At 42.4% G+C, this 144,179-nt stretch overlaps 3 protein-coding genes across 5 annotated transcripts; 1 reads left to right on the forward strand and 2 right to left on the reverse strand.

The window, feature by feature from the left end:
• Positions 1 to 5,795: 5,795 nt before the first annotated feature.
• On the reverse strand, positions 5,796 to 85,926 carry pdzd2 (PDZ domain containing 2). Of its 2 annotated transcripts, XM_063489220.1 has the most exons (27): positions 85,638 to 85,926; positions 72,042 to 72,132; positions 70,371 to 70,680; positions 68,370 to 68,845; positions 61,168 to 61,660; positions 58,117 to 58,262; positions 57,881 to 58,013; positions 56,521 to 56,664; positions 55,496 to 55,595; positions 55,218 to 55,360; positions 54,820 to 54,939; positions 43,761 to 43,875; positions 43,581 to 43,654; positions 40,390 to 40,612; positions 39,916 to 40,033; positions 39,631 to 39,763; positions 38,592 to 38,679; positions 37,158 to 37,261; positions 23,155 to 23,317; positions 18,859 to 19,763; positions 18,440 to 18,584; positions 13,793 to 15,980; positions 13,074 to 13,179; positions 12,893 to 12,994; positions 8,288 to 8,531; positions 7,885 to 8,019; positions 5,796 to 6,217 (listed from the first exon to the last, which is right to left on the reverse strand). In XM_063489220.1, exons 3-27 carry the CDS (start codon positions 70,491 to 70,493, stop codon positions 6,027 to 6,029), a joined length of 6,912 nt encoding a protein of 2,303 aa, XP_063345290.1. In that variant the 5' UTR covers positions 70,494 to 70,680; positions 72,042 to 72,132; positions 85,638 to 85,926; the 3' UTR covers positions 5,796 to 6,026. The 2 variants fall into 2 exon arrangements, with proteins under 2 accessions (XP_063345290.1, XP_063345291.1); XM_063489221.1 differs by lacking the exon at positions 72,042 to 72,132.
• Positions 85,927 to 98,387: 12,461 nt separating this feature from the next.
• On the forward strand, positions 98,388 to 105,097 carry golph3a (golgi phosphoprotein 3a). The gene is made up of 4 exons (XM_063488899.1): positions 98,388 to 98,854; positions 101,389 to 101,520; positions 103,747 to 103,861; positions 104,279 to 105,097. The coding sequence occupies exons 1-4, from the start codon at positions 98,645 to 98,647 to the stop codon at positions 104,701 to 104,703; spliced, it is 882 nt and encodes a 293-aa protein (XP_063344969.1). The 5' UTR covers positions 98,388 to 98,644; the 3' UTR covers positions 104,704 to 105,097.
• Positions 105,098 to 107,008: 1,911 nt separating this feature from the next.
• si:dkey-3h3.3 (uncharacterized protein LOC100144568 homolog) lies at positions 107,009 to 116,035 on the reverse strand. 2 transcript variants are annotated; one of them, XM_063488898.1, is made up of 5 exons: positions 115,809 to 116,035; positions 112,298 to 113,269; positions 109,737 to 109,954; positions 108,980 to 109,056; positions 107,009 to 108,714 (listed from the first exon to the last, which is right to left on the reverse strand). In XM_063488898.1, exons 1-4 carry the CDS (start codon positions 115,830 to 115,832, stop codon positions 108,987 to 108,989), a joined length of 1,284 nt encoding a protein of 427 aa, XP_063344968.1. In that variant the 5' UTR covers positions 115,833 to 116,035; the 3' UTR covers positions 107,009 to 108,714; positions 108,980 to 108,986. The 2 variants fall into 2 exon arrangements, with proteins under 2 accessions (XP_063344968.1, XP_063344967.1); XM_063488897.2 differs by lacking the exon at positions 115,809 to 116,035 and adding an exon at positions 113,888 to 114,439.
• Between the last annotated feature and the right edge of the window lie 28,144 nt (positions 116,036 to 144,179).

A 144,179-nucleotide genomic window follows, 5' to 3' on the forward strand; every position in this document is an offset into this window, starting at 1 on the left:
CAGCTGATCCCAGGAACAACATCAGAGATCTCTGTCCAGAAGAGCACAGTCCTGGGAACAGCTAAGATACTGCAGGACCTGCAAGCTCCCAGGCCTCTGGTAGAGGACCCGAGCTTGAAGGATAAAGACTTCCCAAAGGGCAAATTTTTATATATTTTATTTGTGTGTATATATAGTGTTGGGGAGTAACGGAATTGACCCCTTGCACGAGAAAATGCTAACTTCCTGGTTTGAGACCGGATGTGGGGTTGTACATTTCCGGTAGCTTTACTTTGCGGTCAATCGCTACTGCGAAAATATACTCCAAAATCATGTCCAAAACTCGAAAACGGAAAGATCGCGTTAAGTTACAAAGAGGAGAAGGTGGAACACTCACCACTGTTGTGTCATAAAAAATCTAATGATCAATTCTGACGTTTAAAGAGTTTAGATCGATCAGTTGTTTACATCACTCAACACAAGCAGAACTGCATTACAAAATCAGAAGACACATCGTCCACATTCAGAAGCACATCTCTGTATAGTAACTGGTCTTATGATTTAAACAGGCAAATGTTCACCATTCAAACTACAGGTGAACAATAGTCTAACCGGATGTTTCCCCATTATGTCGATATCAGCTAGTCAAGTACACACCTACACAGCATGTTAACAAACCATGAAAAAAAGCCACACAAAAAAATGAACGATTGCTGGTAAGGGTTTCTATACATTAGTATTTACGAAGGGTATGTTGTGACTTACCTTCAAAATTACAGTGGTCCCTCGCTATAACGCAGTTCACCTTTCACCTCGCTGTTTCGCAGATTTTGTAGTGCAAGTTTGCATGTTTTTTTTTTTTTTACATCACATTGTGTCCTGCGTCCTGATCGCTGCAGACGATCTCCTCCGTGACGTCTCTCCTGTACAGTACAGAATCGCTGCATTGATCGCTAGCAGTGTGATTCTGAAGTGCAGTACTGGATGTCCACGATGTCCACGCGTCAAAAAATAAAATTGGCTACTTGATTTCACCTATTGCTGGTTATTTTTAGAACATAACACCCGCGATAAACGAGGGACAGCTGAGAAATATAACATTTGAATCCCTTTTCTCTTTTGCTCTGAGGCGCGGGGGGAAATATCGACAAGTCGATGAACATCATTTACAGATATATTGGGTAAATGCCCAAGACATCTATAGAAATGTAAATCGCAGCTTGATTCATTCATTTGCTTAACTTGTTTTGGACCGTAAACAAGGCGCGAATAGGACACCGGAAACAAAGCTCCCCACAGGAGTTTCCGCACCGGAAGTAGCATATGCTAACGTGCACATAGTCAATACATGTACCGCCATTACGTATTTAAAATACAAAATATGAGTAACTGTATTCCGTTACAGTTACCGTTTAAAAAGGTGGTATTTAGAATACAGTTACTTTGTTGAAATAAATGGATTACACGGCGGTACTTTCCTGTTTCATATTGTCGCGGGTCAGGACTGTTTGGGTTTTGTTTGACAGCTACGTTCTGTTATAGAGATTGACAGACCACGTGACTTTCGCGCATTGCATGCCGGGAACTGGTGGCAAAACAATCCAAGTACCGCATCAAATGCACGCATTTGCAGCACCGCAAAACGTTCATTTGCCGGTTTCAGTGCCTTCTTGCTTTTTCTTTGCTCCCCAAAAAAGGAATGTACAAACCGAAGGAGAACAATGCCGGTCCGTACAAAGGCAAAGAAAAGGTACGAGGAAAAAAATCAAAGGAGTGAAGGGGTTAGACCCTTACGAGCACACAGAGTGATCAAAAGACGTCAGCGTGCTGCTCAACTTTCACCGCGCTCATATTTAAAATTATACAGTTCTTGGAGTGAGTGCATACACTCATGAAGTTTTTAGTAACTTCAGGTCACTGCAGCAAGCCCAGGTACAGTTTACCGACGGATGGGTACAGGACCTTGAAATGCACTGTGTAGAACACAAGACCATCGTACGAACAAAGGTAAGTTTACCAGTCTCACAAATCGTCTTCATAAATACACATTCGTTAACCGTTTATTAATAGGAACTTTGAGCTCAACGGGAATTAATTAGTAGTGGAAATAATTTCTGGTACGCATTACAGAAATGTAGCAGTGACAATAATATTGTATGCTGTAACCGTACTGGGCAATTAGTGATACAAAAAACAGTTTTATCCTGTGAATAAAAGTATATGTTTTTGTCAATGTACCATGGTAATAACAGAAGCGAAACTTAATATTCTGTCAGGACAATTCACTATTTATTCAAAGCTGAATATTTACTGTCCAGGCCATCCGTCGCCTCTTCGTGACTTCGGAGACATGGCTTGGACAATTTCTCTTCCACGCCGGAATCTGATAAAAACCAATCGCTTTACCCGTCGGCTTCACGCGGCTGTCGTTCGCCCGGCTTGTGCAGTTAATAATACAACAGCTTCTTGCCATTTTTTGTTTCTTTTTATCGCTGTGTAACTGATTTCAATTGAAAGCCTGCTTGCGCTAGTACCTCTTGCCACGGATACCCACAATGCTTTGCGGTTTTACCCCTCAATGACGTCACATTTTCAATCTCTATTGCAGACGGCAGCGTTACGGTTGCCAAGGTTACAGGATGACGCTCTCTCTCTCTGTGTGTTTCCTGGGTGAGAGAGCGCCTTTTTGTTGTTGTTGTTGTGCTAAGCTAATAGGCAGAATGCTACAGGCATAGCCCTAAAGAATGTAGCCTCATGGGCAGTGTAGTCCGTGCTGCAGGGAGAATGGACTGCTATACCCGTTATGTGTCTGTGAGCGAGGGAGGGAGAAAAAGGAAAAGTAGGAGCTGTCATCGAGCAGAAACGGGAGCTGGAAGTATGTAAATATAATAATAACCACTGCAGCCAAGAAGAGTGCCTGACGAGCCCAGTTGTAAGTACGCTATTAAGACTCGACTGTACACTGTGTTCGTGTTTTCCTCCGAAACAATAAGTTCCGTTGGAGCAGCCTTTCAACGCCTCTCTCTGTCTCTCGCTAGCAAAGTTGACCCAGATAACAAAGTAAAGCTAGTTTTCAGCTACGAGCCCGACACGAACCCGACGTATTAGTCAGAGGTCCCTTTACTACGGTTCGGAGCCGCGGACTTTCAGTAATAGTAATAAATCACATTCATGTAGTTGTAAAAAGCATGATAATATATTAAGTAATCCAAAATACATTTTGGGGCATGTATTCTGTAATCTGTAGTGGAATACATTTTAAAAGTAACCTTTCCAACACTGTATATATATATATATATATATATATATATATATATATATATATATATATATATATATAAAATTAAAAAATTCCCCCAGCTTCTGCAGATGGATAGCGTAGTGGTAACACTACTTGCTTTTGGAACTTCAGGTTGAAGGTTAAACAGGCTAGATGCTCCATCTCGCTTTCACAGAGAAAGAGATTTAATCAAAGCGATTCCAGATTCTTGGAAGTTGCCAGGATTAACTAGGCTTGTGTCCCGTGTTGGGGGACCAGCACACACGAAGAAGTGTGCTGCTGGAACAAAAAAGTGTAAATGATCTATAAAAATGGAGGTTCTGCACTTTATTTAGTGATAGTGACTTGTTAATGGCTTTCTTTTTCTACTCATGCAAACGGTTAACTCAGGGTGCCCATTGGTGCAGGTGTAGCTCAGTGGGATGAGCGGGGGACGACATGCTTCATAGTTGAAAGCTGCCGGGCTGGGTTCAAGACTGACCTACAGCTCTTTGCTGCATGGCTTCCTTTGATTCAACTAATTCAATGAAAAAATTTGTCTTTCAGGTACACCAACTGTAACAATAAAGGCCTTTACACACTGGACACAAGAACTTTTGTGCATTAAAAATATTTTTTGGACTCACATGTTCTTCGTGCATGTTTTCACTGGAGGAATATGCAGCATTTATTTTTTCGAACCAACCTCGATTTTTTGATTCTGAATAAAGATCTGAGTGGTGGGGTGTGGCTTGTGGCTTTGCTACAGGGGGAGGGGCGGAGCAGTGGGTTCGGGGTGGTTGACACACCTGAGCTCCACCTGCTAATTACGTTTCCCGGGGAAAGGATGTGCCAGGACCTGAGTAGGTGTTGTGTGTGTGGCTGGCAACTGAAAAGCTGCGACTGAGTCAAAACATGTGAACTGTGTGGTCGGGTCCCTCATTCATGTCAGAGTGGTGCTGAAACCCAGGAGGTGGCATGGCGAAACCACGACCAGCCCAGCCAGTGGAGTTGCTGGCTTGAATGGTGGCTGAGCTCGCAGCTATGCGGAGGATGTAGGCAGCGGTGTTTCGCTGCCAGGAACAACTGCAGGACCCGTCCAAGCGCCGTATGCAGCTGATAGAAAGTCTGGCAGCTCTGGCTGGTTCCTTGCCGACACTGCTGCCGCCCCCACTGATTTCCCTCTACCACATGAGGGACAGAGACGACCTCCACGCCTTTCTGGAGGTCAGCGCCGGAAGGACCTGCTCAGTCCGAGCCGGAGGTTCTGTCACACATCGTTTCTGAAGTCCCATTTTGAGAGCTCAAGATGAGCATTTTTACTGTTACCAGCTCGGCTGCAAAATCACAGTTGCCTTAAACCTCCACATCTTCTCAATTTTTGACCTTCAGACTTCCAGGACATACTCGGATGCTCCAGCAAACAGTGCACAGTTGGTCCTAGCTATTGGCAGGTTTTTTCCATATCAGCCACTTCCTCTGTCTTACAGTGGTACATGCTGTTCACGGGCCTTTCCTCCCATGATGATTCCTGTTGTTGCTCCTCTCCCTCCTCACGTTTCTGCTGCCTGAGGTATGTGAGGAAGAGATGCCCCGTAGGGTTAGGGTTAGGACTTCCAGATACAAATGGACAAACTGGTGATGCCAAACCAATTGGACTTGGCCGTGTAAGTGCATGGCCATCTTTTTTCCATGGATAGTGGTTCTAACACTTCTTAGTCTTTGGCCTCTTGATGTCCACGTAGCGCACAGTCTCTTCTTCTTCTCTGGCTCTTGCCGGAGGCATCGCGTCTTTTTCCCTCCCTTATCTTTGCTGTTTGGCTCTTTGTCTTTGTGTCATCTAATTCTTACCCTCAGAGACTCTCTGAGTCTTGTTCTCTAAAAACTAAGGAATTATGGATTTGATCAACTGGTCTCTTAATGAAATTGGCATCTTCTTCTCAACAAAAAGCCTGGGCTCAGGGGAGTCCGATCGTCCTGCAGGGACGTTTGCTGCTGGACACACGACGGCTGGGGAAAGTGGCACCACTCTCAGTGGAGAACGTTTGAAAGACATCCACCTATTGTGAACCATGATAAGGGTTAAACCGAACCCAAACAACCGTTATCTTCATGTGGCTGCCCGGGTCCAGCCAGAAGGCCCAATGGCTTCAAGGCCGAATGGCTGGCTGGAACAACAATCCTCCCAAGTTGCAAGACTGTGTTTGCTGGAGACTGCTGACTTTCGCTCAACCAGGTGAAAGGACACTCTCTCTCAGTTGAACACACACACACACATACGCATCATGTACAGTGACACAGACACACCCCCCCCCCCCATGCAGACGGGCGGATCTGTGTCCAGCGCGGAAAAGATGGCTGCAGGACCGGATGGAGCCGTTGTCCGTATCGGCTACCTCCATACCCGATACCTGAACTCCTCCATTAATGGCAAAGGGCTCCCTCGTCTTGATGTCCATATAGGTGAGTAGGTACAGAGGCACATAGTGTGGATGTATAAGCTGGAGTACTAGAGCCACAGTCACCTGCAAATTTTCTGTCAACATATCAACTTTATTTTAAAAAAGGAATGCCTTACAAATGTATTATTTCTGAGTGTTCAAAAGTTAATTTATTATAAATAAACTGAACTCTTCATTTGAAAAATCACAATTACATATTATGCACCACAATAGTGTCCAGCCAATTATTAAGTACAAAGATATTTTAAAAAGGCTAACCAAAAAGTCCAACAATCAAAATGTATAATTGCTTTTTTTAAACATATCCGCTTGAACAGTAGAGCCTGTCAGGACTCCGTTTCCTTGTTTTTTACCGTCACATTGCTCTGCTTGCGTATGAGGAGCTGGTTAGGCCCTTCATTAGTGGCTTTGATCATTTTCCAGGCATCATGGTGCATGAGTCCCTCCAGAGAACAGCCATTGATAGACAGGACCTCATCGCCAACCTCGATAAGCCCGGAAAGCTCTGCAGCTCCTCCTGTTTTAGACATGAACAGCAATTCAGACTCAGATAAAGCTCCTTATTTTACTTTGGTCTACTTATGATCTACACGCTGAAGATATATTCAAATTATAGCTATGATTTGAGAGATGGCCATTCACCTGGCTATAACCAACCATCCCTGTCAGTGTCTGTCAGATTTAAGCCTCTGATTTCTCCAGGATCCAACACATTCACTATAAAGGCTAACAGCTCATCTGATATATGCATATCTCACAGACTCTCATTATTTGAATTAAGTCAAAGATTTGTATTTAAATAAATAATAAAGGTACTTTCACACAGGATACATTGCAATCATTACTTTCAGTGTGGCCGTGCCAAGAAAACACACATGCAGCTCTCATGGTCACTAAGGTCAAAGTTCAACAAATGTAAAGTTTGATTTTGTTGAACTTTCCAGCGTTCCATCTATTCATCCTCTTCTGTTTATCCTTATCAGGGTCGCAGGGGGGTGGAGCCTATCCCAGCTATCATAGGGCGAGAGGCAGAGTACACCCTGGACAGGTGAAGCAGTCTGTCACAGAGAGACAGACAACCATTCACACTAACATTTACACCTGTGGACAATCTAGAATCACCAGTTAACCCAACCCGACTGACTGCATGTCTGTGGACTGTGGGATGAAGCTGGAGAGAACCCGGGCAAACACGGGGAGAACGTGCACACTCAGACAACTGAATTCAGGACCTTCCTGCTGTGAGGTAACCGTGCTAATCCAAGTGCCACAAATTTTAAGTTATGCAACAAATTTTGACCACAAGAGGAAAATGCTGTGGGGGAAACAAGTTTCCATCCAAACAGAAATGTCAACTCTGCTTTTTCAACAGTCACGTTGTTTGATTTAAGGCAGACACAGTTTAAACAGCTTAGATTTTGTGTTTCTCCCAGTAGCACTACAGCTATTAAAGCTCTTAAAGAAATTATGACAAAGGGGTAAAGAAAATCAAGTGATCTCACTGTGATGGCTGTGTATACTTTCTCCTCTGATGCTCAAACACTGCACTGAAGTCGGCTTCAATCACTAACTTTTACTGAATGAACGAACACAAAGGTAGCGTCCACTCTGTGTCCCACTGATCAAAGTATCTGTGTCTGTGGCTAAAGACCCGGAAAAATATACGTTAAGTTTGTGCAAATGCAAACAGAACTGCTGCTGTAGCTTCATGATTAAAGTTTACTGACAAACATCCGCTGAATTTTATTAATAGTCCCAAGAACTGCAGTGAGTGTGTCCTATCCCCTGACCCCTGCTGTTCATTACAAATGCACCTACAAAATAAGAGAATGACCGTTTTGGGATTTTTTAAGAAAGCATGAATGAAACCAGGAAGGAGTGTACACTGAAACACAGGAGGTGGAACGACTTTAGTCATGTTCCCTGTGATTCACACCAGGCTGAATTTGTTTGCTAAGCTGGTTATCTATGTAGCATTATGTTTATGTTTGAGCCCGAAGGTTTATGTGATAAAATCTTTAACAAACAATAATCAGTATTCATGTTAACATTATTGTCTGTGACACCAGCAGTTACAGAGACACAGTTTACATTACATGGAAACGTCGTGTTCATTGTTAACAGATGCACACACACTGTGACGTCACAGTTTTATGTGCATTTTGTCTGAGAAGAAAAAGTCACCTTTAAAGATGCGTTTGACAGTGAGAGGCCTGTCTCCATGGCTCAAAGACCTGCCCCCCTCCAGACTGAAGCCCAGTCCAACGGAAGTATTATGAAGCTCCACTGTTACAGCCCCATCTGGACTGACATCTACAGCTGAAAGACATCCCACACCCAGAAGGACAGAAGTTAGATATAAACCTAAGAGAGGATGCTGCTGCTGACCGCTGGACTTCAGCTGATTGCAGTAACCACACCACGGGCAGAGCTGTTTGCAAGGTTAATGTTCGTATTTAAAAGGGTCAAATGCTCTGACGAAAGAAGTACTCTAAGTCAGTCAGCGTCAGAGTGATTTAAAACAGACGTTACAGCCAATGAGAACATTACAGGAAGCTCTGTGTACCCACTGGAGATGGAAACCTACCTCCGCTACACTCCAAAGACTTCTGAGTAGCCGGGGTTTGTCTGTTAAAGATACACTGCACACTGCCTTTGTCTCTGTGAATGACTACTAAGACCTGGTTGGACTGCTTGGCTTGACGAAGACAGGATATAGCCTCTCCGTGTGTTTTACCCTCCAGACTGGTGCCATTTATGGATAAAATGCTGTCACCTCTTTGGATTGTACCTTCAAGACCAGCTGCACCTTTCGTGAAGACCCGATGAACCTGAGGACAAAAACATATTAATAATACATATCATTCAGTCATGTATTAAATACATTTATTATGTTTTCATTAAGCAGATGGGTCTCCTGAATTATTGGAGGATCATGGCCTTTATAAAACTGTGAGAGGTCACGATGAGTTGGTGCAACAGTGACAGTTACTCACTGAGCAATATGTGACTGACTGCAGTCAATCACTGTTGCTCTCAGGTTAATCAGTCCTTTCTGCATCTGCCATGAACTCATTAAGTGCACTGATCAAACACAACATTATGACCACCTGCCTAATATTGTGTCAGTCCCCCTTTGCTGCAAAAACAGGGCTGAGCCATCGAGACTCCACTGGACCTGAAGCTGTGCTGTGGCACCAAAATGTTAGCAAAACATCCTGCAAGTCCTCAAAGGTCCTGTAAGTTCTCAAACATCTTTTAAGGCCTCAAACATCCTGTAAGTCCTCAAAGATCCTGTAAGTCCTCAAAGATCCTGTAAGACCTCAAAGATCCTGTAAGTCCTCAAAGATCCTGTAAGTCCTCAAAGATCCTGTAAGTACTCAAACATCTTGTAAGTCCTCAAAGATCCTGTAAGTCCTCAAAGGTCCTGTAAGTCCTCAAAGGTCCTGTAAGTCCTCAAAGATCCTGTAAGTCCTCAAACATCTTGTAAGTCCTCAAACGTCCTGTAAGTCCTCAAACGTCCTGTAAGTCCTCAAAGGTCCTGTAAGTCCTCAAACATCCTGTAAGTCCTCAAACATCTTGTAAGTCCTCAAAGGTCCTGTAAGTCCTCAAAGATCCTGTAAGTCCTCAAAGATCCTGTAAGTCCTCAAATGTCCTGTAAGTCCTCAAAGGTCCTGTAAGTCCTCAAATGTCCTGTAAGTCCTCAAAGGTCCTGTCATCATTAGTCATCATTAACAGGACAACTCCTGCATGAATAGACAGAATATAGATTTCTAACAGTTCAGAGGTTGTGCATTTATCAACTGGCGCACATAAAAATGAAGTGCAGTTTATTGAAATATTCATCATACCAGTCATTTGGTCGTCAATTTCAAGAAGGCCTTCGATAGCATCCACCGCGATTCTCTTTGGCAGATTCTGCACTTGTACGGTGTCCCTACCATCTTCATCAACATCTTCAAGGACCTGTACTTGCGATCATCCTGTTGCGTTAAGACCGGAAATGGCCACACCGACTTCTTCGAGATCACCACCGGCGTCAGGCAGGGCTGCATCCTGTCACCTCTGCCTTTTCTCGTTGCCCTCGACTACGTCATGCGGTGAGCCGGTGCCCGTATAGGAGCTGGCATCCATTGGTCTGATCCAGACCGTCTTGGCAACCTAGATTTCGCTGACGATATCGCCCTACTCGAGGAAGACGAGCTGAAGCTACAGCAAGGAACGACTGATCTAAGAAGAGAAGCCGGCAAGATTGGCCTAAGGATCATCTCTGAAAAGTCGAAGATCATGCACGTCAGCTCCAAGGACCCACGACGGGGGATCTACATCGGGACACAGCAGCTAGAAGAAGTGGAGAAATTCACCTACCTCGGTTGCGTGATTTCCCATGACGGTGATGCGGAGGTGGATGTCAAATGCCGCACTGGAAAGGCAACTGCGGTATTTCGGAGGATGAACAAGATCTGGTCCTCCCCGACCATCTCCCTCAAGATCAAACTCCGCTTGCTTAATTCGATCGTGATCCCAACCGCCATTTATGCCAGCAAGACTTGGAAGATGTCGGCCTGCATCAACACCAAGCTTGGCGTCTTTCAGCAGCGATGTCTTTGCCGGATTCTGAAGACCCGCTACACTGACCACATCACCAACGAGGAGGTCCTACACGGTCAAACTTCACAACATTGTCGCACGCCAAAGACTGACTGGCCAGCCATATCCTCAGCATGGATGACGCATAGATTCCAAAAACAGAGATGCGCTGGCAGCCCCTGGGTGTTAAAAGACCACGAGGACGTCCCCGCAACACCTGGCGAAGGTCATTCCATCAAGACCTAAAGACATTGAATATATCGTTGCAAGAAGCTGAAGCTCGGGCACAAGATCGAGCCTGGCGGTGTTTGTTTGCTGCCCGATATGCCTCATAAGGCATGGGAGGATCTAAGTCTAAGTAAGTCATTTGGTCCATATTACAAACATTTGCATATTTTGCTTTGATAACCACCCTCCACTCTTTGCAGTCTCATCACTCTCTCAGTCCGCTCCCTGAGCTCTCACCTGGAGCTTTTCTATCATAGTCTTTCCATCTATACGGAGCACGTGGAAGCTTACTCAGAGCACTACAGGTAAACAAGTTTACCTGTAACACATTTTATTCTGTGTAGTTCAAGGATCCCACAATCATGGCCTGTTTAGAATCACCAGTTAGCCTAAGATGGATGTCTCTGTGGTGTGGGAGGAAGCCCACACAGGGACCCAGAGCACGCTGGGTAGTGCTGGGCGATATGACGGTATATATCGTGATGGACGATAGAAAAGTGTCTATCGTGCCATTTGTCTTCTATCGTTTCTATCGTTTCTAACCCTAATTTTATAAATTATTACATAAAATATATCATTAACCCTTTACAACCGGTCGGAGCAGGCACACTCCGTTTTGCCTAACTATTTTTAAATCCCTGTAGAACTGGAAACACGTAAGGTAGCGCAATAATTTTTTGTACTTACATCTTATTCCATTAGCTTGCCCTAGGTCACGGTTTCCTTCCACATATAGCTTTGCAAAAATTACATAAAAAGCACTTCCAGCAACAAAAACATAATATTCCAGACTTGAAGCAACAAAAACATAATATTCCAGAAACACGCTTTGCCGATCCGATCAGCTGTTCATAATACTTCCTACATTGGAATATAAGTCAGCGCGAACTATCGCATGTCCGCCATTACCTGTCCGAAACCGGAAGTGACGTCATTTTCGCGGATAATGTAGTTTTTTTACTTTCAAAGCCTATGTTGGTGTTTTTAAAAGTCATGTTTGACTTTATGCTTTTCTGTATCATTTCTGGGATGCTTAGAAGTCAAATTACACTGTTGGAAATAGTTTATTTTGATGCACATGCTGTTTTTTTGCAAATTTGCATTATAATATTTATTTTCATTTTTCCTGTAGTATATAAAAATTAGTGTATCTCAAACATAAAACTATGAACACACTCAAAATAAATTTCTCGTGGTTGGAAACTATTTTGTGCAACTTTTTTGTATTTACAGTTTTGAGGGATAAGCCTCTTAAATTTCTCTAACTAGAAATATATGTAAAAAAAAACAAAAACAAAAAACAATTTTAAATTTTTTTTGTAGTTTATTGCACTTTTTTGCAATTTATGTAGTTACTATGGACTCAATGCATACATATGCATACATACATATTATTAAAATTTGGGCTATAACGGTTGTATTGATGTATAGCAACTTGAAATGCTCCCACAAATGGCACTACAGCATGTAAAATGTAAAGATAAGCTCTGGCGGACTTGGTTCTATGGTAGGTCTTAAAGGGTTAAATAGCCTGTGGCAAATATATTAGTGTTGTCTTCTCACTATACATACCCTTAACTTTATGCAAGAGAAAATAAAGTATAAAAAAAATGATATTTTTCGCAAAGAAACTCCGTCTCGTGGTTTTGCGACATGGTGCTGCTTTACGTGCACCCGGATTTGCGACATGCTTTACGGTAACTCAAATCAAAGACTGCACCCTCTCCACTCGCTGTTTACAGACTGCATACTTTCCAGATGACCACAGGTCAGGTGGTATATCGTGATATATATCGTTATCGTGATATAAAATAATTCATATCGTGATAAACATTTTTTCCATATCGCCCAGCACTAACGCTGGGTATGAAGCACATGGAGCAATCCCAACAGCACGGTGCTGCCCAGCTCATCCTAATCCATCCCAGCCGGGTTTATGTTGGGTGTTGAGACTAGATCACCTGACCTTTTCCTCTTTGTCAGATAGTCAGTAACTCCTTTGCAGCAGTTCCACCATGAAGCCTTGACTCCCAGTCTTCCCAGTGTAAAATGGGATGTGTCTGCTGCTTGAACTTTTGAAAGGCTTGTTGTGTTTTGTAATCTGAGCTGCTATTAACCTTTGACCTCTGTAGCTGGTGACTCTAATGAACTTTCCCTCAGCAGAGTGGACTTTGTCACACTGGTGCATTTTGCTCTTGAAGAAACTTCTCTTGAGATTTTCTGGACTAACTGAATCTTCATACCTTAGTGAGGCATCCAAGGTAAGTAAATGAATGTGCAAGAAACTGTACTTTAAATTGTTGCAACAGTCACCGTACATTACTGTGTAAATCTGAAGGATGTACAATGTGAACCTTCAACATCTTGTACTTACAGTTATGTCCTTTTGCTCGAGGTCAACTCCTCCAGCAATACTGAAACCAAGTCCTGAACCTTCTCCTTTACTCAGGACAACAAGACGAGTATTTCTTTTAGTCTGCAAAACACACAGAGAGTGACAAATAAAGAAAATCCAAACTCAGCTGGACTCTGCTGTATCTGCAGTGAGGCATTACCTTGGTTTGCTGAAGCAGGGTTGATATGTAAGCTTTAGCTGTTAGTGAGGACAGCAGTGTTTGCAGTTTACACCGACTCACAGGTGAAGCAGACAGCTCCTCTAAGCTGCAGAGAAAAAGTTATCGAATCAGGACATTTAATGTGTTTCTTCTCATTTTAAAGAAAACTCCTGTTTATAATAAAATGGCACATTTCAGAATGCAGCTGTTTCCTAAGTTTAATCTGAGATCTTTGAAATATTTCAACAGTAGTGTGTTCTTCACCAGTGCTTATTATAAGCTGCTTATTACATAATCATTGTCATACATGGCATGAAATGAATGTAGCAGAGAGATGGTAGGGCATCATCTTTAGATGGTCTCGCTCACAGCTGTTAGAATCTGTTACAGTCGAGTCTTCATCTCACAAAGATCCTGCTCAGCATCAAAGTCAGAATGTGCATCATTTTATCAGGATAATATTCAATAATTCTGAGCAGTGATGTGTGAAGGAAGTGTTGTGAGCCGGTGTGAGGGTGGACTTATTTAATACATGTGTGCTGTTGTACGTGACTGCACATGCTGTGAAGTCTGATGCTATCTGTCCAGCTTGAAGAACGGTTAGTTTGCATCATTATCTGCCTGATTACAAGTAAAGACGTGTATTTCACCCACGTTTCACAGTTATGTTTGGAGCAAAGCAGCTGCTGTGATTTACAATGATTGGTTTAAAGTCTCACCTGATGGACCAGCCGAGCTGCCGGCCATGGGTCTCTGGGGTCCTCTGAGCAGTCTCTTCAGTGACTTCAGCCTCACTGTGGTTAACCCTGTTCACATCTGCTTTCATTGGAGTTGCACAGGTTGGAAAGCTGTCAGTCACCGGGGCTATAGTGGACTGGGTGTCAGAGTCTGTTTTATCTGCAGTGCTGTGCCCTCCTGCAGCGTCCTCTTTGCACAGTTTTTCCAGCTCAGGCATGCTGAGAGCCCTGAGCTGCCGTAACCTACTGTAGAGAAGTCTGCCATGCTTCTTGCGCAGCACTGGAGGAGTCTGTGGTGCAGCCCCATCTGGAGCTTTGTGAACTTCATTCTCAGAAGACTTACGAAGGCGAAGAGAGCAGGATGTGGCTGGAAGCAGATTTTCCACATAAGAGCTAAAACTCCTTTGTCGTGTCCGGAAGTCAACAGCATTAACCAGTTCCATATAACCTGCAATCCTTTGGTTCAGCGGGGCTCTATATGCCAGCGCATACGGCTGAGGATCACTGCTTTTCACCAGGGGCTTGTCAACATTAGCCAGATTCTCAAAGGATTTGATTTTATGTCGGACAGAGAAAGGACTGTAATCTGCAGACGAGGCAGTGTGTGTGGACAGGGTCTGTGTGGACAGTCTGGATGTACCGGACTTCACTGTCTCTTCTGTCTCCATAACTGTCACAGGTTTTAAACCTTTACTTGTTGAATGAGCTGCCGTAGAAGACAGTGAATGAAATGCTGTGTTGGTGACCGAGGCAGCTGTTCTTTCTTCTGCGGTGACAGTGGATGAATGCATTGCTGCTAATCGTGCATCTGTATCATTTCTGTGTTTATTTTCTTTTGAAACATTTTTGTCTCTATGTGACACAGCTGCTGCTGCTGCTGCTGCTGCTGCTGATGATGATGAAGACAGTCGCACTTCCATGAATGTCCTCTGAGTGGCAGGTGAATGTGATTCAGCTTTTGCTTCATATCCTTCGTGCATATCTTTTTTGGGCAGCTGCACAGTTTGCAAAGCTCCATCTGAATTTCCATGCTCAGTCATTATTTGCTTTGTGTCACCTGCTCCGGCCACAGCTAGGCAACTCCTGACATCAGGCTGGTTAGTGGGCTTCAAAATCCCAATGGTTACCACAGCTGGTGGATTTGTTGACTGTCTGAAGGAAGCCTTTGTATCTGCAGGGACTGGACTTGCACCCCCCAACAGTTTTTGAAGAGGCTCCTCTGGGTTGTTCTTCTTTTTAATACTCAAACCTTTAAGTGTGGAAGGACCACTTTCAACCTGAAGTCTGAAGTTACTCCTCCACACAGGACTGTCTGAGTAACCGAGGTGTTTCAGCTTTGAGCTTGTCTTAGGTAACGAGCGAGCATCAGGCTTTAACGTATCTTTACACTGCACGACTTTCTGATTGTTGCTCACTGACGCTGACATTTTGGACAGCCTGGAGCCTGAGGGGTTGGATTCCACTGAATATGTTTGTGTGTCGTCACACCTCAGTAAATCTGATCTTTGGGAGACGTCTGCATGCAGATTTTCAGTGACAGAGTGGGCTGCTGCTGGAGCATGGTTTCTGTAAACGCTTGTGTGTCTGGATGCTGCACACGCTTTAACTCTGTCAAAGTGTGGCTCTGTAGCAGAAACAGGTACTGTACTGTTGAGAAACTGGCATGGTGACCGTGTAGAAGAGACACCACCAATACCATCTGCCATGGTCTTTACCACTGCACTGCAGTCACTGTTTGAACCACTGACATCTGCAGTGGGATCCATGTGTTTACAACTAGGATTTGATTTTTCTGGACCTGATCCGCTGAGAACTGCAGAGCTGCCTTCTTTCTGTTGGTTCACACATTTATTCATCAGAAAGGCGGCACCCTTTTCATCTCTGGCTTCCAAAGGAGGCTTCTCACACAGGGCTGCACCATGTTGGCCTGGACAGCAGGTTTCAGGCTCATTACATGATATTTCCTCACTGGTGTCGTGGCTCACATCTGATAACACGTCGTCTACATTGAAGATGGCCAAGTTACAGTCTGGTTGGATTGTGGCTCTTCCTAAATGTGTTCTTATTACTTGATCAGACACCCCCTGAACAGATTTGGCTGGATCCACTGTGGATCCGTCACTGCTCTGTGACCACACAGTCCCTCCCAGGCTGAGCAGTCGATCTACAGCTGGCACAAGACATGAAAAGACGTTCAATCAGGATCGAATGAGAGGAGGTTGGTAATAATGAATAATTTACATTACATATTTTTTTAAATATGAAACCAATGAATTGTAATTTATATGATATAATTTGATGTGTAAGTTTAATTATATGTATACATATATCTATGTAATTCAGCCTGTTGCATGAGAGGTGAGGCGCCATCATGAAAGACCTTTTCTCATGTTAGTGGCATGAAATGAACCCGAATGGATTTCTCTCTGATTTGAACCAATTGATTTGGGTTGGCTGGAGGACTGTTTACTTAGCCTGGCAGGGGGAAGGACACTGTCTCAGCTGAACTCTGGACATGCACACACATACATATACACTGATATGCACACACTCATCCCCCCTCCCTTTCCAAACGCCTTCGACGCGTATTCCCTTCCGATGCTGACGGTGGATCAAGGAGACCAGCGCACAGGCTGCAGGCCCGGATGTACTGTCTAAATCGGCTGTCTCTCACCCTTTACCCACCCCTGTTGCTTGTCATGTGTTTCTTTGGTGTATTAAGAGTTTTTTCATGTGCTATGTGCAGAGGTGTTTTTTTCTGTTCTCAAACTGATCTCCCTGTTGGAGCTCAGTCTGGGGGGAGTTATTTTTTCTCCTTATCTTTCCTCATGTGGTGCATTTTCCATTGTTATACCTCTCTGACCTGTCTTCCCCATGTGATGTTTTTGTGTAATGTATGTATGGTCGGAGGGTAAGATGGCACCGCCATTGCGTGCAATAGGTCGGCAGCCTTATGAAATTTCCCCTTGTGGGACTAATAAAGGTATATCAAATCAAACCAATTACTGTATCAAATGTGTTATATTTGATACAGTCATTGCTGTGAACTGCAGACTCCTAACATACAGAGGGAATGCATACAGCCACACTGTACAATACTATGACATACTATACAGTGATATGCATCAAAAGTGTTGCATTATATTATAATCTACAATCTCATGAGGAAAGACTAAAGCTACACAGATGTATACTCAGCTGGTAAACTGCAGGACTTAGCTGGAGACATTGCTGTGGCTGATCCAGGAAGTCACATGATCGACTGCTCTCTCTTATATTACACATGTTTGCACTTTAGTGTCTAACATGCAAAGATGTGAAGAAGTCTCTGTTTACCAGTTACAGAACTGAAACTGTCAGGAGCAGCGTATATGGACAGGTTATCATCAGAGGAAGTGACTTTTCCTCCTTTATCCTTCACCTGCTTATCAGTAATGTGTGATCTATGATGATGGCATGTTTACTCAGAGAGACATGATGGCTTTAAAAACAGACATGTGGAAAGACTCCCCGTTTTAGTGACCCACAGCAATCTCTGTGCTACATAAAGATTAATGTTACACTAAACCTAGTGTTAAGCTAGAGGGCAAATCTAATATTGGTCATTAAAAGTAAAACATAAAGGTTAGTCACCGTGAACAGAGAGTCAGAGGCGTGCAGGTTGCTTTGGGGAGGAGAGAGCGGGGATGCTGATCCTACATCTGAGGTCAGCATTAAAGGAAAACACACGGCAGTCTATGTGAAAGCTTAAAGAGTAACACTACATGGTGGCTTAGAAACAGAACTACACAGCAGTGTAAGCGCAGATTCAAAGACACACAAATATATGATTTAATCATGTCGTAACCATTAAGTGGAGACAGTTTTCCTCCCAGCAGCTGGAGGTTTGAGTGTAAGCTGATGGGCAGGCTGCAGAAAGTGAACGAGCAGTGCAGCGTGACAGAAGTGACATGTTAAGCTCTATTTACAAGCTGCTTAGTGTAGCTGAGCATCTAATCAGGAATACAGCCTGTATAATGTTAGTGGTTCATCCCCAATGCAAAGACAACAACTGTGTGATGAGACGCAGACCACAGCAGCTATAAACATATTATTACTGCACTGAGGAAATGTAGAAAGGGTTGGGTGGAAGGAAGAGTTTGAAGCTCTGAGTAGCCGATGTTTGTTTTGATTCTCGTCTGACATTGGCCAATCAGCTGGACAGTCCATGCATACGGTTTTTAAATAGAGCTTTTCTATTCTGAGCACTCAAAGCTTTACACAACTAGCCTCTTTCACCCATTCACACGAAAACGTTTTCTATTTAACTGCTTTCTATCTAACATTCAGAGACATTCACACTCCGATGGATGCATCAGAGAGCAAGTTGGGTTTAGTATCCCGTCCAATATATTCAGCAGGGATTGAACCACCAACCCTCCAATCAATAAAAGGCCTGCTGCGACCCCACAATGAGGGAAAATCCAGACTGAAGTAACTTTCACATCTGAGTCCCCTGTGCCTATTTCACAGTGCTTTCAGCATCCTCTCCCTGACTCCACAGCGTCAGCTTGTAATTTCTTGAAGCAGGTGAGCTGCTCATTTTCATCTATTCAGTTTTAGAATAAAGTCACACTCTGAGCGTCTTACCTGAGATCGGTCTCCTGATGTCCAAAGCCAGTGTCAGAGGAAGGCTGTGCATGAGTTCACAAATGTCCTGGTAGCTGGAGGAGCAAACTAGTTTATCTCCAATCTTGACGATCTCATCTCCGGGACGCAGCCTGCCCGCAGACTCCTGGGACCACAGTTAGAGAAACAAGCTCAGCCTTTAAATGGAATATTTTTAATATCTTAAATCATTTGATCCTTTAAAGAATCGCCAGAAAATTCAAATATTCTTGTTCATATTCAGTGTGCATTGAAAAAATTGCATATATCTTTGCTACAGCCATCATTTTTTTGCTTTGCAGTTTATTGCCAAAAATTATGTTGTTGAATTTATTTTGTTTTTTGGGGGGAACCCCCCACCCCCATCCCACTGGTGTAGGGTTGAAAGCAATCCCACGTACCCTTTCTGCTGCACCTCCAGGCTCCACTCCAGCGACCACCAGCTTCAGTGGTGATGACATAATCTCCAGTTCAAGTCCAAATGATTTCCCGTCGTTTCTTCTTAGGATCACAGTGTTAATGGGACAAATCCCCACACCCTCACTGGCATCTTCCTTCTTATATAGCTGACTGGGGATCATGTCGGCAGCCACCGTGGGGTTTGTTCCTGTGCTGTGGGATGGGAGCTGGAATGGGGCCAAGGCCAGGGTGGGTTCATCCGTTTGGGATGTTTGCTGCTGGGGCAGGTTTGGTGCTTCAGTGCTCATCATGACCCTGTTCACTGCTTCAAGCTTGGGGGACTGCTTTGACTCCAACTGTCCATGACTTTGATTTGGACAGTCCTCACTGCTGATGGTCATATCAGTGAGCACAGAGCCCACGCTGCTCGACACCCCTGCTGTGTGATCTAAAGGCTGGTGGATGAACATGAAGGTTAACTCACAACCAGGTGACTCTGACTTATTGGGAAAACCATCCTCACTTTGAGTGGAACTGTCACAGAGTGCTGTGGGTATAGCTCTGCCTCCACTCTGCAAATCTCCACCATCTTCACCGTCTAACACCGAGCTGCTAAATACACCTGCTGAATCACTCTGTGACACGTCACTGCAGGTAAAGGCTTCAGATTTTGTGGGTCTGTGGAAGGGCTCGATTTTTCTGCTACTGGCTGAATTTTCTTCATCGCTGAGGTCATCCTCGAAACACTTCACCTGGCAGAGAAGTGGGCTGCGTGCTGTGGGGGGGCTGGACCACGTGATGGGCTGGCACACGGCCTCCACATGGTGACTGAGAGGTGCAGAGGTTTGGTCTTTGATGTTGTTGTACACACGGCCGTCTTCCACTTCTGTCAGAGATGGGCTGAATCCTGAAAATAAAGATGAACTTACAGCTAATTTTTACAAGACTGGATGCTATGTAATTTTTTAAAGAGAGATGATAAATGCCTGGTCTCTAAAAACATCTCATAAATGGTCAGAGGCAGGCATGTGTGGGGGCGGGGCTTGAGGCCCTTTCCTCTTGGATGCCCCGAGTGCCCTTTTCTTCTGGCTTTGTGTGTGTGTGTGTGTGTGGAGTCGTGGCTGCACCCCTCAACAGTAAAGTTTAACGATTATTCACAATTTTGCTAAATAAAAGGATCTGGCTCGCATCAGTCACATGATGACCTTTAACCAATGCTCACCCTTGAAAGCAGAGTGCACTGGTTACGTGCTGGGAACCAGTTTGCAAAGAGCATGCACATTTTCTGCCACCTGGACGGTGCGGAGCTGTAAACAAATTAACTACGAGACACAGAGTGATGCAACAAAAACCAGTAAGCAGGTGTACAGCGTACACTGTAGTCTGTAGCACAGAGGAGTGTAAGCTTATTATGGACACGCTGGTCAGTTGTCTTTTGGCAACTGATGAAATGAGCGTGCTGTGTGTGCAACAGCTCGACAAACATTACCTGTCCTTTTATTACCTGCACAGGTGTGCTGGTCATAGCTGCTAGCTGACTGGCTAAGGCTCTCAGGGATCTGTAGCTCTGTGTCTCAGGGAACATATTTAGTTTTACAGTCAGTTACAGGGCTTTCCCTGACTTTGTGGAGGGCTTATATTTCACTAATATACATATTCACATACAGTCAGGTCCATAAATATTGGGACATCGACACAACATTTTTGGCTCTATACACCACCACAATGGATTCCAAGTGAAACGAGCAAGATGTGCTTTAACTGCAGACTGTCAGCTTTTATTTGAGGGTATTTACGTCCAAATCAGGTGAACGGTGTAGGAATTACAACAGTTTGCAAATGTGCCTCCCACTTGTTAAGGGACCAAAAGTAATGGGACAATTGGCTTCTCAGCTGTTCCATAGCCAGCTGTGTGTTATTCCCTCATTATCCCAATTACAATGAGCAGATAAAAGGTCCAGAATTCATTTCAAGTGTGCTATTTGCATTTGGAACCTGTTGCTGTCAACTGCCAAGATGAGATCCAAAGAGCTGTCACTATCAGTGAAGCAAGGCATCATTAGGCTGAAAAAACAAAACAAACCCATCAGAGAGATTGCAAAAACATCAGGTGTGGCCAAAACAACTGTTTGGAACATTCTCAAAAGGAAGGAATGATCGAGTGAGCTCAGCAACACCAAAAGACCCGGAAACAACTGTGGTGGATGACCGAAGAATCCTTCCCCTGGTGTAGAAAACACCCTTCACAACAGTTGGCCAGAACAAGAACACTCTCCAGGAGGTAGGTGCATGTGTGTCAAAGTCAACAATCAAGAGAAGACTCCACCAGTGTGAATACAGAGGGTTCACCACAAGATGTAAACCGTTGGTGAGCCCCCAAAACAGGAAACCCAGATTAGAGTTTGCCAAATGACATCTGAAAAAGCCTTCACAGTTCTGGAACAACATCCTATGGAAAGATGAGACCAAGATCAACTTGTACGAGAGTGATGGGAAGAGAAGAGTATGGAGAAGGAAAGGAACTGCTCATGAAGCATACCACCTCATCAGTGAAGCATTGTGGTGGAAGTGTCATGGCGTGGGCATGTATGGCTGTCAGTGGATCTGGTTCTCTTGTATTTATTGATTATGTGACTGCTGACAAAAGCAGCACGATGAATTCTGAAGTGTTTCGGGTAATATTATCTGCTCATATTCAGCCAAATGCTTCAGAACTCATTGGACGGCGCTTCACAGTGCAGATGGACAATGACCCAAAGCATACTGCAAAAGCAACCAAAGAGTTTTTGAAGGGAAAGAAGTGGACCGTTTTCCAATGACCAAGTCAATCACCTGACCTGAATCCGATTGAGCATGCATTTCACTTGCTGAAGACAAAACGGAAGGGAAATACCCCAAGAACAAGCAGGAACTGAAGACGGTTGCAGTAGAGGCCTGGCAGAACATCACCAGTGATGAAACCCAGCGTCTGGTGATGTCTATGTGTTCCAGACTTCAGGCTGTAATTGACTGCAAAGGATTTGCAACCAAGTATTAAAAAGTGAAAGTTTGATTTATGGTTCTTATTCTGTCCCATTACTTTTGGTCCCTTAACAAGTGGGAGGCACATATGTAAACTGTTGTAATTCCTACACTGTTCACCTGATTTGGATGTAAATACTCTCAAATAAAAGCTGACAGTCTGCAGTTAAAGCACATCTTGCTCGTTTCATTTGTAATCCATTGTGGTGGTGTATAGAGCCAAAAATGTTAGAATTGTGTCTGTCAATGTCCCAATATCTATGGACCTGACTGTACCTGGAAATCCTACAGGAAAATGGGAACCACGAAGAGGCCGCGAGGAAAGCTGCAACCACCAAATACCGGCAGAGAGTACGGTAAGTTCTAATGAGACAGCTAAATGGAAAAAACAAGATCTGGGAAATTGACACCTACGCCCTGCCGGTCATCAGATACCCCGCTGGGATAATAAGTTGGCCAAAGGAGGAGATAGAAGCCACTGACATCAAGACCAGGAAGCTCCTTACCATGCATGGAGGGTTTCACTCCAAATTCAGCACTCTGTACACTAAACGAAAGGAAGAAGACTCAGGACTAGTGAGTGTCAGCACCACAATCCAGAAGGAGACAACAAACATCCATGAGTACATCAGGAAGGTGGCCACTACTGACCATGCACTCAGTGAATACCTCAGGCAGCAGAAACTCCAGAAAGGAGAGGAGCAAGAGTAGGAACCATCATGGCAGACAAGCCCCGTATGGTAGGTACCATCGACAGATAGAAGAAGTGTCTGACATCCAGAAATCCAACCAGTGGCTGAACAACGCTGGACTTAAAGACATCACTGAGGTACTAATCGTGGCAGCACAGGAACAAGCTCAAGATCCATACAAGATCCACAGAGGGGTCTATCACACCAGGCAAGGCCCCAGGTGAAGGCTGTGTAATGATGCCGCTGATACAATCCAGCACATTTTTATGTTTGTTGCAGATTAAATGGAGTTAGAAGGTAGGATCCCATTGTTCCTGTTTAGTTCCTAGTGGATATTATCATTTTATTATTAGCATTAGCTTCTAGCCACTGTATTAATGACAACAGCCACAGGTAATGTGATCACTGGTAACTCCTAATAGTTATGTTAACCTTTTAATACTTCAGTCGTGTTGTTTAGAGGTCAGTAAAGCTCTCATTTCATCAACTCCAGTTCACATGTCAACTGGTGGAAGCATACTTTAAAGTTAAATCTCTGAAATATTCCTAAAACGTCTTCCTGGGATTTAAACAGTAACATTTTACCATGTGGTTTTGATGAGCAGTCATCCTTGGAGGTAATGCAGCTCTGCTGGTGGAGGACATCGTCACTATCTGAGCCCATCAACATGGATTCAGATGTGAATGAGTGGCTGGAAAGTTCCTGCGGGAAGTACTGAGACAACTCTGCCTCTGAACTCAGGGAGCCCTGTTTAAGAAACAACCAAATTGGACAAAAGTTGAAATGAAAGGAAGTTTAAAACTACTAAAATACATTTAACTCATTAACTGGGATGAAAGGGTGTATACTATAACTGCAAGATTTACTTTGTTACACTGATTAGCTGTTTATTTAAAACCCCAAGAAAGTTGATGAAACAAGAACCAACTACGGAAGGCCAGGAGTGACCAAATGAATTGATTAAATACACCATTAATTAATAAAAAGTGTAGCATCCAGTCGAACTGAGAAGGTCAGAACTGATGGTTGTTGAATGACTTTTATTATTCCTTGCCGTGTATCAGACAACGAACCAACGTAAGAGCTAGACAAACAAATAAACAATTACCATGTTATTCATGTAACAATATTTTAACCGCTCATTACGTTGGTCTAACTGTTTTCTATTAAACTATACAATACATATTATGTATTTCAGATTGCTCAAATTAAATCATGTACATTACAAACCTTGTTCCCCTGTCGACTGTAGCTAGAACCATTCGTTTTTGTACAATTTAACCATGTTTTTCTCTCCCTTTTCTCCGTTAGCAGTAGTTTACCGTTTTCTTGTGTCCTTTTTTTACATCAAGCTAGTTTCCGTTACAACATTCACTTCCAGTCACAAAGGAAGTTACCAAAATAAAAGCACAAATGTCATATTATGTGTATATGAGCTAGCCTTACATATCCGTCGTTACACTCCCACCAAATTATTTGCAGTTACAAACAAAATAAAACACAAATAATTTCTAAACAGGTAACTTAACAATAATAATATCTTTGTATATGCAACAACTAATATTTAATTGCATTTTAACTTCTTAGTGCATCTTGCTTTCCACAACTTTCTAACAGTAGAACCAACTTATGAACTGGGCGTTCTACTGTAGACATCTTATGTAAACGTTCACCCTTTTTACTAAGGTTTCTGTCTGCAAAGGTTATTTTGACCTTTCTCACAAGTCCATCTTCATCTGTTATGATGTCCACAACTCTACCAAGTCTCCATTGAGATCGTGGCAGTATTTCTTCCTTGTCCATCACTATGTCAACTACTTGCATATTCCTTTTAGCAGCATGCCATCTCTGCCGAACCCTGATGTTGTGAAGATATTCTTTCCATCTGCTCCAAAATTGCTCTGTTAGGTACCTGACGCCATTGCTTCCAAGCATACAGATCCTCTTTAACAAACTGTCCTGGAGAAGGCAAAGCTGTTGTGGTTTTCATAGTTAGGAGATGATTTGGAGTTATTGGTTTCAAACTGTTTGGATCATTGTCTGTTGTCAATGGACGGCTGTTTACTATTGCAGCTGCTTCATAGAGAAAGGTTCTGAGCGATGAATCGGTGAGTTGTCTCTTTGCGAGAGCAAGTGTGGCGTTGAGGACGTTTCTCACAGTCCGAATTTGTCGTTCCCATACTCCACCCACGTGACTAGCATGGGGTGTGTAAACACAAAATCACATTGTTTTTCAGATAGAAAGGTTGTCAGTTTTTCAGTGTCTATTTCATTCAGTGCTGCACACAGTTCATTTTTGGCACCTACAAAGCTAGTACCTTGATCACATTTTATTCGTCTGACAGAGCCTCTCAGAGCTATAAAGCACCTTAGTCCATTAATGAAAGCGTCCGTAGTCAGGTCTTCTAACATTTCTACGTGTACTGCTCGTAAATAGAAACTAGTGAAAAGGAGAGCGTACCTTTTGTTTTCTTTTCTTGCTTGTTTGGTTAGGAATGGGCCAAAAACATCCATGCCACAGTATGTGAAAGGCGGAGAGTGTTCGACTCTTTCTGTGGGGAGATCTTTCATTTTTTGTCCTTCCACAGCTCTCCTTTGTCTCCGACATGTCACACACTGACGGATGTAGTCTGATACTGTTTGACTTAGCTTGGGAATCCAACAACTGCTGGACCGTATTTCGTCCATTGTGAAGCTCTTTCCTTGATGATTTATTCTTTCATGACAGTGAGCGATTATGAGTTTTGTAATATGATGGTCTTTTGGAATGACAGTTTGTTTGAATGTGTTTGGAAGTGATGAGTGTTGTAGCCTTCCTCCCACCTTGAGCACATTGTCTTGCAACTTTTTCAGGTTGTGCAGATCTTCTTTCCAGCACTGCCATTGCGGGTTGAGATGTTCAGGGAGTGGATCATCCCAGTCTGTACCTTGGCGGCACATTTCCTGTAGGATTCTTTTGCCGTTGAGAACATACGGAGCAATGAAACCCAAGGGGTCAAATATTGCTGCGACTGTGGACAAGATGCTGCGTCTGGTTGGGGGTTGGTCCTTTACAGCTATGTTGAATGTAAAACAATCCTTTTCTATGTTCCAATAAATACCGAGTGCTCTTTCTGTTTGTGATTCACTGAATGTCAAGTCCTTTGTTTTTGTGTCTGTTGCATGTTCTGAAGCAGGAATGCTTTTGAGTGCAACACTGTTGTTAGACACAAACGTATGTAACCTTAGTCCACCCTTCGCACATAGCTCACATGCTTCTCTTGTGAGTAGTACAGCGTCTTTCACTGTCTCAACGCTTGTTACCCCATCATCGACGTGGAAGTCTCTGGTTATAAACTGTGCCGCTACGGGGTACTTGGAGCTGTTCTCTTTGGCTAAACGTTTAAATCCCTAATTTGCACAACCAGGCGACGAAACAGCGCCAAAGAGATGTACAGTCATTCGATAAGCTTGAGGTGGTTTGCTCATGTCTCCTCCCTTCCACCATAAAAAGCGTAAGTAGTCGCGATCGTTTGTATTGACTTTGAATTGGTGGAACATTTTTTCAATGTCACACATTAGCGCTACCTGATGTTGTCGGAAGCGGCCAAGCACGCCAGTCAAGTTATTTATCATGTCAGGGCCATTTAGTAAATGGTCATTAAGACAGGTACCTTTGTGTTTGGCTGAACAATCAAACACCACACGCAGCCGTTCTGGTTTCTTTGGGCGATAGATTGTGGTGCGGTATGTACCATGTCTCACCTTCAGGTCCACTATCATCAGTCTCTTTGGCATCACTCCTTTGTATAATGTCATTCATATATGTGACATAGTCCCTTTTGTATTTTTCATCGCGCATTAGTTTACATTTGAGCTGATTGAGTCTGCCCTCGGCGAGTTGTCTGTTATCTGGCATTTGTAGCCTTTCTTTAAATGGCAATGGCATTTCATAATGTCCCTTTTCTGTTTGTGTTATGCCTTGTTCAAGTTTCTCAAGAAACCTAAGGTCGTCTTGAGACACCACCGTTTCGTTTATTTTGTTTTCTTTAAAGTCCTTTTCTAGTGCACGTATTGCATCTGCGGGAGTACATGGAGGCATTTCTTTAACAGTTATTCTGTGACTCCTTGTTGTCTCTAATGCATTGCATGGCACTGAGTTGCCAACTATGCTCCATCCTAAATCAGTTTGAATGGCATATGGCTCATTGTCTTTGCCTAAGAGTACTTGTCTGGGTGCCAGAGCTTGGGGACAAGTAAAACCAATCAGAAGACTCACTTCACAACTGAGGAGCGGTGGGACCTCATCTACAATGGACGACAGATGACTCCACAGTTTTGCTGTGTCACATGTTGGTATGTGTTCTCTGTTTGCAGGTATGTAGTCTTTTGTGTAGGCAGTTGGGAGCCTTAGCACTGTTGCTGAATTGTAACCTTTCACTAGAAGATCACACACCTTTCTGCTGCTTACTACTGCGTTATTGCCCATCATTGTGGTTAGTCTGAGTTTTACAGGGCACACATTTGCTTGCAGTTTCCGTGTTACATCCTGATCTATAAAAACAGTGTCACTCTGTGTGTCTAGTAGCGCATAGACTAGTTTTTCCCTTTGTGGATTAGCAGCTGTTGAGACCCATACTGGGACTATCATGGAGGTACTGACTGTGTGTTCTGCTCTAGTGACATTTAACGCCATGGCTGTTGCACTTTCAGGTGAGTTCCCTTATGTTGTGTTGTCTATACTACTTGATCTTGCTTTTCTCTTTGCAGACTAATGCTGTAGTTCTCATCGTGAAGACAGGTTAGGTGTCTCTTAGGGCAGGTTTCACAAGTGAGGCGACGTTTGCAGTCCTTAGCACTGTGAGCTTGCTTTAGACAATCATAACAATGTTTATTATCCTTTACATGTTTGTTTTTCATTTCCAGGGTCATTTGCAGAAAGTTTGAGCACTTTATAAGTGGATGCGACTCTTGGCACAGTGTGCATGAAGAACTGTTGTATATTTTAGTCTTTGCATCTCGTTCAGTTGTGTTAATGTTGAATACACTTGCCTTGTTTCTTTTGACTTCTCTTGTGTTTCTTTTGTCATCACTTGTTTCCGTGGAGCGAAGTGCATGTATGGAAGTGACTGGGTTGCATGCTACTTTTGCTTCAAGTGAGAGAAAGGAGGCAAATTCACTGAAGCTGGGAAACTCACCACCGTCCATGAGTATCTTTGTTACATGCCTGTTCCATCTTGTGTTTATCCAGTCTGGCAGTTTATGCAACAGTTTCTGATTTTCTTCACAGTCATTGAGTATTTGCAGTCCTTTCACATGAGGCATGGCAAGCATGCATGCATTCACAAAATCAGCAAAGTTCCTTAGCCCATCAGCATCTCTCGACTGTATTTTAGGCCAACTAGATAACTTGTGTCTAAATGCCCTTTGTAGCACGAATGGCTGGCCGTACCTTTGGTTTAACTTTTCCCAGGCGTCGTTATACGGTTCTTCATCATTTCTGAAATACAGTCCCTTCAAGGCAATTGCGAGCTGAGCCAGTTACATACCTTTTTAGATAGTACAGTTTATCTGCTGCTGACATGCCAGTTTGTTCAATAAGTGACATGAAAGTGGATTTCCATTCAATAAATTTTATTGGTTCACCACTAAACATTGGCGTGGGGAGTCTATTTATTCTTATGCTGTCCTGTACCACCTGTGCAAGCTGGCTGATACTAGGAAGGGCTGTTGGCGCCGGTATGGTGTATGATGGTGCAGTGTGTTTGAGTGTGTGCTCTGGGTTTACCTTTTCCATCTTAACTGAACATGCATCATCAAGTTGTGATAACTCTCTGTTGTAGGCGTCCAACCTGGCGCGAGTGGCTTCCACCTCCCTTTGAGCTTTCAGGCGTTCCAATTCTGATGTTTGAACTGCCATTTGTTTCTTATGCTCCTCTTCTAGAGCCTTTATCTTTTCTTTCTGTCTTTGTTCCTCTTGTACAATCTTGTACTCCGCTTCCTTTGCTGCTAGTTCTGCTGCTGCATCTGCTCGTTTTGAAGCAAGATGTGAGGCTGAAGACAGTTGGCTACGTTTCGATGCTGCAGTTGAACCATAGATGGATTGGGCATAATCATGTTCTAATAGTCTGCGTAGACGTTTTCTTTCATATTCTGCATCAAAATCTCCATCTACACCGCTTATTCTTTCCAGGATGACTTTTACAATGTCATGAGTAACTGCTTCACATGCATTGGTTTTTCTTCGTATGTCTGATGAAGGTGCAATGTGACTTCTCATTTCAGTGTACAACTTTAGCAGTTCATCTTTTCTTTGCTCTACATCATCTGCAAGATCTGCCATTTCTTTCTCTGAAATGTCCAACTTTAATCTTTCTCGTTTCTCGCACTCGTATTTTCCATTGTTCATAAAGAGTTAATAGTCTTTTTTCTTTTTTACTTATCTCTTCCCTCTGATAAGTTAGCATTTTTTCCGTTGGCACCTTGACTCTTTCTGAACGCCTTGGTATCGCTGAGTCACTTTGAGCTTTATCTTGCAGCTCATTTAATATTTGTTCTTTGTTCGCGAACTGTTCATTAATGTCCGTTTGATTTTCTTCTTCTGAATCCTCCATTTCAACTTTGTTTTCCTTATGCCTTTGACCGTTTTATTTTCTGACCTGCTTCTGCCATCTGCCGGACATTGTGGGAATTGCCGTTAAACCTTGAGCCCTCACGGTGTAGCAAAATGGCGGCGGTCAAGCTCTTACTGTAGCATCCAGTCGAACTGAGAAGGCCAGAACTGATGGTTGTTGAATGACTTTTATTATTCCTTGCCGTGTATCAGACAACGAACCAACGTAAGAGCTAGACAAACAAATAAACAATTACCATGTTATTCATGTAACACTATTTTAACCGCTCATTACGTTGGTCTAACTGTTTTCTATTAAACTATACAATACATATTATGTATTTCAGATTGCTCAAATTAAATCATGTACATTACAAACCTTGTTCCCCTGTCGACTGTAGCTAGAACCATTCGTTTTTGTACAATTTAACCATGTTTTTCTCTCCCTTTTCTCTGTTAGCAGTAGTTTACCGTTTTCTTGTGTCCTTTTTTTACATCAAGCTAGTTTCCGTTACAACATTCACTTCCGGTCACCAGTGTTGGGGAGTAACGGAATACATGTACCGCCGTTACGTATTTAGAATACAAAATATGAGTAACTGTATTCCGTTACAGTTACCGTTTAAAAAGGTGGTATTTAGAATACAGTTACTTTGTTGAAATAAATGGATTACACGGCGGTACTTTCCTGTTTCATATTGTCGCGGATCAGGACTGTTTGGGTTTGTTTGACAGCTACGCTCTGTAGTTCCAGGCGGCAGCGTTACGGTTGCCATGGTTACAGGGTGACGCTCTCTCTCTCTCTGCGTGTTTCCTGGGTGAGATAGCGCTTTTTTGTTGTTGTGCTAAGCTAAAAGGCAGAATGCTACAGGCATGGCCCTAAAGAATGTAGCCTCATGGGCAGTGTAGTCCGTGCTGCAGCGAGAATGGACTACCATACACGTTATGTGTCTGTGAGCGAGGGAGGGAGAGAAAGGAAAAGTCCGAGCTGTCACGGAGCAAAAACGGGAGCTGGAAGCATGTAAATATAATAATAACCACTGCAGCCAAGAAGAGTGCCTGACGAGCCCATTTGTAAGTAAGCTATTAAGACTCAACTGTACACTGTGTTCGTGTTTTCCTCCAGAAAAAATAAGTTCCGTTGGAGCAGCCTTTCAACGCCTCTCTCTGTCTCTCGCTAGCAAAGTTGACCCAGACAACAAAGTAAAGCTAGTTTTCAGCTACGAGCCCGACACGGAACCCACCGTATTAGCCAGATGTCCCTTTACTACGGTTCGGAGCCGCGGACCTTCAGTAACAGTAATAAATCACAGCAATAGTACATTCACGTAGTTGTAAATAGTATGATAATATATTAAGTAATCCAAAGTATTCAGAATACGTTACCCTCATTGAGTAACGTAACGGAATACGTTACAGAATACATTTTGGGGCATGTATTCGGTATTCTGTAATGGAATACATTTTAAAAGTAACCTTCCCAACACTGCCGGTCACACAGGAAGTTACCAAAATAAAAGCACAAACGTCATATTATGTGTATATGAGCTAGCCTTACATATCTGCCGTTACAAAAAGAGTCATTAATTAATTAAACTTGGAACTAAATAAATATATAAATAATTAAATGCCCATTCATTTTATGTAAAACATTTAAAAAAAATATTTAAAGTTTTAATTAATTATTGACTGATGTATTTATTTAATTCATTTTGGCGCTCCAAATGGGGCGGGGCCTGGCGCTGTGTTCATGAATTCATTTTATATGTCAGCCTCACCCATCAAACGCAGGGGGCGGGGTTAACGCTGCCACTGCAGCTTGTCTAACATCTGATTGGCTACTGTGCAAAGTAAGTCAAGACAAGATCCTAGATAATCAATTGCTGTGAACTGTGGTAGTGTAGAGTTGAGGCAGCCAGGTATCCCAGAATGCATTTCAAATCACAGGCAGCAATGGTGGTGGTGCTCTAAAGTGTAGGTAAAGTTTTAAAATACCCTGTTTTTCTGTCATAATGTCCACCATGTTTCTGTCGCTAGCTCCGCTAACAGTCAGCTGACAGAGTGTAGCGACGTCCTGGTGTTCCAGGTTAAATGTTTTTTACATTAACGGTTAGATTTGTTTACATATTCCTCTCTCCTGTTACTAATTCTCATTTTCAGTGTGTCATCATGCAGTTTAACAAGAATTAAAGACCTCAGCAACAAAGCTCTCCATCCTCTCCAGCTCCTACAAATGCATACACGCATTTATATTATCTTCAGACAACAATGAAATTGTTTTAATTAAAATCCCGCCTGGCGTCGTGTCTCTGTGTTTCTATAAATAACAAGCCAACATTTTCCTCACGACACCAGCGATCAGCTGGACAGAGCCTCAGTTTATCTGCAGACATCCTGCTCACCTGTCAGCTGTTTAACACCTGCTACTCATTCAGTGAACATGCCCATGTTACCTGGTGATAGTCACAGTTTAACGTGGGCTTGATATAATATGTCAGCTCAATATTGTGCACAAGATAAGTAAATGTAGTTTGTTTCCTCAGTGCAGAGCTGCTGGAGCTTGTTTCCCTCAGAGTGACTGACCTGGGTTAAAGATGACAAACAGGATTTAAACAGAGAGCGATGGACACTGAGAAAACTACACAGCACACCCACTTAATCAGAGGCTGATATCTGGTCACACAGCTTTAAAAGCTCCTGACTGTTAGCACTTTGGTTAAACACTGGACTTTATTCACTCAGGTTCTGTCGGATCACGTTTACGTCACTGTTTTATTTACAAATCGGTTTGGCTCAGATTAAAGTTAAGTTTCATAGCTGTATAGTTTTACTGAAGCTCAGGGTCTCACTGGATGGTAAAATGGTAAATGAACTGATTCCTATATGGAGCTTTTCTTCTCTCACAGAGCACTTTGTACAACATTCACACAGGCACTTTATTCTATGATTTGAAGTGCTTACTAACATTCACACACATTCATACTCACATGGATGCACTGGAGATTAATATCTTGCCCAAGAATATTTGGCATACAGACTGGGGGGAGCCAGGGATCGAACCACCAACCTTCCAATCAGGATATGATCTGCTCGACCTTCGGAGCTACAGGCACCCCAATCCCACCCTAACTGCAGCACATGTTGGACTGAACCATTCGCTTTTATGATCTGGTGTTCATATGTATTGGATTTTTTTTAAACCGTGAATTTTGAATTCAAACTAACATTACAATTCTTTTTTATACAGTGAGGAAAGAGAAGGAGCGTTTCCACCGAATAGAGCAGCTTCTGAACCAGCATGCTGTGGATACTGGGAAATTGTCCTTCGGAAACAGGCTCCATCGTGACAAACCGAACAGATTAAACCAGATTAAATCACTACATTCTCAGCTAAAAAATATATTAACAGTGTATTTGGTGACAAACAGAGTTTTAAAGTATAGTTCAGTTAGTTGTAGGTGCTGAGAAACGCCCACTAAAACAATGACCACCAGGCAAAAGCTATTTGACCCAATCAGAGCTGACCCCGCCCCCTGAGTTTGATGGGTGACACTGACAGATAATCATAAACACAGCCACAAGGGCCAGGAGTGCCAAAATGAATCAAATACATAATTAAATAGTTAATTAAAAGTATGATTATCTGTCAGTCTCAGGGAGTTAACTACTCCCTCAGTTTTCAGCCGATTTTCACCATTCAAACTTTATAGTGTTCTGCTCTTTCTGCTGAAGCGTGCTTTATTTTTTGGTGCTCATAACCTTTATATTTTTTGAGATATTAAGCTTTTTATGCAATTTTTTGGCCCATTTTGCTGAATGGGACCACATTATCAGTGTGATCACCAGTTAAGCTTTCCAGGCTGAGCCATGTTTTAGCTCAGTAAGATGAGCAGTTGTTCTCAGAGCAGGAGGCCCGGGTTCGAATCCCGCTTATGGCAAAAAAAATTTCAGTAAACATTTCAACTTTTTTAACTCTTTTCAACACATATTTCAGCTTCTTTACCTCTTTTCAGCTGAAAGTTCAACAAGTTCCCCTCTTTTCAGCATAAAGTTCAGCTTTTTCCACCTCTTTTCAAAACAAATCTCAGCCTCTTCAACTTTTATAAACCCTTTTCAACACAAATTTCCATGTCTTCACCCCTTTTCAGCAGAATTTTCAGTATCTTCATCTCTTTTTAGCACAAATTTCAGCTTCTTCACCCCTTTTCAGCAGAATTTTCAGTTTCTGCTGCTATCCCACCTACTTTTTGATCTACACGACGTTTTGTAACACCAAAAAAATGGTGGTTTTCGCCTCTCACCGCAATCTAATTCTGACCGCCCCTTTTGCCAGTGGCACAATTGGTAATGAAACGGTTTTGCAGCCCAAACGTCGTGGGTTCGATTCCTTTTTTTTTTCACTACAAATTAATACACTATGACAGACCAGTGATCTTTAGTGCTAATTTATTACAATTCTGCAAAGTTTTATGATTTTAGCCTCTTTTCTAATGTGGACCTCAGCTTCATGTTAATGCTCCATGCCAGAAATACATACAAGTACACAGCCTGATGAAGCAGACAGAAGCAGTTCCTCTAATTGGTGGACTGAAATTGAGCAGAACCAGGTTGTTTTGCCTCTTTTCAGCAGAAAGTTCAGTGTTTTCACCTCTTATCACCACAAATCTCAGGCTCTTCTGCTCTTTTCATCAGGCTTTTCAGATTCTTCACCTCCTTTCAGCAAGTTCAACAAGTTCTCTTTTCAGCAGAAAGTTCAGCTTTTTCACCTGTTTTCAGCACAAATTTAAGTGCTGAAATTTGTGCTTATAGATGGCAAACAACTGTCTGCCATCTATAATCCAGTTTTGAGTTCCCTCCCCAGACGCCTTAATGCCTACTCACATCCTGGGCCATCTGACCTCAGGAATTCACATGACAAGGTGGGGCCAGGTTTCACAATGAGCTCACCCGAAACCCTGGCTGATTAGGTCCCACACCCGCTTTCACACCTTGGCTCATGTGATTAGAGGATCACCAGGGGGTCCTTTGTCCCTCTTTGGGGGGATACTCCCACTGGGTTTAAATCTGGGACTCTCGGCCATTTGACCTTAGAACTGAAGAAGCTTCTCGGATGAGACAGTTGGTGTCGTAAACCACGCTCACAGTGGACATAGATGGCCTCTTTCACTCCTCTTTCAAACCATCTGTCCTCTCTGTCCAAAATGTGAACATTGGCATCCTCGAAAGAGTGACCTTTATCCTTAAGATGCAGATGGACTGCTGAGTCTTGTCCTGTGGAGGTGGCTCTTCTATGTTGTGCCATGCGCTTGTGAAGTGGCTGTTTGGTCTCTCCAATGTAGAGGTCTGGGCATTCCTCGCTGCACTGTACAGCATACACCACGTTGTTAAGTCTGTGTTTTGGGGTTTTGTCTTTCGGGTGAACCAGTTTCTGTCTGAAACTGCCCACACACACGGACCAGTACCTCCTCTTTGACTCCCATCACCCTCTGGAACACAAACTTGGAGTAATCAGGACCCTACACCACCGGGCAGAACATGTTCCCTCTAAGCCTGAGGGAAAAAAGAAGGAACACACACACGTAAAGGAAGCACTCAAAACATGCGGTTATCCTAACTGGGCATTCATAAAGTCAGCAAAGATGCACAGAAAAGAAGATCAGACACCAGCGAGGGAGGATAAGAAAGACAGACGCAACAACGTTGTCATCCCCTATGTAGCCGGTGTATCAGAGAAGCTCAGGAGAGTTTTCTCCAAGCATGACATCCCAGTGTACTTCAGACCCAGCAACACACTCAGACAGAAACTGGTTCACCCGAAAGACAATATTTAGTTTTGTTGATGCATTGACAGTTGGTGTCGTGGTTTACGACACCAACTGTCTGCCATCTATAATCCAGTTTTGAGTTCCCTCCCCAGACGCCTTAATGCCCACTCACATCCTGGGCCATCTGACCTCAGGAATTCACATGACAAGGTGGGGCCAGGTTTCACAATGAGCTCACCCGAAACCCTGGCTGATTAGGTCCCACACCCGCTTTCACACCTTGGCTCATGTGATTAGAGGATCACCAGGGGGTCCTTTGTCCCTCTTTGGGGGGATACTCCCACTGGGTTTAAATCTGGGACTCTCGGCCATTTGACCTTAGAACTGAAGAAGCTTCTCGGATGAGAGGTGAAACGTCTTCAAGCAACTTAAAGAAGTCCAGACGCTTTTCTTTGCAAACTCCTTTGACTACGATGACCTGGATGACTGAGAACCTTCACAGACAACTATTACTTTTGATAGAACTTCAGCTTCTGAAGCTTTTTTGAGCTGACTGTTTTGCTTGTCGAGGATTTTATTTGCAGTATGTTAAAAAGTGGAGCTTATGCACCTCTTTTCAGCACAAAATTCAGCCTCATCTGCTCTATTCAGCAGAATTTTCATCTTCTTCACCTCTTTTCAGCACACATTTAAGTTTCTTCACCTATTTTCACCACAAACCTCTGCTTATTCACCTCTTTTCAGCACAATTCAGCTTCTTCTGCACAGAACACATTTTTTCTCTCATCATATCTCTGTTTGTGACCAGAACTGGCTTGGCCCAGTGGGATGAGCAACCGCAATTTTGGAATTTTTTTGTCCCATTGAAATGAATGGACCACATTATCAGTGTGGTCACTGACTTTGCTTGCCAGGGTGAGCTGTGTTTTATCTCAGTGGGATGAGCAGCCGTTCTCAGAGCGGGAGGCCCGGGTTCAAATCCCGCTTATGACAAAAAAAAATTCAGTAAACAGTTCAACTTTTTAACTCTTTTCAACACAAATTTCAGCTTCTTCACCCCTTTTCAGCAGAATTTTCAGTTTTTTCACCGCTTTTCAGCAAAAATTCCAGATTCTTCAGCTGTTTTTAGCAGAATCTTCAGCTTCGTTACCTCTCTTCAGCGCAACGTTCTGCTTCTTTACCCCTTTTCAGCAAGATTTTCAGATTCTTGACCTGTTTTCAGCAGAATTTTCAGTTTCTTCACCTCTTTTCAGCAGAAAGTTCAAAAAATTCACCTCTTTTCAGCAGGATTTTCAGCTTTTTCACCTCTTTTCAGTTACCTAAGAACCAGTTTGGCTTAGTGAGATGAGTAACTACCTTGAGACCAGGAGGCCCGGTTTCGAAACCTGCTTATGGCAACATTTCTTTTCAGCAGACAGTTCAACTTTTTAACCTCTTTTCAGTACAAATTTCAGCTTCTTCACCCCTCTTAAGCAGAATCGTTGGCTTTTCACCTCTTTTTAGCAAAGATTTCTGCTTCTTCACCTGTTTTCAGCAGAATTTTCAGTTTCTTCACCTCCTTTCAGCAGTTTTACTCCTTCAGCTGTTTTCAGCAGATTATTTCTGCTAAATTCTCCTTTAATATAGCATTTTTGCCAACTTATTATGCTTCTTATAAGTAAATCCATTTCTGCAAAGTTATATTTTTGCTACTTTGCTATTTGTCTGCAAAGTTATTACAATTTCAACAACTTTTCAGATACTGACTTCAGCTTCTTCAGCAATTTTCAGCAGTTTTCAGCGGACAGCTTCAGCTGTACAGCATCCACACAGCATTTTCGCAGGAAATGCAAATTTTTCTGGTTCTAGTTGCTTTAACTCTTTTCAGCAGAAAATTCAACTAGTTCACCTCTTTTCAGCAGAAATTTCAGCTCCTTCACCTCTTTTAGGCTAAAAGTTCTGCTTCTTCACCTCTTTTCAGCACAAACTTCAGCTTCTTCAGCTCTTTTCAGCAGATAGTTCTGCTTCTTCAGCTGTTTTCATTGCATTTTCGCAGGAAATGCAACTTTTTCTAGTTACATTTTTATTCCATGCACAGCTGGTGTGGAGCATCTACAGTTTCATTGTACGTGTAAAATAACAATAAAAAGCTATGCTATTCTACTCTATTCTATATGATTTTGTAAGAAGGTTGAAACTGAACCTATCAATGCATCAACAAAACTAAATATATGTCTAAATGAAAACGTACCCTGCTGGCAGGCTCAAGGAACCTCTTCATGGTCCAGCTGAGAACAGGTGAACTGTCTTCCTGCATGTCCTTCACTGCTGGGCTGGTGTTCTTACAGGACACACCTACACATTAAAACCAAGACAGCCAAACCCAGACAAATACCGAATTCAGTGTTACCATCATTTTCACACGCCACACGGAGCAAGTTAGTGACTGTATTTCTAAGGTTTAACCTCAGCTTTATCTGAGTTTAGAGGGAGGACATTAAAGATCATCCAGGCCGTCATGTCTGGATTCATAAATAAATAAAACTGGGTATCAGCTGCATAGCAATGAGAGTGTGGTTTGCTGGATACTTTATGTGTGGATGGGATCTGGGGGGTGCTGGTAACAGGAGGAGGGAAGCTCCTAAGAGGCCTGTAAGACCGTAGGACTGGGGTTTTATACAATCTCACCAATTTTTATAGAAAGAACTCAAAAATCCAAAGAGGTATAGATGCTGGCTCTCCTAATAAGAACAGATTTTCCTCTGAACATTTAACAGTTATCTATAAAACTTCATTTTCTGGACAGCTGCCATTTGAAGACCAACATGTGGACATACATATATATTACATATACATATATACTAGGGGACTAGAGGCTAATGCAGCCAGCTGTCCTTATTGATGTTGTGAATTATGATCTTAACAAATTTCTGCTCATCCTTAGCCATCAGTTTCAAAGTTGTTCCAGTGTCACCTGCTCTGGCCCCTGGAATACTTTGACCATGGTTGCTGGGACTCTAGCTTCACATTTCTAAGAGTAAAATCTTCCCAGTACATTTTGCTCTTTGGCAGGTATTTCACAGATTGGGGAAAATTAACTGGCAGAATCAATTTTCCCCAGAACTGAACAGGTTGGTGGGCACTTCTATTTCTGACTACACTTCTTCCACAGTCACCTGCTGGGGCACAGCTGAGGAGGAAAGTGCAGTTAACCCCTAACACACAAGCCAGCTGCTAGTGGTTTGGCTAACTGCTAAGCTATTAGCTACACTAAGCTAGCAAATCCCTAAGGACACAGTTAGTGAATATTTGCATGTGATTCTGAAGAAATGATGCTTTAATACAGCCCCTGTAAGTTACTATGAAATAAGTTTCAATGAGAAAATTTGCAGTTAATCAAGCTACACAGATTAACCTACAGAAAAACACCACAGTGCAACGTAACAAGAACAGGAAGTGATCTAATACCCTGGTGAGACCAGGACTAAGTGAACACCATCAACCCTGTCTTGTCACAGTACAGTGTTCTACATGGAAACCTTGTTGCAGACCAAAGAAACAGTGCTCTTGCCTACACAGTAGTTAAACTACAATAGTGTAGCAGCGCCATGTGTAAAATGATAGAGCTAACTAGTAAAATAGTTGATACAGTTAATTAAAATGTGAATGCTGGTACAGGTCAGACCTTGGGAATGAAATGAGTGCTTGTTCCTGCTCATTTTGTCCCTGTGAGTGGATCGAGCTATGATGTCATCCATCTCCTGTTCTGATACCTGAGACGAGACAATGAAACACAAAAAGATGTATTTTAGCATCAAGACAAAGACATCCTAAAGCACCAACCCTCAGCAATCTACCAGAAATAAACACAATAATTAGCACATGTGCCGACAATCCCATTTAACAGAATAAGGGGTTTTTGAATGAGGATGCACTACGGGAAGAAGAAAAGCTGGTGGAGGCCGTTTGATGCTTTGGGAAAAGTGGGAGACGTTGGGTCATGCTACTCATGATGTTACTTTGACATGTACCACCTACTTGAGCACTGTTGCAGACCATGTATTATTATTTTCATATTTGCATAGTGACTACTAATACCACTGACAAACAACGGGCCGTGTGGTCAGTTTCATGATGGTTTTCACTTAGGCAGCGGTTGTCCTTCTCTCCTGGATCAGCTGGAGCTTTCTTGGGTTCAGGAAAGGTTTGAGGAGCACAACGAGTTTGAGGTGTTGACGAGGCTCCCACGTGTCAATCCAATCGAGCATCTGTGGGACGTGCTGGACAAACAAACCCCAACTGACACCTTCAGGGGTCTAGTTGAGCCCATGGCCAAACACCTCAGGGCTGTGTGGCAACAAAATGGGGACCAACACAATATTAGGCAGGTCCTTATAATGTGATGTTTGATTGGTGTATATACAGAGCTAAAAAGAAACCTAGGATTGTGTTTTTGGAACATAGACTGTGTTTTTGTCTGGGTGAATGAGACTTGATTTACTTTGAATTCTCAATTAAACTAGAAATTGTTGAGTAGATCCGGGCTATGTGATACATTTTTGGCTCAACAACAACTCCTGAATGTCACTGGAGGAGAGAAACATTCACGAGGATTAAGACAGAGGATGCAGGAGTAACTTCATCCAATAGCTTGAATCAAACCACCAGTTAAGGGGGTTTTACAGAAGGCTGAACTTTCTATTTAAAAGCAGATCAGGTCTTACCTTTGGATTAGGATGCCTGCTTACAATAAGAGTGATGGGTCCAGGCCCACACTCACTGAGGATGGCATAGGCCTCACTGAGAGCAGCGTGACGAAGGCTGACCGAGTCCACCTCCAGTATCTGATCTCCACGACTGGACAGAGGCACAGGTGTCAGCACAACTCTGAACGTTGTCTCCTCAAGATTCACACACATGTCAGTGAGTAGATTATCACAATTACTGAGAAACACTCTCAGTGAAACACGTTTTACTCTTCTGATATTAGTAAAACTACAAATTTTAACCTGAGCCTGCCATCCATCTTGGCCACAGAGCCCAGAGCCAGGCTATGGATGTAGATACCAGGAGCAGCGTTCTCCAGGGTCAGACAGCACACTCCAATTCCAAGGCCCACACCGTGCTCTGAAGGAGGTTAAAGTCGTAGTAAGGAGTAAGTCCCAATGTCAGGGAAAGCCTCTGATTGATGCTCCCACTGATGCAACTGCATGTTGGCTGTATGCATCAGTGAAACTGCAGTGATCATACTGGTACATAAAACAATACTTTGGTACTTTCACACAGCTGTGCTTGCTGCTATCTACAGCTGGCCACGACACACACAGACGCACAGACACACACACACAGACACGCACAGACATGCACACACACACACACACACACAGAGACACACACACAGACACACCATCTCAGTGGTAACAAGACAGAAAATCAACCAGTGCCACCTGAACTGGTTTCTGGGTTCAGTCACACCAGCTTACCTTTATTAAGTGTAACTTCCATGACAATGCAGTCCTTTGGACCTGGACCCGGGCCTCTGCGTCCATCAGCTTCGTTGAACCCTGATGGGACTGGTGTACTTCCACTGGTATGAGAGTTGGGTGAAGTGGAGCGGCTGAGGAGGGTGGGGGTGGGACATGGTGTCAGGGTGGGGCTGCGCAGCCGTGTTCTAATGGTCAGCGTTACAACGCCTTTCTTAAGTTGCTGTTAATGAAGATGAAAATGGAAATAAAAATGTCTTTAGTGACTGTGCTGATTATTTTCTGTTTGCAGACATCAGGACCAGAAATTCAGTCGACAGTCTCGCCCTTCAGCTGTCCTCGTCAGTGTCAATCTCAACATGATGGGGACAAAATATGAAATAACACATGCAAAACTTACAATGCATTTATGTGACATTCGTGACATCCTTAAATTTTAAATCTGGTGTTTTGTGTCATTTAGTGAAAGACAAACAGAGCTGTCAGCAAGCAATGCAAAGGTTTAAACCTACAGCACAGAAACAGGGTGAATACATAAAAGTTTAAGAGATGACTGATATATTAGTCAGCTTTTAGCTTTTGTCAGACACATTTTAGAAAATGCCGACACAACACTGAAAGGTTCACACTGTCTCCTTTAAGGTTTGCACATTTTTGCTTTAACTGTTTAATTGTTTGACAGCTGACTAATAAGCCGTTTAATATCAGGGGAGGCCTGCTCCGTTATTATTTCATGACAAATGCAGCAGACATAATATCGGAAGTTAACAGTGCTGAATTGCATTTTATAGCTTTTCACTATGAATTTGAATACAAAGCTCAACTGGATGCAGCTGCCAGACGGCTGTAGGCTGAAAACGAATCAGAGAACTTTAGGATACTTTAGAAGTGGTCAAATCTCAAATCAATAATCTGATATGCCTCCCCCCTCACCCATGTCTCTCCCTTTGCTGCCGTCCTCCCCCTCTCTCCCTGCGTGCCCATCACTCACCCACCCCCCTCGATGTCCCTTGTCCCCTCCTTTGAGAGTTTTTAAATCATTTTCTGTCCAGTTCTTGTACCTGAGAGACAAATGTTTTGTCAAACTCAGTTTTAACGTTGCCAGCTAAAGTTTATTAGACCAGCGTTAACAGAAGGATGTGCGTGAGTGTGGAACTCATCAGCTGTGCTGGGACGATGTCTTTGGAAATGTAGCGCAGGACTGAGAAAACAAACAAACAAACACAGGTGCATCCTGACAACAGGAGTGCCAAAGAAATGTCAAGACTACAACGTGAATTCCATAAATTTAGGATTTTCCTACTTGATAATCACTTTTGTTGTTTCTGCTGAACAACAATTTCTTTCACAGAGGACAGTGTATGCTCTCACAGTTACACCCAAATAAAAGGTGTAATATTGTGATGTCAGAGTTTTCATGAACGCAGCTCTGTGCTGAAGACAGGCCTGTTCTGACCTGTCAGCTCATTCCATCAACTAGAGAACAGTTACACCCTTTTATAAATTCAACACCATGTCACAAAGTTTGCAAATGTCAAAAATCAACAGTTTTAGTAATACATTATATACTTTTAAAAATGGGATTTTAACAATAATCTAAAAATCAGACAAATCTTTTGTTTGTAACTTTATAAGAGGACAAAAGACATCAATGAAATTCACTACAGACAGGTTTTACAGACAGGCAGAGAGAGGGGCTGCTCCTTATTGTCATTAAGGGACGATGTCATGCAAATGAAGCACAGCAGCCTAACAACATGCACTAAAATAAGAAAAAGCAAAAATCCCTCATTTAAACTTTGTTGTAAAGTTTGGGAAAATGCAGAGGAGGTTTTTTATAATAGTGTTCTTTGTCAATAATTCCTGCACTTTTAACAAATGTGAGCGAGTTAAAGTCACAGCGACAGGGCAGAGGATATTTGGGCCGGGGTTTGGAAGTCACTGTTCATCTGTGAAAACTGAAGAGAGACGGCTCAGCATCTGAACTCAGTGTCTGAAAGTGATTTCACCTGTGTATTAAAAGCAGCTATATTGTGTTACCTCTTTTGTGCACCTCTGAAAATAAAGGTGTCATGGTCCAGGTGAGTGCTGTGTTTTCCAGCGTGCCAGTGAATCCATCACTGGGCAGAGGCCTCCTCTTGTTTGCTGCACCTGTGTGTAATCAGCTGGCAGGCTCTTAAGACCAGCGCTCTCAAACACTCGCCAGGAGTTAAACCTCATTCACAGAAGTTTGGATCCCGCCATCGTTCACCTGCTCTACTCACAGTCGCTGGCCTGCTCGTTGTTTTCCGCGTTACTCACCAGCCTGCCTCCCTGCCCAGTTCTTCACAGTGAGTGAACTTGGACTGGTTTAGCCTCACTCAGACCTTACTCCCCCCCCCCCCGAAGCCTCACCTCCACCTGCAAAATGACTCTGTGAGCGTAGCTCCGTAATCCTCCACCTTACGGCGCCTGTTCTGGAAAATACCCGGTGTCGGGTTCCCTGACTGTTTCCCCCCACCGACTGAAGAGACGTTGTTCCTTTGGAGTCTGCTGCCGCACTTGTAATGCCACCCTTGTTTTCATGTTTTGTGACTGTTGCTGAGGTTGTTGTAGGTGAGATGAGGGCTTCATGGTTCTGCTTTCGTTCACACAGTAATACTCTGGTATCTGGTCATTTTGAAGTTCCTGCCAGTCAGAGTGAGTTAATTTAGTTTCTTAGCACCTGAGTGTGGTGCATTGTGTTTTAGTTTGAGCAAACTCCAGAGATCAGGTTTATTTCCTCTCTCCTATAGTTCACGTTTAGTGTTTTTGCCACGACCTTTTTCCTGTGTGTCACTTTCACATGCCAAAATAAAATGTTGCTTTTCACTAAACCTCCGAGCCTCCGTGTGGTGTCTGCATTTGAGTCCTCTTCTCCGTGTTGGCTGCCCACTTGTGACAAAAGGACTACATCCACATTATATATTTCCTAAACAGTGCAAAATTGTTTGTGAAAGCCCCTGAATTACAGTTGTACACCACGATAACTGTGTACAGAAGCAAATCTACAAAAACTGCAATAGTTGAAGCAGCTTACAGCATAATGTCAGCAGCTGGATACAGACGTCAGTGGCATTGGTGTAATTACTCTCACCGCCATCAGGAGGAGACAACAGTTCAAGTTGAACATTCTTTACATTGTTGATGAAATATAAACGCTGAAAGCCAACCTTGAAGATTTGGATGGCCTGTTGGTGTGTGAGTCCTTGCAGAGACTCTCCGTTCACCTCCAGAATCTCGTCTCCTGTGTGGGGAGGCATAAAATCACCGTTAGTAGGTAATGATCTCTGTCAGGTGCTGTCAAACTTTTCCTTCCAAGTCAGCAACACAGAATGAACAGGAAGTAATACCCTCCTTCAGCCGTCCATCAGCTGCCGCAGCACCGTGGGAGAATATTGTCCTGACAAAGATCCCCATGTGACCACGTGCTGAGTCCTGCCCACCAACAATACTGAACCCAAGGCCCTGTGGGAGTTGGAGTCAGACAGAACAGCAGGAACCAAAGGTTCAGTGTTATCATCACAGCTTTTAGTAGTGACACATGACAGCACACATTTAGATGTATCGCTATGCATAGGTTTCTTTTCTCCTTACATAGATATCAAGGTCGGTAGAAATTCTTACCAGATATATTGAAAGTTGCAGTGAAAACATCATTAACAAAGAAAAGTGTAAATGTAAAATGTTTCAGTTGATAACAATGATGTAACACAGGTCAGAGCTCAGTCTCTGCTACAGTATGACAGTCGACTGCACAATGTGGGTTTACTGCTTTGAAAGGCTTATAGAAGTAAACCCAGTCAGAAGATCCTGCAGCCACATACTGCAAAGGGCCTTTGTGACAAAGCACTGCTTATGGTTTTGGCTGTATGCTAAAGCCTGCCACCTACTGTCCAGCCACCTGCAGACTTCACAACTCCACAAGCGAGTACGGAACAGAAGGGTTGAAAGTGGAGATGAAGTCCACCAAACAGAGAGCAGTAGGCCTGACAGCATTGTTGTATGGGTGTGACTCACTAGATCAGTTTCACCAGCCCTGCCTCATATGAATTGGTACAACAGTGTCTCTAAGGTAAATGTACTTTTGCAAGCCTGCTGCAGTCTAAGATGGTCTGGATATGCATGTGCATGCATGACAAGAGACTATCATTGTCCTCTTGGACTCACACTCCCATGCATCCATGGGAGTGTGAATGTGTGTGACTGTTAGCTAGGAAGCACTGAAAAGCATCGAAGAAAATGCTTGTGTGAATGGGTGAATGTGGCATGTTGTACAATGTGCTCTGGGAGCGTAGAAAAGAGATGTGTAAGAATCAGACAATCCAGCAGCAACCAGAGAACCACAAAGGGCTTAAATATACAGAGGGCCAACGAGGGAAGTTGAAACACATGGGGAACACCGCTGGGAGGGATCAAACCTAACGAGATGGGCAGGAAGCAATACACTAAACACAGGACGTAAGACTTTCAAAGTAAAACAGGACGAACACGGGGAACAGAGACAGAACTAAACATACATGATAGACGCAGGGAGGCACAAACAGTAACAGACTAAATGAACAAGAACTCACAACCAGAAATACAAATGATTAAATCAGGAAGAACGAGGAAACTAAACAACGCTAAATGAGAACATAGGAAACCTAGAAACATGGGTCATAGACCCAGGACCATGACACAGGCTAGAACTGTATTTTTGTGGCCTTTGTTTGTACTTTAGGAGGTTTTTAGTAAAAATAACACATTTTGGCATCAAATTAAAGAACAGCAGATGTAAAATGTAAACGCGAGATCAGAGTTTAAATGTGAAATGAAATTAGAATGTGATCTTTACAGTCGCCATATGCCAGTATCATGTCCTAAATGTTGCCAATACCAACCAAGGCAGCAGAATGTATGTAGTAAAACGACTGTTAATGACAGTCTGGCAGTACACAGTTCCTGGGGTACAAGGTTTCTGTCAGTTTTCAACCAATAAATGATGAACCTTCAAGACCTTGGTGGATGTCAGGCAAATTTGAAAAGATTGTTATCATGAGAAGTAAAGAAATGGACTGGCACTTACAGTTTCTAGTGTTTCTGAAAGCTGATCAGCTTTCAAAATGCTGAAACCATCTAATTACTCACAGACGTTCTCCAGCTGCACTTAAAAACTCACTTTTAAAGTGAATATTATATCCCATACAAATGTTGCCTCTTAGGATCAACAGAAAAACACTCTCAGAGATTGAGGGATATCTTCCTAAGTTTATATGGCATGGGAAGAAACCTAGACAAAAGATACAGATTTTATAACTGCCTACAGATGAGGGGGGGCAGGCACTTCCTAACCTTCAATTGTTATGAAACGGCTGTGTCCAGGCAGGAAAAAGACCCAAAGTGCAGACTCCGGAAACAGACGTGAACTCAAAAAACAGCTTTAATGCTGAACTCAAAGTAACAAACTTCCAAAAAACAAACAATAAACGCAGGCAGGCAGACAGAACACACAGCATAGTAAACTGTAGATTGCGACACGGACACAGAGAAACACAGGGCTTAAATACACAGAGGGAGCAATCAGGGAATGGGAAACAGGAGGGAAACACAGCTGGGGCAACTCAGGCCTAACGAGACAAAGGAAGCAGAACCAGACACATTAACATGAGACACGGACTTTCAAAGTAAAACAGGAAACATAACACAGAGACGCGGACTTGACAAGGGGATACAGCTGACAGGGGAGACAGAGCAACTAGAGAACACAGAGACATAACCATAAGACAGAACTCTAACAAAGAAACCAAAGACTAGAAATAATAAATAATATCAAAATCAATTTCAATATCAAGTTCAATAATATAATAAACTCAAAACTCTGGCTCAACGACACAGGCACCCTAACGTCAATATTATTACTGGGCTTGCCACGCACCAATAATCTCAGGGTGGTTACAATCCTTTCTACACCAAGGCGAGCCACCGGTAGATACTTGGTGCTGTGACCCTCTTTCGCCTCTTAGTCTTTTATCTATTGATCTGGCTGAACTTCCTCTTGGTGTCAGAAATAATTTTATTTTGATGCCTACACTTAAGGTTTGGCATAATATTGCTGCCCACGTCAGAAGAAGAGGTTTTTCTAGTGCACTGCAGCCTCTAATTAGGCATAAAGCTTTCCTTCCAGGTGTTGGCATTAGTATATTTGATGACTGCTCGAAGTTCAGCTTAGTGCAGAAGCATGGTCCAAAACTTTTAGATCTGCCAAGCAATTGTTTTCCTGTAACAGACTCCAGGAAAGCCATTACAGAATCGTACACAGACTGCAGCGTACGCCAGAGTTTTTAAATAAAATTCATCCTCAGATTTCTCCTCTTTGTGTAAAGTGCAATATGGATGTGGGGACTTACTATCATTGCATATGGCAATGTCCTTTAATTACTAGATTTTGGAAAAATATTGCTATAGAGCTTCGCTCAATCTTTCACCAGAGGATCCCACTGAACCCTGTGCTGTTCGTTCTGGGTCTGTCTATAGAAGGGCTCTCTCTGTCTTCTGTACAGATGCTTTTGTTATGTAAACTTTTACACTTAGCGAGGCGATGTGTACTGTTTCAATGGATTCAGAGACGCCCCCCACTGTTACACAATGGTACAGAGAAACGTTCAAGGTGCTGCCAATGGAGCGCCTTAGTGCCATTATAAATTGTGATGCATTCTGTAGGATATGACGGCCTTTGCTTGATCACCTACCTCGTGACCTTACTGTGCTATTACATAAAGGGGATCACATTTTGTTTTTAAACACAATAATTAATGTCTGTATTCACTTTTTTTTCTCTCCCCTTTTTTTTCTTTTTTCTTTCCCTTGACTTTAAATGTGGAACACTGAACATATTTTGAGCCAGACATGTACATCTGTAACTCATGTACCTGTATTTGTTTTGTTCTTCTCTTCTTCTTATTTCTATTTGGCTGTGCTGATTTGTTGCTGTTTGTATTGTTCCAAAAAAATCAATAAATCATCGTTAAAAGAAATAATATTGAAGTTTATCAGAACTTCAATATTTTGATCAGTACCTTCTTGGTTAAGTTTAATACTCAAATCAGAAGTGTTTTGTAGTCCAGTTATTATTTAACATAAATAAATAAATGAAATAAAAAAAATAAATAAAAAAAAAACACCTCATCTGGACTCAGTAGGGTTCTAGTAGTGGTCTAACGTTTGACATTTTTCCAAGAGACTGATAACAAGTCCAAAACAAGAATTCTAGCTTTCAAAAGGCTGCTTAATATTTCCCTGAACAAAAAACTGCAACATTGTTTCAGAAGGAGAAGAATTCAGCATTTGCTCCGATTGACTATGTGCACGTTAGCATATGCTACTTCCGGTGCGGAAACTCCTGTGGGGAGCTTTGTTTCCGGTGTCCTATTCGCGCCTTGTTTACGGTCCAAAACAAGTTAAGCAAATGAATGAATCAAGCGGCGATTTACATTTCTATAGATGTCTTGGGCATTTACCCAATATATCTGTAAATGATGTTCATCGACTTGTCGATATTTTCCCCCCGAGCCTCAGAGCAAAAGAGAAAAGGGATTCAAATGTTATATTTCTCAGCTGTCCCTCGTTTATCGCGGGTGTTATGTTCTAAAAATAACCAGCGATAGGTGAAATCAAGTAGCCAATTTTATTTTTTGACGCGTGGACATCGTGGACATCCAGTACTGCACTTCAGAATCACACTGCTAGCGATCGATGCAGCGATTCTGTACTGTACAGGAGAGACGTCACGGAGGAGATTGTCTGCAGCGATCAGGACGCAGGACACAATGTGATGTAAAAAAAAAAAAAAGCATGCAAACTTGCACTACAAAATCTGTGAAACAGCGAGGTGAAAGGTGAACTGCGTTATAGCGAGGGACCACTGTAATTTTGAAGGTAAGTCACAACATACCCTTCGTAAATACTAATGTATAGAACCCTTACCAGCAATCGTTCATTTTTTTGTGTGGCTTTTTTTCATGGTTTGTTAACATGCTGTGTAGGTGTGTACTTGACTAGCTGATATCGACATAATGGGGAAACATCCGGTTAGACTATTCTTCACCTGTAGTTTGAATGCTGAACATTTGCCTGTTTAAATCATAAGACCAGTTACTATACAGAGATGTGCTTCTGAATGTGGACGATGTGTCTTCTGATTTTGTAATGCAGTTCTGCTTGTGTTGAGTGATGTAAACAACTGATCGCTCTAAACTCTTTAAACGTCAAAATTGATCATTAGATTTTTTATGACACAACAGTGGTGAGTGTTCCCACCTTCTCCTCTTTGTAACTTAACGCGATCTTTCCGTTTTCGAGTTTTGGACATGATTTTGGAGTATATTTTCGCAGTAGCGATTGACCGCAAAGTAAAGCTACCGGAAATGTACAACCCCACATCCGGTCTCAAACCAGGAAGTTAGCATTTTCTCGTGCACAGGGTCAATTGAGCAGCACGATATTCCTCCAATAAATTTCAGCCATTTCTCTACATGATCAAACCACTTTCTCTTTGCTTTAACCAGCTCATGTCACTTCCCTTACAATTACTCTGAGCTTTTTTCATTAGTTCAGATTTTTTTTTAACACCTTCATCTTAAATGTAAAAGATTATACACTGTTATCTCCGTATACAATGGAGAGCACTGCAGTAAAAACAAACTGTATATATGTCAGATTAAACACACTGTCTACATCTAGCTAACATCTTAGCAGTCTGCCTCAGTTACCATGGTGAACTCAGTCAGCTGTTAGCTTATTAGCTGTTAGCTTACGGTGTCATTGAGTGAGAACTACTTTGCTAACTTGTCACTAAAATGACTTGAAAAACAGAAATCTAAACAAAATAAGGACACTCACTGTGATCTAACAATGCTGTAACATGAATGAATGCAGAGCAATGTATGGACGGTGTTTCTATGCTTTCAATAAGACTTCAATCACATTTCAAAGGCAACAACTGCAGACAAGTAGATGCACCTCCATATCTTAGAGGAAATTAGCTCACTAGCTGATTCTTTGTTAGAAACAAGAAATAAAAGATAAAAACCTAAATTATTTTTAAGTTTTTCAAATATTTATGGGTTAGGGTTAACCCCATTGTCTTAGGTTAATCCAGGTATTAGATCAAACGGACCCTGGGCGTAAAAGCTATTTGAGCTAGCTCTGAGACTGAGACATTTGTTACGTACATGTTTGCAGTGCAGGGAGGAGCTGCATCACCACCCACAGCTTTAGAAAGATGGACACTGACGATTTTATTCTGAGGTGATTATAAATCAATGACCTAATCGCTGTCTCCGTCCTATACTGATAGGGTTGCCAACTCCCTGAAAAATAAATAAGGGACACCTCGTGGCCAGGGCCGGGCAACCCAGTTGTCTTCACCCTTCCCAGTGTGGTGAATTTTGTAGCTCTTTTTTTGTGTGTGAAATTATTTTTTTAACCATTTGACTTGAATTTGATTTAAGTAGATGCATATTCTTCGTGATATGACCATATGGGAAACAAATGATCATTTAGCCATTTATTTTTAGCTCAAAATGACAACATTAACACAATAAAACAGGTCTCTTTCTTAAACAGAAGCTTGTCATGCTTAACTTTTGAGAATATAAGTAAATCTTTCTTTAAAAGAACTCTGTCCTGCTTAACTTAAAATTATATAAATTAATATAAAACAATAGAACGAAAAACATTCTTGTAACAGTGCACATATAGTGCATTTAGTACAATTGGCTTCAGTTGAGATATTATTTCAGCTTTTCTAATGCTAATCAGCTGTTGCCGTTTGTAAACCCGCTTGTTCCCATGATTACGCATCATAACTCATCATTATTATTCATCTATTTATTACTTTTATGTATTAGTCATCTATTTGTTGTAATCATCTATCCTTGCAGTTGTTTATTACACAAAATAAATTATATTATCACACTTCTGGCCACATAGCGCTGATATTCACTGCACATGCCCATTAACCTTAACCAGAGGGTTTATAAAAACAAACCAGTGTTTACATACCATATCTGCTTCTGCCGTGGCCTGGTGGACAAAAAAATTGGTTAAGGGGTCCCCGAGCTTTCACGCCCCTCATGTTCTTCATGTGCCCACCATTAGAAGCATGCCTATGGAAAAAGTGCGCCGGCACACAGTGCAGTGCGCTTTATAGGTGTTGTCGTGCACTTTTCCAGCCAGGTGTTTTCCTTTTCCCATTCCTCCCTGTACCTTTGCAGCCTTTTTTTTCCTTTCTCTGAGGGGAACAAACATTGCTGGTCTAATGCTGGGCTTACACTGTGCGATTTTTGGCCCATTTTGAGCCGATTTTTGAGTCGTGCGACCGATTTGGTGATCGGCCCGATTTTGGCCTTCATCGTGTATCGTGTGTTATACGTGGGGTAACGAGAAGCGATTAACACCTCAGGACCAGCTCCCGATCATCAATCGCTCGTGAGGGTGTCACCGCAGCCGCTCACACTGCTCACGCGCAAACACGTAAACGTCGGTGAAAAAGACGGAGCAGCACGGCTGTGCAGCGTGTGATCTGGACACAAGCAATGGAGGCACAACTTGTAGAACTTTGGAAAGCTCATCCGAGCCTTTTCGATGTGGCCTCACAAAATTATCACGACCACAACAACCGTGAAAATAGTTGGATTTACATTGCTGCTCAATCACAGCTGCCTGATCAATGTTTTTCATTAGCAATTTAGCAAAGTTGATGGTGGTGGTGTGCGTGTCTGTGTGAGTGAAAGACAGAGAGGGAGAGTGAGCGACAGATTTTCTGTTATAACCTTCATTTTATGGAGGCACACTGTGAGCACTCAGGTCGCATCAGAGCATCGGGCGGTATAGTGTGAGACCCTGCATCGTGACCTACGAACTTATAACCCCTGCGAGTCAATCGTGCAGTTTGAAAATCACACAGTGTATGCCCAGCTTTAGGTGTACTGTCGTCCGAGACTTGCACCGCAGTGTCGGCGTTTGTTTCCCTGTTGGCCATGCTTCTTGTTGTGGTCATCTGTTGTCTTCCGGTATTTTCTCCGTAAGCGACCTTTCCTCGACCAATGAGATAAGTGGTAATCTGAACTGTCATACTCGAATTGTCATAAGTGTGCTGTCAGCTCATTGGTCACAAAGCAGGAGAGGGGCTGGGAGTTATGTTTTCAAACAAAGCGTTAATTCCATTAACATTTATAGACTACTTTTGATTCTCACTGTATTACGGGACAAAGTGCGTCCCTTATTAGCTCAATACGGGACGTGTACTTTTGTTTCTAAATACGGGACGATTCCGTTTTTTAAGGGACGGTTGGCAACCCTATATACTGATGACTGAATCACCGTCAAAGTGCTCATGTTAAGTACACAAAGCAGCAAACTAATATCTAACTGTGATTTTATCCTGTGCATAAACTTCTACAAATCAGTTTGCTCCGAGTCAGAAACACATCCATCGTTTGTTGAAGAAAATCTGCCAGAGAGCAGGTTAAGGTTACAGTTACACTGGTAACTGACTCAGAGTTCAGGTCTCTTTCTGGAACAGTAAATCTGAGCTTCCTACATTTGGAACAGGACCCTGTACTATCTGGTTTATCCTGATAACCTCAGGGTTAACCCTGGGTCTTCTCTCCTAAGAAGCTGATTTACTTCTTATTGGGATAAATCACCACGGTAACTTGTGCAGATTAGAGGTCAACACATAGAAAATCCCTCAGACCTCTCTGCAGGAGAATAGGAGGGTTTAAAGTTTTTAATTAGTGTCTGATGTCTTTGTTTTCATTGATAAGCTTCAGCAATAAACACAGATTCTAAGAAACAGCTTTATTCCTTGGTTTTCAACAACAATTTATTGTTCTATAAGAATGAATATAATGATCCTGAAACAGGATACCTATGCTACACCTGCTCATATCAAATGTGTCTGAATTTTGTTTTTATATTTAATGCTTTTAAATCCTGAGACAGTACTCTGCAGCTAAGAGAAGAAAAACGAAAACTGTTGGGAACTGGGTTACTACGCAGCGAAAGGGTTACATGAAAGGATGTGGGACCTCTGGAGTCTTTGATACCCAACATCCAGACTGACGGTGAAACAAAGAGTAGCGCCGTGTTCCAGCATTCCAAAGAAGGAACTGCTAATCCTAACTGAAGATTAATGAGGTACAACAGAAGTGCTACAGCAAGGGGGAACCAGGGCATCAGGTCAGGGCGGAGATGTCATCACCGTCACCTGAGATTGGGTACCAAGCCCATGAGAGGTGCGTTGAGTGCAAGAGAAGCTGACTTGGTGAAGCTGGAAACCTAGACCACAGTCAGGGAGGGTCCAGGTTTCTGACTACCAAGACTATGTGAAGTCCCCTCTGAAGGTCTACAAGAAGAAGTGAATGCAACATTACAGGCAGTCCTTACTGGAATCATCAGGCAAGCCAAGAAGCTGATCTACAGCACAGCAGCAGGGATCACAAAGATGTTTGGCTTTAAGACGAACAGCAGCAAGGAGCAGTACCCTCCATGGAGAAGGAGACTCGAGGCCAAGATCAAGGTAGTCTAGAATGAAGTTAGCCAACTATCAGAGCTGCAGAAAGGTGTGATGAAGTAAGGGACGCCTAAGAAGTACAGCAGGCTGTCCATACCTGAGGCCTTGGAAACTGCCAAGTAAATGCTCACAGCCTTAGACAGTAGCTTGAAGAGGTACACCAGAGAGTTACAATAGGAGAACAGCCCCACATGAACTGGAGCCAGAGCAGATAGGAGAAGGATGCAACCGATAACAGCAATGCTCAGTGGCCACTGGATCTAAGAGCAGATTAAACCTCCCTGAACAAGATCCAGTGACCATCACAGTGGCAGACATCCAAGAACGGGTCTCCAGTATGAAGAGTTGCACAGCTCCAGGCCCTGACATGGTTCACGCCTGCTGGTTGAAGTTGAGCATCTGGCAGCACTCATATGAATGAGGGGGGTGACAGCTACTGGTAGACAGAACAGTCGCCCGGGACTGTAAGACCAGACTGACCAACCCGTGCACTACCTGGACTGACTACAAGAGAGCCTGTAACTCGATGCCCCACACATGGATCCTGGAATGCCTAGAACTATACAGGATCAACAGGACCCTAAGAGCCTTCATTAGGAACTCAATGGGGAAGTGGCGAACAACACTAGAGGCCAACTTCAAGCTCATATCTCACCACCAAGTGCGGGAGCTACCAAGGAGATGCTCTGTCCCCACTACTGTTCTGCATAGGCCTGAACCCCCTCAGTGAGATCATTAACAAAACTGCCTACAGATACTGACTACGGAACACAGCAGTTGTCAACCACCTCCTGTACATGGATGACACCAAGCTGTATGCCAGGAGTAAAGGAGACATCGATTCACTGATCCACACCACCAGGATATACAGTAATGACATCGGAATGTCATTCGGACTGGAGAAGTGTAGTCGGATGATAACAAAGAGAGGGAAGGTAGTCCGAACTGAGAGGATCAACATTGCAGACATCGAGGGCAGCTACAAGTACCTGGGGACCCTACAGGTAAGTAGGAAAACCGAAGAGGCCACGAAGAGGTCACTAAGAAAGCTGCAATCACCAAATACTTATATAAAGTAAGGCAAGTCCCGAGGAGTCAACTGAATGGTAAGAACCAGATAGAGGCAATCAGCATCTACTATTATAACCTGCTGGGATAATAAGCTGGCTAAAGGAGGAGACAGAAGCCACTGGCATCAAGACAAGGAAGGTCTTTACTATGCATGGAGAGCTTCACACCAAATCCAGCACCCTGAGGCTGTACCTGAGAAAGGGGAGAAGCAACCATCATGGAAAGACAGGTCAAACGGGCCAAATGGGCCAAACGGGTCAAACAGGCCAAACAGGTCAAACGGGTCAAACGGGCCAAACGGCTCAAACGGGCCAAACGGGTCAAACGGGCCAAACAGGTCAAACAGGCCAAACGGGCCAAACAGGTCAAACGGGTCAAACGGGTCAAACGGGACAAACGGGCAAAGATACTGCACAGCAGGACGCTCCCAGGCCTCTGGTAGAGAGCCGAGCTTGAAGGATAGATTGCCCGCAGGGGCGAGAGGGAAATTAATGAATATATATGTTTATGTGTGACTTTGTATAGTCTACATATTTTCTTCATCTGTTTTTTATAACATTATTGTTGTGGCTGTGCCAACTGTGGGAGGAATACTGTAATTTTTAGTAAGAAAACCCTTTCATTATTTACATCATTAAGAAGAAATACAGCACAAGCAGATGCTAATAAATCATGTGAGGACACATTAACAGCAGAGAGATGGGTCTTTTCAGAGGCTCAAAGCTTCTATACACAAAAGTCTGGGCTTTATTCATGTACACATGCCAAATGAGTGCACTTACCTTGCCCTGGCCTTTCATTAATACTATACTGGAGATAATGGATGGCTGTGCAAGTCGCCATGGAGATTCCACTTGAACAGTGCTCAGGGAGCGAGCTGATTTCTTAATGATCTGATATTCCTGGAAATTGAATGAAGCAAAACAAAGTCTGACATATACATTTCCAAACAGTTATTTACATAGTGATGAGACCTTCTTTCACTTAGTCTCTGACATAATTTGCATTTTCACACTTTAGGAAAATACCTTTTTTTCCTGTTACATGCTACAGGTCTATGTTAATGTATTTCTAGCTACACAACATCAAGAGGCTATCATTCTGATTTATTTTTCTCAGTTAAGCGCTCATGCCATTTTTCATCTAACACTAGGAGAAAGAACCTGTGACACTGACTGACCTGTCTCACTCCAGACGGGTCCAGCTGTTGAGGTAGCGAGTGTTTACGTCGGCCAGGCTTCTCCACCATTTCAAAGCAGCTCATCCCATTAGCCACAAACAGTTCATCATCCTCACCCACTGATTCCAGGCGAGTGCTCCCTCCTAAGTCAAGAGAAACATTTCAAATCTTTGACATGAAAATGACCCAGCTATGGTTATGTCAAAAACAGGTGCATAGTTTCCTTTGTAATAACCATGTTGTTGTTACTGAACAGTCTGTTTCTGTGAAACACTAACCCTGGGGTCGGCTGCACGGCTTCGTGGCTGTGGGGCTGCAGCAGGACCTTTGGGCTGTTTCCTCCTGACTTTGCTCTTCTAATTTCTCCAGGCTATCAACCTGCAAGGACACGCACACTCTCTTTGTAAGCAGCTATGAACATCTGATACTTCTTTGGCACTTACCAAAGAACACACAACAAATATTTGTTCAGACAGTAAAATACATTTTACTGATCTGCCAAAAAAACTAAAGCTATTTCTGTGTTTCTGTTATTAGACTGTGGGACAGTAACACTCAATGCTCTAACACTTCAGTTCAAAGATTTAACACTGTAAAGTGCAGCCGTCACCACAGATATTAAAAGCAGCACCGAGCGCACTCACTGCGTGCTAAATCACCAGATTAATGATTTTTGTGCGACACTAATTTCATCTTTTTTGCAGCAGTGTTTAATTTTACTGTTATATTTGGGGTTTCACTTCTGATTCTCAAGGTCCTGATTTAATTCAGTTCAATTTTGACTCAGACAGAAATATTATAATTATGATCGTGTATCTTGGACATGTGCTGTCGAAAGAACCCCTCTAAACCACAGCTGTCAAACTCCAGTCCTCGAGGGCCGCTGTCCTGAAACTTTTCCATGTGTCCCTGCTGCAACACACCTGAATACAATTAGCAGGTCATTAGCACGACTCTGTAGAACTGACTGCATGCTGAGGTGGAAGCCCTGACCCTACATGGAAGTGTTTGGACAAATGTACTTCAAAAAGTACTTTTATTATATCATGTTCATTCACTCATGAGCTGCTGTAACATTTGACTCTGGTAGCATTGACTACTGGAGTCAATACTAACTGACTCAGTGACATTCAAATCAATTTATAAGTTTTATATAATGTGTTCTCCTGGATTTTGGTTGATATTCTCCCTCACAGTGAAAATGAAACTACCATAAAACTTTTTATTCTAAGTGAGCAAACTTTCAAATTCAGCAAGAGGTCAAAAAACGATTTGTCTCAGTTTACATATTATCTATTTGTACCATGTAGGACTTGTGCAGACTGGTGCTACTGTTGGAAGTCTTGGTGTGAGCAGCCTGGGACAGGGATGAAGTGGAGCTGCAGGTGCTGACAAGGTCTGGCAGACTGGCGGATGGAAAAGGATCAAAGCCAACGTCTGAATCCTCCTGCAAGGACAACAATGAATGTGTACCTGCAAACCATATTTTTTACAAAACCTTCAAAAATGCAGCCTACTACTGTCATACTAGTTTAAGGAGCTTGGAAAGAAAAGCGTCTGGACTTCTTTAAGTTGCTTGAAGACGTTTCATCCGAGAAGCTTCTTCAGTTCTAGGGTCAAATGATGGAGAGTCCCAGATTTAAGCTCTGTGGGAGTGTCCCCCCAAGAGGGACAAAGGACCCCTAATGATCCTCTACCTAATCACATGAGCCAAGGTGTGAAAACGGGTGTAGGTCACAATCAGCCAAGGTTTCGGGTAGAGGATCATTAGGGGGTCCATGTCCCTCTTCGGGGGGACACTCCCACAGGGCTTAAATCTGGGCCCCTGAAATTTCCTTTTCCGTTTCGGATTTCCTTACCTGGATGATTGAGCATGCATCAAAACATTTTAACCCACTTTGGCAAGGACTGCCTAAAGCTAGTACATAAGTACAAACAAACTTAAGATGGCTGATTGTGGAGGATGCAGAATTGGTCCTAGCACTGAACCCTGTGGAACACCATAATTAACCTCAGTGTGTGAAGAGGACTCTCCATTTACATGAACAAATTGGAGTCTATTAGATAGATATGATACAAACCACTGCAGTGCAGTACCTGTAATACCTACAGCATGCTCTAATCGCTCTAATAGGATATTATGGTCGACAGTATCGAACGCTGCACTGAGGTCTAACAGGACAAGCACAGAGATGAGTCCACTGTCAGAGGCCATAAGAAGATCATTTGTAACCTTCACTAAAGCTGTTTCTGTGCTGTGATGAGCTCTGAAACCTGACTGAAACTCTTCAAATAAGCCATTCCTCTGCAGATGATCTGTTAGCTGTTTGACAACTACTCTTTCAAGGATGTTTGATATGAAAGGAAGGTTGGAGATTGGCCTATAATTAGCTAAGACTGCTGGGTCTAGAGATGCTTTTTAAGTAAAGGTTTAACTACAGCCAGCTTGAAGGCCTGTGGTACATAGCTGATTATTAGAGATAGGTTGATCATATTTAAGACTGAAGCATTAATCAGTTAGTTTAGTCTCGGTTTCACGTTTTGCCTTTTATTTATGTTAGCGTTCTAGCCTCAATAAATGGCTCACTTTCTGTTCAAACTCACTCACGCCTCCAGTGTCTGTGTTTGGGTTCTCCTCCTCTACTCAGTGTTCGTGCACTTACCCTGCTGGCAACCACCAGCTGGACCAGACCTGTAGCAGAGCGGAGGATAGCAACAGCCTCCTGATGAGTAAGACCCACCAAAGACTGATTATTAATCATCAGTAACTCATCACCAGCATGAAGACGCCCATCCCTGTAAAACAGACACACACACACACACAGAAGGGGGGTTGGAAAGAGGTCAACAAATATAAACTAAACCATGTATTTTATACATTTTTCCTTCCTAACTGCACCTGTAAATGGCACCTCCCTCCTCTATATGTGTAATGATGATGCCATGAGGAGAACGCTTGGAGCCACGCCCCCCTGTGATCTTTATACCAAGGCCCTCCTGACCCTTCACCATGTGCATTTTCCAGATGTGGTTGGTATCTCTGGGCTACAAAAACGCATGAAAAACAAACAACTTATCACACAGAGTCAGATATAAATGTTACTACATACTAGATATATAATCAGTAATGTGCAAAAACATGAATTATGTAGAAAACAGGGGCAAAAATAAGCTAGCTACAGATATTTTGCATGATATACAGGAATGACATACCAGTTGTTTCTCACAACACTGACCTACATGTTAAACTGCTATGCCATTACTCTCTTGCTTTCCTTGGAAATCTTTAATTAAATATGGACTAACTTACATCATACTCAATCATACTTATGTACAACATGAACCAGCTGGTCATATGCAATCATGTGGTTAATTAAGGTCCATTGAGGGACTATTGATAAATCACCAAAAAAACACCAGCTCTTCCCCTGCAAACGACTATATTTTCTGCCCTGCTGGTTGGTTGCTCCACATTGACAATGTATATAAAGTCATGTGTTACATTAACTTATAGCATAAAAAAGCATGTTCTGACACAACTGCTAGTAGAGTTAGGTGATAAAATTATAAAAGTTATTATTATGCAAAACACTTTCCTTAATAGCAATATAAAACATGGTTAATACAAAGTCGATCAAGCTCATCCCATCCATGTTTTAACAGACAACACGAAAGCCCAATGACAACAGTGCAGCACCAAACCAATCATGTTGGAACTGAGTTAGAGCCATCTCAGGTTAGGTTGACACTGACTGCGTAGGAGGAGCACCAGACAGCAGTGTGCAAAAGTTTGGGGCCTACACACCAGTAAGTAAGTTAGGAGTGCGAGCAAGACAAAAAAACAAAATGACAACAGCATGTGTTTCGAAAATGCCCCATGGTACACATGGATCAAAATAAAAGAGATATATTAGGATTACGATATATTTAAAACAATATATATAAAAATTCCCATCTCGCCCCTGTGGGCGGTTTATCCTTCAAGCTCGGGTCCTCTACCAGAGACCTGGGAGCTTGAGGGTCCTGCGCAGTATCTTAGCTGTTCCCAGGACTGCGCTCTTCTGGACACAGATCTCCGATGTTGTTCCAGGGATCTGCTGGAGCCACTCGCCTAGCTTGGGAGTCACCGCACCTAGTGCTCCGATTACCACGGGGACCACCATTACCTTCACCCTCCACATCCTCTCGAGCTCTTCTCTGAGCCCTTGGTATTTCTCCAGCTTCTCGTGTTCCTTCTTCCTGATGTTGCTGTCATTGGGAACCGCTACATCGATCACTACGGCTGTCTTCTTCTGTTTGTCCACCACCACTATATCCGGTTGGTTAGCCACCACCATTTTGTCCGTCTGTATCTGGAAGTCCCACAGGATCTTAGCTCGGTCATTCTCCATCACCCTTGGGGGCGTCTCCCATTTTGACCTCGGAACTTCCAGGCCATACTCGGCACAGATGTTTCTGTAAACTATGCCGGCCACTTGGTTATGGCGTTCCATGTATGCCCTGCCTGCTGGCATCTTGCACCCTGCTGTTATGTGCTGGATTGTCTCAGGGGCATCACAGCCTGCACCTGGGGTCTTGCCTGGTGTGATAGACCCCAGCCTCTATGGATCTTGTGCTCAGAGCTTGTTCCTGTGCTGCCATGATTAGTGCCTCTGTGCTGTCTTTCAGTCCAGATTTGTCCAGCCACTGGTAGGACCCTTCTGCAAATCTCCCCCAAGTACATAAAAGTTGTGTATGAGAAATTATCCTTTGAAAAAGCTAGGCTGGTTGAGCTAGTGCCACCATGGTTAAAATGTTCATTACATCTTTGCTTGTCTATGAGTCTAGATCTGGAGTCCTCTTCCATCGCTAAACATGACTCAGTTCTGAAATCAAAGCATATTGGTCAAAATTCTGGCAGCAGTTATTGGAATTGCAATTACTGTATTTCAAGTATTGCTACATTTGATCAACTTTCATAGGACCTCGCAAGGCTAAAAGTGTGTTTCTTTATTTCAAAGTGTTTGGAGTTTGGTTAGAACATCAGGCCACAAATCCTTAAATCAGTGAGAAAACTCCGTGAGTTATGCTCTGTTTGAACAAGTTCTATCGATATAAAACTTTCTAGCTCCCACAATGAAGCCACTTTCTCGCACATTAATCCGCATGTACAAAGTCTTCACTACGCTTTAGTGGCTATACGACCTGAGTCAGTGGCATTTCTTTTTAGTGCAGCAAAAATATAAAAATGCTTAGCTGACAGTGTCATAGTCTAACACACAGAAATGACATATTAAACAATATCTATCAAACACAGACTGAAAGAAACATAAATGAAGGAGCACATTTTTGTAACTATTTGGGGGATGTGTTTGACAACATGGTACTGTTTTATGCATGCATGATTTTTCATGAGAGGTCGTACCTTCTCTTCCTGATTTACAGTATAGGAGGACACCTACTCTGTATCTGTTTTAGTATAAGAGCCTTTTGTTTAGGTGGACCGCTGGACTCCTGGTACCGGCTTTTTAAGGAGGCGTTCACAGGGTCATATCTTGATACACACACACACACACCTACCCACACGACACACAGACCAGGTACTCCTTGTTCACATGTATGCCTGTGTAAGACGTCATATGTTAATGAACCTATGCATATTCATGTAACCACAATAAAGAGCAGTGCTGCGGAGGAGCTAACTGAGAGTGACCGGGGTTCGAGCGTCAGGATCAGCGCTTGTCTCAGGCGTCTCCCTCGTGTACGAGATCACACAAAGAGCTCTGGTGACTTGCGTCTTGCTTTTGCCACTGTAGTAGAATTGTCTTGGCGTTCCAGCAATGGCTTTATGCTAGATGAACCTATCAACAACTGCACCACATTAGATTTTATTTGCTTCTCATTGAAACAGTTACTGAGTAAAACATGTTGGAAGCTTGTAACAGACGTGTATTGATCCGATTTGTCTCACCTGGCATAAATATTCACTGCAGAAAGAATCCATTTTGAACTCTAGCAGCTGACTGTAACACCTTAGTGGCAGGGGGGCAGCCTCGCCACCGCGGTGACGCTGGGGAGCAGCTCTGACCTGAGAACAGCGGTCTGGGCTTTCCTTAGAAGGTGTGGGGATGTGAGCTGAGTTATCTGCAGGACGAGTTTCTATATTCTCAGGATGAGAACTGTAGTCATGATAAGACCTCCGGACTTCTGAGCTCGTACGCTGCCTGTCCTCTTGGTTGAAGGATGAGCGTGATATCACTCCAAATTTACGTGTGCGTCTGTAATTTGCAGAGCTGTCGGAGGACTCAGCTTTGCTGTGATGCTGGTCTTCACAGTTGTCACTGGTGAGTGGGATACAAACACTTTCAGCTGCATCACGGGGAGGAAGAGGAGCCTTTCGCTTGACTCGCCGCAGCAGTATCAGGTAAATACAGCCTCCATTCCAGCACTGGTCAGTCAGGTAACTGTGAATAAGGCAAAGAAAAGATGAAGTAAGATAATGGTGTCATAAAATAAAGGCGGAAGAAGTACAGTCTTTACACTTAGGTCAGTATTTCTACACTTGATACTTCTTTTGTACCAATAAAATGCTTGATTTGTGTTTATATTCACTGAAATATATTAATGTGCATAAGTTTCAAAACACCAGTTCTCACACCGACATGCCTTCCTCATTAAAACATAAAAAGGCTCCTGACTCAAGGAATGAACCAGTGTTTGTCTACACATAACAGACAAATTAATAACAACTATTTTAAATTGTTTTAAATCTTTGTTACAAGCACTCGTCACAAACACACATAACTGGTTGACATTTTTTTTGTTCATTTTATGCAAAATGCCAAAGATAACAGTTTGACAGTTTGGGATGAAATAGTATTTTTGAATTAGGAAAAGAAATCCATCAAAGACCTGACACTGGACCTCACAGATGCATCTGACCCTTTAGTTTATTCTACTCTGTGGTTCACAGCATAATGAAGGCTTCCACTTGGGTTGGGTTGCTTGTCGTTCTGTTGGTTTCATCAGGTGGAGCACAGCCGAGTATGAAGTGGAATGGGAATCAGCACCTCCAAGTCTGAGCCCATGGCCCTCAGCCGGAAAAGGGTTGAGTGCCCACTCCCGGTCAGGGTCGAGTTACTGCCCCAAGTGGAGGAGTTTAAGTATGTCGGGGTCTTGTTTTGTCATGAGTGAGGGGAGAAGGCAGCAGGGCATCCACAGATAGGTCTGTTGGTCTCTCACAGATACAGATGCTGTACCATCCATCTTGGTGAGGAGAGAGCTGAGTGTAAAAGCGAAGCTCTCAATTTAGCGGTCGATCTACGTCCCTGCCCTCACCTATGGTCACAAGCTGTGGGTAGTGACCCAAAGAACGAGATCGTGGATACAAGCGGCGGAAATGAGCTTCCTCCGAAGGGTGGCTGGCCTCTCCCTTAGAGATAGGGTGAGAAGTTCGGCCATTCAGGAGGGGCTCAGAGTAGAGCCGCTGCTCCTCCACATCGAAAGGAGCCAGTTAAGATAGTTAGGGCTTCTGACAAGGATGCCTCCTGGGTGAGGCGTTCCAGGCATGTCCCATCGGGAGGAGGCCCCGGGGCCTTGGTGTTCCCCCGGATACGCTAGAGGAGTTGCCCCTGTGACCTAGCCCTGCATAAGCAGAAGAATATGGATGGATGGATGAACTGAAAACAGATGAAAAGTCATCATGCTGTAACCAGCAGATCTCTGTAAGGCAGAAAAAATCATTTGCTAAGAAAAATGAAGGTAACATTACAAAACATTGACTTTTAAGCCCACCAAAAGTGTGGGCGTATATTTTAGATCTACAGCAGAAGCATGACTTAACCTCAGCGTGACAGAAGTTTGATGTAATGGCCATGAACTGAGCAAAAGATAGAGAGCCACTGCAAAACAAATGATTACACTGTACTTTCCAGTCACAGTTTGAAGCACTTTGTGCCAAAACACAGTGACAGAGAGCTTTAGAGGATTTATATATTTAAACCTGACCTGTGTCCCATCTTATTGTGGCTATTGCAGCTTCATGGGTAACTCTGCACTCTGTATCAGGTGAAAAGCATCTGCAAAAGATCAGCTTTACAAAACAAATGACCAGGAGTCCTTTTAACTGAAACTAAATACAGTTATGTCGGCCATTTCACCCCGTATCAGGTAGACCAGCGTACAGAGGTGAAGAGACCAAAACACATGCAATAAACACAGATATGTGTAATCACCAATCCACAGTAATAATCTGTGATGCACACATGTATCAGGGGCTGAAGTGGACATTAATCATCAGCGTGGTTACTCTGTAGACTAAACACTGGTAAATGGACTGATTCGTGTATCTAGTGACTACTTCAGCACTCAGAGAGCTCACTCACACACTTCTGTCTAACATTCAGCTTTTACTTCTTAGTTCCTTCTTGCTGACCGTGGGGAAAGGTACGTAAGTAATAAGTAAAGAAACAAGAATACTGAACTCAAACACACACATGAGTGTGTAATTACATCTCCAAACAAACTGATACGTTCTCATAAACTTCAATAAAGCCATCATGTTGCCATCTTAAATACAGTGGCCGAGAAGGACTTCACCGCTCTGCGTAATCATGTTTTATGTATATGATTAGAGACCGGCTACACACATATTACACTGCTTGTAAGGATCACAAATAGCTCTTTCAAACTATATATGACCATTTAACATTTGCACATGTGTATTTTACAGATGATTAGTGGCCACAGTTGTTTGTCCTACATCAGCCTTCATACCCAGGATTATGCGTTTGAACTGACAGGAGTAATTCAATTCAGCACCAAATCACAACAGTCGCCTCAAGGCGCTTTATATAGTAAGACCCTACAATAACATAGAAAAAACACAACAATCATATGACCCCCTATGAACCAGGCGCTTCGGCGACAGTGGGAAGGAAAAACTCCCTTTTAACAGGAAGAAACCTCCGGCAGAACCAGACTCAGGGAGGGGCAGGGCTATCTGCTGTGATTGGTTGGGGCTGAGGGGAGTAAGACAGGACAGAGACACGCTGTGGACGAGAGCCAAAGATGAACAATAACCGATGATTAAACACTGAGAGGTGTATAAACACAAGCAATGCATCATGGGAGTCCTGCAGCAGACTAGACTGAAAAAATGCAACAGGGTAGTTGAATTTGCATCTGCATCCGTCCAACATGACTCATTTTAATTTCTCATCTAAACTGTTGCATATGTTGTTTAAGGATGTTCAGTATAACAGAATGAGTAGTCATGCTTTCTCTGGAAGCTCCGCCCCTAGCAGGAAAAAACCACACCATCCTCCTTTTTGTGTCTCACTTTGGAAACTTTACTGCAGTCTGGAGATCTACAAGGTAAACACCATTTGAAAGTTAAATACCGGAGAGAAAGACCGTAGACCCTTTATATATATATATGTGTGTGTTTACTGAGGTACCAGTTTTTACTGGTTATCGAGCAACATGAACAACAAACATAAGGCTCCACTTAGCTAACGTTAACGATACGTAATGATGAGATGATCAGGTTCGTAATAATCAAATGTAATATGAGTTAAGCTTGTTTCCCTCTTTCCAAACCTAAATAAATTACAAAGTTTCATCAGTGTCTGTAGTGAGAGCTGGTACCAGCAGCATTATAACACTAATGCAGTGAAACATGTCTGCTGCCACAACATGAAGGACATGTATGCTTATGAAGCTCATGTGTTTCGTTTTCGTTCCAGGTCTGTTGCCGTAGAGACGCCTGCTGTTGGTCCTGGTCCTCACTGTTGTATCACCTGGTTTATGCATCTCACTGATGTAGAAAATTAAAGATAATCTAAGATAAATCTTTGTAATTATAGATAATACTGTAAAGTCTAATTAGCAGATAGGTGTGTATGTCTGTGGATGTTTCTCTGCTCAGAGCTTTAGGTTTGCTTTGACCTGATCTACACATGGTTTTAGTACTCGCTGAGTATAACTGTTCCATTAAACTCATTTTAATTTACTTGTTGACATTTTGATAAGCTGCCTTAGACATTACAGTCACCTGAAGTAAAGTTACACTTTAAGAAAAAAACAACTGAATTATTTTCAAACATTAATTTTTTTAAATTCATATTTGCCCATATTTTCTGTGTATTAGCTGCATAAACGTGCATAAAATCACTTTATTTCTTTCATGTTTCACGTCTGCTTATTTTCAGAGTTAAGAAATCATTTTGATATTTTACAGATGTTGATATTTTCCCTGTGAAAAGCAGTTGTGGGTCTTCACTTCACTCTGAATGTCTCTGCACAGACTCTGTAGTACTGGTGAGTACTCAAACTGTATTTACTGTAGCTGAAAAAGCATGGCGTGCTTCATCACAGATCTAGTTTACAGTGGTATGCAAACGTTTGGACACCCCTGATAATTTTCATGCTTTTCCTTCATAAATCATTGGTAGTTTGGATCAGCAATGTCATTTAAATATATCATATAGCAGACAAACACAATGATATTTGAGAAGTGAAATGAAGTTTATAGGATTCACAGAAAGTGTGCAATAGTTACTTAAACTAAATTAGGCAGGTGCATAAATTTGGGCACCCTTGTTGTTTTATGGATTTGAATAGCTTTAGCACTAATTATTGAAACATAAAATTTGTTTGGTAAGCTCATTGACCCTTGACCTACATACACAGGTGAATCCAGTCATGAGAAGGGTATTTGGCACAGTTCTGGTTAAGGCCGGAAGTGACAGGTCAAGGAAAATCTTAGATAAGCAGAGGCGAAGGATGGTGAGAACAGTCACAGTCAACCCACAGACCAGCTCCAAAGACTTGTAACATCATCTTGCTGCAGATGGTGTCACTGTGCATTGTTCAACTATTCAGCGCAGTTTGCGCAAGGAGATGCTGTATGCGAGAGTGATGCAGAAGAAGCCTTTTCTGTGTACATGCCACAAACAGAGTCGCTTGAGGTTTGCTAAAGCACATTTGGACAAGCCAGCTTCATTCTGGAATAAGGTGCTGTGGACTGATGAAACTAACATTGAGTTATTTGGACATAACAAGAGGTGATGTGCATGGTGGAAACAGAACACAGCGTTCCAAGAGAAACACCTGCTACCCACAGTAAACTGTGGTGGTGGTTCCATCACGCTGTGGGGCTGTGTGGCCAGTGCAGGGACTGGGAATCTTGTTAAAGTTGAGGGTCACATGGATTCTACTCAGTATCAGCAGATTCTGGAGACCAATGTTCAAGAATCAGTGGCAAAGTTGAAGTTGTGCCAGGGCTGGATCTTTCAACAAGTCAACGACCCCAAACACTGCTCAAAGTCTACTAAGGCATTCATGCAGAGGAACAAGTACAACGTTCTGGAACATCTCAGTCCCCAGACCTGAATATTATTGAAAATCTGTGGTGTGAAACCATCAAACCAGACTGAACTGGAGATGTTTTGTAAAGAAGAATGGTCCAAAATACCTTCAACGAGAATCCAGACTCTCATTGGAAGCTATAGGAAGTGTTGGAGGCTGTTATTTCTGCAAAAGGAGGATCTACTAAATATTGATGTTATTTTTCTGTTGGGGTGCCCAAATGTATGCAATTTATGGAGACTGCACTCCAAACACAGCAGGACTATCCTTTGGTCTGACAGGAGGCAGTAACTGCTGCTGTTATTTGGACTGTAACTGTGGACACACTCCTGAGCTGAAGGACATTTTTGAGGCTCTCTGGTTGGCTGCTCTCTAGCTGGTCTTGGAGCTAAACAGCACATGTAGCTCGAGTCCCACTTTACTACTTTCCAGTTTTGTAATTTTACAATACAGAGAAAATAGAGATAACCGGTTAGTCCAGCCTGTATACCAACAAATATTTGTAAGTGTAACTTGAAATTACAAAGAAAAATACACATATTAAAAACATGTTTAACAGATATATTAAAAATAAATAATTATTAAACTTAAATAATTATATATGCTTTAGCAAAAAGGAAAGTTTGAAGCCTAATCTTGAAAGTAGAGATAGTGTCTGTCTCCTGAATTCAAACTGGAAGCTGGTTCCACAGAAGAGGGGCCTGAAAACTGAAGGCTCTGCCTCCCATTCTACTTTTAAATACTCTAGGAACAACAAGTAAGCCTGCAGTGTGAGAGCGAAGTGCTCTAATAGGGTGATATGGTACTACAAGGTCATTAAGATAAGATGGGGCCTGATTATTTAAGACCTTGTATGTGAGGAGCAGGATTTTGAATTCTGGATTTAACAGGAAGCCAGTGAAGGGAAGCCAATACAGGAGAAATCTGCTCTCTCTTTCTAGTCCCTGTCAGGACTCTTGCTGCAGCATTTTGGATTAACTGAAGGCTTTTCAGGGAGTTTTTAGGACTTCCTGATAATAATGAACTACAGTAGTCCAGCCTGGAAGTAATAAATGCATGAACTAGTTTTTCAGCGTCACTCTGAGACAGGATATTTCTAAAAAAATAAAAACAGAAAAAAGTAAAAAAAATAGATAGGTAGCTGCAAACTGTGGTACACACTGTCCCTTTAAAGAATGAGAGGCTTGCAGGTCATTCTTATATGACAACAGATTCATTCTGTTTCATCAGCCAACCATTCAGGACAAACTGTGCTGCTGTAGGTTCACATAGCACACACGTGGTGGGTCGGTCCTAACTGAAGAGTCTTGAGTGAAGAAATCACCTGGATGAGTGACGAAACGTGTCCCAGTGAAAACGATACGTCCCAGTTGAACAGATACATTTCCAGTTTCTCATCCAGCTCATTTTCACTAGTGCCACATCAGGAACCACACCATAGTGCTACAGACTACAAGCCACATTAGCCCAGTTCATACAGTGCTCACAGTGCTCTTCATCACTGTAGAGCACTCGGGTATAGAGAGGACTTCAAACTGCCCAAGCCCATATCCTTAGCCTTGTACCACGTGGAGCTCTGACCTCCTGATCACTCTGTTGGGACAGACTGTGGCGCTGCAGCAAACTGTCAAAACGTCTAATCTGACAGAGCTGCTCACACTTGTTAATGATCAATTAATCAAGTGTATTTGATTATCAATGCCTGGCTGCTGCCTGTCTCTTCAGTGTGTTTGCTGTGGAGGGAATGAGTGTTATTTACTTTTCACAGATCTTCACTCATATATCAGGTTTTATTCATCTTACCTGGCTCCACTGACATCTACTCCCACCATTAGCTGCCCGTTCAGTGACAGCAGTTCATCTCTCAGTTTGATCCCACCACAACGAGCTGCTGGGCTCCTCTTCCTCACCTCCGTCACCCAGATGCAGCCCACATCCACGATGGGGCTCTGATCCCTCCTGCTCCTCGGGCCTCCCTTCTTTCTTCCCTTTGGGTCTCCAAAAATAGGGATGTTTCCAAAGCTAAGGCCGAAGTCCGCAGCATCCCCCTCATCCTTACTGAGGGAAACCGTGTGAAGCTCAACATCTAACGCCTCACTGTATGAGGCCCGGCTGGCTGATGGAGCTGTGTCCCCCTCCATGAAGTTGAAATGAATGTACTCCACCAACTTCTGAATAGCAGCCAGACAGAGGGACGTGTCCTCCGCATGTCCTCCACCACTAACAGTGCTGCACACACTCTCCCCATCCCCGTTCTGGTAGGAGTCAGGATCCAGCCGCTGCAGATAGAAGAAGAGTCACCAATCAGGAAATACCTGCATCTGTGCACACGTAAGTTTTCAACAAATACACATTAATTCTGTTCCTCACAGGCCACTTTTAATTTTTCTTTCTTTCTTTTTTAATCTTGTCCTGTCAGCAGAACTGTGATGTGAATGCATGGAGCACGCTTTGCTCCTGCAAGAACAGCTATACAGTATCTCTATCAGGGGTGTCAAACTCACGGCCCGCGGGCCACTTGCGGCCCGTACACTGACGTGGGGAAACGATGCAGTTTGTCTTTGAAGTGACTGTTTGTTAGGGAGGAAAATCAAAAGCACAAAATGACTGAATATGAAGACGACATGAGCAGAGAGCACAAACCTGCTGAGGCTGTGTCAGTCACACACTAATGTGTGCGCTTATTCATTCTGTTCTATACAAACACAACGTGTGTGCACAGAGAGGACCAGTGTGTTTGTTTGAAAGGCTTCAGCTAAGTTTGCAGTTTTGTCTTATACAAGATTTGAAATTTAAAAAACAAACAAAACATCTTAGGAAATATTTGAGTGTTTGTTTGTTTGTTTGTTTGTTTGTTTTGTTCTAGTTGAACACTAAGGTGGCTCAGCCAGAAGTGGCTCTCAGCTCGTTACAGTTTGACCCCCCTGATCTACTGGCTCCTCCTGTTTATGTGAATCTTTTATCTGTTTGTTTATTCATTTCTGTTTGTCTTATTTCAAATATTACATTGAATGTGCTGTAGTGTGTGCTAGCATGTGCTATCACCAACAGCTTCACCTGTAACAAACAAAAACAAACAGCAGCTGGGAGAGACACACAACTCAACAATCCTCTGATGGTGTGCACTGAAGTGGAGGGCATGCTCACGTAGGAGGACGTCATGAAGTCTCACTCCACCTTTTGGTTTTTTTTTTTTACACCAGATGAAAGCAGATGTTGCTTTTAGAAGCAATCGTACGGAGTCGTGTGTCCTCTGGGATCAAACCAGGGATCTTTCACTTGTTAGGTGAAACTACAAAACCATCAAACTTTGTTCAGTAAAAATGGAAAAAATGACATTTGTGCAACCAGAACAAAGCGCACAATGTTGAGTTGTCTGGGCATTAATGAGACTGTGGTGGTAAATGTGTCATAGTTAGTCCTGTTTGTTTGTAATGTAGACACACTGTTGTTTTTCTGTCAGTGCGACTGTTGTTGTGATTTGGTGCTGTATAAATCAAACTGAATTTATCTGAATGACATTTTAATAATTAAATGAAGTGTGCATGTTTTACTCTCCATCAGTGTTTGTCTCCGAGCTCTCTGATTGCCCAGCCCAGGGTCACCACAGAGCTGTTAGTGAACGACTTTTCTGTGTATCGTTGTCTTTCCCTCATCTGTTGTCAGTCCATGTCTTTAACAGGCACTAGTTTGCATCCTGCCTGTATGCATGTCCTCTCAGTCAGAGGTTGGGATGGAAGGTGGAATCAGGTAACATCAATGAGAGCATGCAGCATTATCTGACGTGGAGAGACGGGTCAGTACCGTGCAGCCAGAGGAGCTGTCCTGACTTAGATCATCATCCTGCTGTGACCTCGTGCTGTGAGCCCCACGCCAATCCTCCAGCAGTGACAGAATGCTTATGGCGTTGTCCTGAGTGATAGGCATCCTGGCATCTCCCCTCGTCCTTCACCAGACGCCACTCTGATGCTTCCAATAATCAGTGTAGGAGCAGGAGCCAGTCTGGGATGGCTGCCCCAAACCCATCTCTCAGAGAGAGCAGTGCAGAGACAGTGTGGCAGAGATGTGAAGCAGGGTGGATGCCATTACTGACAGGACACGACTGGTGTAGGGTCTGCAGCATGAGACAGAAACAGTGTGATACAGACTTTAATACACACAGATAATGTTTGTTTGTTTTTCCTGAGTTATGGAGCTCATCAGTCATTCCTGCTGCACACGCCTGTGCTGTTCTCTGATGCTTTACATGGTAACAGTGCACCAAACAGATCCTGGAGGGTAAAGAGCTCAGAGTTTTATGATGTACAGCACCATTAAAGAACCAATCAAAAAGCACTGCGCATGATCATTTCAAAGTACATATAAAATAAACAGCTCAAAGTAATGCTAGCCTACTGTTGTTCAGGCAGCTATGCATGTTGTTGGCTGTTATAGAACATCAGTTTATATTGTGCAGCTAAACAGGAAGAGGTCTGCTGTGTGTTTTCCTTGTTACCGTCTCTGCGTCATCACAACTGAAACTTAACAAAACAAAAGAGCCACTGTGCTTACAGAGGCAGAGGAAGAGGAGGGAACTGACAACGAAGCTTCCAGTAAGGACGAAATCTCTCCCAGTTACTAGGACTAACTAGTACTACACGCTGAAAACAACCCTGTGTGACTGCGGCACAGGGATCTGCAGACTTCATCGTCTCACAGAAAGAGTTTGTAGAGCAGCGATACAAAGTTTCACAACAGACTGTGTGTATTTATAGTTCAGATTTTCACCATGTTATGTGGGCCATTCAAATCTTATGACTGAAGACTGAGTCTTGATGCTGTTAGCGGTCAGATGCAGGATATGCACGAGATCAACAGCAATGAAATGATTGTGATATTTCACACACAGTGACCTGGGTGATCAAATCTTCAGTTAAACTGGCTGAAGTCAGAAACCAGCTCAGCCAGCAGGATCTTCAGGGGCCCATTCACAACAAACTGCTCCCGAGGAATCTGGGCTGACACTGCATGTGCACACTTAGAGCTGAGCGTAGCCACATCTGTGGCAGATATAGACAAAAACGCAGGCTACCATGAGACCACACTGTAATGACTATGTAGAGCCTGGGCTTCAAATAAACTGCTGGGCTTTGTGGCACCATCTGTGTCTACTATTCCTGTACACACAAACAGTGCCTGCCCTGTCCTGGCCTGAGCTGAACCGTGGGCTGGAACAACTACTTTAAATGTCCCGGGGTGAGGGTATAGTACAGGGTGCATGCTTTAAAGAGACAAACTGCAGTTACAGTCTTGGACTCCTCATTGACTGACAGAAAGCCAAAAACGATACAGGATGGGTTTCATTTGCTTTTGTACTTCAACAAACAGATCACATTTTCACTTGTTTAATAAAGGACAAAGATAAGTGGTGGAGTTTAAGACTCAGTTAACAAATGACTGGTTGAATGCCAAGTTGCCAGATCATCACAGCCTTACCAGCTCTGCTTCCAGCAAGTGCAGAAACGTAGCAGCTCCTGGGCATTTACAGGATCCTTGAGTGCATCCAGCGTACGTGAGCACAGGAAGCCTGAAAACAACGACAAATGCAGCTGTATCTCTTTGTACTGACATCACATCTGCATTTGTCTACAATAAGCCCGTGTGATAGGCTACGAAGGGTTTGTAATCTTCAGACTGAAGTTTGAGAGGAGAACAGGATCATTTGCTGACACACTTCAGCTAAATAACAACAGCATTAACATGACATTTCCAGTAATGACCTAAATCCTCCTAAATGGAGCACTCCCCCCCCCCTCCCCCCGCCATAATCTCTGGCTCAGTGCTCCACACAGCACGATGCTGCCCATCTACAGGACTGCTGGCTCAGCACCCACAGTCAAACTGGTGAAACACATCACACTGACCCCGTGTAAACTGACTCCACATCAGCCCTGTTGCACATGTCAGTGATCATTAGAACGTGATAAAGGAAGCAGCTGGTGATACTCTGGAAACTGATTTTTACAAATAGAATTTTTTTAATGAGGAAGAAGCTGAAAGTGAAGTCGATCATAGAATAGAGACCTTATAGAAGGAGCCTTAGCTCTACATGAAGCCCACTCAGAGCTCATAGAGACATCTCTGTTGGTGTGGAGGTGTGTGCTGATGACTGCGGTTACTCGTTATGTACTTGGGAAAGTCACACATTGTTCTCACTGCTCTGTGTGTTTCATTAATCCTTAAAGACACTGGTCAGCCATCTTGGTAACGCCAATGGACATCTACATATCAGCTTGCAGGCCCATCCCATCTAATGACTTGAGAAACAGCCATAACAGTAATGTCACTGGTACATAAAAACTGCATGCATAGGTGTACATCTCCAGGTAAACATGATAAGAGCTACTTATAAAGTTTGACTGTAAAACTATCTCTCTCCCAGACACTTCAGTTCTACTCTCCATCAGCTGGGAGCTCTACCAGTGTGAGTGTCACACAGCTGAAGATGGACTCTTTGGTACCTGGTCTGGTTCTTATATAACACTTTTCTACTCTACCTGAGCTCTCACAGCACTTTGTACAGCTAGCACACACTCTCACACTATGATGGATGAATCAGGAGCAGCTTGGATTTAGTAGCTGTAGAGTACCCAGGGATCAAACCACCAGCCTTCCTGACTGTAGATGACCTACTCTGCCTCCTGAGCCGCCCTGCTGGGTGCAGGGATGGGTTACACACAGCTGCCACTTCTGTTGTTACAGTATTTTCCTACAGACTTCTGTTTGGTTTATTCCTCTTTTATTTCTTAGCTAACGTACAACAAACATCTACTGTGGAATATTTCTAGAGGTTTGTGCATAGTCACAGTTATATGACTGTGGGTGCTGTGTGATACGACCACAGTCTCATATCCTGGTATATGATATTTCTCCTCCCGATAACCACATAGATCACAAAATAGTGCATTTTCTGTCAGTTCTGTGAATCTCGGGCAGCTCGACCTGTGTGAATGATTCAGCTGGGCGTTGAGTACCTGGAGTCGAATGTTTTGACCAATGCATGAAACTGTAACGGCCGCCATTTTCTTTGTATTTCTTACACGGCGTGCTGCGGGGAAAAGCCTGTTCTAATGTTTGAGGTTTATTTGGAGCACCTGACGGCTCGTTTTCCCTCTCGTCTGTAAACTCTCTCCACGCTCTGTCACGTGATTCTTGCATAGGTGGTAGAGGTTTGTCATGTTTGAGTGGAGGTGGGGCCGCGTTGTGCCATATTTGCAGAGTACAGTTTTCTGGTCCGTGTCAGACTTTTCATAACCAAACCGTGTCCATGCTACAGAGGCAGCCCCTCGTTTAGGAGTAAGGTCCTGAATGTGTTTGGACTGGTCCTTCTGTTTGGAGCTAACTGGTTCTGCCTCATCTTCACTGGTCATGCTGGGACTCTCTGTGCCTGCGTCCACATGTCGACCATCCAAACCATGAAAACATATTGCTGTAAGCAGTTTATTTTGTGACACCACGAAACAAACGACAGCGTATAATTTGATCGTCATACCACACAGCCCCAGGCAGAAACACTCCATACCTCACAGTAAACATCGCATATTTAGAGTAAGCTAGAAGCAGCTTGAAGTGACTGTTGTTGTGAACTGGTACCATATAAATAAAACTGAACTGAAATCAAGTCTGGGATCATTCTTTGAATTTGACAGTTTTTCTCTAAACTGCAGGCGCTCACACTAAGACTTGGATGGATCAATAAGCTACTTTCTAATTAAACTGTTCATAACATTTACAAAACAGCTGATATTATTCTTCATTTGAGTCTCCAGTGAGATACCCACTGTGGGGTTCAGAGGAGAAGTCTGAAATGTGCTCATTAATGGAGTCGAGGTGAGCTCAGTATTATTCAGACTGTTGGTTGAAGCATTCTTTCTGTCCATCTATAGTTTGGAAACAGGGATTAGTTGGTTCTGTGTTCCAGGATGACCTACATGCTTCACCCACCCCCACACCCCACTCTTCTTCCAGGCACCATATGGCCAAAGATTAGAAACAGCCTCATTTCAGTGGATCTAAAGTGCCACATTGTTACAGACTAAAGGAGAAACCCACAGTATCACTGTAATCTGGAGCACACACAGCTATGACACTATGGCAGGTCTCTAACTGTCTTCCAGGATACCCATAATTCAGTGCTGCTCTGTGTGGTCTGCCAGTTCAGTTTCTTCATCGGGCACTTCACTCGTACATTAAATAGTTAGTCTGTGCACACAATGACCCGAAGTTTGAATTGGATGAAAAACATATTTTTTCTTCTGGATTTAATTTCTCTGTTGTTCTCCACTACTGTTATATTGTTGGAAATGCCATATTAAATTAAACAGAGGCCAGAGGTCGCAGGGGCAGCAGTCCACACATCCCAGGCCACCTCCTGCACCTGGGAACCAAGGTGTTCCCAAACCAGCAGAGAGACATCATCTCCCATGCCCAGAACACCTCAGCTCAGAGGCACCAGGAGATGAACCACCTTAACTGGCTTCTTTAATGAGGAGCAGCTCTACTCTGAGCTCCTCCTGAAGTTCTTCAACCTACCTCTAAGGGAGACCCAGCAACAACAACAGTCACCTCAAGGTGATTTATACTGTAAGGTAGACCCTACAATAACACCAGAGGGAAAACCCCAACAACCATATGGCCTCCTATGAGCAAGCCACCCACTACCCAGAGCTTGTGGCCATAGGTGATGGTAGGAACACAGCAAGTAAATTTACAGGTTCCCTCTGCACGTTCTTCGGTAGGCTGGTAGAACATCTGCATCACTGCAGGTGCTAACAAGAACCCAAGATACTTAAACTCCACTCGAGGCAGCGGCTTGTCCGTGCACAGAATGGCCACAGCATAGATGAGGCGCTGTCTCCCTCCAAACCCAAGCAGCCACAGGAAACAATCACTGGATGCATGTCGCTTATTTACAGACTAGTGAGGAGGAAGCAACACAACATGAGTGTCAACACTTCAGGGTGAGCCGAGGCCAAAATAATCAACACAACAAAGCTGAGCTCTGACGCCCACACACACGGAGAAAAGAACCACAACACAGTCTCACCTGCTTGTCCTATTCAAAGACAGGAGAAAACGATTTATTACGAGTGACGGTCGCTCACCCCTACCCACTCCACTTCCTCCACTGTTACACAGCACCTCAGCCGGTGGCTGATCAGGTGTTAGGGGAAGCGTGCGAACCTCTCAGCACTCCAGGCAGGCTGGTCCTTTAGCCAATAGTCGATACATTCGTCCAATCGCCCAGCCTTAGTGTAGCTTCCCCTGGGTATAACTTGTGTTATGGGGTCTGGTCATTAAAGTCGACTGTGTAAGACAGTCTATCAGCCTCTTCATGTAAACACTTCCTGGGTCTCGTTTCAGGAGCTCGTAAGTATTTTTCTCACTGCGCAGTGACAAAATGTTCTCATGACAGTCTTTCTGGTTTAAACTGTGCACCTACCCTTGTCTGCTGGAAGGATGATGATGTTGTTGTCATTACTAAGTGATGTGAGTGCCTTCCTCTCCTCCATGCTGATGTTGGATGCTGGGGGCTTTGCATTGCTGAGACAGGCCCACGTTTGTCTCTGCGTCACAGCAACGTTCAGCCCTTTTGCGAGGATGTTTTTCTCTGCTTGGCTGAGCTGTCTGCCAGATACATTTTTCACCCACTTGTCCACATCCTCGGTGTGGCATCCTTGTCCTTTCTGCTCACTGAGGACACTCTTTTTCGAGTTTCCAATGCACAACAAGTAGGTCAAACTTCCTTTGCTGCCTGGTCTTAGACTTTTCATGCTGTGCATGACGAGCCCTCTACGTGAATTCAAGCACCTTTTAAAGAGTACTCTCATCTAGAAGCATAGTAAGCATACCCAGAGATGTAACCACATTAAGCCAGTATTAAAATCACTTTATGAACTAACAGAAGGACTTTAAAGGCGTGTTGAACTGGGAGCCAATAGAGCATCTCAGTGATTTGGCCCCTGGTACATCTCTGACTTGCTCACTGACTATAACCTGATTAGACTTCTTAGGTCAGCAGTTTTTTTAAGTCTTCCCTGAATCAGTCAGTGTGCTGAGGAGGCTTCAGTTCCTGTGGGCCTGTTCACAGCTGCCTGCTGACCTGAGGTCAGTTATAACTGTGGCTGAAATCAAAAACAGACTCAAGTCCTTTTTTATTCTCACATGCCTGTACTTAATAACTCTGTGTGTGTGTGTGTGTGTGTGTGTGTGTGTGTGTGTGTGTGTGTGTGTGTGTGTGTGTGTGTGTGTATGTTAACTTATGACTAATAACATGTGCCATATAAAATAAAAACCGACACTGACATTCAGTTAGTTGTAGTTCCCTTTCTTATTTTTTAGCTTCAGCTCTGTAATAAAGCACACAGCACAGGACACAGTGTGTTTGGCTGGACAGGGCCACTGGAACATGCGGGGATTACAGATATTTATTGTTTCAGGCCACGCTGAGCTGCTGTCAGCAGTTTATGTGAGCTGTGTGGGGACCGAGCAGAGCAGGCTGCGTCTGTGTACAACTACAGATATATTAACCTCCTGTATTCATACAAAAAGCATTCTATACACAACACCCCGTGATGACAAAATGCTTCAAATTGTTACAAAGTTATGAACATAAAAAAGTAAAACTATAACATGTATATAGTATATATGTAGTATAGTATGACGATGGCTAAGCAGACGGGCAGGAGAAAGAAAAGGGATGTCTCTGTTTATGTCCAGAGCCCAGACTTGAAGCTAAGTGAACATCCCTGAGAGACCTGAAAATAACTGTGCACTGATGCTCTTCACCCACCCTGATGGAGGCTGAGAGGTTCTGCAAAGATAAATGGGAGAGACTGCTCAAAAATAAACTGATCAGGCCTCATCGGAGGAGCTACTTGAGAGTGTGGTGGAGCTCTCTCCGACGCTGGATCATTGCGTGACTTCACGAGAAGCAGGGAGACGAGAGGACAGCAAGCACGGGGTGCTCAGACACCAAGGAGCGGGGAGAAGGGACACTGACACTGGGAAGAGGACACGTCACGGGAGTCGGGAGTGCACAGAGGATTTATTGTTATTTTCCTTACCACTGTAAATAAACGCACTGCTTGTACATAGAGCACCGCGCCTGGGTCCTCCTTCCCTTCACATCCCCGCGGTCTGCCAGCCAGACCGTGACACTTTGTGACTATTGGACTGCATCGAATATTCAAGTAAAAAGTTAAATGTAATCCATTTTGGAATAACTGTTAATGAGCTGCACGATACTGCCACGTAATAAAACTGAAACATGTTTTTTCCGAGGGATGGTGCATCTTTGGCTTTCGAAGCAGCTGCTTAGAGTGGTGATGAGCCATGAGTAACAGTAACTCATTAGAAGGAAGAAACATACCTTCCACTTATACGTGCTGCTGCCTGGAGCTGCAAGCAGCAAAAACACTCTTCTATGTATTTTTTCTCTATGCTCAAAAATAGTATTGTAAATTTTCTTGACAATTTTGTGATAATTTTGAAGCTATATTGCCTAAACCTACATCATAGCCTGGTTGTACTCAGGAGTGGGTTTAACCACCCTAGTCAGGCCAAAAAAGGAAGAAACTGAGATTCTGGGTTCATCCCATTTTCAAGAGAAGGCAGCACCATGGAGAAGTTCATGGTTTCTACGAGCTGAAGCTCACGATCGCTTTCATACATATTGCAGGATGTCAGTGGGCGGTTTGAGCTCTTGTTAGCAGGATGGGACCACAGTCGAGGAGTCAGAGAAACCATTTCAGAGAATGTGAGCCATTCTGTGACACAACAACAGCGCTTTGTGTCATCACTACACAACATTGTGATTGGTCAGATGTTTATACACATCCAAAACATCGAAACATTGAACTTGATGTGAAAAAATAAATGCAGAAAATTCGTCCTGCGTAATGATTCATTCAGTGTGAACGGCTGCTTCACGAACAGATGAGTCAAAAGAAATTTTAACGCACAAAAACATTCACACAGATTTCACTGCTGATTATTAGAGATAGGTTGATCATATTTAAGATTGAAGCATTAATTAATGGCAGGACTTCTTTGAGCAGTTTTGTAGGAATGGGGTCTAAAAGACACGTTGATGGTTTGGAGGAATTAATTATTGAAGTTAACTCAGAAAGATCAATTGGAGAAAAAGAGTCTAACTTAACATCAATGGTACTAAAAGTAGCTGTAGATAATATTACATCTGTGGGATGATTTCGAGTAATTTTTTCTCTAATGATTAAAATGTTATTTGTGAAGAAGTTCATGAAGTCATTACTAGTTAACCTCCTTTCCTTTGTGGGAAATTCCCACAAAACGCTACGTCCAGATGAACAGATTCAACTTTTGGAGATTTACTTTCCTGGATGATTGAGAATGCATCAAGACATTACTAGTTAACGTTAAAGGGATGGTTGGCTCGACAGAGCTCTGACTGTTTGTCAGCCTGGCTACAGTGCTGAAGAGAAACCTGGGGTTGTTCTTATTTTCTTCAATCAGTGATGAATAGTAAGATGTTCTGGCTTTGCGGAGGGCTTTCTTATAAAGCAACAAACTATTTCTTCAGGCTAAATGATGATCCTCTAAATTTGTGACACAGCATTTCCTCTCCAGTTTACAAGTTATCTGCTTTAGGCTACGTGTTTGAGAATTATACTACGGAGTCAGGTACTTCTGATTTGAGGCCTTAGTTTTCACAGGAGCTACAGTATCCAGAGTCGTACGTAGTGAGGAGGTAAAATTATTTACAATATAACTGAGAGAAAAGAGACTTGTATTTTCTTACAGGAGGATTTATTCGTCCTTCAACATTTATGTGAACCAGTAATGGTTCTTAGACTTGTACACTTGTTCGAACTTGCATTCTAACCTAGAGGCAACCAGGTTTCTGTTCCTCGAGCTTCGACTGGTGCAAACTTAACAACACACACAAGCCTCCATGTCAAACCTTTATACAATAATCACATGTGTAGCTGCATACACAAAGCTTTTATCTGCAGCAGTTATTCACTTGTTCATACTGATTACTAATAGATCCCTTCCTGGTTCAGGATCAGTTAAGTAATGGGAATATTTCTTGCTTCCCATGCAGGGCTCTACGGTTGCACTGGTGCTCGAACGGCTGGTTGCACCGGTGCGACCTAGGATTGTTTTAGTCGCATGCCAAAATATTTTTTTATGTGAACTACAGCAGTGTAACTGAGACCACAGGGCACAGAACTACTAACTCTGAAACTACATTGTTATTTGAACTACAGACTGGCTAATGACTACCATAAACCTTTATATAAAAGAAAGAAGTACAGTAAGCAGCGCACTGTGTGAAGTCATGTATGTAAACTTCAAGTTTAGCCTTTTGATGGTTGTCAGGATGAGTTTTTGAGCCTGTTAACCCAGAGTCACCCCAACTGATCCATTATGGTCAATTCTGATATGAAAAAATGACTTGAGATCAGGAGAGCAGCTGACCCTGCTGTTAGGAATTTGAGGCTCGTCTTACTTGATTTCTGGTTCTGCTGCTTCTGTGCTGAGCTCTCATTACCAATGCAGCTCAGGCTGTTTGCTCTACACAGTGATAGGGAAGCAGCTGAGGTACAGACAGGCTTTATTTAACCCTCCTGTTATGTTGAGGGTCCAACTGACTGTTTTGTTATTTGAAAAACATTTTTAAAAATAGTTCAAATTGCTTTTTTAACATGAAATTTCTTTTGCTTGGCTTAAAAAGTGTGATCAACATATAAATGGTCCATCTGACATATCTGTAACCCTGCAGGTTCATATTACATAGATACGGTTCAAGTCCGTTTGACCTGGCAGTCAAAGTGGAGGCTAACGGGGTGAGCCATATTTCACTTCAAACACACACATACACACACACACACTGACCTACTGACCTCATGTGTAAAGTGATGTTATGACGTTTGATGCTCTCTGGGCCAGCTCCACCCACACTGAATGTACACTCAGCAGGAAACGAGCACAGTACATAAGGACTCTGCAGTGGAGACATTACACTCTGCAGCCTGTCAGTTTATTACCAAACAGGCAGCAGAAGTAAAAAGCTGAGAGTCCAGCAGGCTCTGGAGCTTTGATCACAGGGTGGGAGATTCGTCTGAGGAGGATGTGGCTGAAGAACATCTTGAGGTCTGATGATTCAGATTATGAACCAAATGAGGAAACTGCTATTCATATCCCTCCAAGGACAACAATATTATCAAAAAATGGTTAAATATAGTGATCTTCATCCTGAGATACACATCAGGCAAAAATGTCTGCACGAAACACAATAAGAAACGGTGCCAAGTCCCACTAGTGTGGCAGTGACTCGTGTAACAGACATTGTCACAAAACAGAAAGTCATTCTGAAAACAGCTAATCTGAAGAGACGGTGTATCTGAGGGAGAACTGACAGGACGGATGTTTGGGAGTCCTGGCTGGGTCTGTGAGTCAGCAGCCAGTCTGTGGGATGCAGAACACATCTCTGGAGACTTTGTATTTTCTCTCAGTAATCTGAAAATTGAGATACGAATGTTCAACATGCTGACAGCTATTATTACTACATTTTAGAAAAGTCAATATCATGGAAAACATTCTGTTTTGTATGCAGGACTTTACGAATGTACATTAAAAATGTTTTAATATACTTTTTTTATGAAAAAACGAGTTATATATCGTCATTGAACCATGATCTGTAAGAGCTACATTGCATTAAATATTGATTGAAATGTTAGTAATGGAGTTAATCATGACAAATAAAACACTGTTTATGGGAATATTTTGGTTTCTGACACTTTTGGACGACTAACAATGACCTGTGTCAAACTGACCCACACATATCATTGTTGTACCTGAGAACAGGCGGATCAGCAGAAGTACAGTACAGTACTTGTGTTAAAAAAGTATTGTTCTGAAATCTTGAACAAGCGTGCAGGCTGTGAAATGTACTCACAGTCAGAGAGTGAAAAGCAGCTTTTCTGAAGCTGTTTCTACTATTTAGTCCAAAGCTAACTGAGCCTCACGCTATTAATAATAAGAACAAAATAATATTAGTGCAAACTATTTCTTGACTTTTCGTCACACCTAAGCAGAAAATGTAGCATATTTAGTGCATTAGTACAACATTAGTTGTAGTGAATCAACAACAATCATTTCTGCTGTGAGCTTCACTGTGAGCCTTCGTCCTGCTCTAACCTGCAGTGTTTTCATGCACCCTGTAAATAACACACAGTTTGTACACACTTCAGGTTCATATGACATTTTGCATCATATACTGATCCAGTATATAGTATATTAAAGGTCGCTCTCATATAAGCTTTAGATTTCAGATCGCATTGAGCAGCCCTCACCTTCAAACCGAACCTCTCTCCCTCCCACCCCTTCCTGTATTTCTCCTTTCAAAAACACTTCTGGATTGTTCTGCCCCACTTTAACTCTTAGTACAGCGCTACAAATGATGCATAAGTTAAATGTTTTTGCATCTTTTTGATGGCACGCAATGATGTGAAATAAAAACCTGCCTCAAACTTCTTAAAACAAAAGTAACAAGCTTGTTCTGATTATCTAACGTAGAACAGATACTGGAGTCTTTATGCTGATGTGCTGATTAATGCATCAGACCAGAACTTAAAGATCCTGTCTGTCACTGTGCGTCATGTTTTATTACCGGCTGTGGAAATCGTGTATGTCACTGTTCTCTCTGCTACTGCTAAATGATGTTTTCTGTATATCCACAGCATAAATCCACAGACCTACTGCATATATCCACAGGCATACATCCACAGACCTCACACATCCACAGACCGCACATATCCACAGACTGCACATGTCCACAGACAGCATATATCAACAAAGAGCATATATCAACAGACCGCATTTATCCACACACCGCACATGTCCACAGATAACATATATCCAAAGACTGCACATATCCACAGACCGCACATATCCACAGACACAGTATATACCTACAGACCGCACATATCCACAGAAAGCATAAATCCACAGACCGCACATATCCACGGACCGAATAAATCCACAAACCTCATATATCCACAGACCTCATATATCCACAGACCGCACATATCCACAGACAGCATATATCCACAGGCATACATCCACAGACCTCACACATCCACAGACCGCACATATCCACAGACTGCATATATCCACAGACCGCATATATCCAATGATAGCATATATCCAAAGACACAGTATATATCCCCGGACGCACATATCCACAGACCTCATATATCCACAGACACAGTATATACCTACAGACTGCACATATCCACAGACACAGTATATACCTACAGACCGCACATATCCACGGACAGAATAAATCCACAAACCTCATATATCCACAGACCTCATATATCCACAGACCGCACATATCCACAGACAGCATATATCCACAGACCTCACATATCCACAGACCGCATATATCCAATGATAGCATATATCCAAAGACACAGTATATATCCCCGGACGCACATATCCACAGACCTCATATATCCACAGACTGCACATGTCCACAGACAGCATAAATCCACAGACCGCACATATCCATAGACAGCATAAATCCACAGACCGCACATATCCACAGACAGCATAAATCCACAGACCTCATGTATCCACAGACTGCACATGTCCACAGACAGCATATATCAACAAAGAGCATATATCAACAGACCGCATTTATCCACAGACCGCACATGTCCACAGATAAAATATATCCAAAGACTGCACATATCCACAGACACAGTATATACCTACAGACCGCACATATCCACGGACAGAATAAATCCACAAACCTCATATATCCACAGACTGCATATATCCACAGACAGCATATATCCACAGACCTCATATATCCACAGACCGTATATATCCACAGACCGCACATATCCACAGACCTCATATATCCACAGACCGCATATATCCACAGACCGCACATATACACAGACAGCATATATCCACAGCATGCATATATCCACAGACCGCACATATTCACAGACGGCATATATCTACAGACGGCATATATACACAGACAGCATATATCCACAGACCGCACATATCCACAGACCGCACATATACACAGACAGCATATATCCACAGACCGCACATATACACAGACGGCATATATCCACAGACCACACATATCCACAGACCGCATATATCCACAGACCTCACATATCCACAGACCGCACATATCCACAGACCGCATATATCCACAGACCTCACATATCCACAGACCGCACATATCCACAGACCGCATATATCCACAGCATGCATATATCCACAGACAGCATATATCCACAGCATGCATATATCCACAGACCTCACATATCCACAGACCCATATATCCACAGACAGCATATATCCACAGCATGCATATATCCACAGACCTCACATATCCACAGACCCATATATCCACAGACCTCACATATCCACAGACCGCATATATCCACAGACCGCACATATACACAGACAGCATATATCCACAGCATACATATATCCAGTTTCACATGCATACACAGTTTCTCGATAAATCGATGTCTCCTTGGCCTGGTTCCTTCTTATCTGTGTGTTTATGTGTAAAAACCACATCCAGTCTAGCCTACGCTCTCCCAACATTATACAAATGTTTGTTCCCTGAGTCAGAACACAATAAAAAACAACAACATTTAAATATTGCTGTGTTTCTGGAATAATCCACAGAATGAACTGAAATGATCAGAAATAGTTACAATGTGAGACTTTAGCTGTATTTATATGAGCGAGCGAAAAGCTCCTCTGGTTAGTGTGACTGTTTATAATGTCATTGTTGCATATTATTCCTGTGTCTGTGTGGAATATTGCATTTGTTATATTGTTATGTATCGTATTTATGTGCTGCCCTCTTGGAAACTTTGATCTGGATAAATAAAGGATAACAATAAAAATAACAGAAAATTCTATGTACAGTTACCAAGTACTTGTATTTTGTTACTTTTGACCTCTGTTACGACGCAGTTCAATTTCAATTCACAGCAACTACAGCTGCCTCGAGGCGTTTTACATACAGACGCACACAAAGTCACTCTAATTTGGAACCTGGGAAAAACATCCATAATATCTGCAGTATCAGTACCAGGTCCAGGTATTGCAGATTATTTGTTTTGTTTTTTCCCAGTGAAGCCCACGATGTGTCCTCTCATACATCAGAGGAAATGACATGAGACATGTGACATGTAGCAGTGAAATGTGTTTGCATGGTTTCGTATACAACATGTTCATAATCATACTGTACATATTTCACATGCTCTGCTCAGCTAAGTATTACTTGTGTGGCTCGTGAGGGTGGTAGGCTGTGAATGTTGGATGGCAGTCTCTACACTGAAAAGAAATCACATTACTTCTTAATGAGGTCATTTTAAAATTGGAGCCAAAAGAGCTTGAAAGCAACAGTGAATGGAGCTGAGAGAGCAGAGAGCACTTTAAGGAATCACTCGGTGTGTCTGACAGACTGATGGTCAGTAAACACATCAAAGAGACATTCACGCTTTTTGCTTTTAAATTATAAGTTCAAGAAGAAGAAAAACAACAACAACACACACACACACACACACACAGTGTTGTTGTTGAGGTTATATAGTTTAACCTTCTGCTGTTATCTACATGTATCTAGATACACTACTACCAACAATAATAATAATTATCATTATTATTATTATGCATTAACACAAAACTTTTTCTAAAGAAAACGTTGCTGGTCAGATTGGTTGGTTATGGTTGATAGTTAGTATCTGAAAGTCTTCAATAACGTGACTTATTTAGTTCACAGCTGTCCGCATAATGCGTAATAAAGTGAAGCGCTCAGACGGTCCGGGGCTGTGCAGCCAAGCACGATACTGCTGATGCTCGCTGTTTTCCAGCGTGTCCCTACTCTGTGAAAGCGACACACTCGCAAAGGCTCAGTCATTGCTGTGTTACCGTCCACGTCTCTAAACGTGTACTCGCGGTGTGAGTCAGTGCGAAGATAACGCAGAGCTACTGTACCTGTGGGCTACACTGTGTTCCTCTAAGGCTTCCACTTCCAGCTCGAACAATCCTCCGTGTTTTCAGCGGGTTTTTTCCTCTTTTCCTTTTTAAAGAGAGATGAAAGCCACGCTTCACAGAGCGCCTGTGTGCAGGAATAAAGTGGCGCAAAGCTTCCTGAAGAAAAGCGGCTCCAAACTTCAGAAGTCCCGATGTCCTCTCCGGGAACACCGAGGGGAAAAAACACAGAGACAAAGTCAAACTTCAGCCTGCTGAGACACAGTCACGGATGGTTTGGGTTCGGGCTGAACTGTCACTCGGCTGCCCCACTCCCCACTGCACACGGAGGGTGGAGTCACGTCCAGATTTGTTGAGGTGGTTCTTTTGCGCCCAGCTCCTCCCCCCGTGGTCTCCCCACTACGTGTTGTCCATCACATCGTGTGATAACTCTGCAGTAGTAATAATAATACTATGGTCTGTCAAACTGCGCTCTCCCAACTTGAACTTGTTACAACATGAAGCAGGAATTAGCAGATGTTAGTATGCTGTTCGGTGTTTCCACTTTCTTTACCGTTAGAGTTTGGTAAACGCTGCCTCTGGTTGTCTCCAAGTTCAAATGAAACCAGCCATACTGTATACGGGAGTGTGCTTATTCATCTTGGCTGCTATGATGCCACACTCATGGACATCTCTCTAACATTGTAACCTTTGTTTTTCACCTCCTTTAGTGCACTGGTAGACCTGGGCTTTCAATGTTCTTCTCAGACAGCACACTCTCACATTCAACATACAACCATGTTAAAATCATTTATAGAACTCTACAGAGTACAAAAAAGTACAAAAAACACCTTAATGCTTCCTTCTGAATTAGGGCGATATAGGTGGCCTGTGTTGCATCTCAAATGATGCATTTCATGTCAGTACAATTAGAAAAAAGACTTGAAAACATACGACTTGTTGGAAGGGTTGCCAGGCGAAGCCTCTTCTGTCTAAAGTCAGTGTGGTAGCACAGCTTAGGTTTGCAAAGCTGCAAAATGAACAACAAAACACTTAGAACAATATCCTTCAGACAGACGATACCAAAGTGAAGATGTCTGGCAGCGTGCAGAGGACCACTTTTAAATATCAGCACAAACTGTGAAGCACAGTGGTGGAGGCGTGGTGATTGGGGCACCTTTCAATCACTGAGTGGAGCATGAAGTGTGGACCATCTGTCAAATGTGAGTCCATCTGTCTGACAGTTAAAGCTTGGCTCTAATTGGGTCATGCAAGAGGACGATGATCCCAAGCACAGCTGAAAAAGAAAAGAGTCAAGCTGCTGCAAAGGCCCCTTCCAGACCTCAGCCCCACTAAAATGCTTTGGTGGGACCTTCAGATGGAGCACAAATGTCCATAACTGAATACCCACACAGAGCACTGAACTGAGGCAATGTTATAAAGAAGAATGGGCCAAAATGTTAGGGACTGATAAAGTCATACAGTAAATGATTAGTTGGTGTCCTCGGGTAAAAACTTGGCTCTGCAGCATTCAGCCTAGATTGGGCCCCACATGTACTGCGAGTTCTACCAGTTGTGCCCTTTCATTTCACTTAGCAGTGCCTCTCTTGTTTTATGCTTATTGATACTAAGACGTGTCTGGTGCACGTCCTCATTATTTTGTATGATCTGCTGTTCCAACATGTAGAACCATATATATATATATATATATATATATATATATATATATATATATATATATATATATATATATATATATATATATATATATATATATGGTGAGGTATCAACCCTGCCTCTGAGTTCCAGGCTCCTACTGAGTTTATTAAGGCTGTCATCTTTTTGCATTTTCCTTTTTCTTGACACAAACAAGCCCCTGAAAATAATCACTGGTCACTGTCGGACTCTGAGGCTAAGATTTCAGTGGGTACATGAAGTTTAGCATCAGGAATTTTTCAAACTGAGTCAAAGCACGCAGCACCACATTAATGTCTAACCTCGTGTTGAGGATTGTCTCAGATGTTATCTTGACTGGTCCAATTTACCTTTTGTTTTCCATGTTACTGCATTCATCCATTCAGGGACCCTCACATTTACTTTCATTATTATTAGTTACCACTATTCCTCGGTCTTCATTACACTATGTTAGCACCACCAGGTAGCTGACTATTATGTGTCAGCTAGCCAGGCTTCACTAACCCTTCAAACACTCTGTCTTTATTTATGTCTGAAGTTATAGCAGAGCTGTTTTAGTCTTTGATGTCTGAACATGGTACGTCCTCTTCAGATGGAAACTGCTTTATGAGTGTTTGTTATTAAATGTATTTGAAAAATGAGGGTGAGAGACTGCAACTGTTCATCTGGATGAAGAGTTTTCATGACTCATCCAGGTGACTCTTCACTCTCAGCTGACTGCAGGTTTACACAACAGTACATTTGGTTATTGACTGAAACTAGCACCACTGATGAACAATGGACTGGGAGGTCAGTACCAGGACCACTGATATGCCACACCCACACAGAGGATGTGGACAAGTGGGTGAAAAGATGTGACAGACAACACATTCAAGAATTCACAGAGAGTTGAGGAATGGCTGCAATCACAGCATTGTAAGATGGTGACAGATGTACCCTTAGGCCCCCTCCACCATTCAGAGATGGTCTTTCTCTTTTCACGTAAATGGCCTCCTTGACTCCGGCCGGAGCGACGAACATGGTAGTCTAAAATAGCTCAAACAGTTAAGCTAGTGCAGCTCACTGGGAATAAGATGTCAGAGCACATTTAGCTGAAGTAGCAGACGTTGAGGACAATTGTTACAAATCAATCCCTGGCAGAGATTGATCTGGCCCTGAGTGTGAATGTCCCTGTTCATTCAAATCTGAATCCAAATAATCCAAATAATCCAAATAATCGAAAATGTACCGGTGAGTAGCGGCAGCCAGACGCACCAGCGTTCACTCAAGCCGGAGCGACTACCTGTTCGTCGCTCTGGCCGGTGTTCTGGGAATCCATCCTACCTGACAAACCATCCTACCCGTTGTTTCTGCGTATGCGCACAACACGAATTTAAGTGGCGAACCGTCCTACCTTTGTGAATGTGACCTACAAGCATACTTTAACAGCTAAAATTAAATGGCAAATCGTCCTACCTTTGTTAATCTGAGCTAGAAGCATATTTTAACAGCTAAAATTCAGTGGCAAATCATCCTGCCTTTGTTAATAAGATCTAGAAACATACTCTGACGGGTAAAATGAAGTGCCAAACCGTCCTGGCTTTATGAATATGAGCTACAAGCATACTCTGATGGGCAAAGTTAAGTGGCAAACCGTCATACCTACTTAAATTTGTGCTGGAATTACTCTGTGACAGCAGAAATGTGCATAAACTACTTACGGTAGGACGTTTTGCCAAAGTAGGATGGTTTGTCAGAACACCGGCTCAGCTCCTTTTCCTCCACATCGTCCAAAATGTGGGCCAAGATGTTTTTGAGCTGGTCGGCACTATTCTGGATTCCCCTGATGCTCGTCTACCATCCTACGGCTGGACTGCTCCGCTATACGGCCGCTGAGCTCCTGCGCCTTCGCGGCCAGCTGTCGCTCCCGTCGCCGGAGGAGCTCCACTACCATCCGGACATCACTTAACAGCGTACACTATGTTACTTTTGATACTCTGGAACATTATCGCAGCACGTTTTGGGGTTTGAAAGCCAAAGAGATGAGATTTTGTCTCAACTTATCTGATACTCCTGACACGTACTCCTGGATCGGCTGGAGCTTATGAAACCCAGTTTATGCTCCAGTGGATGGATGGATGGATGGATGGATGGATGGATGGATGGATGGATGGATGGATGGATAGATAGATAGATAGATGGATAGATAGATAGATAGATAGATAGATAGATAGATAGATAGATAGATAGATAGATAGATAGATAGATAGATAGATAGATAGATAGATAGATAGATTTTTATTTGGAACATGCAAATATAACTGAAATAACAAGAGAAAAAACAAAAACAAAACTTAAAAATCATCAAGTTTTCATGAATATATCTATGTCTACAGAATATGTGTGCTCGAAAAGGAGTAGGATGAAGTTTACACTTTTCCTGTTCCTACCCCCTATTTCAAATTCCATTGCTTACAAATCCATATCCAAAATTAACATTATTTGATCCATACATGTTTCACTATGTACAAGTCTAACACATGAATATACACAAATAAAACCATTTTAAGCACGTAAACCACAGCAACAACAAACTACATGTTTACATAAACTAATCACCCTGTGTTTAACACCCGCTTAATCTCTGAGCTTATTTCATATCTATGTGACAAATGAACACTGAAGTCTGGGGTACTCTGGCATGGATCTATAAAAATGAGGACACAATGAGACAACTCCGTCGCTGATAGGAAATTTCCTATATTCATGCAATTTATTATTTTTGAACAATCGTGTCAGTTTTTGTATCGATGTACTTTTCTTGATTTCATGTGTACAGGTGTTGCACACACTAACTCCTCTGACTGTAATGCTGTGATATTTTACATTTGTCCTCACTACTGGCTTGCTGAGCATAAGGATTCCTCTCAGGTCAGGAGTATTTGGTCTTATTTGAAACATGTTCTGAATGTTGTGGGGCAAAGATTTCTTTGCTGCTTTGTACATTGTTTGCACAGCTCTGAGGTCGACCAAACCTTTAAATTTGAGAATATTTAATTTGATAAAAAGTGGATTTGATGGTTCTCTTGAAGTAGTTTTATTTATTATCCTTAGTGCTCTTTTTTGCAGAATGTATATTGGATGGGTGTGTGTTTTATATATGTTTCCCCACACTTCCACACAGTATGTCATGTAAGGCAGTATAATAGAACAATAGAGAGTATATAATGACGTTTGATGAGAGTCAAACCTTAGATACTGATCCATATGTGTAGGTTTATGGTACACGTCAGCTTTTAGATGTCCCCCATTCCTGATGGAAATCTCACAGTCTAAGAAGGCTAACCTGCCACTTTTCATATCCTCCCTGGTGAATTTGATGTGTCGGTCCACTGAGTTAATGTGATCCGTGAAATGTAGTACGTCCTGAGATTTGATTTTCACCCAGGTGTCATCCACATATCTGAACCAATGGCTTGGTGGTGTTCCAGGGTAGGATAGCAAAGCCCTCTTTTCCACTTCTTCCATGTACAAATTGGCCACGATGGGTGAAACTGGGGAGCCCATGGCACACCTATGTTTCTGCCTGTAGAACTGACCCTTGTATGTGAAGTAGGTGGAATGAAGACACAGTTCAAACACACTTGGTCGATGCTGAGAGTGGTCCTGTTGCTGAGGTTGGGGTCATCCTGTAATCTCTTATGGACTACCTCCAACACTTCCGTGACTGGGATGCAAGTGAAGAGAGATGTAACGTCGTACGAGACCATGGTTTCATCTGCCTCCATCATGACACCTCTCACCTTCTCAACAAAATCCAGGGTGTTCTGGATGTGGTGTTCAGAGCTGCCCACCAGCGGGTTGAGGATCGAAGCCAGAAACTTGGAGATGTTACAGGTGACAGAGTTGATCATACAGGCTTTAAAGGAGGTCTTAAAGGTGCACCCTGTTTATGTTTTTTGGTTAACTATACAGACTTGGTGTAGATTCCCCTGGGTGTAACTTGTGTTCTGAGGTCTGGTCAGTAAAGTCAACTGCTTAAGACAATCTATCATCCTTTTCCTGTAACCACTACCTGGGTCTTGTTTCAAGGGTTCATATTTTAGTATTTTATAGTATTTTTGTCACTGAGCTACATTTTCTCATGAAGGTCTGTGTGGCTTAGCAAACCAACACCTGCTGTAGTCTGCTGGATGGTGCTGTTGTTGTCCTTACTAAGCGGTGTAAGTACTTTCCTCTCCTCCATGCTGATATTGGATGCTGGGGGCTTTGCTTTGCTGAGACAGGCCAACATTTTCATCCACAGTTGCTCTGCTTTCACATCTGCGGTGTTGTTTCGAATTTCTGACTCTGTGGCTGTGATCAGTTACACAATCTCAGCATCATAGCAAAGTTCAACCCTTTTGCAAGGATATTTTTCTCTGCTTGAGTGAGTTGTTGACAGTTTTTCTCTCTCTTACATGTCCACATCCTCCATGTGACATGTCAGTGACCTTATGGACAATGGTTAGTCGGTGGTCCTAGTTTAGGTCATTTTACAAATGTCCTGTTTATAAGGTTGGAAACCTGCAGTCAGCTGAGACTGAAGAAGTCACCTGATGATGACTTAACGTTTCTCCCACTGAAAACAGATGAACAGAATCAACTTTCTGGAATTTCCTTACCCAGATGATTGAGCGTGCATGAAGGCATACCTCCATCTAAGTTTTCTTATAGATTTTTTTTCTTCAGTCCATTTTTTGGTCAACTTTTGTACCCTGGGAAAGACAGGTGAACTCTCTCACAAACAGTATGAAGAATAGGTATAACAGAGCTACTCTACAGGGTAAATGGTACAATAGCACCATTTATTGGTCTTTTCAGGGTACTGCTTCATAGGAAACTTCAACATCTGCTGATTTTAATTCCATCCATTCTCTTCAAACACTGCTTATCTAAATTAGTTGCAGGGGTTTGGACCTTAACCCAGCTGTCATCAGTACAACCTGAGACAGTTGCCAGTCTATGAAAGGTAAGGGTTTCAATTTTATTTGTAGTTTTTAAATCCTAGCAGCAGAATAAATTAAACCCAGCTATAGCCGGGTGGGTGCTAACTGACAAAAATCTCAGCAGAAGTTCTTGAGAGAAGAGGCTGAATAGTTTAGTAGGTTATATAAGACCAGACTGTTGTTTATTTATTTTTTATGAACATTTGCTGATAATTCATGTCCCTCTGCATATGGGGTGGTCACTTACTAACTGGAAGGTTGGTGGTTTAATCCTTGGGCAAAGACATTAACCCCATGTTGCATCTCTGATGTATCAATCGGAGTGTGAATGTTAGACAGGAAGTGTGCAGGAAAAAGTGACAATTAGTGTAGAGCGCTGTGAGTGCTCATATAGAGTAGAAAAGTGTACCCAGTCCATTTACCATATGTGGGATTGATTTTAGCTCTGCTTTTAATTCTATTTAGCCTCAGGTCCTTCTGGAAAACTGATCCAGCTGAATGTGGATCCATGTCTAATGGACCTTTAAACATGCAGTCATACATCCCTTACTTAAGAAACCTGGCCTTGATAGTTCTGTTATGTCGAATTTTAGACCTATCTCCAAGCTTCCCTTTTTAAGCAAGATCTTGGAGAGGGTTGTACATACCCAGCTGTTAGACTACTTGAATGACTCGCAGCTGTCTGAAATCTTCCAATCCGGTTTTAAGCCCTTTCATAGTACGGAGACAGCTATTGTTAAAGTTATGAATGACATTCTTGTTGCGACTGATCGTGGTAAATATGCTGTGCTTGTGTTATTGGACATGACAGCTGCATCTGACACAGTGGACCACGACCTGCTGATCTCCCGCTTACACCACTTTTTACTGCCTTACTTTCAGTTCATGTATTTTGTTTTGCACTATGCATATTTTATATGCCATCAGGTCATTTATTGTGAAAATTCTCATGTAGGAACTATTGTACTGCATGTTGGTTCCACTGGTGCACCTGAGGGAGATGCATGCCCATGTTGATGTGTGAGCATGGCAAGTTGAAGCAAGAGAAGCCAATTTAATTCAGAGAAAGTTGTTTCTTAAAAGTATCTGTAAAGTGCTCATTTCTGCCTCAAAGCATGGGTCAGCCAGCGAGGTATGTTTGTATGTTATATAGATCATTTTATTAGTGATGGTGAGATGAAGCCTCGTGATGAACTGAAGCTTTCCATCCAACTGGTCGACTCATGGTTCGAAGCATTGTGATGATTCATTTGCTCTATTGCGCCATCAAGTGGACGATTCAAGTGAAACGGGCTCAATGATTATAATGATGTGATGTGTAAACCTATAAACTGAATAAATAAATTGTTTTTTATGGTTATTTATCCCGAATATTGTCTCAGTATGTCTGATACAAAAGAGAAAGTGGGAACTATCAGGACAGAGTTTTGGGGATGATTGTGTAACTGTGTAATCATGCTTACGTACATCTCAATGATGACACAAACTAGTGTGTGGCGCTTCAAGTTCAATGAATAACAAAATTACTTTTGATCATGACACCAATAACTAAACTCTAGATGTTAGTTATATTTAATATTATACTAATTTTATATTATATTAATCTAATTAATGTTTGTGTATAATAAATTGGCAGCTTATCACAGGAATGCACATGGAAACAAAAAGGGAGGGAGTTGTGATGTGAATGTGCTTGTGACTTTATAACAGTGCTCATGACTTTAGGGAAAAGTTTTCATTTGTTTTTATTCAAAAATAGCAGCTTTTCCACAGTGCTGGGCTTAAGACGGTTCCTCTTTTTTGAGAGGATCACTCCTGCTTTTGAAAATACCCTCTCACAGGGCACAGATGAAGCAGGGGTTGCAAGAAAAACCACAGCAAGTTTATACAAGTTTGGATAAAGAAATTTGTGTCCAGCCCAGTACTCCAGCGGATTCTCCAGTCTGCCGATATTTGGTTCATGGAGGTATTTCTGTACTTCAGCTGTTGCATCAGCAGTAGCATTTGGGGTCTTTGTCTCCAAAACAGTGGTGTCCAAACGATTCCACAGTTTGCTACCTAAAACAAACAGAATGTAAGTAACTAAATACAATATAATAATCGAAATGTGCTTATATACCTTGAGTCACAGGCTGAGAAGCTTTTGATGATGAGGCTGCTGCTGATGAGGCTGCTGATGAGAGAGCCAAGTGCCGCAAAATAGCAGCACATTCAAAAATAAGTCTCTTCTCAGCATCCATTGCTTTATTTGGGCTAAAGAAGCCTATTTTTTTAAACCTTGGATCCAGCAATGTTGCCAGTGACATGATGCTCATTGACTGCAATGTGTAGAGCTTCTCCTTTAATTGTCTCCTTAGACACTCAACCATGGTGGAGCTCTCTGGAGTTAGGACAACTCCCATTTCCTCTTCATTTAGTGCATGGTGCAACATTGTTAGAAATGGAATTACTTTGGATCCAGACACTCGCTTTTCCTCTGACAGCTCAGTGGTGGCATCATTAAATGGGGAGAGTATTTTAAGACATTCTGCCATAAGGTCATACTGTTCAGAGGATAGTGGGCAAATATCAGTGTGTAGGCCAGCTAACGATGCTCCAATAGGTTCCCTGAGTTCATGAACACGTTGAAGCATTTGGAATGTGCTGTTCCAACGTGTATCCACCTCTTGAATTAACTTCAGTGCAGGCCGGCCCATTTGCTCCTGCACCTCTGTCAGCCTCTCCTAGAAAAACAGCCAACACAAACTGATTAATTCAAGCTGTGTTACTGCAGCAGCACCTTAAAGCAGTAATGAAATAATGGAACAAACCTTAGCAGTTGTACTGCTCTTGAAATATCCCACTATCCTCCTACAGGTAGTCCGGATGTCAGACAGCGTAGTGTGTTGATCAAGAGCTTTTTTGACCATTAGGTTTAATGTATGTGCCACACAATTACTGTGACGCAAACGAAGCTCCTTAGCACAAGCACCCATGTTTGCTGCTCCATCAGTCACATAACACGTAACTTTGTCTGTAATGCCCCACTCTGACATGAGCGCTGCTGTTACTTGTGACAAATTGACAGCAGTATGTGCTTGAGGGAAGTGCTGAACACCTAACACTACAGAATGCAATGCAGTGTTAGAGTCAATGAAATGGCAGGTGATGGCTAGGTAAGCATCTGTGTTAATGGAGGTCCACATATCAGATGTCAAACTAACTGCAGAAGCCTTGGCCACAGTCAGTTTTTCTTTTTGTTTGGACTCTTTGTATCTTTGGTCCACCATAGCTTTCAAAGCCTAAACAAAAGAAGGTACAGTACTTAATATGGAAATAAAGGCAAAATGGAAACATGCTTCATATTTTAAGATACACACCTGCCTTGTGGGGAGAACATAGTTAGGGTTCAAAACTTTAACAAGCTTCCTAAACCCACTGTCCTCCACAATAGTGAAGGGCTGGGAATCCTCTATCACCATGTTGACCAAGGCCTCATCCACATCATTCGTCTCCCCTGATACAAAAAAAGACATTAGGAAATTACATATATCAGTAAGTACAACCCAAATATTAATGAATTACATGGGGAATATAAATGTATCAAATGACTGTATCCTTAAAACCTACAAAAACTCACCTGAGCTTGGTCCACCTTGGTTAGTCTCCTTGTTCTCATGCAGGGCTCTGTAATGCCTCAGCATAGATGAAGTGTTGTTGCTGTATCCAAGTTCTTTAGAGCACAGCAAACACTTCACCTTTTAATAAACCAAAAGACAGAAATCTGATTATAGGATCTGTGGTGTGGTTTATTTATATTATGGTACTTATCATTTATTTATTACAGTGTGTATACCTTATTAGGAGAGATGACATCAAAATGTTGCCAGACAGGTGAAAATTTTCTTTTCCTTGCTGGTTCCATCGAGGGAGGAAATGGTCAAGTAACTATGTAACACGTACGTAATCTAATTCCACAACACAATGTGATGGGGGAATCAGCTGTGTTTTGCTGCCCATTTTATTTCGAATCTGGCGCGAACCGGTGAACCAGTTCCCGAATCAGTCACGTGGTACGGACTGCCTGCGAGGCCTTGAACGTCACTGCATACGTAATCAAAGCAAGCCTCGATACGCGCTTCACAGACACGCCCCCGAGATTACCCGAAGCACGATTCGAAGCTTCGACACACAGGACACATCACTACATTTTATGTCTTTATTTCACTCGTCTCGCTATTTCATTGAATTTTATGTTATGTTTTAGTTGGACGGTGGCGTAGTTTGTGATCAAGGTGAAGCTGTAACAACCCCAAGACCAACTACAACTAACATTAAAGCCAACTTCATGCCACCAGTAAAAGAACTCTTTATTGACTTTAAGAAGAGGTAGAAGTGATACCACTGTGTGGGAATTTCTGATTTGGCATTGTTGTGGATAAAATCAAATCTTTCCGAAAGGAGTTTTTGTGTTAAGCTGGGGTTGGCCACGTCCTCTGTGGTCCCTCTGCTTTGGGGTGTGCCCCAGGGATCCATCCCCGGGCCATTATTTTTCTCGTTGTATTTACTCCGTCTTGATGCGATTTTTCGTAAACACCGAGTGTCATTTCATTTGTATGCCGATGACTGTCATCTTTATTTACCCTTTAGTCATTTGGACACCTCCCCATGTCAATCTCTGCTTGACTGTCTTAGCAATGTCAAATCATGGATGGTTAATAATTTTCTAAATGTTAATGATCGCAAAACGGAAGCAATTTTATATGGCCCACATCGCTGATTCTCCAGATGTTGATTTTGGTGATTTGACCTCCCATCTGAAAAGTTCGATCACTAATCTTGGTGTTAAAGTTGATTGCATGGTAAATGGGGTGGTAAAATCAGCTTTTTATCACCTCAGACGCCTATCGAAGGTCAAGCCTTTCCTTTTCAAACGCAACCTGGAAACTCTTATTCATGCTTTTATCACCTCATGTCTGGAATATTGTAATTCCCTTTTAATTGGGGTTGGGTTGGACACTTTGTCACGCCAGCAATTAGTGCAAAATGCGGTGGCACGATTTTTAGTAGGATCACATCACTCCAGTTCTGGCTTCTTTACATTGGCTTCCCATTTAATTTAAGGTTCGTTTTAAAGTCCTTTTATTGGTTTTTGAATCTTTAAACGGTCTGGCTCCTGTATGCTTATCTGATTTGCTGAAGCCACATGTTCCTCCTCGCTGGCTCCGTTCAGCTGAGCAGCTGTTGCTGTCGGTTCCTAAGTCGCGGCTGAAATGCAGAGGAGACCGAGCGTTCTCAATTGCGGCTCCGATGCTCTGGAATAACCTTCCCCTCCATATTAGACAAGTGTCATCAGTGCAGGTCTTTAAGTCCGGATTGGAAACCTATTTTTATTCCCTGGCGTTTAACTCTGTAGGAAACTGACACCTTTGTTATTAATTTTATTGTATTTTTAACTTTGCTAGTTGTTTTGATTTGTGTTGTTCAGCACTTTGGTCTGCCTGTTGTGTTTTTTAAAGTGCTATACAAATAAACAATGATGATGAACTGGTATCGCGCTTTCCTGTCAGACGGACCACAGCAGGTGAAGCTGAACTCTGTCTTCTCTGATACGGTGTTTAGCACCTTTACACTCATGACTGTACTAGCTCCCAGCCAAATCAATATGTTGTGAAACTCTCAAGAATTACTAGAACTTACCATCCTCACACAGGCAGACGGCATTATAACAGATCTGCATGCTCTGCATTCTGAGTATGTTTTATTAAAGTTCGGGCAACGGTACACAGCTTTTCTATGTCAGCACGACCAGTACAAGCACTCATTCCTTCCCTCATTAGTTAAGATGATTAATGAACACAGAGCACGAGAGGAACAGGTCCAGAATAACTAATTTGGTTCTTCAATCATGTTTATCTTGTGGTTCCACTTGGGAACAAGTGTATTTTTAATGTGCTTATTTGTTTTCATTAATATTATAGTATATATTAGTATATATTTCGATTTTGTTATTATATGGAGGAGTCCAGTGGGTCTGTCCAAGCATGAGACTTTTAGCCATAGGTAACATGAACACTCGCAGATCTTTGGTGGAAAATGTGATTTATTGATTTATTGTTGATGAAATGAGCTGGTGTGGCATTCAGACTAAGTTAAAGTTGGGTCGCTTGGTATCCAGCAGGACTGTGGTACCAAACCTGCTGGATGGGTTTGGTACCACAGTCTCCGCTCGGCGCCATATTAGACAGACGCTGGTGCGGAAGGTGGGGAGTACTCTTCCTGATAAGGGTACTAACCTATACGCAAAATACTTATGGTTGACAAGTACTTGGGTGAACGTAGTCCCAGGCTTGTTGCTTTCGTAGCTGTTGAGCACACTCGCCGGCAGAAATGACTTCGTTGACTCAGAGGAGTTCGGGCCTCGTGCAGAGGCGGACCGAAGCCTCGCGTAACGCCGCTGAGAAAGACCGACCGTCCGACCAAGAAGACCACGGGCCCCGGCGAGCGGAGGATCAGGACGATGATGATACCGGAGACTCCAAAGAAACACGTCTTACACTGATGGAAGAAGTGTTGCTGTTAGGACTGAAGGACCGAGAGGTAATGGCGGATAAACTGCGCTTTAACGCTGTAACAAATAAGGTAAACGTTATCGCTCGGCTAACGTTAGCTGTAGTCTCCAAACAGCTCTATGTAAGATAGCATCCCTGCTTGCTACAATGCTAGCTGTAGCTAACAACAGTTGCTGTCTTCGGTCTGCAGCGAGATAGCTAATGTCTGGTGCTACACGATTATGGAAAGAAATGATATCTCCCACTAGTTCAGCAGTAATGGTCGGAGAATAAGTGTGACGATCCTGGCGTTATCGCTTGATGTTAGTAGCTCTAAGCTAACACAATGAGTAAAAAGAATAAACGGGGAATGGAGTCAAAGTAAAAAACTGTTTACAGGAGTGTTTGATTATTATAACTAATACAGAGTGCTACAGTAGAAGTTAAAGGTGTGTTTAGACGTATCGATGATGTGCTGTCACTGAACTACGAACAGCAAGCAAAGTGAAATCTACCGATAAATTAAAATCCTCGAGTACGGATTCAGTCCCGTTCACATAACATTAGGAATGCAACGGAGTCATTTAACCTCTAAATTTAACAGGAAACTTGTATCAGTTGAAACAAAAATACAAACAATGTTTGCTCGTTTTAACTTTGACGTCAGCAACACAAAAAAACTGTTTTTTTTTTCTTCTGTAAAGAGTAAATGCAGCAGTTTTAGAAGCCAGATGGCTGACACAGGATACAGGTTGATGGAGAGTTTCAGGTATACAACAAGAGTCCAGTTTATCACAAGTTTGGCTGAGAAATGAAGATGGATGAGTTTCAGTGGGTGACCAAACATTATTCCTTCAGATCCATGTTGATAAAGTAGAGCGTGGTCCTCTCTCACCCATGCCACGGCTGTGGGACTCTGCTTTGATGACAAGCTGCTGATGATTGGTTGTTAACAGAACTGATAATCTGATCTTCAGGTCATCTAGAATTGAAACGGTGCTGTGTTTGCCTCCTCCAGCTGACATGCAGCTTCACACCGCTGCAGACAGACCAGCACTCAGTCCCTCCCTCACTAACTGAAGTAGTTTACATTCACAGCACTGAACAACTTCAGGAGGAATGTCAGAGGTCAGAAAAGCTCTGCTGCAACAACAAGTGTTAAATAATGATCATAAAAGTTAGCCTGGGTGGTGCACACATTCAAATGAGCCATTTACTCACAGTTTTCAGTCGTGTGACCGACTCGTTACCCTGGTGGCCAAAACATGATCTCGCTGTGATGCTAACAGTGAACAGAGAAACGATGACATTTGTGGTCCTTATTCTGCCTCAAAAGTGTCAAAGTGTCTCCCAGAGCTCCAGGTCAGTGACATCTATGTGCATCTTGTAGAGAATCACTCAGCTTACACTGCTGTCAGTACGGACATATGCATCTATGTTCTGTCAGGATCGGTAAGTAACTCTGTGGGAGGTGAGGAACAAGACATTGTTGATCATCAAAGCAAAAGTACGCGCACAGCTTACTCCCCTGCAGCCTCAGATCCAGAGCTCTTTGGAGCACGTTATCATGTCTCTGTATGTCGCTGCGTTCCTCTTTCCCTCGACCCTGATTGGTCTTCCAGTTCTTGCTGCTAGAAAGCATCTCCACAGCATGATGCTGCCACCACCTGTAAGGAAGTGATGAGGGACGCCTGGTTTCCTCCAGACATGACGCTTGTCTTTCAGGCCAAAGAGTTCAGTCTGTGTTTCATCAGACTTTTGTTTCTCATGGTCTGAGAGTCCCTCAGGTGACAAACTGCAAGCGCCTGTCATGTGCCGCTCAGATTAGCCAACTCTAAGAAGTGTTTCCAAACTTCTGTTTATAGATGATGTTACTGTACACTGGGACCTTCAGTGCTGCAGAAGTCTTTTTGTACCCTTCCCCTGACCTGTGCCTCGGTACAGTCCTGGTTTACACACACGTTCTTGGACTTGATGGCTGGGTTTGTGCTCGGACTTGTGCTGTTACCTATGGGAGCTTATGTAGACAGCTGGGTGCCTTTCCCAATCATGTACAGTCGACTGAATTTACCACAAACAGGATGCAGTTCGATTCCCCCACCTCCCTTTACGGGGAGTTTGCATGTTCTCCCTGTGGTTGCGTGGGTTCTCTCCGGGTTCTCCGGCTCCGCCCACTATTGAAAGATATGCAGTTAGTGGGGTTGAGTTAGTTGGTGCCCTTAGGTGTGGATGTGAGTGTGAATGGTTGTCTGTCTCTGTGTGTTAGCCCTGTGACAGACACCGTGGACAGGTCAACAGACCGGCAACCTGTCCACGGTGTCTGTCAGGCTGAACAGTGGGCAGTACAGGGAAGCCCCCCCCCCCCCCCCCCCCCCCAACACACACACACACACACACACAAGGATAAGTGAACAAGAGAATGGATGAAGACACAAAGGTGATGTTTGTTGTTGATGAGCCACACTCATACACTGTGTGTTTAGAATGGGTCTAACTGAAAGTACCTGTAATGATTTGGTGCTGAGCTCGTCTGCTTCTGGCACTCTGACAACCTGGATTGTGATGATGTGTCCCATTGCACAGGGCTACACCTCATTCTGGAATGACTGCATTTCATCAGGGCTGCGAGGGTGCATGCTGATCGAGCTGGCCCTGCGAGGACGCCTTCAGCTGGAGGCCTGTGGCATGAGGAGGAAAGGTCTGCTGGCCAGGAAGGTACGACACGGTTATGTTTAAGCTTTCACTGTGTACTCAAGCTGTTTCTCATTTAGACATCATTACCCTGCTGGTGTATTAGTGTCATGGCGTGTAGTGAAGGCCTGCACAGGAACGATCATCTTTAACAGACGTGTAGTATCAGCTGTTCATGTCCAAACACACACCTAAAATCTCATGTTGTTACAGTTTTGTATCTTCTAATCAGTTTTTATTGCATTGAAGATTTTCTTTGTTTTTAATTCAGTTTCATTTCATTGAGTTTCTAGAGTTCATTTCAGTTTAGTTTGGATTCATTCAAAATGTTTAGTTTTTATTAGTTATTAGTCTTTTTAATTGTTGTGTATAGCCGGCGTATGTCAGAGGCTGGATTTAGGAAAATAAGTACAGGTGTTACTAGGCCTGTTCGATATAACGATATATATCGGATGACGATATGAAAACGTCTGTCGTTTCACATTCGGCTATCGTTTGTTTTGTGGTGTCACAAAATAAACTGTTTACGGTAATATTTCTTCATCGTTTTGATGGTTCTGTAGTATTAATTTCTTAAAGTTCTCTCTTTCTCTTATATTTAATATGACCACACTACGGACGGACAAGCGACTGTTTTTATGCGTTGTCGTTAGCAACAACGACCGTAAACCCAGCATGTGGCTCCGACGTCCACTTGTTTATTTTCCACATAAACCTTTCACAATAAAGCTGAAGATCCTGTTGAGATTTTTCTAAATAAAATGAATCACATGAAAGAGTTTGCAGAGTGTTTACGGATGAGAAGTGAAACAGCCGTCAGGTGCTAAAGAATAAACCTTCGACTCAAACATTAGAACAGGCTGGGGCTGGATCCCCTCCATACCTGCTTCATGCCCTGGGGGGCGGGGCTATGGCTCCCCACACTCCCTAGCAGATCGTTACATGGAGAAACCTTTTGAATACAAGCGTGCCGATCCACACAGGTGTACACAGACACAAACTACACCTTTCTTGGCTGCTACCTCAAAGCACATTGTGCGCTGTCAATCTTGCGTACTGCACAATAACATGTAATGTTTAGTATCTACTGTTATCTACTGTTAGCTAGTTTATTGTGATGGTGTTGTATTTGTTATGTTGCTCTTTTTTTGTTTGTTTTCTCTTCTGTTTTTTTTTCTTCTCCATACAGGTGATCCAGGTGTTTTGTTTGTTTTGTTTTTTTTTCTTCCCCCCTTTCTCACCATCTCTTCTTCCCTCTATTTTTCTTTCTCTCCCTCTCTTTCTTTCTTTCTTTCTTTCTTCCTTCCTGTCCTATCCCCCAGTCATGTCTGTCCCGTCTGTAACAACCGAAAATCAAATCAAATAAATACATAATTATAATAAAGGTCAATCAAATGGCTCAATATGGCAAGGCCATGATGATCCGCTTGGTAAAGTAAATCTGCTTGGCGTCTTTCTTGGCCTTCAGAGAACAATTCTGACGGCTAAAGATCCAAACGGGACAGGCAAAAAAAAAAAAAAGGTTTCACCAAACTAGCAAATACTAAAACTGAGCGTCGTTTTATTTTATTTCGATGTTTATGGCAACTCATTTCTTCAACGTTACACGTTATACAAAACGCTTACAGCAAACTGATGTTGGATATGAGAACATGCTGCTACAGAAGATGTTCACATACTAGAGTATGACAAACTGACAGCCACCTCAGTAAAAGTAACAATAAATCAGCTCATTAGTAGTGATATCGTGAGGCAGCAGCAGCAGGGAGGCTCAGACCTCGCTCTTTCACCTCCTTCAGCTGATCAGGGGAAACATCGAGCCTTTGCCAGCCTATAGATGTGATCTCTGCGCTCATTGTTTTGATCCTCTGTCTCATTCTGATAACAAAACATCAGGCTGAGATTTGATGTGTTTCTCAACAACGATGCTCCATCTGGTGGCTGCTTAGGACACAACCATTTATCATAATTGGGAATAAAATTTTAACAGATTAACTGACTAGTAAGTCTGGTACTGACTAGTGACAGCAGCGACGATGAGTTGACTAGTCCCACACATGCCTAGTTTGTTTGTATTTTAGTTCACTCGGTGCTGTTTCACATGTCGTGTCAGTCTACTGTAATAATCTGCTCCCACTTTGTTGGTAAGGACTTTTTCACGGTTCAGCAAAGCCTGGATTAACTGCAGGATTCTTTCAGGGTTAAGAACATTTCCACGCTCTGCCTGCTCTAATTCTGATGCATTTGCAGGTGATTTGCAAGTCAGATGCTCCTACAGGTGATGTGCTCCTGGACGAAGCTCTCAAACACATCAAAGACACTCAGCCACCAGAGACTGTGCAGAGCTGGATCGAGCTGCTCAGCGGTGAGTTCAGCTGTCCTGCTACTGTGGGCTCTCCCACGGCACTGTGTGCTTCCTCACTGTGTTTCCAAGTGACTCTTAGCAAAACACTGTCTGTGTCTGCAGGTAAAGTGTAGTTAGAGTGTGAGTGCTGTGATGTGTGCACTATGAAACAGGTAAATACAGCCTGTTAATAACCGTCCTCCTGAATAGGTTGACAGGCATGTTGTTGTAACAACCAATCCACCGACAACTTTAAAGAACCGACATCTCCAATCACACCAAACTGTCTACAGTTTATTGTACTAAAGGTTCATTGAGGCCTTTGCCGTACTGGCGCTGATGCGGTTCTTCCTGTTGTCTGTGGTGTAGACGTAGCTGAGCTGGTCATGCTGGCGTGTGACGGCACTAACGGTCTCGTGTTTTGTCGGCTCCTTGTAGGAGAGACGTGGAACCCGTTGAAGCTTCATTACCAGCTGAGGAACGTCCGTGAACGGCTGGCCAAAAACCTGGTGGAAAAAGGTGTCCTGACTACGGAGAAGCAGAACTTTTTGCTGTTTGACATGACGACACATCCCCTGACCAACAACAACATCAAACAGCGCCTCATTAAGAAGGTGCAGGAGGCTGTGCTGGACAAGTGGGTGAATGATCCTCATCGAATGGACAAGCGGCTCCTGGCTCTCATCTTCTTAGCCCATTCCTCTGATGTTCTGGAAAATGCCTTTGCCCCCTTGTTAGATGATCAGTATGACCTCGCCATGAAGAGAGTGCGGCAGCTGCTGGAACTGGAGCCAGAAGGGGAGAGCATGAAGGCCAACACCAACGAGCTGCTATGGGCTGTGGTGGCTGCTTTCACTAAATGAGGGAACAGCAGGCAGTGGCGTTGACGTGACAGTGGGGGTGAAAATTACTCCTGACCCCGACATTTTGACTTTAGTGACTTCTGGTACCAGACGCCTGGATTTTGTGGCATGGGCTGCCCTGTTTCCTCTTCCTGTTTCTTTTCCTTCCTGATGATTCTCTTTGATGATGCTCCATGACCCTGTCTCTACCCTGCATCAGTTATGTGTTCACTTTCATAAAAACTAACGTGGTTAAATGCCACGTCACATGAAGTGCTTGCTGATGGATGGGTAGGCCTGAAATCACTGAGTCATATCCTGTTTTTCTTTTTTTAACGAGTGTGGTACAGATGTCACAGGTTATCAACAATGATGTACATGTGCACAGCAGTAGGAAAGTAAAAGGTTAGCTAATGAGCTGGAGTCTAATTTATTGGGAGTAACATCTGTACTGGTCCACCATCAGATTGAGTTCCAGATGTTTGCTCAGTTGTTGAGACACTAACTCCTGTTTGGTTTGGCTCTGCTGTGCTGCTGGCAGAGTTAGAAGTGAGTCACTGAAAACCAGTATAAATTTGATCATGATGATGAAACCTCTCCTACAATACCAATGTGGCCACCCTCGAGGCACGAGTACGGACCCGTACATGATGGAGCGAGCCTTGCATCATCAACACACCCAGTGATGGACGATGCTGTAGCAGTGAAGCTATCCTGGCTCTATGTTCTTACTAACCCACACGATTTGTGTTTTCATTTGACACCAGTCTGTAGCTGTGTCCACTTTTTGGTTTTTCCCAAACGTCACTGGTTTGTATGGTTGTTTACATTTTGGGAATGAAGAAGTAAAACTTGATGTATAGCTCACAAACACTTGGACCAGGCCTTTGACAAGGGAAGTGCAATTTCAGTTCTAATTTTGAACAACTTTGAGAACCCATGATGATAATAAACCATCAAGTTCCTCTGTGGTTTGCAAAAACGCTGGCATCAAGTGTTGAGAAGCCAAAAGTAATTTCCCATCAGGCTGTGGCAGGTTTCATTCAGTTTTCCAGTTCAATGCAGAACAACATCAGACACCATAGAAGCAGCTGAGGATTTAAAGTGCCGGCGGCGTGCCGTGCCGTCGTTAGCACTGTGGTTGCATGCTCTGCATGGGTTTGCTCCAGCTAGTCTCACTTCCTCCCACAGTCAAGACATGCATGCTTGGGTAATTGGTCTTTCTAAGTTGGCCATGGAGATGATGTGCATGAAGTGTACAGAATAAAGTCCTGTATGTATGCGTGGTTGGTAAAGACTAGAGCTATATAGATGTGAGCGGTGAGTTCTGTGGGATTAACACTGCCGATCGTGGACCAGGGCACGCTCCTGCAAAAGGTGTTTTGGATTTGAGCGTCTGTCATTTCTGTGCTGATCAAGGGAGAAATGTTCTCAAAAAACAGTTATGAAGTATTTGCAATGAAAACAGATTTTGGTGCAGGACTAATATCAGCCCTGTAAGGAGTTTGGAAAGAGCTGGATGACCTTCACAGATACACACCGCCTAATGTTAGCACGCCAGGGTTAAAGCAGCAGGTGGTGGGACAGCGCCTTTTTACTCTGTTTTTTAAGGATCAAATGTTCCACTTTAATAAAGAACAAACTCAGCATCAGTGACAGCTACAGTTGGTACGTTCCCAACTAGAATGACACATTTCAGTGAGACACGGTGCTGAATGCAGGCTCCTCCTCCAGAATGTGCTCATGCTGTCTGGTCTTGGGTGCATAAAATAAAAGTGTTCACTTAATTTGCTGAGTGAAACGAGCTCCGTCTGATGACTCATAATCCACCTCTTCTCCAGTACAGGGAGACGCCAGGAACACAGTAAAATCCCAAACTGACTGTTTGCACGTTACTCTGATGCGATGTACTGTCTGCACCAAACAAGCTCAGTCTGGGAACCTGGACACTCCGTCTAATCAAGAACGTCATCTGAAACGTAAGCAGGGTTCCTTCACCAGTAACAACCACGTCACACCAAAAACAAAAGGCCTTAAGAACTGCACAAACTGATTGTATCATGTTCATCGATGTGTATCTTTAATGCCATTATTTCTTCTTGGAAGCAGTTTTCAATTTAAATGAGTATGAATTGTACCACTGTCAGTGGAAAGACAGGCTCTGCTGTGTTATCAAGTGTGGGTCTGTGATCTCAGTGAACCCACTCAAGATGTGCCCACGAGTTCTGAGGTTATTTTAACTTGGCCGACTAATCCCATTGTGAAGTCAGAGGGTTAATCAGTAAAGTGTAACCTACAGTATGTAAATCAGAAGCTCTGTGTTTACGTCTTTGTCCACTGTGGTTCTCAATGGAGCCGATGGAGCCATTGTCTCTACGTTTTAGCTAAACTCCTCAGATTGATCTCTCTGTTGGATATCTGGGTACATGTCAGACTGAAGAATCGAACCTCACATCCTCCTATTGATGTGTTTGAATTAGGCATAAGTTTATGGTTCACTGTCAAAATGTACAAAGCCTTTTCCCCATGAACCATAGTTTGGTCTAAATGCTTGTTTTACACTGTTGGGTCACAGGTTTGATCCTCATGGATGTGATGAAGGATGTTGCTTAATTAGGATGGCCTTCTTCTTTTCCATATCTAACAAGGGAAGAGACAAATCCATCAGGAGGCTTGTGCATAAGGCATGACATGTTGCAGCAAAGTGATGTGCTCTCTAAATAAAGGGATGTCCAGTCTGTGTACTGTCCTGAGAACAGATCCAAGAACAGCCAGATCATAACGTGTGACTTAGATGTTTAAACCATGTCTCTGTGCTTGTGTGAGCTGTGTAGCACTAATCTGCCAGGCCAGCTTCAATGAAAATTACTGAACAGAAGTCACAGACACACCTACTCATGGTTTTTGTTGTTATTTGTTTGCAACACAGTGAATTAATTTATAAATGCAGCTTTTATACAAAGTCCACCAAATGACGGATGACACAGCTGGGCACAGATGTGTGGTGCAGCCTGCTGTGCCGTACTGATAAACACAGCTTCACCAAACACTAATGAAGTCTTACAGGGACGTCCATCCACGCGTTCTTTAGGTGCTTAGGTTTGAACGTAAACACCAGGTAGAGTGGACTGTGTCACACTGATACACTACACTGCACTCAGCACTCTGTCACCACAAACCTGAATAGTAAATGGAACAGTTCTTCTAAAGCGCACTCAAAGCGCTTCACACAACTTGCCTCATTCATACAAGCACTGTATGCTCTTTCTGTGTAAGTGTGTGTTAAACGTCACACACTTCATACTCTGATGGATGCTCTGGAGAGCAACTTTTTAGCTCAAAGTGTGATTTGGGCTGAAGGTTACTTTAGTTTGTTTAGTGATGATTCACTTCTCACCTCGTACATCGACTCTAAACTGCTTAAGAGGAGGTTCTGTTCAAGGTTACAGGTGTGATTGAACAGGTATACAATCACAGCTCACTGACCAATCAGCATGGAGAACAGCACCACCAGTCCTGGAGGAGCCATGCTGTGGCTGCCTGTGCTCAGAAGAGGAAATCAACATTACCTTCATTTAGCTTCATGTGGCTTATAATTTAAAAAAAAGGAAACTGGAGTTCTGGACAGTCACAAAACATGCCTCCTGATCAGTGTACATACATCTAAATACATATAATGAAAGAACAACACAAAAATCAGATGAATGGACAGTTAAAGATAACGCTCATCCCAGCACTTTGCATGTTTGTTAGCCGACACAGTGAAACAACGTAATCACTGCAGGTCCAACAATACAACTGAGTGACCCTGGGGATGTTAGCCATCCTCCTTATTAAGACCTCTGGTTAGTGTTACCAAAGTGGATTTATACAATGTAGCTGATATTTTATGGGGGGGAGTTAATGGAGAATCAACTTAAACTGGCTTCTTGTCAAAAATCATGACTCATGAAAGCACAACGAGAGGAAACGCTTCGTGTGGCTTCAGCTTGTGATGAGCAGCAGTCAGTCTGGGACGGCTGCATCTTTTACCTGTGACAAAGTGAACACAAACACACGTCATAACTCCTTACATCTACTCGTATGCACTGTTTGTGCCTTTTTTTGAAATGGGACATAACTGTGTTTGACCTTTTGCAGACAGTTAAGTGTTACTACTGTTACTTCTTTTGCAAATATTAGCTGCTTCCAACATTACAGTTTATATTAAATACAGTTTATGTTCAAAATGTTGAATTATCAAACGGGGACAAAACGTAGAAAAAGAATCGTAAGTGTTCTTTGTGCAGACACAAACCTTAAACTTATTCAATTCCTTTGACCTTCAGCTCATCTCGAACTCGGCTGAGATACTCGGGGTCGGGGTATCCGTAGCTGTAACACAGTCACAGGAAAATAAGTGCTGCCTCATATTCTTACTGTTGCACGTCATTAACTCCTGCCTACTCTTGTCCTTGATTGTGGTACGCTCGCCTCTATCCTCTCACCACCCAGCAGCAGATGGCTGCCTGGTTCTGCTGGTGTCTGAAACGTCCAGCATGTTGTTCATATGGCTGTCTGACTGTAAGGTAGGCTAATATGTAAGGTGTCTAACTTAAATGACATAGAAAGCACCTGGTAAACTAGCACTAACAAACCAAACTGAACTACAGCCAGTTTCACCTATGATGAAAACTAATAATGAGCCTGAGACACATTAACACAGACTGATGTAAAATAAAGGAATCGATACACGCTAGTTCTCTTTGCAAAGGAAGAAATGTTTGGAGGCAAGAACATGCTGACATGCACTCATCAGTACATTTGTAAGGGGACGTCCACACAGCAGGTGCCTTCCAGAGACCGCAGCACAGACATGAAAGTAAGCGACTTCAAGCAACAGTGAACAAAAGAACCACTGATGTGGTAAATAAAGTGTGATCTCTGCAACCGGTGCTTGAAATGATCACTAGCGATGCTTCCTGTGTGGACGCCCCTTAAATATAGAAGAGACTGAGGGTGCAATCAATCCAAAATGATCGATCAATGAGCTGCAGTGTTGCCATTGTCCTTACTGAGTCGGTCCTCCACGTGTTGAGGTTTTGTGGTGGATATCGTTCCATGTGACTGTGTTGTTTCTGCCACTGGTAGTGGAGCGTCCGATGGTGAAAATGAGTCTCTGATCGAAGGCTCGCCTCAGCAGGCCCAGGACCATCCTGCCCTCCGGGGAGTCTGGAAGGTAGGCTGTCCGGGATGCTCCTTCATATGGTTGACCTGGGTTGGGATGCTCCTCCTGCAGACAGACAGAAAGACTCTGCTTTATCTAACTTGCCTAGACTTAATGTGAATTTGGCTCTCAGGTAGCTGTAGTTTTAGGGCCTGACCTTGCAGTTGCTTTCTTTATTACTCTTTATAAAAGTAAAGCTTATATGTGCTGAGAAATTCTTAAAATTATGCACACAAGGCAGAAGTTGTGAGTCTCACATGAATGAACCCACCTGTGTGCTTCATGTACACTCATCTAGTACACAGGTGTACCAGATGAATACTAGTACTAGTACTCCAAAACACCTCTTTGAGTTTTTGTTTGATCTGACAAATATTGAATATTGGACGCCCTTCCTGACACAGCCCTCCCATTTCTCCAGGCTGGTGACATTGGGAGCATACTGGGTTGTGTTCCTGCTCAGTCTGATCTAAGAGTTCACGTTGACACGTGTCTGTGTTGGATTTTGATCTTTCAGCATGTAATTACTGAATTTAGTACAGACCAATGTTTTACTGAAAAATGTAATGTGATTCCAGTAACATGAACTTTGTGACACATTACACCCAACACTGACCATATAACAGTGGCAATAAATCAAGCTTTGCCGCACATACGAGGTGATAACACCTCGATAAGACCAGTATCTGAGGTGTCAACAACACAAGTTCAAAAGCTGCAGAGCTTCTCACCCCTGCAGGATCAGCTGTGACCAGTGCTGCCTGATGCTCCCTGCAGCAGACATGCCTGGTGTAGGTTTTTCTTTACAGTACAATATAAAGCACCTCCAGGTGATTCTTGTAGTGATTTGGTTTTATATAAATAAAATTAAATACAACAAGTTACATTTTGTCAGTGAACTAGCCAAAGCCCTAATTCACTGACACGTGAAGTAGGGCGATGGAAAGCTACGTGACTGACTGCTCACTACAGCACAACTGTCACGGCGAGTGGGAAGAGCCGTGTGAAAAAAGGAAAAAGAGAATCCAAGCGCAGGCAGTCGTGAAGGTGTGAAGGTGATTTATTGATACAAAATATAGAGAGGCAAACGACAAAACGGAGAACTAAACTATACTGGGACAACTAAACCACAGAGCATGAACAAGAACACGAACCTGAACATAAAGCAAGGTGGACGACGGTACAAGATGGTGGCAGCAGGGAGAACACACGAATAGGACATGGAGGATACACAGACGGACCAGCAACAACAATGACTAAAGACGTGACTTAAATACACACAGAGAAACACAAGGAGATTACACACAGGTGGTGGACACAGCTGGGAGTCATTAACAAGACGAGACAGAGGTAAAACTGAACACACTCACATGAGACGCAGACCTTCACAATAAAACAGGAAACAAGAACACTACACAAAGACGCAGACTCGACACTGAGAGACAGACAGAAAATGACACCTAAACCCACACATGAGAACACAAATCCTAATCACCAATAAACAGACACATGAAGCTAGTAATCATCACCACCACCACAATAATCAGCACAACAAGATAAGAAAACAATCCATTACTCAAAAATAAACCAAAACATAATAAACTCAAAATACTGGGTCCAACGGACCCAGAACCGTGACAACAACAACACAACCAAGAGGGTCATGCAATTGGACAAACACGCCCACTGCAAGAGCCACACAGGATCAAATCTGGTGCAGGTACTGATAAGAGTAGTAGAAGCTAAACAGAACCGTCCCAGAAACAGTAAACAGTAACGTCCCAGTCACCAGGACCAGGTTAATGCGGTGACAGGAGCTAGACTCAGGCTATCTATCTATCTATCTATCTATCTATCTATCTATCTATCTATCTATCTATCTATCAGGTATCTTGTTTTAGATTCAGATTGCTCCTTGAGACGATCTCAAGGTCACCTGACATTAGTACAGCAAAATAAAAACAGACGATTAAATAAAGTAAACAAATAGAGTCACAACTCTAAAACTAATCAAGGTACCAAGAGACTAGGACCAAGTTATAATGACGGGTATGCAGTTCTGAACAGATGGATGTTGACATGTGATTTAAAAGGAGAAGGGGGATTTATAGTGTGGAGCTCTGGTGGAAGTGCAGCCCAGAGTTTTGTGGTAGTGAGGTGAGCAGATGGAACATTTTTCTGATGATGATGATGATGATGTGAAACCTAGATGCTGCAGACTGGGGTCATGAAAGGGTAACAAAAACACACACACTAAAAGTTAAGTTCTTATATTCTGCTGTCTGGTTTTAGCCTATGCCTTAGCCTTTTTTCTGTTTTTAATAATTATGACTCTGACCGGGTCAAACATGTCTGCCTGAAACCAGGAAGCAGATCACAGAGAAAATGACCTTGTATCTGCACTCTTACCTTTTGAATGCCACTTGGAATATAATAGTGGATGACTATTGTTCCATACTTCTCATAACCAGGCAAAGGTGAAGCGTTTTTGGTGTCCTCCATAGTGCCTCCATCAGGCTGTGTCCCCTTTAGAGTACCATATAACTCCCCACAGGTGGGACAGACTGGCTTGTATACAAAAGCTTTCTCCAGACACTCGCTGCAGAAAGAGTGCTTGCACCGCAGTGTCTTTTTCTTATTTCTGACTATTGTTTCCATACAGATCGGGCAGGATTCATCATCAGGATCTTTGTGTGCCGATGAAGACCCTGAGATTCTGTTGCTCAGACTGTCTGCTGGAGTTTTGCTGGCCGGACGCTTGGTTGAACAATTTTTCCAAAGAAACTCCTTAAATTCAGCTACGTGTGGGAAAGGTCCCATGACTGTTAGTTTATTGTTGCTTGGTTCAAAAATGAGAGTTGGGAATTTTCTCTGCAGCTTGTTGTGCTCGTGTAGATTCCCAGGGACAGATATGATGTGCAGGTCAGACGCAACTCTCTGGTAAAATGTGATGAACCTCTGCCTGACAAAGGCAATTTGGTGGAGCGAGTCACTCTGTGGTCTGAAAGTAATCCGTGCAGTGATGTCAGACTGTGGTACAGGGACCAGTGAACAGTTTCCAAGAATTTTTCCAAGTTTTTCTCCACATTTTTTATTAATGTAGTCCATAACAACCCAAGAAACTTCCACAGATTTGACACGAGTGGAAGCGTGATGACTGTGCTGACCTGTCCGTCCATGTGTAGCAGTACTGTGATGATCGGTCGCTCTTTGGCATCTGCTTACAAGTTTGTCCAGCTGTTCAAAGGTTCCTTTCACTCTGTAACAGGAACCTTTCTTCTCGTAGGAGTAACAATCCTTCCTGCTTTCAACAATGTTCTTTAATGTTCCCTTATCTTTAAAAGGAGTTTCATCAATGCTGAGAATGATGTCTGTGAAAAACTGCAACGAGACAGGACAGCTTTAGTTACTTGATCATTAATGCCATTAAAATGCACTACATTATAATAAAGCTCAGAATATTGAGTCAAGAACTGTGTCCATACCAGAGCTGCCACGTTAGACAAACAAATAGAAACACAATAGAATAGAATAGCCTGTTATTGTCACAAAAGTCTTGGTGCTCCACACCAGCTGTGCAAGACATATAGGACAACAGGAATAACCATAACCAGCCTTAACTCCAGTGTTGAGAAGGTTACTTTTAAAATGTATTCCACTACAGATTACATGCCCCAAAATGTATTTTGTAACGTATTCCGTTACGTTACTCAATGAGACCATCTTACTTAATATATTATCATGCTTTTTACAACTACATGAATGTGATTTATTACTATTACTGGAGGTTCGCGGCTCCTAACCGTAGTAAAGGGACCTCTGGCTAATACGTCGGGTTCGTGTCGGGCTCGTAGTTGAAAACTAGCTTTACTTTGTTATCTGGGTCAACTTTGCTAGCGAGAGACAGAGAGAGGCGTTGAAAGACTGCTCCAACGGAACTTATTGTTTCGGAGGAAAACACGAACACAGTGTACAGTCGAGTCTTAATAGCTTACTTACAACTGGGCTCGTCAGGCACTCTTCTTGGCTGCAGTGGTTATTATTATATTTACATACTTCCAGCTCCCGTTTCTGCTCGATGACAGCTCCTACTTTTTCACTCTCCTTTTTCTCCCTCCTCTCGCTCACAGACACATAACGGATATGGCAGTCCATTCTCCCTGCAGCACGGACTACACTGCCCATGAGGCTACATTCTTTAGGGCTATGCCTGTAACACTCTGCCTATTAGCTTAGCACAACAACAACAACAACAAAAAGGCGCTCTCTCACCCAGGAAACACACAGTCGCAGAGAGAGCGCGCGGCACCCTGTAACCATGGAAACCATAACGCTGCCGCCTGGATCAACAGAACATAGCTGTCAAACAAAACCCAAACAGTCCTGACCCGCCACAATATGAAACAGGAAAGTACCGCCGTGTAATCCATTTATTTCAACAAAGTAACTGTATTCTAAATACCACCTTTTTAAACGGTAACTGTAACGGAATACAGTTACTCATATTTTGTATTTTAAATACGTAACGGCAGTACATGTATTCCGTTACTCCCCAACACTGTTTAACTCACACATGCACTGATAACACAGTCCCACCCCCCATTCTCCCATTTCCCTCTATGAATATGCAATACTAAATTCTATGTGCAATAACCTGAACTGTATATACAAAACATTATTTATTTACATATTTACTTCTTTTTTTTTTACACCGGATTGTATATTTGTACATTTTATATATATTTTTCCTCTTCATATGTATATACTGCCGTGCACCCCGCCCCCATGTTTGCACTGAGTAGGAGATGCTCTGTATCTCATTGTACAACTGTGTAGTGACAATAAAGGCATTCTATTCTATTCTATTCTATTCTATTCTACATAACAAACAAGAGGAATATTCCACTGCATTAAGGTCAGGAAGATCTCTAAGTATTATCATTAATGAAGATGATGATGATTATTATGATTCATTTTATGAAGAATAGTGCCATCAAAAAGAACCTCATGTTCAGTATTGTACCATTGTGCAGATATGATAGAAATAAGGACAAGAAGAATAGGCCCAAATTAATAATAAAATAATAAAAACAATGATTATTTTTGAATAGTTTTACATGCCAAAGTTCACAGGCTGAGAGACGATTGAAGAGCTGTTAATGACCTGTTGGCCTAGAACATGTGAAACATGTCAAATGTGTCTCTAATGAATTAAAGAAACTCATCTTGCGCTACAAACAACAATGATGTGAGAAGGTAGAATTATATGTCCTTTATTTATGCAGTTAAAAGTCTTATTCACAGTAAAAATGTCTTTTTTAAAGCGCAATCTGACCAAGAGGACAGCATAAACGGCAACAAATGTAACAATAGTTCAATAAGGATATTTTAATTGGCCAAAAAGGACTGGATTGGTTATGTAGGTGCAATAACCCAGTAATACTTTCTATATAACCCCTGTGTAAATCCTGTTCACTAAAGTCTGATTATGAATTAAACAAACAAACACTTTTTGGCACAGCAGGCGTTCCGTCCGGTCACAAACACGCTCATGAATGCCACACACAGCCCTGAAAGCCACGGAGTCAAAGTACCGTAGCATGAGTGGAAGAGCTCAGAGCAGAAATGTGCTCGTATTAATCAGAGATTGATAGGTAGGGTGTTTTGTCAGAACACCGGAAGTCGTATTAAACAGCCGTGTGCGCGCCGTATCGCAGTTAGCTCTGTTAACGCTGCTTTGTAAAAGCAGCTTTTGTGATGAACTAAAGAAGAGAAAGCAGCGCACTCTAACCCTACGTGCTGCCAGAGCAACTGCGCAGATACGGACGGTGCAGACTACACTGCGCAAACCGGACCACCGTAAAAACGTTGTTGTGCTTCCGTCGCGCTTTAGCTCGTACATGAGAACAGAAGCACCTACCTCTGCTCTGCTGATCGCGGACATTGCAGCTGTCTGTGGACTCGGCGCAGACCCGACCTTCGCTTGCTTTCACTTTCAGCCTTTGCTCATCACGTGATCAAACTGGAAACAGCTTTTTTTTAACCTTGATTTTTTTTCAGAACTTTATTTGAAATTGTAACGTGAACAGTCAGTCATTCCAGTTCAGTTTGTACAGTAGAGATACAGGACAAATCAGCGTAACAATAAGCAGTACAATGAAAATAAGAAGGGTAAATAAATAAATAAAGGGTAAAAAGAGGGATGTGACAGACTTCATAATAGCTTTGTACTTGAAAATTGTATCTGTAACAGCTCATTTGTTGAACATTTCTGAATGAATTTCAATCAATGATAAACCTTTTTTATTTGAAGATGATTTAAGAGAGTTTAAATAATATTCCATTTCAATCAAAAACAATTTAAATAATGGGCTGAGTTTTGAAATTTACATTTATGTATGTGGAATTTCCCTAGTAAGATATAAAGATTGACAATGGTACATAACTTTTTTCCTTTGGTTTCAAAATAAGTGATAATGTCCTTCCCTTCAATTTTGACTTTGTATGTTGTTTTGCACAGTATAGAATTTCAAGTTCTCTCCAAAATGTAGCACTATATGAACAGCCATTAAACAAATGAGTTACACTTTCAGGTTTAGTTTTACAAAAGGTACATTTTCTATCAATGTCACAGAATCTTGAAATGTTATGTATATGTTATGTTGTAATATGTTATGTAGTATTTTCCTGTTGTAAATGTAATTCTCTTATTTTGTTTGTGATACAAAATCTAAAAGGAATAAGCCACGCCTTATCCCAGTTGATATTTTCAAAAATAGCATTCCAAACAAACTTCCTTCTTGGAGTTATTTTCTTAGCATTATACAAACATTCTCTAATATGTTTATTGGTGCATTTCTTGCTTAAGAGATCTATACCATTTATATAAAGAGTGTTAACGGATGCATGTGGTGTGTTCTGTTTTTTGTAGCCTTTCATCAAATCAATCAGTCCGCTAGGAACGGACTTTATAACTGAGCTAAAATCTTTAAAGTTGATAGGGAATGTTTTTTCTGTAATAAAGTCACTGTAACTAAGTAGTTGGCCTTCAGCATCAAATAAGTCTTTTAAATAGATTATCTTTTTATCAATCCAATTCTGCAAATAAAGTGATTTGTTCCTTTTAGTGATACATTCATTATTCCAGATAATAGATCTATGTGGAGAAAAGTTATGTGAACAACATCGTTTTCAAGCCAACAATGCCTGTTGATAAAATGCAGACATTTTAACTTTGATATACTGTAATTACAAGACAATAAGAACTGTAGAACTCCAACATTCCTAAAAATGTTATGTGGAATGAAATGCCATAGTGATCCAGGAGATTTTAAGCATTCTTTTAGCCATTTCACCTTAAATGTATAGTTCAGGTCCATGAAGTCCAGAAGGCCAAAACCACCTTTATCTTTAGTTCCACAAAGCAATGATTTTTCAGATGATGGTGCTTATTCTTCCATACAAAGTTAACAAATAAGTTATTAATATTTTTACACATAGAATCATACACATTAAGGGACAGGGCTGGATACACAAATCTGGAAACACCTCCAGTCAAAAGGATTCTACCAAAAATTGATAGGTCTCTTTGGAGCCATAAGTTCAGTATAGTTTTAGTTTTTTCCATCCTGGGAGAGAAGTTGAGTTGTTGATGCTCCGTGTCATTCTTACAGACATGAATACCAAGGTATCTAACACAGTTTTTGACAGGAATGTTGTATAAGGATTTGTCATCTGAATGGTACAAACATAAAATTATGTTGCCACTAATCAGAAGGTCGGTGGTTCGATCCCAGGCTGCCTCCTGGCTGCATGCCAAATATCCTTGGGCAAGATACTAACCCCATGTTTGCCTACTGGTGGTGGTCAGAGGGCCCGGTGGCGCCAGTGTCCGGCAGCCTCGCCTCTGTCAGTGCGCCCCAGGGCAGCTGTGGCTACATTGTAGCTTGCCATTACCAGTGTGTGAATGGGTGAATGACTGAATGTAGTGTAAAGCGCTTTGGGGTCCTTAGGGACTGAGTAAAGCGCTATACAAATGCAGGCCATTTACCATTTAATTTACTTCGTTAGAGTTATCCGATACTATGTCTTGCACTATCCTACTGTATATTACTGTACACTATTCTTATTGTATATATTGTATATCTTATATCTTATTCATCTGTTCCTCTGTCTCTCCTGCTGCTTTGCGCATGTACATGACAAAAGAATTTCCCTCGGGATAAATAAAGTTAATTTTTATTCTTATTCTTATTAATGAAATAGCATTTTCAATCTGATCTTTGTTTTTTAAGAATAAAACGGTGTCATCTGCTAGTTGAGTCACTCTGATTTCTTTACCAAAAATAGATAAACCTTTACTAACTGGGCTATTTAAAATGTGTAATGAAAGTAGTTCAGCCACAATCAAAAATAAAAGGTGTGAAATTGGGCAACTCTGGCGAACAGATCTCATGACTGGAAATCTTAGTAGTATTTGGATATAGTATAACACAACTGTCAATATTTTTATAAAACATTTCGATAGTTGACACAAAGTTTGGACCAAAACCAAAAGTTTTGAGTGCTTTAAATAAGAAATAATGTTGCACTGTATCGAAAGCTTTATAAAAATCAAGAAACACAATAAGGGAATCATTATTTATATTGTCAGAGTAGTCTAATAGGTCAAAAATAAGCCATATGTTTGAACTGATATGGCGGTTGGTCATAAATCCGGTTTGTGTTTCAGCTATGATCTCATCAAGATTTTTTTTCTAAATCTTTTGGCATAGACCAATGAGATGATCTTATAATCTATGTTCAAAAGTGTGATACGTCTCCAATTTTCTATAACAAGAAGATCTTTATCAGGTTTAGGAATTAAAGTTATAATACCCTGTTTCATGCTTGTGGACATTAAGGCATTCCTTAAATAATTCTAATAAAGGATCAACAATAATATCCCAGAAATGTAAATAAAATTCCACTGATAAACCATCGTTGCCTGGAGATTTGCCCTTTTTCATTGATCGAATTGCCTCTGAAATTTCTGATTTTGTTATGGGACGTTCACAATTAGTTTTAAAGTTTCTGAGATAGTTGGTGCAAAACTTTTAACTGACTCGATAAATCTATCACAATCATTGATATTACAATTTGATTTGTATATATAATTGTAGAATGAACCAACATGTTTTGAGATATCTAAATGATTAGTGGTTATGTTATTATCAATCTTAAGAGCAGATATATTGTTTCTTCTTCGGTTTCGTTTCTCAAGAGCAAAAAAGTAACTAGAATTTCTTTCACCTAGTTCTAGCCATTTTGCTTTGGACCTTATAAAAGCCCCTTTAGCCGTGTTAATATATGCATTATCTATTTCTTCCTTTAGTCTTTTCAATTTAATTTCTTAATAATCTGAAAGAGCATCTTTCTTCATGAATATGTTTAATTCATTCATAATACTGATTTCTTTAGAGTCATTTGTTTTTTTTTATTTCTTTGCTGTGCCTTATTGCTGCTTCTCTTACCTTGATTTGTTTTTTCCACAGTATTACAAAATGTATCATTATTCAATAAATTATTATTTAGCTTCCAAAAACCACATAGATCACTTTGACTTTGTTTATTGCCAACTAAGTGAATTGTGATCAATTTGTGATCAGTTAATGGAGCAAAATCATGAGAAGATTCTGAAACAGAATGTAAACATGAAGAAGATATTAACCACAAGTCAGTTCTGGATTGTAGAGATCTATTTGCATTGCTCCAGGTAAAATCTTCTGTATCAGAGAATCTCCATACGTCTATATCTGCAAGTTGTTCACAGAAAAACGCAGTGCTTTTAAATTTTGAGTGTTGAGATGTTCTTATTGGTACTCTATCCACGAGATCGTCTGGAGCATCGTTATAATCTCCTCCAAGAATCATGTGGGCTTCCTTGTATTTTGATTTTAAGAAATCAAGTTTCTCAGATAATTGTATGCACATAGATTTGGCCTGATTTGTGTTGTTATGACTGTATAAATTACAGACTATAAAGAAGGTGTTGTCCAATTTGAAAACCAGAATAATGCATCTGCCTTCATCTGAAGACAATGATTCAATAATGTTACCTTTAAAGTTGTTAAGCAGAATGGCTACTGTTGGGTCTGCGCTTCCACAGCCTCCGCTGGTTTAGAGACTTATTCCCATTAACGACAAGGAAGCAAGACGAACAGCGATTTTACTTGCGCAAGGGAAGGATCTCAGAGCAGCCCTTCTGCCCTCGGTCAGACCACTTCCACCCCGGCCTCCACTTGCCGCCTTTTATTGAAAACAGTTACAGTACACACAAGCACCACCCATTGTTAAACCCCCCTATGGTCACAAAAGATAAGGTACCATGTGTGTATGTGTGTCCACGTGTAAGCACGTGTGTGTTTGTGTTTTTGGGGATGCGTTTGTGTGACCTCCTGCTCACCAAAAGGATCATAAAAGCAGGAAGCATACTAAACAAGAAAACAGAACCCTCACATAGGATGTGCCTATAATAAACACTACAGCCTCCCCCACCAACAGGCTGGGGAGGGCAATAGAAACAAAGGAATGTCTTTGATCATACAGTTTGAACTAAGACTTAAAAATTTAAGTAACACAATGATAACATTTAACAATTTAAACCTAACAGCTACGCCTGCCGAATGTTGAGAGGCATGGCAAAAATAACAGTGATCACCCCACCCTGCTTTCCAAAATTTTACATCATTATCGCACGAATGAGTTTCTTGTAGAAAACTCAAATCAGCATTTTTCTGTCTACAGAAAATGAAAATGGACTTTCTTTGGTACTGTCATGAATACCTCGAGCTTTAAGGGATAGTATTTTTAAGGAACTGAAATGTAAGTCTGTCATAAGGTGCTGTCTGTTAAATTAACTAGAAACTTATAAGGTGCTAAGGTATAAACACCTAAAGAAGATACTCTCAAAAAGGAACACTAAGTTTTGAGTACCTACGTAAAATTCTTCAGACTCTATTTTTTTTCTTTGGTTTTTTTTTTCCAATGAAGTGACCCAAATGCTTAAGCAAATTAACATTTATACTCCTATAAAAGTTTGTGTTTAACTACTCACAATGTAAAACGCAAACAAGTCCAAACATGACCATAATAATGTTTGTCAAATATTAGTACGACTAACTTGGAGGTATGAAAAGTTTTATAGAAAATATAAAGAGGTTATTATTGGTTGTAAACATATTACCGAATGAATCTGAGGTATTTCAAATAAAAAAAAATCATAATGTACATGTGTCACAAAATTATTAAACATTGAACAGTAACATTGTGAGCCTGAGGTAGTTGAAATACCTGTTAATGTTAGGTCACTTACAAAGGGAACTTAAGGTATTCCAGTCATCTTGCTGATCTTGTAGTAATCTCTTCTTTATGCAGTGTGTCTTACACCATCAGTGATGGCCATTCCACACTTTGTGTGGGAAGGTGCGCATGGTGAACTGTATGATGATGGGGCGTGAGCTGTTTTCATCTGTTGTTCGACCAACTCTGTGAACAGTCCCTATCATGAACTCGAATTTGTTTTTTTCCTCTGGGATGATCAGGGCGATTATATCCATCACCTCTTTTCTTACATCTTTGTTACTGTGGGAGATTCAGCAAATGCAGGTTCCACAGCTGACTGTATCTCTGCGTCGGAGTGCAGCAATACGATCTTTCAGCTTCTTCACGGTGACCTCTGTCTCTTTGCTCTGTATTTCAAGACCTTTCACGTGATCCCGCACGGCAATAATCTCCGCCGTGTTTTTGTTCACCATTTGTTCGAAACTGGAGAATCTGTCATTCAGACAATTAACAGCTTTCAAGATGTCTGCATTGGATACTGTGGTTTTTACATTTATCTGCAACAGAACAATCGTCATAACAATATAAGGAGAGTTAGGGCCACCTTAAAAAAAACAATATTGATGATTTTGAGATTAAAGTGGACGTTAAAATGGACTAGCCCTAACCACTACAGGCTATTTTACACCACAGAGCCCTGCTCTCAAAAACGGACAGAGATGTAACTCTGTGAAGCCAGATTTGAGAAAGAGGTGCTCATAAATCCGGCTGTTGGCTATAAAATAGAGAGAAATGTTATTGCTTTGTGTAGATGAGTTAGTGAAATTGTGCTTCAAAATCAGTTTTAGTTACAAAGAAGTTATTTATCTCATAAACTCACAAACACAGTGTCAGGATGCAGAAAGCTGCATCTGTTCAGAAGGAAACATGCAAACATATTCAGTCTGTTTCACCTTTGCAAACCTCAGTTCAACTGGATAAACATTAAAATGTTACTTTCAAAGTTACAAAATTAATTACAAAACTACCTTTGTGGTGTCTAAGAATGATTCAGAATGAATAATCACAGATCTTAATATACGCATGTGAGTGTGGACACCTTAGTTATCATGACTTTTCCAGAGTAAGTTAGAGAACTATAGGAGAGCAGATAAAAGGAGAAACATGGCCAGTCCATTCTTCTTCAAGCAAAAAAAGAATAAAATAATATAAAAATAAATAATACCTACAGCACTACAGCTGCCTCGTTCAGTTAATCACTTTATGTCTGAGTCCTGCTCGTGATGACCAAATGAAGCTTTCTGAAGCTTGTATAGAACAAGTTTGCTGCTCTTTGGTGACATCTGCTGGCCAGAAATATGCAAAGCATCTTGAATCTGCCTCATCATGTGTGCCCACTGGAGAGAGCGTATGTTTAATATCACGTGACAGTTCTGCGTGATATCTGTCGTTGTGCCGCTTTGCACAGGAATCTTTTGGGTGAAGTTTTTTGTGTCTATTTTTTGATGAATAAGCCTTCCTTGCTTAAACATGTGCCATGCTGTGGTCTCCCTTTGCTTCTTGACATTTGTAAATATAATAGATAAAAATGACATTATATATAATAATAAATAACACAGTCTTATGCTAGGGTTGAGAGTATGCCTGTGCTGTGACGTCCCTGCCTCCATGTGATTATGTCATTAACCAGCAGACTGGTACATGTATATATATTAGAACTTAAATGTGTATTTCTGACGTGGGGGTAGAATTGTCTATGAACTAGTGAAATAAAAACACAAGGTTACTCTAGTTGGTTTTCTATATATGAACAGGCAGAACGTCGGCTCGTCCTTCCTGGCTCCATGTGTGGCACACTGGTTCGCTCTCTCCTGCAGAAAATCATCACCCAAACACGGCACAAACTCTGCCAGTGATTCACTTCTTTATAAATGATTGAATCGGGTAGTCGAGTGGGAACGACTCGAATGACGCTTCGGACGTACGTGACACATGCGCTGGAGCTTCAGCCTCAAACAGACCATCAGCAGGCCCCACTCTGCCTGACCTGCTCCACTGTGACCTGTACTGTCTCCAACAGAGAACTTAGGAAAATATAATAGTGATGTTATATTTAGTGGTGCCTTGATGAAATTTAGCAGTGCTGAACAACCACCTCAGCTGGCTCCTTTCGATGTGGAGGAGCAGCGGCTCTGCCCTGAGCCCCTCCCAGATGGCTGAACTTCTCATCCTATCTCTAAGGGAGAGGCCAGCCACCCTTCGGAGGAAGCTCATTTCACGATCTCATTCTTTCGGTCACTACCCACAGCTCGTGACCATAGGTGAGGGTAGGGACGTAGATCGACCGGTAAATTGAGAGCTTCGCTTTTACACTCAGCTCTCTCCTCACCACAACAGACCGGTGCAGCGTCCGCATCATTGCGGTTGCTGCACCAATCCGTGTGTTGATCTCCCGCTCCCTTCTCCCATCACTCATGAACAAAAACACGAGATACTTAAACTCCTCCACTTGGGGCAGGAACTCGTCACTGACCCGGAGTGGGCTCTCCACCCTTTTCCGACTGACGACCATAGTGTCAGATTTGGAGGTGCTGATTCTCATTCCTGCTGCTTCACACTCGGCTGCGAACTGCTAGATTTCCTCTTAATACTTGGAGTACATAACATAGTGAAATATATTTTTTAAGTAAAACGTAGATTCTTGAGGATTTCATCTTCACTTAATTACCTTAGAACAGATCAACTGATGATCTCAAACAGAAAGCAGAATTTCCTCAGTGAACATTTTTCTTCTTCACACCTTTACTCATGAGGTGTGAAGAATTCTGGGGGGGATTAAAATCCTGCTCTTTTCTTTTGTTTTAATGCAAACTCTCTGGACTCGAGCTTTTTGTTGATGCCCCCCTACTGCTGCTCTCTGAGGTGCAGTTTCTCTCAAACAATCATATTGACTTACATGCATTATCATAGTGAGCTTAAACATTGTGCAGTGTTATTGATTGCTATGCATTAGCTAAGCAGCCTCAGTGTTCTCCAGGGCTGTGGGTTAAAATGTGTCAGACTTTTCTTTCTTCTATAAGCTGCTCTCTTTATAACTTCAAAGGATTTTAATGAAATATTGATTGAGTTCACATAAATATAATAAAGAGAATATTATCTAAGTAAAACACATGGATAAGTGCATATCATGCAACAGGAGGACATTCTGTTGTGGTGTATGACACAAGTGAACCGTGGATATCAGAAGCAGAGGCATACAAGAGTGCACGCAGCAGAATAATATATACAGTGTAGAAAGATCTGAAAAAAGGAAACCAACATTTAACAACATGCAGGCCAGTGCAGACAAAACAAGCTCAAAACAAATACGTCCATAAGATTAGACAGAAGATGAGTGTCAGAGCCACAGTCCAGGAGGAAACGCCCACAAACACCTCAGGCTCCTGAGATGCCTCTTATATGCACACAGTCAGTCTTTGTTTGCCTTCAAGCTTGGCTGAAATGTCCTGCCAAAGACTTTCTGGAGAAGTTTTATGGCCAGGTGAGACAAAGGCTGTTTGACCACAATAACTACAGGTGTGTAAAGGTGAGGCTTTCAAAGGCTTTCTAAGAGCACTGTACGAGCCAATGACTGTAGAAAAGATGGACGACGCGACACCGCCTCCTCCCATTGTGCAAAAATGAAGCCAAAATATCCCGCTTGTGGAGGCTGCCATCTTGCATTTTTGGAGCCAGAGTCTGCGCAGTAGTGACTTGAGGTGGAGCGACTGTGTCACACTCCCGCCCACACTCCCGCCCACACACCCGCTGGACATGACTGCAAACACGCCCCTCTACACTTTTTACGTAGCCCGGCTGCTCCAGTTTTTTGCTGGTTTACCGCGACTGACGACTCGTTTAATTAAGCTAAATACAACCATGTCACTGTTATAAAAAAAGACACACAGCTTATCATCTTATAGTTCTAAAATCACTCTGTTGTTAATTCGTTTGCTAGATTAGCCGCTAGCATACGCACTGTGTTGGAGGCTTGTTGCTAGCTAGTTAGCGATGCTACACACCTGCTACTCTAATAGTCTGTATTATTGAAGGATTCAGCACTTCTTGTGTTTTTTTTATCCATTTTTAGACAGTGATAAGATCAGCTGCACACTCCACAGAGGCCCAGAGTTACTGTTAATATCAAAAATATCATGCTGTCCTTTGAGATTTTAACATAAGACTGTGAGTGTAATGGATCTAAAACGGTTTAAATCTTCAGAGCCCTCTACATCCTGGTAACATGGAGACTTTAAAAACAGCAGCAGAACGTTTCAGTAGTGTAGTCTAATTTGTTCTTTTCATTTAATAATAGAGTCCATATGATATCAACAGCTACATTCACCCTGGAGAGAAACTAGTGAGGGAGACCACCAGGACCAAGCTGGGTTTCCTGGGTCCAGAGGTTTGGAGAAACTTCTTCCCTTTCTTTCATCACAGCTGTCCTGTGCCAGATGTTCTGTTGACCCACTGAAAGAGGCATCATTTAAGAAACACCAGGAACACTGAAGCTCATGGCATTGATCAAGCAGGACTCATGATCTTCACCAGCAGCTCCCTCACAGGGAAATCTTCAGCACTCCTCCGTAGGCCCGATCCAGGAGATGGATAAACCCAGCATTTCATGAACACTGTGATGGAGACCTTTAGTTTGTGTAATGTTATAAATACTCGGATACTCCCCAGAGGCTCCGGACTTTTACATAAAGATATTATATTTAGTCCTGTAGAAAGTTATATATTTAAAAATATATGATCCTCTCTGGTTACTCTGGTATGAATAACTCTGAATCACTTCATGGTAAATAACACAGTATCTGCAGAAAACTGTGAAAGAACTCCAGATGACAAGTTTGTAGTTAAACATAAAAGTGACGACCTTTGACCTTCATCAGGTTTTATTTAATTGTGTCAGAGAAAATCTCATGTGCTCTTCATGCAGCTGAGTACATCAAGTGTTTAAAATGGAAGCTGTGCAGGTCTGAGATCAGCAGCTTTGTGAAACACCAAACTGAGGTCCTGTTAATGCTGATATATAGTGACACAGTTACGTGAGTGATTAATCCTTTTGACTTTTTGTCTTTAACTTTATCAATAAAACAGCTGCAGCTTTCACTGACAGCACATGTGGTACTTTAACCTTTGTACTGTTTTCATCAGTTAATGTTGCAATTAACATGTGAACATGTTGGATGATCTGTCTGCTGTCACTGGGTGGTGCTGAGGTCTGAATCTGAGGGCAGCTCCTGCAATCACAACGAGAACAGAATCATCACAAACTGAAATATATAGTATATCTCTTAAATCTGAAACAAAGCTGATTCTTCTGTCCTCACACACTCAGGATCTGAAGCTCTTCTCTTACATTTTTTCAGTTCTAGAGTTTAATCCACAGTTACAGATTAATGAGTTACTGAAGTACAAGCTTAAAAAATTGGTGTTACTATCTTTACACATGTGGAGACTGAAAACATGCTGTTGTTTGCACATATTTAATAATCAGCTCTGCACAGGAGCTGAAGCAGAGTGTAGCCTGTTGCTTTTACAGTATAACACTTGTAATAAAAGTACAGTAACAGTAATTAGTGACTGAGCAGCCCGGGGCGTTTCTCTTGATTTCTTTAGTCAGGGTAAATTCATTCACCTGCACAGATTAGCTAAACGAACCCTGACAGCTGAGTGCTCGTCTTAGCTAGCTAGATTTCAGGACCTAGCTAAGGACGGTAGTTACGGAGTAGCTTACAAACACGTTTAACTTACCGAAAAAGTGCAGCGGGGCCTCGGGTCCTTCTGTCAGCTAGTCCAGTTTACTGAAGAACACCTCAGGCTGTCAGGTTAACCCTTTAAAGCCGGTCAGAGCGGGCAGGCTCCGTTTTGCGTAACTATTTTTAAATCCCGGTAGAACTGCAACCACGTAAGCTAGCGCAATAATTTTTTTTGCATATGAAACCGGAGGAGTTACTTACATCTTATGCCATCAGCTTGCCCTAGGTCACGATTTCCTTCCACATATAGCTTTGCAAAAACTGCATAAAAAGCACTTGCAGCAACAAAAACATAATATTCCAGAAACACGCTTTGCCGATCCGATCAGCTGTTCGTAACACTTCCTACGTCCATCAGCGCAAACTATCGCATGTGCGCCATGACCGGCCCGAAACCGGAAGTGACGTCATTTTGCGGTAATGTAGTTTTTTACCTTCAGGGCCTTATGAGCCTAGACTGGTGTTTTTAAAAGTTATGTTTGACTTTATGACCTTCTGTATCGTTTCTGGGATGCTTAGAACTCAAATTGCACAGCTGGAAATAGTTTATTTTGATGTATATGCTGGTTTTTTTTGCAAATTTGCATCATAATATTTATTTTCGTTTTTCCTGCAGTATATAAAAATTGGTGTATTTCAAAAATAAAACTATAAAGACACTCAAAATAAATTTCCTGTGATGGGAAACTATTTTTTGTATTTGCAGTTTTGAGGGATAAGCCTCTTAAATTTCTCTACCCTAGAAATATATGTTAAAAAAAACAAAACCGATTTTCAATTTTTTTTGTAGTTTATTGCACTTTTTTGCAATTTATGTAACTACTATGCACTTAATGCATACATATTATTAAAAATTTGGGCTATAATAGTTGTATTGATGTATAGCAACTTGAAATGCTCCCAAAAATGGCACTACAGCATGTAAAAATATAATATGAGCTCTGGCGGACTTGGTGCTATGGTAGGTCTTAAAGGGTTAAAACACTCGGTCGTGTTTTCGTAGCGTAAACGCTGGCCCTCCTCTCAGAGCCTACGCTCTATCTGCTATTCCCGAACAGAGATACGCAAGTTTCTCTGTGACTGCAGCTGCCAGTCAAAGCTGTTATGATGACGTTACACCCCAATTTAACATCGCCGCGGTAGGAATTAGAATCAAACTTATGGGAAAGGAGACCCCTTTGACATAAATCAGCGTGATGAGAACTATTGATAACAAAAGAAAGAATCTGAGGAGAATTAATTTATTTTAGTCTGACCCCAGTCCCATCCGCTAACATGGAGGAGGCGGGGTTTATGACCTATACTGCAGCCAGACACCAGGGGGCGATAGAGACGTTTTGGCTTCATTTATTGGGAGCTGTCGTGTCGTCCATGTCTTCTACAGTCATTGATACGAACAGTCAACCATGCTGCTGACACAGTCACAGTGTCATGTGGCCAGTGGGGCTGGTAAACTGCACGAAGTGGACGGAGTCATTAACGAGGACGAGCAAATCCTTCAACTTCACCTCAAACAAACACACACACACACACACACACACACACACACACACACACACACACACACAGACAGGCACACACACACAGGCACACAGCAGGCTGACATTAAGCTTCTGGAAGGATCTTTCCAAATGTAAATTTAAACATTTGTGTGTTAAAATTCGTGTTTTTTATGAAGGCAGCACGCTCGCCGTGTTGTAGTGCCGCTGTTTGTCCAGCAGAGGTCATTGGAGCTCTTGCTTTCAGTGCCGTCCGTGGATAAACACCAGTGACGCTGCGGCCGAAGTGTGACCGTCCCGAGACGCAGCTGAGCTGCCAATCACACAGTTTCCGTCCAACAGCCTGTTTCCTCTGCATTTCTGCAGCTCTTCTTTCCTTTTCAATAACGTGGCTCTCGGCTGCAGACCGCACCGGGAGCTGACCGGTGGTCTGTCCGACAGTAGACTGGTCCGCGGACACTGCCTCTCTCAGCACCGTATGTATGAACAAAGGACCGCAGTAACGATGAAGTCCAAAGTGTTGGATTGTTGTAGCATCTCCTGCTGTCTGTCGGTATGTTGCACGTTAAACTTTTCCAGCAGGCTTTTGGTGTGGTACCTATGATGTCTGAACAGAGTCTGCTTGGCTTACTGTGTTAAGTGTAATTCCACCTTAAGTGCAAAACACGGCACTCAAAATCTGTCTCTTTCTGTGTGTGTGGACAAGAGAAGAGACAACAGAACAGGCTTTGAAATATTTTATATTTTGATATACAGGGTGTGTTGTAGTAAATTATCAGGGTTCTATCACTGTGGGATGTAATATGTGTGACATTCTAGGAGTTCAGCAAAGTCTCCAAAATAAAAGCCAAAGGTAATCCGTCATGCACTAATCATAAAAAAAAGCTTTGAGTTTAAATTTCAATGATATTTATTTTAATCAAATGTGTTTCGCACACACGTCTGAAATTTGATTTCAAAGGAAAAAACATGCAGTGACCTGACCTGATGGTCCCGCTGCACCAGTGTGTTTTCCTGTCTTTGGATATTAAAGACGAGCTGTCACAGATATTTGGGCCGGCTCCAGGAGATTTAGACATCTGGCAGATTCAGCCATTAGAATGTACGTTAATAAGACTGAAAAGCCTGCATGTGTGTGGATTAAGTTTACTTTCTAATCCGACGACACAAGTCAACAAACTGTCATGATAGCAGGGAGAAGATGAGGTGAGAGGCTGCTTTACTTTTGCCTCCCTCGTAGAAGGAGACTGTTCATTAATGTGTAGTGCAGGGAGTGGGTGTATGTGGACCTGCTCTGCAGCCGGCTGCTGACTCTGTCAGAGCTGCCTGGAGCTGTACAGTACATGTACTGTACTGTACATGCATGTGGCACGTATGAGTAGATGTTTCCAGCGCCTGTAGGTGGTTAGAATATCCTGCTGCCCTCATAAACAACTTGAAATGTTGGTGAAAACATAATCCTGTCGTTTATCCAGCTTTAAACAGGGAACGCGTGTTTCTTCCTGGAAGCAGTTTCCTGCTCGTAACAGCAGAGTGAGCAGAGTGTGTAACACTGCAAGCTGTAAAAACATGTACATCCAATAATAACAACAATAATAATATTTCCTATTGTGACGACTCACATTCATTTATAAAAAAATAAAATAAAATTAGACACTAACATTAATCGGTGTTAAAGGTCCTTAAAGGGATTTTGAAACTAATTTTTCTCTTTAGTGAAAAAAAGAGACTGTTTGACAATTTGAGCCTTTTTTATTTTAACAGTAAATCAGTGATACGATTATTACACCAAAACTATAAAAATCAACAAAGTTTCAGCCTTTAGTAGATTTTACAGCATATTTACAGTTTCTATCCTGGGATTTAATGTTGACAGCACTGAGGTGGGATTCAAACCTCTGCCCTGTTCCTTCCACTAATTCCCAAATTATTGGCTTATTTTCTGTCGTACAGCCTTTTGTATTTGTGTCGTATTTTGACCTTGTTGTATTTGTTCCTTATTGTTTTCAGTGCTTTCCAGTCATCGATCAGGGATTTCTCCAAGTATCAGGGTGGGGCTAACGTGCTGCGTGTCCTGGTGTAACAGAGATAAAAATGGAGCACCGTGGACGTCTGAGAACCAGAAAGCAAAAGGCTGCACGTCTGTTAAAGAAAATGCCAAAACACAAATCAGCAAATAATTTGCAGAGTCAGACAAAATCAAACCAGGTTTCTGCACACATAATACTTTCAATAGAAAACACACAGAGGAATTACTAGAACCAAAATATAACAAATATTTAAATTCAGGTTTTTCTGTCTATTTTAGCGTTGTGTAAAATGTCGTGTACAGAGTGCCACGGACAGCAGACGGGAATATTAGCACTCAGAATATTTACACATGCTGTTTATTGAAGTTTAACTTCATTTATGAAATTACAGCTAGTTATCATCGATGTTTACAAACAACAACTGCTTATTTCTAATTCCCAAAGAATAAACGTGTTAATCAACTGTTCACATTTACAAAGTGTGTGAGAAACAGATGTAACCAGTCCCGGTTCATCCAGGATGGAGCCGTGCTGAGATGGTGTTACAAACACTGCATCTGTATAAATATGAAGGTTAATTCAAGGTGGCACGAACAAATATGAACAAAAGACTGACGATGGTGCTTAAAATGGGACGTGGCCTCATGTGGACTTTAGATATATTAGTGAGAGCTGAAAAACATTTTTTGGACACATTTTGCTGCTTTTATTTTTAGTTTTTTTTTCACAGCCTTTCTCTCATGTTCAGGGTGCAGGAGCTCACAGCGTCGGGTAGGGGAGGGTCCTGTTGCATTAAGAGATTTGATTGGGCACGGTGTCTGTAATGAAAATGAAGGAATGGGCTGCTGTCAGTGCTCGCAGGGCTGCTGCACAGCCTGTAACAAAAGCCTTAACCATTATATCAACAAAGAAATAAAAGTGGATTCATCGGCGCACAAGTGCAGCCCTGTGTGCCTGACAGGTGCTGTGTGGAGCTGGTCTCCATACCTGCAAAGCTCAGGGCCCTCAGGCTGCAGCAGGTGAAAGAGGCTGCACAGGGGTTTGAGATTCTCTATTAATAACATGTATGATGGGAAATTACTCTTTGAACAGTAAACAAACATTGAGAACGCCCAAATCATTGAAAGGGGCTGAGAAGTTAAAATCACATTAGCGTAAATTCATAAATGTCCTGAATTTAGTGGTGATGGATTTCCTCTGAAATGACTGAAAACCATGAAACCATTAACAAACTGTTTGATGTTTAATTTTCCATTAATCAGTCTCAATTTTCACTTTTATTTATATGGCACCAATTCACAACAGCAGCAAAGTCATGTTGGTTTATTTGCAGGGTAAATTGTCCGTAATATTAGAGGCATAACCGCAATAATCAGACGACCCCTGTGCGCTGGTGACAGTGGGAAGGAAAAACCACCTTTTAACCAAACGCATGCTGTGATCTTCACAGGAAGGCGGAGGCTGTCCTGTGACAACCACACATCTGTGAAAATGTGATGAGTTTGGAAACACAGGCCTAAATTATGATTTTGAAAGAAGTATATTAAAATATATTTTTTAGAAAGTCAATTCAAAGAATTAAAATGCTTGAGCGCTTTGTGACATGGTTAACTGTCAGAATCTAAGAATAATAGTGAAAACTGAAGGTGGAGCTTTGGTTGCACATTTGAGAAACCCGGCTGAGCCTGTTCCAGTTGATTTCTTTGGTAACATACTGAAGCGACTTATTAAAAACCTTTTCATACTGCTTCTGTATCACACGTGTTGGTTAAGAGAAAACTTCTGTTAGGAGCTCTGTTTCCACACAAAGCGTGACTCGTAACTGATCTGAGAGCAGTGAAAGCAGAGCCAGTGGGAGCCTGTCTAGCATGCTAATCGTCCATCAGTCTCCCGTCAAAGACCAGAGGTTTTTCCACAATGTGAATGTGCAAACAGCCAGAAAAAGCTCCTGGCCCCTCAGCTTGACAAGCTCAAGCCTTTGTTAATGGGAGACAAATATGCCCATAAAATGGAGACGGCTACAGTTTCCAATGGGATCCAAGACAAACATGCTTTCAGCGACCGTAGGTGGCCACAAGGTGGCAGCGATGTAAAGCATGGCTGCAAACAGACAAGAAGCTTTGACAGAATGTTGTTTGACATGAAAGCAGAGAGATTTCTTTCACTTTGATACAGTTTGATTGATGTCTGTTTTTAGATTTCACTAGACCAGCACTGTTTGCCTTGCTTGTCCTGATGGAACAGCACTGCTTTTATCAGATCCTGGCTCATGGTGGGACAGCCATCTACTGCAACCGGCCAGGGATAAGGGGAAGGAGAGGAGAGCAAAGGGACAAGAGCCACGCGTGTGGGAAAGAGTCAGAGTTTAATAATTATATAGAAGGTTTTTAGCCTAAAAACGTGTCTGCCTCAAAAACAGAGGTTCAGTTTTATTTACATTGCACCAAAACAACAGCTGCCTCATCGTGCTCTAAAGTTAAGATTGTACAATAATACAGAGAAAACTCCAACATTTAGACAGCCCCAGTATGAGCACTTTGGTGGTGGTGGTCAGAAGATGTGGTATGGCAAAGTCCTGAAGATATGATGGGACTCATCAGCTGATTAACTGAGTAACTGTTGCATCTCTAAATGATATATGTATTTTTAATTAAAGTATAGATTTTTATTTTATTTTAGTAGAAATTAATTTTCTACTTTTATGGATACATTTAATGTGAATGGAGTGATGCTTGTAAGGGACCCTGTCCCTGGATCCTCTGTTGCACCAAGCACCTGCATGTCCTTCACTACATCCAAGAACCTCCTCTATCATCTTCCTGTTTTCCTCCTGCCGGGCAGCTCCATCTCCATCATCCTTTGTCCAGTATGTCCTCTCTCACTCGTCTGCACGTGTCCAGACAATTTGAACCTCTATCATTTCTAATCCTGTCCATGCTGCTCACTCCCAACGACAGTCTGAGCATCTTCAGCTCGACCTTCTGTCCTGTTGTCAGTGCCACCGTCTCCAAAGCATACATCATAGCAGGTCTCGATATGCTGCTATCACAAATCATCCCAACACTCACTGCACTTCTCTTGCTGTTCCTCTAGATGCTTGACTCCAGGAACTTAAACTTATCCACCGTCATCAGCTCTGTTCCTCACCTTTGCACCTGCCCCCTCTCTTTCACACACGAGTCCTATTTTCATTTTTCTAATCCCCCCCCCCCCCCCCCCACCCAAAAAAAGAGTGTTATAGTTAAAAAAGAAAGAAAAGACTCAGACTAAGCTCAGCTGGCGAGGAACTGTGAGGTGTTGTTTTTGGAGATGGAGGCTCTGTGAATCCAGACCTGGTTGAAGACATGAGGGTGGCATCAGTACTCTTCCCTGCTGTACAGGCTGTGATCCACACTGTGAGCCTACAGCTGAGGTGAGTAAGGTGGCCTGCTTCTTCAGATGTGGTGGAGAGTACCAGAGAGACTGGAGAATATATCCCAGCTTCCAGGTTACTATTTACAGTAACAGTCAGTAACTATATCTAAACTGTAACAGTTGGATCTGTTGGCACTCATTGACCCATACGTGGAGTTCATTAGAGCAAAGCTGCAGGAACTGGAGCAGTAAAACGAGCAGCTGAGGTGGAAAGGGCCCAGCTAAAGGACTTCATGGTCTCAGTGATGTGAGATGGAAGCTGAGATGTCCGAGATGTAATATCTGTGCTAATTAAGACTGCTGATGCACAGGTAAGCCCAAATCAAGCTTCTCTCACGTGGAACAGCACTTTGTTTTTTTTCTCCACACAGTTGTGATTTGGCATTTAAGCTGCTTCACTGTAATATTATAATTATGGTAATACACTAAACGTAACAGTGTGAAATAGTTTTATTGAGAGGCAAAATATTCATTCAGACATGACATTGCTGTGTTTGGAAATGCAGCTGTAAATCTGAGTAATAAACTCCAAATAAATGCTGAAATATGATTTTCTCAGCAGGATCTTCAGCAGGTCAGAGAAAAGTGCACGAGCAGCACAGTGACATAGGAGAAGCCTGTTGCTGTAGTGTTCTGGTACGAACTAATGTGTAGAGACGAAACATGAAGACGGGCATCACGTACACATGCTGGTGAACCAATAGAATGTACTGCCATTAATAAAGTGCTCCAGGATTACTGTTTACACAACTATCAGCACGAGCATACATGTTGTTGTGTTTGATGAGTGAAGGACGACCCAAATGTGGATGCAGAGAGGAAGCTGGAGGTAAACAAAAGCTAATGAAAAATGGCAATCCAACTGGAAACACATTCAACACTAACTAAACTCAACCAGCGCCAGGGAACACCAGGGAACAAAGACTGGGGAACTAAACAGCACTCTGACACACACAACAGGGACGACTGAGACAATACATGCAGCAGGGTGAAGGGGAAACAGGAGCCAATCGGGAGTAACAAGGAAAGGAAATGAACACAACATGCACGAGACAGGAGAGTGAAACAGGAAGTGGATACTGAGACACACTGGACATGAAACACAGAGACCCGCACACGGGGAACAAACACAGGAAGAAGAACCAGAATATAAACAGGACCAAATAAATGCTAAAGAAAACTATCACTCATGTCCACATACAAGTACAACCAAACAGAAGACAGACCGATACACCCAGGAAATGACAAGATGCAAAAAACCCTGGGACCCTAACACACACTACTCTGTGTGTTTGAGCATTCTTTATATCCAATGAGCAATTTATAAATGCCAATTTTAGAAAGGAGCAAAACATTTCTAACAGTTTGGGTGGAAGCCTGAGCCCCCAGGGGGAACCCCCGGAGCTACGAGGAGAACACACAAACCTCGAACAGAGCCAACAGTACTAACCACAGCTGCCCCAGTCCCACCAGTAAGTGGACTGGTTCTTTATCTAACATCACACTCTGTGAACACATCAAGAATACGTGTGACTCTTTAAGAAACAGTGGGAGGTCTCCTCGAAGCACACTAACATAGTTATCTGTGTCTTTTCTCACAAATGGAATTAATATGAGCGTCTGTGAGCATGCTTTATGATCAAATAAGCTCGCATGCAAACGTTGGTGAAGCTACTATTTGTATGTGAACCTGTGTTATTAAAATCAACAGCTTTCCCCTAAAAGGGAGAGAAACATCATCGTCAGCACTGCTAACAGGCCAACATGCTATTTATGGAATGATTTGAATTACCACCTCGTAACATTTTCTGTTATATAAATTAAAGTTTAAATACATTTATTAATGAAAAAGTGTGATTTGAACTCATTTGAGTTTTACTCCTCCCCACATTTCCCTTATTTGGAATGGCTGAAGAGTCTGGCACTGGCATAGAGATCACCGCCAGTCTCAAAGTTTCCAACCAACACTGGCTGTAGCTCAGGCGGTGGAGCAGGTTGACTCACGGGAAGGTTAGAAGGTCTCTCTGATGGATCTGTCGCGGTGTGAGTGTTAGAGTGAATGAGGAGAGAGCTCAGAAAAGGATTCACTAAGAATCTGTCTGTTTACAAAACCAGCCTCCATTCACTTCAACCAGTTGGTTTTAATCCCGCCACCAACGTCCCAGTTAAAGAGACTGGAGTCATTGTTTTGGACAGAAAAATGATGTCAGATGTGTTTTGGAAGGAAATGTCAAAGATCCTATTTTGTCTTTCAGTTTGGAGTGCGTGCAAGCTTTTTAATCTCTTAACACTCATCAGGCTTAACCCTGGCCCAGCACCAACCCCCAGCTCTGGATCAAACCAGAGTTCCCAGGAACAAAGTTACCGTCTCTTTTGGATAAGTGCATGTACATATTGAAGCAATCAGTTATAACTGTGATAGCTGGCAGCAGTGTTGGTCAAGTTACTTGAAAAAAGTAATCAGTAACTAATTACTGATTACTTCCCCCCAAAAGTAATCCTGTTACTTTACTGATTACTTATTTTCAAAAGTAATTAATTACTTAGTTACTTAGTTACTTTTTAAAAACATGATTTACAACCTGAACAGGTGATAGGGCGATAGATCTTTCAGCCCAATTCTACTTTTTCTGCATAATCCATCATACAAAATGTAATCAAATGAAAAAGTCTCTTTTTAAAACTTGTTTTATTAGTTTTAATCTTTTAACTTTATGCATCAAGCAAACATTAAATTATATGCAACATTCTCTGACTGGAAGAAATTTGTTGAACATTTAAACCTATTTTCTGCACATTCCAGCACATAAAATAAAATAGTTTTTTGTGTTTACACTCAGTCTTTCAAATAGATGCAAGTGAAACACAGCAGAAAATAAATAAAATCAAAGACTCAGCGGTCCTGTTGCTCTGTTTTCACCTGTATAGCAGGAGTGGGGCAGGCGGAGGTTTACCCTTGTGCAGGTGTGTCGCAGCGGTCAGTGGAAGGATACGGCAGTTTGTCTGTGAATTTCACATTGCCGTGGCAGCGCACTCGGTGCTTGCTCAGAAGTTTAGGGGTTTTTTTTTGCTGTAAAAAGAAGTTTTCTTCCCACGCAGTGAGCAGCGGACGCTAATGTTTTTGTCACTTTTTACGGAATCAAACTCAAAGTGAGGTCAGTACTTCCACGCTTTAAACGCTGCACGCTCAGACTCTCTCCCACACTCGAAGTATTATCCATTGTTGATCTGCACACAGCTGTTGCCACGAACGTCGCACTCGCTTACGTCACTGTCATGAGACACTCTTGCAAAAAAATCACGGTTTTAGTAACACAGTAACACAGCATGCTTACGGGAAAGTAACAGTAATGTAATTACCTTTTTTGCAATAGTAATCCCTTACTTTACTCGTTACTCGAAAAAGTAATCGGATTACAGTAACGCATTACTTATAACGCGTTACTGCCCATCTCTGGTTGGCAGCTTGCCTGTCGGTTGTCCCGTGTAGCAAACATAATTATTGTAACACCATTTTATTACCAGGTAAACGAGGAGAGCAAAATAAGACCAGATCATCTCTTAGACAGTCTGTAATGTGCTGCATGCGTCTTGTTTAATAGGATTTTAGCAGAGGCTGGTGACACTGTAAACTTGGCTCCTTTTAGTTTTGACCTTAAGCAGATTTGTGCCGACTCCAGACTTCAGCGTAAAGACAAACGATTCTTCATGAACATCCTGTGTGAGCAGACTTTGAGGCTTCGCTTAAAGGTGGCAGAATGACAGTCTGACAGATGCCCTGTTTACACTAGCAACCTATATGCACTGATACACATGCATTTCCTTAACAGGCAGAAGACACAGTTGCTAATGGACCCCTGTCAGGTGACTGCTTTAGCAAAGACCAAGGAGATAGTTGCCATGGAAACAGGCATAAATTAAAGCCCTTAAACAGCAGGCGGGTGTCCATGTCCTTTATGTTCTACGTGCTTCCTTCCTAAAAGGTACCACATTTACGACGGCCTAACAGAGGAAGTAACTTTTCAAGCAACATTTGACGTTTTGGGCTCAGATGGTGTATAAAGATGCCAAGTTTGACAAATGGAGACAACAGCCAGAGGAGACCTTCGGAGAGGTCTCAAACACGGCACACAGCTCTCTGCCACTCTTCATCTTGATAAACCCAGCGAGAGCTCGAGAGCTCTTTAAAAAGACGAGCGACGGAGTAGGAAGTTTAGAGCGCTGTGTAAATAGCCCTCATTATCAGTCGCTGCCGTAAAGGGCAAATAAGGATTTTTCTTTGGTGTGTTAACAACAGCTGCTGGTGTCAAAGATCTGTCATTTTGTGGCATCTGAATGTGACAGCTCGGACTTTAGTCACATTTGCTTATTTACCTGCAAACTTCGTGTAGCTGCCAGCTGAAAACAGAGAAACTGTTGAGCACGCGTGTTTGAAATTACTTTGGTTTTCTTTGGGTGTTTATTCATAAATGGCATGCACATCGTGGCAAATCAAACAAACTGCAAAGTCTTTACAAAATGGCTTTTGTTCCTCGTGTATGCAGACCTGTGTCCTCTTTTTAATTGTTCAGCTTTCCATCTGTCCAAAGGACAGAGGCTACGTGCTGAGGCTGCTTTGGAGGAACGGCAGGCACACGTGCAGTCTGTGCAAACCTGGTCGTCAGTTTAACATTTAAACGGTTCGGTGAAAACGAAGTTGTCCTTATTTGGTGCTCGCTGCTCTGTCTCTAGTCTCTCAGCCTCCTGCTTTATTCTGTCAATAATTAGCAGTGTTTTACCACCAAAACATCTTACAGACAATACATTTCCCGTTTTATTATCCAGCTATAGATTCGGAATAATAACGGGTGACATGTTCTGCTTTTCCTGGCCACATAAAACATGATGACTTTTTCTAATAGCCGGTGCAGAATGTCTTCCGAATAGCAGCGGCCCCTCATCGGCTCCTCTGCTTTGTTCGGCAGATCTGACTTGTCCTGGCAGTGAATAAGCTTGCCCTCGGGAACAGCAGAGTGTCCTCCTGAGAAGGAGAAAACAGCCTTGGATGGCTGCCCTCAGTCTTTCACACGGGCACGTCGCAGTGATCCCGAACTGAAGGCAGCAGAACAAGACACTGCATCTATTCAGCAGGGAGCCAGGCTTTTGATTTGGTTCATGGGGATCATTTCTAACTGCAGACAAGCATTAACACTGAGTGGGTCGTCATCTTTGACTTGATCAACCAATGATAGGGGAGCAGCAGTGCTCTGGGTTTAAAATGAGCTGAAGTAAAAAGGGTCTCTGTGCCACCAGCGCCTGGCTGAATCAAAATGTTGTCTTTTATTCCAAACCCATTAGCAACCTCCCGACACACGCTATAATAAAAATACACATTTATTTTGGTCAAAATGGGATGAAAACAGCACTTCAAAGCTCTTGGAGATTGAAGTAGCAATTTGGATGTTTCATTTTTTTCCTCTCTTTCAGTGCATTGATGTGGTTTTGGTCATGAGGAGACCGATTCACAAAGCCCAGGATTGTCCATTGAGAAAGATGATTCTTTAATGAAGAGATATCATTTCTTCTATTAATGTACAGACTTGTATGACTGTGCTCGTTGTGTGCATGTGTAGGATTCAGCCAGATGCCAGTCAAAAGAGGCTGAAAGTAGGCTAATGGAAGCTGGGCTGCTAGACTCTCATTATGTGCTCATTTCAGCACAAGCTAAAAGAAAAATGTAGAACTTTCTTCTCAAAAGGGCTGCTGCACTTTCACTGGTATAGACTCTGTGCTGAAATAATCACATCAAACGAAGGATACAGGAGCCAGGCATGGACGGCCGGCTTTACTACGCACATATCACACAGAGTTATTAAATGAGTGCACACATGGACGAGCGTTTCAACATTAAAATCATGGTTGCAGTAGGTTACGCGTTCCATTATAATGCAGCCGTACCTGACCAGGACAGCATCAGCCTTTGCAGCCTTTGAAGGTGTGTCAGCGCTGCCTGGGGCGGGGCCTCATTGCACCGACCGAGAAACTGCATGCACACGTGGAAAAGGTCTCTGTTATTTCAGTGGTTTTCTTCTTAAGTAAAATCGTAGGAATGAGAAACAAACCCATTCCTTCATGTTGAATATCCACAATACCTGCTCACAGAGGCCAGTCTGAACACATGTTCCAAACACTGCTCACTTTGCTGGGAATCATTCATTTACTGAAATCAATCTTCAATGATAAGACTGATCGATAACTTCGAGTGGTTAGCACTGTTGCCTCATGACAAGACAGTTCCTGGTTTCACCTCATTGGCTGACACTTTCTGTGCATGTTGTCACGCTGCCTGCACGGGTTTCCTTCCACAGCACAAAGACACATGAGGCTAATGGACACAAGTGTATAACAAGTAAGCCTAAATGTGCAGTCAAAAGCTCTTTGAGTAGTTAGTAAAGTCCTGAATGCCAGTCAGTTTATCTGGATCATCTGTCCAGGTAGGTCAGCACAGACAAACACGAGCTGATCAACAAACGTAACAAATCTGCTGTAGTATTATTTTAATAATGTCTGTAAAAGTGATCAGTGAACAAACTGAATATTCTCCTCTAAGATTTAAAAATGTTTCCACTTTGAGAGAATCGTTGCTGGTGGAACTTTTGCAGAGTTAGTTTTTTTTAAATAAATGATGCGAGCACAAAAAAGCTTCGCTCTGTAGAAAAATCTGAATAAAGTAAAAACAACTAGGCAGCCTGGTGTCAGTCTGTACTGACAGAGGGTTTGTGAATGATGTAAACTCTGGACTCTGCATTGCTGTTTTGACTGGTTACAGTTTAGCAGCCCTCCTCAGCTCTATGCTATGCTACGCTACATTTTTCAATGCTTCCTTTAGATATACCTAAAGTATGAGTTCTGCATTTTACATGTGTGGTTTAAGCATGAGAAATGTCCAAACCCTGAGTGCATGGTGCATGGTGCTGCACACTGATAGTGCGTACCTTTGAGTCCTGGTGTACAGCAGTCATCTTAACAGCAACAGGGCGATGTTAGCGTATGTAGCTTCAGGTCCCAGTGGGTCTCATTCAACACTTGTTTGTGGCACCGTAGCACCTGGAGACCAGCGCTCTGGTGTCTGACATGCTGTTGCCCATGGCTGCTTTCCAGTTCAGCGTCAGTCAGGGATCAGCAGCTGTGTAAAACAGGCCCACGCGACCTTAAACTTTAATGCTGACACAAAGACTACCGAGATCTGGTTCACCCCCCATCCTGATGTGCTGTGGGACCACCTCATCAGTGGCAGCAATCAGAATCGCAGACACGCTTGCTGATGATGTGTCGGTATATCCCGCCTTTATCAAAGAGACACGGCAGTGAGCACAAGAGACTCACTGCCCAATGTTGCAACAAGCAGGTTACAGAACAAGAGAGCTGCAGTCTGAAAACACACAGCGACGGTGCCCTGCTTCTAGCTTCTGCCTGACTTCCTCCGCCACACCGCAGGCACTCTGTGAGCAGCACGCAGTTAATTATTGAGCACCTGAAGAGCCGCGCAGCTCTCAGCCTGCTGCTTGTTTAAAATAGCACCCGCACACTTTGTGTGTAGCATACTGTTTACACCAAATTACATACGATGCTCCCTTTATGTCACTCTGGAGAGCAGGAGCAGCAGCTTCTGTTAGACTTGAGTCATCTTAATAACAGCATTTATCAGCGTCGTCATTTCTAAATCTTGATTCAGATTCAGATTAACCTCCTAGGACCTGCCGTCCACATATGTGGACATCACATTTTGCGTTATTTAGACCAAAATACTCAATTTTGCTCTACATGGGCCTGATATCCACTTACGAGGACATTATACTGCTACTGTTCTATCAAATTTTTAAATGAATATCCTCATTTGTGGCTCTCATTTTTCTTAAAAACAAAAAAAAGGTAAAAAAAAAAAATTCTGGAAATTCTTTGTTTTTACATTCATTGGGCCCCAATATGCCCAAATATCCAAGAGAAATTAAAAATGCATGTCGTGGAAGAGTTCGGGTCTTAGGAGGTTAAATATCTCAAATTTCTTTTCACAGATTTTACTCTGTGTGCCAGATATAGAGGATGTGGCTTCAGCACAGAGTAACAGAGTTTGGGTCGACTGTTCAGTGCGAGATAATGAGTTCAGTCATACAGAGAACATCACCTGTCACATGCTTACATATCCTGAATATGACACATTATGTCCTTTAGTCTTTAGGATGAAGAAAGAGCTCAAACTTTCATCTGATTTTGGGATCATTTAGAAAATATAGATTTTGTGTTACTATGATGCCAGTGTTTTTTTTAGTGCTCTGTAGATCTCAGCCAAGCTTTGCATTTTGTGAATGAACGACACAAAATACTTGTTTGACTTTTCCAGAAGATTAAAAACAAAAACACGCCACACAGTTTCTCTCTTCTTTTTTTAAGTTAGAATATTTCTTTGGCTGGCTGGTTGTCATGGTTATGGAATAAAATAATAAAAAACTAAAGATAAAAAAGTACATACATTTTAGTATTTCTACATCATCGAGGCTTCACTCACATTCTAGTGAACTATATTCCATGTGCGCTTTAATATGATAAATGATCCTGGGTTACAGAAATGCACTTAAACTGTCAAATTAATTCAATGAGAATGAACAAAGTTGGGAACTTTTTTCTTACAGTTCTGGAAATACTACTAGAAATACAACTCCTACTATTACTAGTGATAATAATGAATATGCAGACATGTTAATTTAAGCTACAGTCACTGGTTCATTTGCTGTAATGTGTTGATCTTATTTGCCAAACGTCCAGGACACGTGGACACACACCCGTCCCTGAATACAACCCGGAGTGCTGCAGAGTGGCTGCAGAGCCAGAATGAATTCTTCTAATGAACGATCGTTTCCATCACTGTACTTTGTGCCTGTTGTTGCTGCTGATGCACTCAGTGTTGCACTCAAGTTTTTCGTGAATGTGAATGTCTTTTGTGAATGTTGTGGTGATATTGTAGTATTTCCTGCTTTTGTGACCTTTTGTGTAGTGTTTCTGTTTAATTAATGCACTTCAGTGTTTTTGTTTTCACGCTCATCTGTGTACAAACATGTGTGTGTGTGTGTGTGTGTGTGTGTGTGTGTCTCAGAGGGTGGTGTTGTCTGACTGGTGCTTTAACTGGATATGACACCCAGTCTGTTCCAATCAGTGTTGTGTGGAGCAGCTCTTCTGAGAAATGAGTGGATGGCTTTAAAAACACGGTGATTCTGTCCTGTTATTGGACTTTATTTCATATACATACATGTGTTTGTGCATCTGTGTGTGTTCTCTCTCTGTATGCGTCTCTGTGTGAACATTAGAAACGATCACATGGAGCATGCAGAAGCCACAAGGAAAGAGGATCTTTAATGTTGCATTTAGAGTAAATCAGGCAGGCAGAGAAACAGGCAGATGCTCCCCTGTGACCTGAATGGGGAGTCACAGGAGAATACCCATATGAGCTGCTCTCCGCTAAATGCACTCTCACATTAATATTTTAAAACCACCCATAATGCTGCTGGAGGGAAAAAAAGAGGCTAAATCCACGAGGAGGAGGAGGAGGAGGAGGAGGAGGAGGAGACATACATCAATTTGCCCAAGGTTCTCACTGCAGGAACTTGAAACAGAGGGATATTTAGCCATTAGATGAAATACTCCATTGTGCCGACTTCTCAGGCACATATAAACCATCGCTGCACCGCCACAGCTCATCGAACAATAGAAGTCAGCATAAAAGCTCCAATCCAAACATCCTGCCTCGTCTTCGTATGATAGCACTAATTCATTCTGACAACATAGCTATATAATTTAAATAATGTTTTCTTGGGATCACTCTGTAAGCAGTGGCAGCCAGTCCAGGCACAGCACTGCTGGATGATCATGTCAGCTGCAGCGGCACAAAATCCCCCGAACAATGAACCTGGACATGAGTCTGTCTGCTTAGAGGGAACGCCACTGCCAATCACAGCAAAGTTGTCCTGAAAAGTGACCTTTAACATGCAAACAAACACTTCTGATGAGAGTGGCCTCTGCTACAGTGATGACGCCTCAGAGGCTGCAAACAAAGTGAATCAGACGTGATGAAGAACGAAGGAGTATATTCAGTCAGCAGTGGAAACATGAAAACTCAGTGGGTCACATTTAATGATCCCAGTTTGACATAATGATGTAAATACTGTAGATAAACAAATGTATTTAATAA

This window comes from Pelmatolapia mariae, linkage group LG12 (assembly GCF_036321145.2).
Source record: "Pelmatolapia mariae isolate MD_Pm_ZW linkage group LG12, Pm_UMD_F_2, whole genome shotgun sequence".
NCBI classification, from domain to species: domain Eukaryota; kingdom Metazoa; phylum Chordata; class Actinopteri; order Cichliformes; family Cichlidae; genus Pelmatolapia; species Pelmatolapia mariae.

What these genes read in the sequence shown, in the direction of transcription:
- pdzd2 (XM_063489221.1), bottom strand. Translation starts at nt 70,493, where the DNA reads ATGCCTATCACTCAGGACAACGCCATAAGCATTCTGTCACTGCTGGAG. An exon ending in AGCTGGTGGTTGCCAGCAGG is followed by an intron (nt 56,665 to 57,880) that starts GTAAGTGCACGA and finishes TTGTCCTTGCAG; the next exon opens with GAGGATTCAGACGTTGGCTT. An exon ending in TCGAGCAAAAGGACATAACT is followed by an intron (nt 8,532 to 12,892) that starts GTAAGTACAAGA and finishes TTTTGTCCTCAG; the next exon opens with GTTCATCGGGTCTTCACGAA.
- golph3a (XM_063488899.1), top strand. Translation starts at nt 98,645, where the DNA reads ATGACTTCGTTGACTCAGAGGAGTTCGGGCCTCGTGCAGAGGCGGACC. An exon ending in TAGGACTGAAGGACCGAGAG is followed by an intron (nt 98,855 to 101,388) that starts GTAATGGCGGAT and finishes CCCATTGCACAG; the next exon opens with GGCTACACCTCATTCTGGAA. An exon ending in AAGGTCTGCTGGCCAGGAAG is followed by an intron (nt 101,521 to 103,746) that starts GTACGACACGGT and finishes ATGCATTTGCAG; the next exon opens with GTGATTTGCAAGTCAGATGC.
- si:dkey-3h3.3 (XM_063488897.2), bottom strand. Translation starts at nt 114,073, where the DNA reads ATGGGCAGTGTAGTCCGTGCTGCAGGGAGAATGGACTGCCATATCCGT. An exon ending in AGTGCCTGACGAGCCCAGTT is followed by an intron (nt 113,270 to 113,887) that starts GTAAGTAAGCTA and finishes GTCTCGTTGCAG; the next exon opens with TTTTTCACAGACATCATTCT. An exon ending in ACACGTGGAGGACCGACTCA is followed by an intron (nt 109,057 to 109,736) that starts GTAAGGACAATG and finishes ACTGTGTTACAG; the next exon opens with CTACGGATACCCCGACCCCG.